Here is a 144179-nt window from a genome sequence, read left to right on the forward strand (position 1 = left end):
TGCCCTACTGTAGGAATGGGAGGGCCAAGAGACCAGCGGTGGTGTAGGGTTTGAGCATAGCCTGAAGGTAGGGAGTGGCAGTTCCTCTTGCTGCTCTGTTGGCAAGCACCATGGTCTTGTAATGGATGCAAGTTTCGCCTGGAAGCCAGTGGAGTGTGTGGAGGAGCGGGGTGACATGGGAGAACTTGGGAAGGTTGAAAACCAGGAGGGCTGCAGCGTTATGGATAAGTTGCAGGGGTTTTGATGGCACAAGCTAGGAGAGAGTCACTGCTTTGATGTTTGTAGAGAACGACAGGGTGTTGTCCAGGGTCACACCAAGGTTCTTTGCACACTCGGAGGCTGACACTGTGGAGTTGTCAATCGTGATGGAGAGGTCTTTGAGCGGGCAGGCCTTCCCCGGGTGGAAGAGCAGCTCCGTCTTGTCGAGGTTGAGCTTGAGGTGGTGGGCCGACATCCAAGCTGAGATATCTGCCAGGCACGCAGAGATGGGTGTCGCCACCTGGGTGTCAGAAGGGGGGAGAAAGAGAAAAGTAGTTGTCATCCTTATAGTAATGATAGGAGAAACCATGTGAGGATATGACGGAGCCGAGTGGCTTGGTGTATGGAAAGAATAGGAAAGGGCCAACATGGTGATTACTGATTCCTCACCAAAGCACATTTCAATCCTAGTCATGCATGTGTTGGTTCGTCTTGCCTCTAGGTCTCCACCTAGATAACTATGTCAGTGAGGACCTGGGCAACACCAGTGTGCAGGTGCTGCAGGGCCTGCTGAATGTTGAGATAGTGGATGAGAAGGAGAACTACACGCTCCAACCTGGAGTGCAGAAGCAGTATGCTCCTTCATCACCCTACCTGCTTCAGCCAGCCTGTAATAACACCCTTCAATGGATGACAGCTGTACTGTAGTCATTATAATGGTGTGGAACTTACTGCTAAACATACGTTTCACATTCCAGTTGCCATGATGTTGCTAGGAGTACTCATTGTATGTGTGTGTGAGCAGCTTCCTGCTGGGGCTGAGGAGCCGTCCTGCTACATGTATATCTACGGCAACACCACAGAGGCAGCGCTACAGAGGAACTTCACTAAGCTGTTTGAACTGCAGGAGCGGGTCCGCAACGGAACAGGTCAGGGCTTAAATATACAGAGCATTCGGAAAGTATTCAGACCCCTTCGCTTTTTCCACATTTTGTACGTTACAGCCTTATTCTGAAATTGATTCAATAAATGTTCCTTAAAAATATACACGCTACCTCACAACGACAAAGCAAAAACAGTTTGTGTGACATTTTTGCCCTTTTATTAAAAATAAAAAACATACCTTATTTACTTACATAAGTATACAGTCTACCTGTGGTCAATTCAATTGATTTTGAATTGAGCCATGAGGTCGAAGGAATTGTACGTAGAGCTCCGAGACAGGATTGTGTCGGGGCACAGATCTGGGGAAGAGTAGCAAAACATTTCTGCAGCATTGAAGGTGCCCAAGAACACAGCGGCCTCCATCATTCTTAAATAAAATAAGTTTGGAACCACCAAGACTCTTCCTAGAGCTGGCCGCCTGGCCAAACTGAGCAATCGGGGGAGAAGGGCGAACTTGGTCAGGGAGGTGACCAAGAACCCGATGATCACTCTGACAGAGCTCCAGAGTTCCTCTGTGGAGATGGGAGAACCTTCCAGAAGGACAACCATCTCTGCAGCACTTTACCAATCAGGCCTTTATGGTAGAGTGGCCAGATGGAAGCCACTCCACAGTAAAAGGCACATGACAGCCCGCTTGGAGTTTGCCAAAAGGCACCTAAAGGACTCCCAGACCATGAGAAACAAGATTTAACTATTTGGCCTGAATGCCTAGCGTCACATCTGGAGGAAACCTGCCACCTTCTCTACGGTGAAGCATGGTGGTGGCAGCATCATGCTGTGGGGATGTTTTTCAGCGGCAGGGACAGGGAGACTAGTCAGGATCGAGGGAAAGATAAACGGAGCACAGTATAGAGAGATCCTTGATGAAACCCTGCTCCAGAGCACTCAGGACCTCAGGACTCAGGCAAAGGTTCACCTTCCAACAGGACAACGACCCTAAGCACACAGCCAAGACAACGCAGGAGTGGCTTTGGGACAAGTCTCAATGTCCTTGAGTGCCCAGCCAGAACCCAGACTTGAACCCGATCAAACATCTCTGGAGAGAGTTGAAAATAGCAGTGCAGCAACACTCCCCATCCAACCTGACAGAGCTTGAGGATCTGCAGAGAATAATTGTACAAACTCCCCAAATACAGGTGTGCCACGCTTGTAGCGTCATACTCAAGAAGACACGAGGCTGTAATCTCTGCCAAAGTACTGAGTAAAGGGTCTGAATACTTATGTAAATGTCATCTTTTTACAGTTTTTTTTATACATTTTCGAAAATTTCTACAAACCTGTTTTTGCTTTTGTTATTATGGGTTATTGGGTGTAGATTGATGAGGGGAAAAAAACTATTTAATTTAATCAATTTTAGAATAAGACTAACGTAACAAAATGTGGAAAAATCAAGGGGTCTAAATACATTCCGTATGCAGTGTACACACAAATGGAACTAACACACACAATAGGAACTAGCACGCGACACAAAGGAAGTGCTAAGCTAGTGTTTCCCAACCCTGGTCATCCTGTACCCCCAACAGTACACATGTTCGTTGTAGCCCTGTACAAACACACCTCATTCAACTCATTAAGGGCTTGATGATTAGTTGACAAGTTGAATCAGGTGTGCTTGTCCAGGGTTATAATAAAATGTGTACTATTGAGGGTACTGGAGGACCAGGGTTGGGAAACACTGTGCTAAGCTAACACATCGTCTTGCCCCCACAGAAACAGAGCCCCTGCCTCCAGAGCTCCAGCCACTCATCACTGGAGACAACGATGAGGGGTCAGAGGTCAATGTGACGGGATCCCGTCGTCCGGCTGTTTCTACGCCGACAGTGACGAACTAAGGAAGTGAAGAAGCACAGAGAAGCCAACATGTCCGAAAGGCTGAACCGGTTTACTGTGAAAGTACTACATGCTGCGGCAAACGTGAGTGTTTTGTTTTCATTGCAACTACCAAAACCCATGACAAAACCCGTACTTATGTCTGTATTTGTCTCAATGTCCTTGTCCACAAACACTTTCCCCATGAGGATTATAGTCATTATCCTGTCTTCTCTTAAACCCATGCGATTCCTCCACTTTCCACTGGTATTGTGCACCAGCTTGGCGCGTTTCTATGTTTTGTAGTAAAAAAGATAAAGAGAAGCGTTTCCAATGACATCATCGGTATGCATCATATGATTTTAACCAATTGTTTACAAATTTGTTGTCACTTATCTTTTTTACTACAAAACATAGAAATGTGCCATTTTCACATACATTACATGACCAAAAGTATGTGGACACCTGCTCGTCGAACATCTCATTACAAAATCATGGGCATTAATATGGAGTTGATCCCCCTTTGCTACTATAACAGCCTCCACACTTCTGGGAAGGCGTTTCACTAGATGTTGGAACATTACTGCGGGGACTTGCTTCCATTCAGCCACAAGAGCATTAGTGAGCACGGGGGCATTGTCATGCTGAAACAGGAAAGTGTCTTCCCCAAACTGTTGCCACAAAGTTGGAGGCACATAATTGTTTAGAATGTCATTGTATGCTGCAGTATTAATATTTCCCTTCACTGGAAATAAGGGGCCTATCCTGAACCATGAAAAACAGCCCCAGACCATATTCCTCCTCCACCAAACTATACAGTTGGCACTATGCATTCCGGCAGGTAGCGTTCTCCTGGCTTCCGCCAAACCCAGATTTGTCCGTCGGACTGCCAGATGGTAAAGCGTGATTCATCACTCCAGAGAACGCTTATCCACTGCTCCAGAGTCCAATGGTTGCGAGCTTTACACCACTCCAGCTTACGCTTGGCATGGTGATCTTAGGCTTGTGTGTGGCTGCTTTTGGCCATGTAGTGTATCTTAAACACCTCTTAAGGATCTGGCCCTTTTCTTCAATTTTCACCTAAAATGACACTCAACTCTAACTGCCTGTAACTCAGGACCTGAAGCAAGGATATTCTTGATACCATTTGAAAGGAAACACTTTGAAGTTTGTGGAAATGTGAAATTAATGTAGGAGAATATAACACATTAGATCTGGTAAAATATATGTTTTTGTTTTTATCCGCACCCTTGTTGAAATGCAAGAGAAAGTCCATAATGTATTATTCCAGCCCATGCGCAATTTAGATTTTGGCCACTAGATAGCAGCAGTGCATGTGCAAAGTTTTAGACTGATCCAATGCACAGCTGTTCAAAATGTTGTATCAAGACTGCCCAAATGTGCCAAATTGGTTTATTAATACATTTATGTCCTGGGATTATTGTTGTTGTTGTTATTTACAACCTTATGCTAATCACGTTAGCTCAACCGTGCCGTGGGGGCACCGATCCCGTCGAGGTTAAGATGGTGCTGGAGATGAAGTTTTAAAATGTGGAAACTGAATTCTATTTAATGTAGACATTAGCATTATAGGAAGGAGTACATGTCATAGATTGTAAATATAAGGAACATATCTTTGAGGGTACCATGAGCTCTGTGTTGTAGGTTTCTGATGACAGCCATAGCTATGCGTAACCTGGCAGTGGGCCTCCCTCCTCTGGAGCAGCTGACCAGTGAAGTGGCCTTTTCCACCATGAAGGAACCAGAGACAAATCAGGACGAGGTTGGCCACGATGAGCTCTAGGAGTATTGTGTGTGTGTGAGAAAATGTATTAGTAAATTAATGTGTTTGAATGACAGCGAGAAGATGCTAGACTGTCAAGTTTCTGTGTTACAAAAAAAAAAACATTCCAAGGTTGTTTAATTTTGAATATGGTCAGAAGTATCAATTTTTCATAAATTAAATCCAAATAGACCTTCACAAAAGGTCTCTCTTTGCATGAGGTCATTTGATTGAGGGTAATAATTTTGTTTACTTGATAGGTACCTACACAGCTAGCGAGAATAAAATGTTATTAACAAGAAATTCATTAAAAGGCTTAAAAGCAATACAAATAAAGTTGTGTAGTAGTGGTGTAGCTGAACTTCATATGCTAGCTTTACTATGAAACCTATGGTATCAATGTTTGACTTGTCACCATTTGCATTCCAAAATGCAGCTGGTACTTTTCTAATAACACGATACAATATTCGCATTCTCAGTGTTTTGAACTTGAATGCTCATGTATGTTTCAGATTTTGGGTAAACCTTAAATGGGGGAAATGTAAAAAGTTTCATGAATATGTAGTCCACACAAATGCCAGGAAGTTTCACTCATTAGTTGAGAAAAAAAAGAGAAACCGGTATTGAAGTGTCATGCTTTATTGCGGTCTGTCTTAATCATGATATTTTACAGATTACTGTGCTCTGCCTAAAGTGCTACAGTACAACACCACAGTGTCATTAATGGTAGGGTGTCATGGCACAAGATACATACTGTACAGGACATACATATGCTATATACACACAATATTTAAAAAATAACAATGATAATTAAAAATCATTGGATTTGTTAACACCGGGCATGCTTTTCTCAGTTGAAGTGGACAATTCTATACATGACTTAAATGAAAAGGTAAACTTGGGTTAGTTTAACAAATGAAAAATGATTCACTAAGTGTGCTAGTGTCCACCTGGTCTCAATTCAGAGAACACATTGGATAGAAATAAAGGATGCCCAGACCATCCTCATATTTTAGAGTGTCTATAGTATTAACCATCCATAATTGTCTAACGAATGACAAGTGCAAAGTAAATGTTAGACCAACTAAACTCTTCAAAAAAGTATCCACTGTGAATTACGCACAGTGGAACATTACAGCACCGCTAAGAGTTTAGCTCTGGAGTGCTTCAGTCGCTAAGTTGGATCAAAACTCTGGCATTTTAAAATGGCCCTTTGTTGTAGGTTTACAGCAGCAGTCCCACGTTCAAAAAGAGCAACAATGAACCACATTGTTCTTCTTTACAATAGAGACACACTAAGATAAGGCAGACAAACAAAATGCATCTTATTACACAGACAAGTTCAGCTTCCCTTTTTATATTTCAGCTTTTTAACCACGCATTTGATCGGCTGCCCTTCATTAATTCATAGCTAATATAGAGTTAAACAGTTTGACCTATTAAAGGTTATTTCATCAACATATCACAGTGTAAAACCGCGAGGTCTCACCTTCATTTTAGGGAAATACCATTAGTAGATGCATACAGCCTGCTGGTCCATAAGGCTGAGTCTATATATGCATATGCCTTAGCTCCATTTTCATTAACGGGGTAGTGTACCTAATAAACTGAGTGTCAGTATAGTATTCATTTTATATATATATATATATATATATATATATATATGTGTCCATGAGTTTCTAGTGGATAGACCAATGGTTCAAGAAAAAAAAGCATATTTAATATTAAACACCAATGTTGTTCACTAAATTGATGGTTAACATTTAGGATTATCCTTGACAGCGTTGTCATAATTGTTTTATTTTAAAGTGATCTTATTTGATTATTTATTTTGCATGTGATAAGGCCACACAGAAGGCCAGAGATTAGACACCTGTGATAATCTGATGTACTCAAATGGGCCACTAGATGTCTTGTAGTAGATTAAATAAAATCCTTGAAAATTACCAAATTCTGGTAGTTTACTGGTAACTTTTAAAATGTTCAGTAATATACCCTCCCTTTGCAACCATGTTACAGTAGTGTTCTTCTTTGAGTAACAATACTTCAGAAAAGGCATCTCTCATCAACATATCCATTAATGCTGGGAAACAAACTACAAAATGACTATGAATAGATAAAAATGGTATATCCACACACACAACTATTAGAATAATGTTCACAAAATTGAGACGCTTACAACGTGTACATTTCTGAGTCATCCCTTTGTCGTCAAGAGTTAGTAGTAAGTCCTCCAAACTGGCATACAGTAACTCTACCTTGGTTGAAGGTCTGGGTAAAATATTCCATGTATCACTCCTTCTATGACAACATTTGAAAATGTATCTATGAAGAGAAAAAAAGTCAAACTGATTTGTTCTATACAATATTACGTTTCCCCTTCAAATGATTAGCTATTGTATTTACATTATGTAATATTTAATTAAGAGATCTCACTTTAATATTGCAACGATATTGATTGTCTATTCATGGGCAGTGTGAAGATGTGTAAAGACATGTTACCGTGGGTGGATGGGAGCAGGTAGGGGTCTCGCTGGTAGATCATGGTTGGCTGATGGGTCAGTTTACTACAGAGAGACCAGGGAGGAGAAGGAGAAGTTAAGGGGGTTAAGGATCACAAGCCTGATAAAGCCAGACCTCTGACAACATTATGCTGAATAGTTAGCTATTTTGACATTATACTTTGTAATTAACCTACATCATAAACTATACAAAAAGGTAAAATCCACTAAATCACACTGTTAAATAACACTAATATGTGAGAAGAATATTTTTTCATTTTGGCGTTTATAACAAGGTTGGTAGAAGCATAGAAAAATCGCTGTGGAAATCCGTTGCAGCTCAAGTCGATTACAAAATCCACAATGCAATGCTCTGACTAACGGCTAGAAAACGTAGCGACACACAATATTACCAAAGACAATATCAGCATGTAACGGAGCTAGTTAGCTGTAAAAATCACCTAAACTGCACTACCAATTTAGGAGTATACAATCTCACCATGTTCAACCTGCATTCCCATCTCATTTCTATAATATCTCTGGCAACTGCACCATACAATGCACCCTGGACCAAAGAAGCAGACAAATAGGAAAAATGTGCTAGACCCTCGATTAAATTACAAATATCTCGAGGTAGGAATATCACTAAAATATGGTCAATGGCTCATTTGAGAGAAGACATCTTCCCGAGTTATGACATCAGCCAGTATTGAAATCTGACAACGTATGATATAGGTTTTCGCAATCTAAAAGTGGTATTCCTATTAACTTCCAGTGTAGTGAGAGCAACTATTACGGTGCTACGTAATACTGGACGGATTTCTGCCTGTTTGAACGGCAGTAACACAGATACACATGAAAACATTAAATGACACAGGGAATTGATAGGAACAAATACAATATAACATTCAAAATGGATTAACCTTTCAAAATCACTTAACAAACCTTGACTCTTCAGATTCCATTTCAAATGACCTTTAATGGAAGAAAAACATACAAGATTCAGAATCAGTTTGGGGATTTTTACATAAAAGGCAGGAACTCTATTCTTGCGGAGAGGAGAGATGTTCTATATAGGGCACACTGTATAAAAACTCACCCACAGCTTTCTGTTTTTGGCAGCGAGGGAAAGTGGCGGATGTTGAGGAAATCCAGGAATATCTTTGGGAGAACTTCATTCTCCATAATTATAGTCTGTTAAATAACGGACACAAGAAACAAAAGCAAATGGAAGTTGGGAAAAAAAATGTAATTGTACCATTTTAATGAGCTGTATTGATACAAAATATGGGTTCGAGGAAATGGTCCGTATAAACCTGTAGGTGTTCTCCATTACCTGTAGGTAGAGTTCCAGACCATGTCTTCTCTGCTCCAGAACTTTGGGAACCCAGTTCCGTACATGTTTAGAGGGGATCTCAGGCAGTTTTATGCTCTTCTTCAGCTGAAAGAAGCAAATTTCAAATTGAGCATAGTCACAGGGCATGGATTAGGGAAGAGGAAAAATTAAAAGCCTAGCTCAAGCCTAATTCCAGCCATTATGATTTTAATTTCCTTCACCCATAGACTAAGGCTATTCCACTAATTATCACCCCACTAACCTAGTCCAGTCGTATAACATTATTGACAATGATGGCTCAGTATATGTTCTGAAAGTATTGTGGGCTCAGTTCTTGCATCAGGAATATCCACTATATATACACAAAAGTATGTGGACACCCCTTCACATGAATGGATTTGGCAATTTTAGCCACACCCGTTGCTAATGGGTGTATTAAATCGAGCACACCACCATGCAATCTCCATAGACAAACATTGGCAGTAGAATGGCCTTACTGAAGAGTTCAGTGACTTTCAACGTGGCACAGTCATTGGATGCCACCTTTTACAACAAGTCAGTTTGTCAAATTTCTGCCCTGCTAGAGCTGCCTCTGTCAACTCTAACTCAAATCCAAGTTTATTCATCACATGCGCCGAATACAACAAGTGTAGACTTTACCATGAAATGCTTACTTACAAGCCCTTAACCAACAGCGCAGTTCAAGAAGAAAATATTTACCAAGTAGACAAAAATAAAAAGTAATAATAAAAAGTAACACAATAAGAATAACGAGGCTATATACAGGGGGCACCGGTACCGAGCCAGTGGTAGAGGCTAGTTGAGGTAATCTGTACATGCAGGTGGGAGCGAAGTGACTATGCATAGGTAACAACAAACAGCGAGTAGCCGCAGTGTACAAAAGGGGGGGGGGGGGGGTCAATGTAAATTGTCCGGTGGCAATTTTATAAATTGTTCAGCAATCTTATGGCTTGGGGGTAGATGCTGTTGAGGAACATTTTGGTCCTAGACTTGGCGCTCCGGTACCGCTGGCTGTGCGGTAGCAGAGAAAAGTTTTTAACTTGTGTGACTGGAGTCTGACAATTTTATAGGTTTTCCTCTGACACCACTTGTTATATAGGTCCTGGATGGCAGGAAGCTTGGCCCCAGTGATGTACTGGGCCGTTTGCACTACCCTCTGTAGCGCCTTACGCTCAGATGCCGAGCAGTTGCCACACCAGGCGGTGATGCAACCGGTCAGGATGCTCTTGATGGTGCAGCTGTAGAACCTTCAGTCTCCTGAGGGGGAAAAGGTTTTGTCGTGCCCTCTTCACAACTGTCTTGGTGTGTTTGGACCATGATAGTTTGTTGGTGATGGTGACACCAAGGAACTTAAAAAAACTCTCAACCCGCTCCAGTACAGCTCCGTCAATGTTAATAGGGGCCTGTTCGGCCCTCCTTTTCCTGTAGTCCACGATCAGCTCCTTTGTCTTGCTCACATTGAGGGAGAGGTTGTTGTCCTGGCACCACACTGCAGGTTCTCTGACCTCCCTATAGGCCGTCTCATCGTTGTCAGTGATCAGGCGTAGCTACCACTATTGTGTCGTCAGCTAACTTAATGGTGTTGGAGTCATGTTTGGCTACGCAGTCGTGGGTGAACAGGGACTACAGGAGGGGACTAAGTACACAACCCTGAGTGGCCCCAGTGTTAAGGATCAGTGTGGCAGACGTGTTGTTGCCTACTCTTACCCCATGGGGGCGGCCCGTCAGGAAGTCCAGGATCCAGTTGCAGAGGGAGGTGTTTAGTCCCAGAGTCCTTAGCTTAGTGATGAGCTTCGTGGGCACTATGGTGTTGAATGCTGAGCTGTAGTCAATGAACAGCATTCTCACATAGGTGTTCCTTTTGTCCAGGTGAGAAAGGGCAGTGTGGAGTGCGATTGAGATTGCGTCATCTGTGGATCTGTTGGGGCGGTATGCAAATTGGAGTGGGTCTAGGGTGTCCGGGAGGATACTGTTGATATGAGCCATGACCAGCCTTTTAAATTAATTCATGGCTACCGACGTGAGTGCCACAGGGCGGTAATAATTTAGGCAGGTTACCTTCGCTTCCTTGGGCACAGGGACTGCTTGAAACATGTAGGTATTACAGACTCGGTCAGGCAGAGGTTGAAAATGTCAGTGAAGACACTTGACAGATGGGCCACGCATGCTTTGAGCACACGTCCTGGTAATCCGTCTGGCCCAGCGGCTTTGTGAATATTGACCTGTTTAAAGGTTTTGTTTTCGTCGTCTACCGAGAGCGTTATCACAGTCATCCAGAACAGCTGTTTCTTTCGTGCATGCTTCAGTGTTGCTTGCCTCGAAGAGAGCATAACAGACATTTCTCTCGTCTGGTTGGCTTGCGTCACGATTTCCCTTTGTAGTCCGTAATAATTTTCAAGCCCTGCCACATCCGACGAGCGTCAGAGCCGGTGTAGTAGGATTCAATCTTAATTCTGTATTGATGCTTTGCTTGTTTGATGGTTGGTCTGAGGGCATAGCGGGATTTCTTATAAGCGGCTGGATTAGTCTCCCGCTCCTTGAAAACAGCAGCTCTAGCCTTTATCTTGATGCGGATGTTACCTATAATCCATGGCTTTTGTTTGGGATATGTACGTACAGTCACTGTGGGGACGTCGTCGTTGATGCTCTTATTGATGAAGCCGATGACTGAGGTGGTGTATTCTTCAATGCCATTGGATGAATCCCGGAACATATTCCAGTCTGTGCTAGCAAAACAGTCCTGTAGTGTAGCATCTGCGTCATCTGACCACTTCCGTATTTAGCGAGTTACTGGTACGTCCTGTTTTAGTTTTAGCTTATAAGCAGGATCAGGAGGATAGAATTATGGTCATATTTGCCAAATGGAGGGTAGGGGAGAGCCTTGTATGCATCTCTGTGTGTTGAGTAAAGGTGATAGATTTCTTTCCCCCCTGGTTGCACATGTGACATGCTGGTAAAAATTTGGTAAAACTACATTAAAGTCCCTGGCCACTAGGAGCGCCGCTTCTGGGTGAGCAATTTCTTCTTTGCTTATGGCCTTATAGAGTTGGTTGAGAACGGTCTTAGTGCCAGCTTTGTTTTGTGGTGGTAAATACACAGCTACAAATAATACAGATGAGAACTCCTTGGTAGATCATGTGGTCTACAGCTTATCATAAGGTACTCTACCTCAGGCGAGCAGTACCTCGAGACTTGTTTAATATTAGACATCGCGCCACAGTTTAAAATGTCCTGTTGGTAGGATAATCTTAATTGTAGGTCATCAATTTTATTTTCCAATGATTGCACGTTAGCGAGAAGAATGGAAGGTAGTGGGAGTTCTCAGGATGCCCGATCTGCGTCCCCTTTCCTGGCGTCTTTTCTTCATGCAAAAGGCGTGGTTCCAGTGAAAGCAGGATATCCTTCTTGTCGGACTCGTTAAAGGAAAAAGTTTCTTCCAGTCCGCGGTGAGTAATCGCTTTTCTGATGTCCAGCAGTTCTTTTCAGTCATAAGAGACGGTAGCAGCAACCTTGTGTACACAAAACACAAAAAAATATTACAAATAGCACAATTGGTTGGAAGAATGTAAAATGTCAGCCATGTTCTTCGGCGCCATCTTAGAATGGCGTGTTATTGTGAAGTGGAAACATCTAGGAGCAACAACGGCGAAGTGATAGGCCACACAAGCTCACAGAACGGGTCCGCCGAGTGCTGAAATGCGTAAAAATCATCTATCCTCGGTAGCAACACTCACTACCGAGTTCCAAACTGCCTCTGGAAACAACGTCAGCACAGGAACTGTTCATAGGGAGCTTCATGAAATGGGTTTCCATGGCCGAGCAACCATGCTAAGCGTCGGCTGGAGTGGTGTAAAGCTCGCCACCATTGCAGTGGAAAAGCAATGTTCCAACATCTAGTGGAGAGCCTTCCCAGAAGAGTGGAGGCTGTTATAGCAGCAAACGGGAGACCAACTCCCTATTAATCCCCCATGATTTTGTAATGAGATGTTCAACAAGCTGGTGTCCACATACTTTTGGTAATGTAGTGTAAATCAGTCACTTGTACACAAACTCACTATTTTATGCAGATTATGGAATTCACTGTAGCGTTTCTCCACTGTATGCTGTCTACCATTCATTAGTACCTCAATTTTAAAGACCTGGTGATGAAAAGAAAGTCATCATGGTTAGGAAATGTGAACGTATAGAGAGATATGCCTTGAATCAATTCACAATCGACAGTCATGGCCATTTAAAACATTTTTCAACACAATACATTAAATTACACCAAACTGCTCTTTAGTAACTTTGCTATCAAGGAAAACCCGGGAGGTCAGGGAACGTGTTAAAGCAGTTGATTGATGTTTCACATCCTGTCAGTGTTATCGTCCAAAACGTTTTTACTGTCTGTAAAATGTGTGAAATGGAATGGATCGCGCCAATCGGGTCTTCTCTACTCTCACTCGGTCTAGTCACGTTAAATAAACGTTAGTTGACAGCATTGGTTGACAGTTTGCCTTGAGTCGCTAACAATACTCAAGGTTAATAAATATGCTATTGGTTTGTTTAACCATTTGTTGTAAATTTGCTATGTTAGCTATGATTGTTGTTTTTCGGAGGCTTACTGGTGCATACATTCAATATCTTACCGTGTAACCTTTCTCCATCGGATTGTCCTCTGAACGGAACGATGGAATGGAAATCCTGACGTTATGCATTTTGGCAAAACAAACCCGAACCTAAATGCATAAAATCCCGAGTTATATATTAATTTGCAGACACATAGATGGGCTTTGGTAGCTAGCTACGGCTAGTGTTGGAATGGATTCTTCTTCTTCTTGTTTCTGTAGAGTATGGAAGAGGCAAAAAAGTCTTCACTGCTCCCATCTACTGGGGTGGAAAGTTATTACAACGCGAGACGACCAATATGTTTCTAAAATCAATCGACTGCGGGAAAACCTGCTTGAAAATCAATATTTTTGAAAAACAAAATCACAATTAATGTCACAATGATTTATTCAAGTAGATTTCCTGGAATACATCAAAACGTTGCAGTTATATCTTCTTTCATTGCATAAATATCAAACAGGATAAAAGAGACCGCTAGCAGACTAACCATAAGCACAAGCATTTCACAACACAACTAATGTTTTAGAGCACGGGCGCAGTATGTACTTGCTTATATCTAATAATTTTCAAACCCTTGGGTCATAAAAATATTCAAAAGTAACCTTGAATTTAAGTTGTAAACATACAGTTGAAGTCAGACTTTTACATACACTTAGGTTGGAGTCATTAAAACTCTTTTAAACCACTCCACACATTTCTTGTTAACAAACTATAGTTTTGGCAAGTCGGTTAGGACATCTACTTTGTGCATGACAAGTATTTTTTCCAACAATTGTTTACAGACAGGTTATTTCACTGTATCACAATTCCAGTGGGTCAGAAGTTTACATACAAAGTTGACTGTGCCTTTAAACAGCTTGGAAAATTCAGAAAATGTCATGGCTTTAGAAGCTTCTGATTGGCTAATTGACATCATTTGAGTAAATTGGAGTTGTACCTGTGGATGTATTTAATGGCCTACCTTCAAAATCAGTGCCTCTTTGCTTGACATCATGGGAAAATCAAAAGAAATCAGCCAAGACCTCAGAAGAAAAATGTGTATACCTCCACAAGTCTGGTTCATCCTTGGGAGCAATTTCCAAACGCCTGAAGGTACCACGTTCTTCTGTACAAACAATAGTACGCAAGTATAAACACCATGGGACCACGCAGCCGTCATACCACTCAGGGAGGAGATGCGTTCTGTCTCCTAGAGATGAACGTACTTTGGTGCAAAAAGTGAAAATCAATCCAAGAACAACAGCAAAGAACTTTGTGAAGATGCTTGAGGAAACGGGTACAAAAGTATCTATATCCACAGTAAAACAAGTCCTATATCGACATAACCTGAAAGGCCGCTCAGCAAGGAAGAAGCCACTGCTCCAAAACCGCCATAAAAAAGTCAGACTACGGTTTGCACCTGCATATGGGGACAAAGATCATACTTTTTGGAGAAATGTCCTCTGGTTTGATCAAACAAAAATAGAACTGTTTGGCCATAATGACCATCGCTATGTTTTGAGGAAAAAGGGGAGGCTTGCAAGCCGAAGAACACCATCCCAACCGTAAAATACGGGGGTGGCAGCATCATGTGGGGGTGCTTTGCTGAGGGAGGGACTGGAGCACGTCACAAAATAGATGGCATCATGAGGAAGGACAATTATGTGGATATATTGAAGCAACATCTCAAGACATCAATCAGGAAGTTGAAGCTTGGTTGCAAATGGGTCTTCCAAATGGACAATGACCCCAAGCATACTTCCAAAGTTGTGGCAAAGTCAAGGTATTGGAGTGGCCATCACAAAGCCCTGACCTCAATCATAAAGAAAATTTAGGATACAAACCTGACTCAGTTACACCAGCTCTGTCAGGAGGAATGGGCCAAAATTCACCCAACTTATTGTGAGAAGCTTGTGGAAGGCTACCCAAAGTGTTTGACCCAAGTTAAACAATTTAAAGGCAATGCTACCAAATACTAATTGAGTGTATGTAAACTTCTGACCCACTGGGAATGTGATGAAAGAAATAAAAGCTGAAATAAATAATTCTCTACTATTATTCTGACATTTCACATTCTTAAAATAAATTAGTGATCCTAACTGACCTAAGACAGGGAATTTTTATGAGGATTAAATGTCAGGAATCGTGAAAAACTGAGTTTAAATGTATTTGGCTAAGATGTATTTAAACTTCTGACTTCAACTGTACAAGCTACTAATCGCAAGCAAATGTATATAATAATATTAACAATAACAGGGTGAAAGGGATGAGATGTTTGATATGTTTGACATAAAATGATGAGAGAAATTGCATGGTTGAAATCTGCATCTTACTATGCACATTCTGTGCTCTTAAAGCAAGCTGAAGAAAAATTGCATACAATGTGGTGCTGAATATTGTGTAATTGATATGTAAAAATAAGCAATTTCTCACTTGTGAGCTTTGAACGTCTGAAATTCCATTTATTTGATTTACACCATTTAAAACCTGTCTAAACTATTGTAATGTAGTATAATCAAACCTATAAATGCAATTATTAGTTTATTGCACTTATAGAATGGCTTGAGAAAAACATGTTTAATGAACCTTAAAAACAAAGGCCAACTTAACACACATTTTAACACACATTTTCAGTTAGCCATGTGTGTCCACATTTTGTTCAAGATGTTTTCTTGGCTGTCATGAAGTTTTTACAGAAATGCTTCAGTGGTTTGGAGAATGACTTCCCCCTCTTAATATCTGAGAAGAAAAGAAGAAAGCATTTCGTCACACACAGCATAATATATATTGTAATGTGAGTTATGAGTAATCACGTGTTGAAGCAGCATGGGCCCGTTTCCCAGACCTATGCCTAGTCCTGACTCCTGCACTAAAAAACATGCACAATAGTTTGTAGAATGAGAGAGTTTTAAGACTCACTGTGAGATGTGACATCCTGAAACATAGGCATAGTTGCCAGTATAGCGAACTTCACAGCGCACAATGTTGTTGCTGTAGTCAGACTCTGGAACCTGATAGCTGGGGTTCACACTGATCTAAAACACAGAAAGAAAGGGGTGAGTGTACAAATGTTCCATATTTCATAAAGACAATGAAAATGTGGTCTAAAACAGTTGCAACAGAGTCGGAACAGGGGACGGATAAACATTGATTCCGAACACAGTCAAGGAATTTCAAATCAGCCTTTTTGCTTCTCAGAGCTGGTGTTTGAATACCTTGGGACACGTTGTTCAGCACCAAAGTGCCAATAATGTCATCTGTTTTTGTGACAAACCTTCAGGACGTAGTTCCCAGGTTTCACATCTGTAATATCGATCCACTGGCAGTCGATGTCTGCGTTATAGGTATCATAACATCCTGGACTCAGGCCCTATGATTAGAAAACAGTAAGCAGCCCTCTCATGCCATTACAGACAGAGTATTCATCTGTAAGTAAGCATCTCTGCTGGATATCATAGCCTGGTTCTGAACAGCCATACAATCTACAGAAAAATAGTAAAAGTTGGATGTCCCTTTTGATTCGATTGGTCAACATGACATAAAGCAACACGTGTTGTGTCGGTAACCTGGGTGTGTGAGGTGCAGGCAAAGCGTCTGTAGTAGCCGTAGTCACAGGAGCTGTCCTCCAGGCAGAAGCTGGCCTTGTGTCCCTCAGCCACACTCCTCCCACCTGAATCCAGCAGGTCATAGTGGCTGAACTCATCCATGCTGTGGTAATGCCTGGAGAGAAGCAGGACAATGGAGTTTGATCAGTGTTTAAATAACTGCTTCAATCACTGTCATCACTTTGGCTGGCATTCAATCAAACATGTAGGTAGAAAACTGAGAAAATGATGTTGTTCCAATGCAGAGAAATACATCAAATCAAAGTTTGTCACGTGTGCCGAATACAACAGATGTAGACCTTACAGTGAAATGCTTACTTACAGGCTCTAACCAATAGTGCAAAAAAAGGTATTAGGTGAAAAATAGGTAAGTAAAGAAATAAAAACAGTAAAAAGACAGTGAAAAATAACAGTAGCGAGGCTATATACAGTAGCGAGGCTACATAAAGACACCGGTTAGTCAGGCTGATTGAGGTAGTATGTACATGTAGATATGGTTAAAGTGACTATGCATATATGATGAACAGAGAGTAGCAGTAGCGTAAAAGAGGGGTTGGGAGGGGGCACACAATGCAAGAAGTCCAGGTAGCCATTTGATTACCTGTTCAGGAGTCTTATGGCTTGGGGGTAAAAACTGTTGAGAAGCCTTTTTGTCCTAGACTTGGCACAGTACCCTTGACATGCGGTAGTAGAGAGAACAGTCTATGACTGGGGTGGCAGGGGTTTTTGACAATTTTTAGGGCCTTCCTCTGACACCGTCTGGTGTAGAGGTCCTGGATGCCAGGCAGCTTAGTCCCAGTGATGTACTGGGCCGTACGCACTACACTCTGTAGTGCCTTGCGGTCGGAGGCCAAGCAATTGCCGTACCAGGCAGTGATGCAACCAGTCAGGATGATGCTCTTGATGTTGCAGCTGTAGAACCTTTTGAGGATCTCAGGACCTATGCCAAATCTTTTTAGTTTCCTGAGGGGGAATAGGCTTTGACATGCCCTCTTCATGACAGTCTTGGTGTGTTTGGACCATTCTAGTTTGTTGGTGATGTGGACACCAAGGAACTTGAAGATCTCAACCTGCTCCACTACAGCCCCGTCGACAAGAATGGGGGCGTGCTCGGTCCTCCTTTTCCTGTAGTCCACAATCATCTCCTTAGTCTTGGTTACGTTGAGGGATAGGTTGTTATTCTGGCACCACCCGGCCAGGTCTCTGACCTCCTCCCTATAGGCTGTCTCGTTGTCGGTGATCAGGCCTACCACTGTTGTGTCGTCTGCAAGCCTAATGATGGTGTTGGAGTCGCACCTGGCCATGCAGTCGTGGGTGAACGGGGAGTACAGGAGGGGACTGAGCACGCACCCCTCGGGGGCTCCAGTGTTGAGGATCAGTGTGGCAGATGTGTTGCTACCTACCCTCACCACCTGGGGGCGGCCCGTCAGGAAGTTCAGGATCCAGTTGCATTGGAAGGTGTTTAGTCCCAGGATCCTTAGCTTAGTGATGAGCTTTGAGGCTACTATGGTGTTAAACGCTGAGCTGTAGTCAATGAATAGCATTCTCACATAAGTGTTCCTTTTGTCCAGGTGGGAAAGGGCAGTGTGGAGTGCAATAGAGTTTGCATCATCTGTGGATCTGTTTGGGCGGTATGCAAATTGGAGTGGGTCTAGGGTTTCTGGGATAATGGTGTTGATGTGAGCCATTGCCAGCCTTTCAAAGCACTTCATGGCTATGGACGTGAGTGCTACAGGTCTGTAGTCATTTAGGCAGGTTGCCTTTGTGCTCTTGGGCACAGGGACTATGGTGGTCTGCTTGAAACATGTTGGTATTACAGACTCAATTAAGGACATGTTGAAAATGTCTGTGAAGACACAAGCCAGTTGGCCACACATGCCCGGAGCACACGTCCTGGTAATCCGTCTGGCCCCGCAGCCTTGTGAATGTTGACCTGTTTAAAGGTCTTACGATGGCTACGGAGAGCGTGATCACACAGTCGTCTGGAACAGCTGATCCACTCATGCATGTCTCAGTGTTGCTTGCCTCGAAGCGAGCATAGAAGTGATTTAGCTCATCTGGTAGGCTCGTGTCACTGGGCAGCTCGCGGCTGTACTTCCCTTTGTAGTCTGTAATAGTTTAAGCAATCCCACATAAGATGAGTGTCGGAGCCGGTGTAGGATGATTCAATCTTAGCCCTGTATTGACGCTTTGCCTGTTTGATGGTTCGTCACAGGGCATAGTAGGATTTCTTATAAGCTTCCGGGTTAGAGTCCCGCACCTTGAAAGCGGCGGCTCTACCCTTTAGCTCAGTGCGAATATTGCCTGTAATATATGGCTTCTGGTTGGGGTATGTACGTACAGTCACTGTGGAGACGACATCTTCGATGCACTTATTGATAAAGCCAGTGACCGATGAGGTGTACTCCTCAATGCCATCGGAAGAATCCTAGAACATGTTCCAGTCTGATAGCAAAACAGTCCTGTAGTTTAGCATCTGCTTCATCTGACCACTTTTTTATAGACCGAGTCACTGGTGCTTCCTGCTTTAATTTTTGCTTGTAAGCAGGAATACGGAGGATAGAGTTGTGGTCGGATTTACCAAATAGAGGGCGAGGGAGAGCTTTGTACGCGTCTCTGTGTGTGGAGTACATGTGATCTAGAATTTTTTTCCCTCTGGTTGCACATTTAACATGTTGATCGAAATTTGGTAGAACTGATTTAAGTTTCCCTGCATTAAAGTCTCTGGCCACTAGGAGAGCCGCCTCTGGGTGAGTGGTTTCCTGTTTGCTTATTTCCTTATACAGCTGACTGAGTGCGGTCTTAGTGCATTTTATACGGTTTCAGGTACAGGTACAGTCAATGAGGCTGAGACAAACAAATCAGTTGTACAAAAACAAGCTGCAGGTCAATATGTACCCCATACTTGATGTTGGTACAGTATGTGACTTACTTCAGAGTATAGCTATGAGCTGAGGTAATGTGAAATGCAGACTTCTGTGGAATCAAGATACTTTTGAATGTATTCATTAAGACAAGGTTAGAGACTTTTCCCTCGGAAGGTTCTGGCTACACATCCAGCATCACATTCCTCATATGCAGCAGAAGTTATGGGTTGGAGTCAACTATTTTGAAGTGGAAATTGGAGTCAAAAACATTGGCAGACTTTTGCATTGCTATATATTGCCAGACAAATCTGTCTGAGACCAGTATGTTGCTGATCAAAATATAGACATTAATCCACTCTGTGTGAGAGAAGAAATAAGAAAGAGTGAAAGACAACAGTGTTTGTGTAAATGGCAGACAGAGATGGAGACAGAGAAACACAAATTTCCAGAGCAAGGTGGAAAGGCATATAGACAAACAGACATTGAGACTCACTGGTGACAACTGTGCCATTCCCAGGAGTAGCGGGGTCTGCTTGGCAGGAAGTCAGCCGTCCCCTGGTTCTTCACACGTTGTGGGAACCTCAGCAGCATCCGGGTGTCATAGTCTCTGGCACTGTAAGCCGAACTGCCCCCCCAAAACAACAATACACTTGAATACAGAACTGAATACACTTTGGACACAGAATGGGATCGAGTGCATTTATAAGCCATATACACTACCTCATTTTTAAGAAAGCATATGATCTTACATTTCTGGGAAAGGTTTGGAAGAGGGAGGAGTGGTTCCTTTCAAAAAGGATATGGCTGTTTGGGTTAGTTTTGATAATGAGTTTACAGTCTGGGCTAGTGATGATTTTGCCATGTAAACTGCAGAGCGTTTAAATGATTTGTTGAATTCTACCACTCCACCCAATTGGTGGCAGGATTCTATTTATCCACCAAATGCATCCCACTGGGCACACCATGTCATTTCAACATGGACATTTGGGTAATATTTCATTGAGATGTTGATCAATGAGATTTCAACCTTTATTCACCCACTCAAAAATACAAACAGAAGTTTGCTGAGTTCCCAATGTTTTATCACAATGCTTTCAACCATCTATAAGCACAACCAAATTCCAATAGAAAAACAATGTTTGATTTTTGTGCTATCACTGCACTTTCAACCATTTAAAGGCACAACAAAGTAAAATGGTAATACAATGTCAGTTATTACAACAACTTAAAGGGACAGTTCACCCAAATTACAAAATGACACATTGGTTTCCTAACCCTGTAAGCAGTCAAAGGACAAGGTATTACAGCAATTCATGCTTTGGTTTAGTGTCCTTGGCACTGTTATATCGGTCCCATGACTTGAATGGGATTTGTGCAACAAATGTTAAAATGTTAGCATGTGGAAACAGTGCCAGGGAAACTAAACCAAAGCATGAATTACTTTCATCATGATTACTGTCATAGACTTACCTTTTCTAAATCCAGATCAGTTTCTGAGTCAAAATGCAAGCTGAGATAACGCTAAGATTTTTTATTTTACATAGCTTAAAAAACGTAAGCCTATGAAACATTAACCTATTAAAAACAGTAAAACAGTTCTGTAGCAATGAGGTTTGTGCATTACGCTATAGGCCCAATACAGTATCACTGCATATTGGCTTTGCTTGAAATGCCCTGCCAATGCGTTGTAGTTTGCACAATTTTTTAAAATTACATATCAAATTTGAGGTAGGCTATATGATCACATTGGTAATAGATCAGTTGTTGTATTACTTGTGAGGCACAGCTGTGTGAGCGTACATTTTAATATTTACTGGGCTGATGATGCCTGCATCTGATGGTCAGTCTCAGTGGAGGGAGAGAGTAGGAAACTTGGAGTCCGCCCCTCAACGCCCCTCCGCTCTCCCTTTCCTTTGCTGACACTGACCAAAAAAAGTGTGTCTTCCAGCTGATTATCGAAACTCGAGTCCCACCACATTATTCCTGCCTCATGCACAAATTCATGGTGTTACTCCTATGAACAGCGAAAGTGAAATATTAATCTAATAATAACGCAAGCCTATCTATACACTTTCCTACTCATTACAGCTGCAGTGTTGGTTGTAGTACGAGTGGAAGTAGGAATAACACACATTTTGATAGCCTATAAAAGTGTTGGATAAAAAGTGTTGACAGCGCTGAGTAAGAACTCAAACTCACTCAAAACAGCAGCTATTTGCTGTGTTCGTTGACAGTCTCTCTCTAGTCATGGTTTTAAAAGACTTGCAATCTAACAGTGACAACTTTGCTGTAGCTTTCTTTTAAGCCTGCTACTTTACTGCAGACATGGTAATCTGAGCCATCCGATTGGCCAGCGGTAGGCCTATAGTGCACTTGATTTGCTCTCTGGGCCTGCTGAGAAGGTAGAGTTTGTACCTTCAGACACATGAAATGGTTCAACATTGGATCACTTCACCTATCCGGAGCGCAGGGAAGCTGAATTGAGTGCATCTACCGCCAAGAGCGCGAGACAAATACAAAAAAAAAACAGGAACTCAAGGCGTTATCTTAGATGTTTTTTTACAGAAATATTTGGCAATCGATTAGGAATGCCTTGGATCGCGATCGACTGGTTGGTGACCACTGGCTTACAGGGTAAGGGAACCAATATGCAATTTTGTCATTTGGGTGAACTATCCCTAATAGCACAACCAAATGACCTGTATAGCAGTTGAGATTACATTAAAAGTACATAGTGCAAGGGATCAATGCTGTTCAAGATTATTACAGCAATTGTGAAGGTCAGACCTACGACCTTTGCATGCTATCTCGAACATGCACACCTTCTATGATTACAAAATACATTTATAGTTACAGTAGGCTAACCTCAATGTGGTCATGGATGTGTTACTCATTTTAAGGTAGAATAAATACTGTTACATTAGTTTGTAAGATTACCATGTCTCAATTTAAGGCTATTTCCTGTATTACAAAAATATTATTGAATTGTGTCTTGTTGACAACACTACCAAATACCAACATTTAAAGGATATCTAATGCTTTGATAGTTTAATCTGAGCCACTGGCTTAATCCTATTCTTTATCTTTTATTTTTGGTTTACTTGGAGACTTGAATCCAACATGTAAATTGTTAACTTGTCAAAAAGTTAATAGGCTATTTAATGTATTAGAGAAATGATAGTGTTGTTGTCAACAAATTCCAGTATGTCTACAAATTAATAATTTATATGTTGAAGTCACATCTCCATCTCAACCAATAATCACAGTTAAAGAAAATGAATAAATCAAATCATACTTTATTTAAAGTACATTTAAAGTTTGATTTCATTTGAGTTAGTCCTATTCACCATTTTTGGTTGCGATGGAGACATGAATCCAAGATCCATAAATTATTAATTTGTAAACAAACTGGAATTGAAGGCAGAATAGATTGGTGGCAGATATGGAACTATCCAAGCAGACGATACATCTCCTTCAAATGTTGATATTTAGTTGCATTGACAACCAAACACAATTCAATATCCAGTTTGTCTCCATCTCAACCAAAAATGTAAGTTAAAGAATAGGACTAAATCTAATCAAACTTTAAATGCACTTTAAATTAAGTTTGATTTAGTACTATTCTTTAACTGATATTTGGTTGAGATGGAGACATGAAACCAACATATTAATGATTAACTTGAAGATTAGATTTGAAATCAACAAATGCTTAAAACCCTTGGCCTATATACACTGAACAAAAATAAAAACGCAACAAGTAAAGTGTTGGTCCCATGTTTCATGAGTTAAAATAAAAAATCCCAGATATTTTCCAAATGCACAAAAAGCTTATTCATCTCAATTCTTTTGCACAAATGTGTTGACATCTCTGGTAGTGAGCATTACTCATTTGCCAAAATAATAAATTTGCCTGACAGGTGTGGCATATCAAGAAGCTGATTAAACAGCATGATCATAACACAGGGGCACCTTGTGCTGGGGACAATAAAAGATCACTCTAAAATGTGCAGTTTTGTCAGAAAACACAATGCCACAGATGTCTCAAGTTGAGGGAGCATTGGCATTGGCATGCTGACTTCAGGAATGTCCACCCAAGCTGTTGCCATATAATTAAATGTTAATTTCTCTACCATAAGCTGCCTCCAACATCGTTTTAGAGAATTTGGCAGTAGTCCAACCGGCCTTACAACCGCAGACCACACAAGCCCAGTACAGCCCATTTATACTTAAGTAAACTGACACTTAAATATATTTTTAGCAATTACATTTACTTTTGATACTTAAAACGAATATTTTTACACTTTTAATTGAGTCATTTTCTATTAAGGTATCTTCACTTTTACTCAAGTATGACAATAGGGTAATTTTTCTAACTTTGAAATTATATTAAATTAGATTCAACCAGTTAGCGCCCAGTGGGATGTGTATGCTGCTCTAGGGTAAACCAAAACCGCAAACACTCAAGTGTTACGACTCACACACATTCTGACTCGCACCTTGAAGTTGTTGGACAATAACCTTCTTTAAATCCCATAGAGTTTGTTCCAATAATACCTTGACAAGCAATTCTCTTCGTTTGCACATCTGAGGTTGTACATTGGAACTCTCTGGACATATACGGAGGCTTGAATGTAGTATGCGTCTGGTACAAGATCAGGCAGACCTAGAGGGGATGCATTTGTTTTAATCACAAATTATTGTAATATCAAGAAAAAACTGACACAGACAGTATCTTTTTAATCTTTTTACAGCTACATGTGGGCTACTGGACAAAATATTCCGGCACTGCAGCAAATGCATTCCAAATTCCAACCCTTCAAACATGCTGTCCAATAGCCCACAGTCTTACCGTTCTGATGGTACCTTGTGCCATATCCAGGTCTCTCTCTGCGCCTGGGACTCTCGTACACGTCATAGTAATTGTAGTAAGGATTATCTGAATCTGAATCGGAGGTCTTGTATGGGTTGTAAGGATCATCCCCTGCCATCACGTCTTCTCTTCTCGGCGAAGGGGACGGTTTGTCCTGTGTCCCATTCGTCGTGCCATTTGCCTTAGTTTCTGCATGGCCACTTGGATGGACATCCTGATGCTGGTGCCCCTGTCCCCTCGGGGGCTTTGGAACTTGAGGTGGTAGCCAGCGCGGGCGCGTTCCTGCACGGGATACTGCGTGGGTAGACGGGAGAGACTGTCTTGAGGAGTCAGAAGGCTTGTTAGTTTCCCCATCTCTAATGATGGTGACAGGTCTCTCCTGCTCTTTATTGGCGCCTTTTTGCTTTGGTGGTCGATATTCCGAACCGTGACTGAGAAGGCTAAAAACGTTACCATTGTGCGCCCATTGTATTGTCTGCCGTATACCTGGCACTTGGTTATTTACTTGTCTCGTCTCTGGTGGATGCCGCTGAGATTGGACAGTTTGCATTATCCAAATTAATAAACATACGTGCCCACACGCATAAAAAATGCCAAATTTACACGCGCCCATAATACAATTAGTTCAACTAAATAGATTGACTAATAATTACAAATATTTTAATTTCTGTGGTCTAGCATTTGTACTTTGAAACTAAAGTACATTAAAGTAAGTCTAATTTACACCAAATTAAATCCTGAAAAACTTGCACCAGTATTGCTATGTTCGCCACGCAACCTCACATCGTTCTGTTCGGAGTTTTGCAGATGCGCTAAGAGTGGGGAGGAGTTGAACATTTGAAGTTTCTAATTCGGTTTTTAGACAAGCCCGGTGCTCATGTAATAAATAGACGGGAAGGCTACTTGACACCGGCCCTCCAAATGGATCTGCTCCAGAGTTGGATAACAGAAAACCATGTGTTATGGTTTTTCTTGCACTGTCTGAAGTTATATAACTGTCTGACATAAGGCCTTGTGTAATGTAATTAGAAAGAGGTGAGGATGTGTAGCCTAAATACTAACCATGGAGTAAAATGACATATTCAGCATTTATAAATTAAATATGAATGTTTAATTTTCTTTTAGATACATTTATCTAGGATACATAGTGGCTCAATGAATCAACATTTCAACTGGTCCCTCTGTAAATACCTATGTCACCCTGATATATTACAAATTTGCAAACACTTATAATATGTTGAGACCTATCTGGGTAACCAAGGTGGAATCACTGATGTGTAGACTTTCCTAATGACTGCTTCTGTCTTGGAAAAGCACATCACAGTAAAAGCACATCACAGTCACAATGCCTTTCTGCAATTACCGCACCTAGGAATAGGAATATCCTGGGAGAAAACACCGCACACACACACACAGTATTTTATAGTCAGACATTAGTTGGGAAGATTCTGATGGCCTTTTATTCATAGTATGTGATAAGAAAATAACAAATTCCTCTGCCAGATCAACAAAATGTTATGACAAATAGCACTTACGCTGTCAGATGATCTCTGACGAAAGTGCAACCCATTGTGCCAAAATCTCAGCACATCAACTTTCTCATAGGAGGAGCTCTGAAATGTAAACAGGAATGCATGATGGGTTTACATGTCATTGGAACATCCACTCCCAAGTTCCATAAACCTAAACTGAACAAAATATTCCAGTTATACTTTTCCAATACCCTCTTTCTTTTTGGCCCTTCTTTGGCAATGTGATTATCTTATTTTCTAGCTTTGGAATATGATTTTATGTAGCAGTTATGTTATGCAATAAACACATTGAGGTCTGTGTTTTTTTTCAATTGGGAGTGTTTCATTGTGGCTTCTGGTTGCAGTATGACCACGTTGACCCCTAAAGCCCTGGACAAATCTAAACCTTTACTCTTCTCTTGCAGTATGCCAATGAAAACACTTCCCTGTTGTTAACACTAGGCCTAGGGACATAATACATGGTTGGGAAATCTTAATCAATGGTTTTCATTTCTCTGTCTAGCCGTCTTTATTCGACTGACCACAGTAGCCACGACTGCACTGCAGTACCAGATAAAAAAAACATTAGAACACAACACAATCTAATCTCTCAATCCACAACCAACACTGCTGTACACTATCAAAATACACAACGTACAATGTACACTAAGAATCCTGAAACTAAGGGAGCAATGTTATAACCACATGTGACACTAGGGGACAGATTGAAGCAAACCAATATAATGTTTTTTTTTGTTTTTTTTTCCTCCACAGTTTTGTAATATGAATGTTTTCCATTGGACACTGGACACTTTCTATTAGTCATTAATTCAACAGTATTGTACATTGCAGATAGACTAATCAATGTGTCCACAAAGCTCTTTTCATCAACCACATAAAAAGACAAAATGTGAAATATGGAGGAGCACTTGTTTTTAACCTCCTAAAATTATAATAAATGAACATTGTACTTTTGCATAGATTGGCAAAGAATTTGTCATTGACCTGACACTGTGGAAAAATCCAACTTTATAGAATAGGCCAGCCAGTAGTGAATTCTAAAAGTCTGCTTTGCACATCTGCTTTCCGACAAGCGTCACATGACTTCACATCATCCCTTGTGTAAGCTCTCTAAAGGCAAATCAGAGCCAAGAGGCATTATTTGACTTCCCTAAAATGTGCCCTCCAACCGTCTTGGAATTGAATAGCAGACATTTGATCCCGTGAAGTGGAGTAGCCATTGGATTTAGTTCAATCTAAAATAAGCAACAAAGACAACTATGGGGATAAAATGAACTATTTAAATTTACAGGGCTCTCAAAAGGAACAGTACACTTACTGAAAAAATAGGCTTCTAACAAACAGTTGTGGCAAACCTTTGGCCAATTTGCAGCAAACTCAGTACAAATATGCAAATTAGATCACATAGAACTTTAAATGAACTTGCTTCTCACAGAGAAAACTAAACATACTAAACGTACAAAATATACTAAACAACGTATTCAATGTCTTAACAGATACAAATAAATCCAATACAACTTGAAGTCATCAGCATGGTAATGCAGAAAAGAGCAAAGACTGGATCTTCTCCACATAAATTGTTTATTTAATATTTATGTTGCTACATTTACATTAGAGAAATGTGAACACTATGGGGATATTGACCGTAGGATGTTTAAAGGGGCAACTACAGAATTTACATGAGCCAAGTGATAACTGCGCAATAGCTTTCAACCAATGGAAGTTTAAAAGATAATTAACACTGAAATAATTCAAACAGAAAATTCAAACCCAGTTCAGAACTATTTACTTTTTTGAGTGAACTTGAGAACTTTGAACCCTTTCGTCCAAAACTTGTTGAATGCATGCACTGAAACATTCAGAAAACACAAAAGAAAAACACAATTAGGATACTGAAAACATTTTCTATTTTGGCATCTTAAAAGGTAGACTCAGCAGCTAATGAGCGGGTTCGGCTTTTGAAAAAACAGAGTCAGCTGTTACGAAGTTACCTTGGTGTTGGTATGCTTCTCACTGAAACTAGCTTTCTATATATTTTTCAGCAAGGAAACAATGTTTCTGCCGTGTACAAATGCTATATAAACAAACAATGTAGCTAGCATAAACTGGGACTTGGGCCTACTAAATCTCCCTTTAAATGTGTGGCCAACTGTTCCTAAGGAAGACACAGTATACACAATTTTACTCCAGCCAAGCCTCAGCATAATTGGTTCAAACTAATCAACTAATTATGATATTCAATCTAGACTGGGGACTTCATCATTAAGAGACAATTGTCTACTAGTTGTCTTTGGTTCCTGACTCAGGTGTATAAGGCTTGCGTGGAAGAAAACCAACCAAAAATGGTGTTATGCCTAATATGGCAATTCAAAAATGAATTTATGATAGCTTTCATTTCAAAGCCATGTGTGCAAGAAGCTTTGAACACATCATTCTCTGTCCTCAGATTGATTGAAGGCCAAAAAAATGTTTTGTCTTGTAACTGATTGCTTCTAGCAAGAGAGATGGAACACATGATCAAGATGTGCTAGCTACTAGTTCAAAGCAATAAAATATCTAATTGTTACAAAGAATAAATGTATTGGCTACATTTATGAGAATAACACATGCATTTGCATTCCTTACCAAGCTTGAAGAGGACACGCTCATTTATCACTCAATAAAAGCGTTATGAGGGACTGCACCACAATCATCTTTCCAGGGAGTTGATGCAGCCTCTTCCAACACAACGGGTAGGGGTATCCATCTGCAAAAAGTAAAGTCTTGCTTTCACGTCAAATCAGCTCATTTTGTTGTAACCTTAACTGTTGTGCTAGCTAACATGCTACTGAACAGTGAAACTAGCATATTGACATCCATATTGGCATTAAAAGACAAACGTATTCACCTAAAAATAAGTGTTTACGCAAATCATTAGTTAGCTATCACATTAATTGTGCAAAAATACGATAGCTAACGTTAGATAAAAACTGGTATCAACAAAATGTGTTTCACTCTATACCATAAAACATGACATTGTTTATAGGAAGTTTAATAAGTTAGACACTCACCTGAACACTTTGATAGGTAGCAAGCTAAATAGTTTGGTTTCCATTTTCCAAAATATTTTTTTAATCTCCCTGATTGGTCGTCAACAGTTACTTGTCTTGGAACTCATGTGTTCATCAGAAACGGCAATAAAGGTTGGCCACAGATTCACCAGTAGTGGCAAACATTTGCAAACTTGGAATATTTTGTGGCACATTATTTACAGTGCCTTCAGAAAGTATTCACACCCTTGACTTTTTCCACATTTCGTTGTGTTACAGCCTGAATTTTAAATTGATTACATTGAGATGTTGTGTCAATAGCATACGCACAATACCCAATAATGCCAAAGTGGAATGACGTTTAGAAAGTTTTACAAATTAATAAAAAATCAACAGCTTAAATGTCTTGAGTCAATAAGTATTCAACCCCTTTGTTATAGCAAGTCTTAACAAGTCACATAATAAGTTGCATGGAGTCACTGTGTACAATACTGTTTAACATTATTTTTGAATGAGTAGCTCATCTCTGTACCCCACACATACAATTACATTTAATGTCCCTCAGGCGAGCAGTGAATTTCAATCACAGATTCAACCACAAAGACCAAGGAGGTTTTCCAATGCTTCGCAAAGGGCAGATAGATCAAAAAATAAAAATAAAGTAGACATTGAATATCTCTTTGAGCATGGTGAAGTTATTATCAATACAGCCAGTCACTACAAAGCTACAGGAGTCCTTCCTAACTCAGTTGCCAGAGAGGAAGGAAACCGCTCAGGGATTTCACTCTGAGGCCAAACAGTTAGAGTTTAATGGCTGTGATAGTTTTTTCTTGAGCATGGATCAACATTGTAATTACTTCACAATACTAACCTAAACAACAGATTGAAAAGAAAGAAGCCTGTACAGAATAAAAATATTCCAAAACATGCAGCCTGTAAAACGGCAAAACATGTGGCGAAGAAATAAACGTCATGTCCTGAATACAAAGCGTTATGTTTGGGGCAAATCCAACACAACATATCACTGAGTACGACTTTTCATATTTTCAAGCATGGTGGTGGTTGCATCATGTTATGGGTGTGCTTGTCATCGGCTAGGACTATGGAGTTTTTTGGGATAAAAATAAATGGAATAGAGTTAAGCACAGGCAAAATCCTAGAGGAAAACCTGGTTCAGTCTGCTTTCCACCAGACACTGGGAGACTAATTCACCTTTCAGCAGGACAATAACCTAAAACACAAGGCCAAATCTACACTGGAGTTGCTTACCAAAATGACATTGAATGTTCCTGAGTGGCCTAGTTACAGTTTGACCTAAATTTCCTTGAATATATATGTCAAGACTTGAAAATGGCTGTCTAGCAATGATCAACACAAAACTTGAAAGAGCTTGAAGTATTTTTAAAAGGATAATGTGCAAATATTGTACAATCCAGGTGTGCAAAGCTCTTAATAAAGATGTACTCAGAGTTACAGCTGTAATCGCTGCCAAAAGTGATTTTAACATGTATTGACTAAGGGGTGTGAATACTTACATAAGACATTTCGGTATTTCATTTTCAATAAATTTGCAAAAATGTCTAAAAACACATTTTTCCGTTTTCTTTATGGAGCATTGTGTGTAGATGGGTGAGAAAAATAACAATTTAATCAATTTTGAATTCAGGCTGTAAAACAACAAAATGTGGAATAAGTCAAGGGATATGAATACTTTCTGAAGACACTAATTTGGAGCAAATCTGCAACAAATTTGCGGGAGGTTTGTCACAACAATTAACTTTCCTGTCTTTGGAAAGTACATCAGTGTCAAATTATGTTAATTGAAAAAACAAAAGCAGCCTCAAAAGACATGTAAACAATGGTAAATATGTTTTATTGTTCTCACTGGAGCAGGCTAGTACTCTTATCAATGTGGTTTTCCATTCACCTGTTAAAGCATTCAAATATAAAATGTTGTGTCTTTTCCAGTTAAGTTATATATGCTATAGATGTATTATAAGTAGAGTCCTATTTCCAGTAAATCGAACAGATGGTCTATCTTTCCAGAGAAAAAGGAGGAAAGAAATGTTGATTAGTCATTTGAACAGGATTTGAATAGTTGGCTGTAATTGCCAATACTTTTGATTCAGCATACCAATAGTTCCCCAAAAAGTGAAAATATGCGTAGTTGTTTCTGGATTGGTCCCTCTGTTCAACCGACCAGCAGAACCATCTGTACCGGCCACGGTTGTTTTTCGAGTAATTTATTGAATCGCTACATGCAGACTCCTCTCTGGTAAGGGCAGCACAGTGTTCCTAGCCAGTGGAACCACATATGCAAGCCATTAGCCAAGTTCCTTTGTCCACGTGGCTTGAATTTTTGCTTTCCGACTTTGGGCACAGACCGAATTATTCAAAGACTGCCACTTCTAAAAATGATTGTATAAGAATCTTCTGTCAGCAGTAGGAAATGAGGCAGCAGGAGCTGACATCAACTGCATCCCAATATCTCAAGCAAACAACTTCAACTGGTAGATCAGAGCCAGCTTGGATATAGGCTATGGCAGAAATATACCAGTGTTTGATTTTTTTTTCACCTTTCAATATCAAGACAAAGATATTCCACTGGGCAAAAACTGGTTGAATCAACGTTTACATGTAATACAAAATAATATATATATTTACTTTGAATTCACGTTAGTTGATAACTCAGACAAATATAAATCAAAACTAGACATTAAAATTACGATTTGCTCTGCTTAGTAGTGATGATACTATTATGTCTTCCTCCTGTCCCTCACATACACCCCGACACAGTTTATTATTTTCCTCCCTTAAGTATTTTATCCAGTCACCGTTTCCCAATCCACATCCCCTTTGCAATATCAGTCAAATTATCTTGTGGTCATAATTTCCAACACCAAGTATTTAAAACTAGGCTTCCACTTCTATACTGCAGACAAATAAACATCAAGATTGACCATTTCTATGTTTTTTTCTTTCATAAACTGCTGGTTTCAATTACTCAACTCAATTTAAGAGTATATAACTGCATCTTGGCAGCACACACATACCACAGGCTACGTGGCATTCTGCACGTGTAGGCTTCCAAATATCAGTAGGCCTATACACAGCATCCAGGAGGAGGAGCCCTTAACTGAGGCAGAGAGGAACCCCAGAGACCCCCACACTGTACTGCCCCAGCCCACAACGGCACTGGAGCTGCTAGTTTCATTCGAACTCCATAATGATCAGTTATTTTCAACCTCTTAAAGTCTGGCATCTGAAATACATGGGAGTCAGTCTGTGGCTCAAAGTGAACCCTGGGCTTTTGAATGTTGGCAAATACTAAACGTGTAATGTAATGATGTCTCATTAAGTTCTTCCCAGGACAATCACCATAAACTGTGTGCATTGTCTGGGTAATATGGAAGCAAAGATTCAAAGAAATGGACAGGATGTAGTAAAATCAAGAAAGACATGTGAGGGGGGAGAGTGATATAACAGAGAAGCCAGGTCAGAATGTTAATCTGAAGCAAAATTACACTTAAAGATATTTCAAGTTTCCTTTTTTGTTGTCCTGTTCAGTTCTATAACTGCAACTGCATTAGCAGTGGTCATAATTTGCGGTCACTACAGCTCACTTCACCAAAGCTTATGAATAGCACACTGGCACCATCTACTGGGCATATAACATATTGCAGCCAACCAGCAAACAGGTGGTGGCCCTTTATTGTGGAAGTTATTAGGTGTGCAACACTGGCATTTATCTTGTGGAAGATGTTGCAGGTACCAAACAGAGAACCAATAGTATCTTGGTGGACATTTTACAGAGCAGTTGCATTTTAAAAGACCTACAAAACATTATTTGTGTGTCTCTAGTAGTGTAGTCTCGCCTTGTATTGAGGACGTGTAGAATATGTTTGTGTTCTCCTCTGACCCTTAGCTTGCAGTCAGAGGCACATCCAAGAAACACGTTAGGGACAGAAAGCTAAACGACAGGTAGCTTTAATCGTAATAGGTTGTCTTGCAAACAGTGCCTTCTCACCCACCCTAAAACAAATCCAGTGAAATTGCACATGCAACACTGTACAGCTACTATTTGAACACAGCCTTGACCTTCAACAAAGAGTAGCCTCTATCAATCAGAAACTGTCCAGGTAGGAGGTAGCACGTTTTCCTTTCTTTCAAGGCTATGTATGGGATAGAAACAACAAAATGCAAGTCCAGGGCATAGGTACATTCATAGCTATCCTTTATAAGATATGATGACCAAGGAGGAAAACAGTGGAGGTAAAACAATATAGGAAAATCTATCAGTGTAGGTCATCATTGAAAATAATAATTTGTTCTTAATTTAATTAAGGATCTGGCTGTGTTTTTGTACCATCATCTTTGAAATGCAAGAGAAAGGCGATAATGTATTATTCCCACCCAGGTGCAATTTAGATTTTCCACTAGACGGCAGCAGTGTATGTGCAAAGTTTTAGACTGGTCCAATGAACCATTGTATTTCTGTTCAATTTTGCATCAAGTGTCACGGCAGATTTCCTCCTCTTCCTCTGAAGAGGAGGTGTAGCAAAGATCAGACCAATATGCAGTGTGGTAGGTGTCCATGTTATTTAATAAGAAAACTCAACATGAACACAAATACAAAATAACAAAGTGAACTGTAACGAAAGTCCCGTGACACATAAACACAGACACAGGAAACAATCACCCACAAAATACCCAAAGAACATGGCTTCCTAAATATGGTTCCCAATCAGAGACAACAATAAACACCTGCCTCTAATTGAGAACCAATCTAGGCAACCATAGACTTACATAAACACCTAGACTAGGGAAAAAAAACTCTTAGCCCAGGGTCCTCTCCCCTTTAGGATTTCCTCCCACGTCCAGGAGTCTTGTGTCCTCGGCCGCTGCCTGTCACCACGCTGCTTGGTCCTGTTGTGGTGAGGGATTCTGTCACGGCAGATTTCCTCCTCTTCCTCTGAAGAGGAGGTGTAGCAAAGATCAGACCAATATGCAGTGTGGTAGGTGTCCATATTATTTAATATGGAAACTCAACATGAACACAAATACATAATAACAAAGTGAACTGGCAACGAAACAGTCCCGTGACGCATAAACACAGACACAGGAAACAATCACCCACAAAATACCCAAAGAACATGGCTTCCTAAATATGGTTCCCAATCAGAGACAACGATAAACACCTGCCTCTAATTGAGAACCAATCTAGGCAACCATAGACTTACATAAACACCTAGACTAGAAAACACCCCATAAACATACAAAACCCCTAGACCAGACAAAACACATAAATCCCCCATGTCACACCCTGACCTAACCAAGATTATAAAGAAAACAAAGATAACTAAGGCCAGGGCGTGACATCAAGACTGCCCAAATGTGCCTAATTGGTTTCTTAATACATTTAAGTTCATAACTGTGCACTCCTAAAACATTAGCAATGGTATTCTTTCACGGTAATAGCTACTGTAAATTGACAGTGCAGTTAGATTAACAAGAGTGTAATGTTTCTGCCCATATCAGATATGTCTATGTCCTGGGATATTTTCTTGTTACTTACAACCTCATGCTAATCACATTAGCATGTCTGGTCAATTCAATGTCTGATCAGAACACCTGTTTCACATTAGAACACGGAATTCTCTGCCCGGAGAACCGAAACACCCTCAACGTCCACAGTGCCTGGAGAAGCTTTACAGACCCTGGTGAAAGTCCAGGGATGGCTGATGTGCAGTGAGTCTCCATCCCTAGCAGGGTCTCCAGCAAGTTTGAAGAATTCATTGACCAAGTACTCATTTGCTAAATCCTTGCAGAACTCCCCATTTGCAGACTGGCCCCCCCAACCAGACAGCAGATTACTGGATGGGCAACCAGCAACAGCCACAAACTGAACACTCCCATGACACGCACAGAACTCTGCTATTACATACTTCACTAAACTGATCAATGCACACAACACATAGCCCAGGGACCTTAGAAACAGCTACTTAAGAACTCTGAAGATGTATTTGGTTAAGCTGCCACCCCAAACCTTAGCTGTGTTCGAATACTCATAATAACCGCAGTATTTGTGACGTGAATTGAGTATATGGTATGCTTATTGGTCATAGTATGGATATAGTTAGAATGCCAAAAGTTCCCAGATGACGTACTAAATTCTCCAAAACAGGAAGTATGCATGCAGTGGACTCTATTTCCGTGCTTTTGGGGTCCATAATGCAATTCTTCAGAAAATGAGCGGGGTTTCATAACTTTCCAGATTTGAAGATAATGGCAGAAAATATGCAGCCGAAGTCAGCGGATAAAAGTGTATTGCTTTAACCAATTATGACAAATGTTAAAATGCTGAGCTGTCACACTGGTACAAATGGTCAGGAGACAGGCGCAGGAATGCGTAATAGTTTTTTTTTAAATTTACCCAAATTACAGCGTGCCATGTAAAGGCAAGGGGGCGAAGAGCAAACAAACACGTATACAAAACACAGGGTTGAGACCCAAACAAAAAAGCGAGGAGTACCTCGAATAAATACACGGGACAAGACCCGAAAACACAAGCGCATAATGATACAACACAGGACGAGACTCGTAATCATCTGCACAATACAAGCGTCACGAAAGCCAAAACAACAAGGCACAGGTACTCACACGACCAACGGACATTGGAACAAGAATTAACAAGACAATGGTGAACAAAGGGCACATTTATACAATTACTAATCAGGGGAGAATATGAGGAGTTCAGTTTCTAGAGGCCGGTGACGTAGACCTCCGAAACTGGTGTAGCAACAGTGCTGGAGGCATCCGTGACATGAGCAATGTAATAAAGTAATGACTTTTCAAATAAGTTACTATACAGTTGTATATGTTGGCTGACAATTTGTTAGCTCTGCTATCCTTACTAACCCCATAGCATTACAGAAGTATGTAGCGGTGTGTTAGCTAGTTACCTAACTTTCATTGAATTTACATCGAACTTGCCAGGCAGTATATTAACTACCTGCTAACTTACTACCCAACGTTTATTGACTTGATTATTTACATCATTCTTAGCTAAGTGGTATAGTAGTACGTTTCAATGGCTATCTACTGCGATTTCAGAGCCCTCTAGTGCAGAATAACTGATACATTTACGAAACACCTGGTGAATATGGCCGAAGTCAGTAAATGTTAGCAAAAAAGCTGTTGCCAGCATCCCAGTTACAGTCACCAACACTCTGGATAACATGAAAACAGTCTAAACAGCTCTGCTAGGGCGAGTAAAATGGACAGAGTGAGGTGTTCTCTCATTTGTGTCTGGAAGTAGCTAGCCAATGTTAGCCAGTTAGCGTGGGTGCTTGGCTGCTGTTGAAAGCTCGGATCAACCTTACTCCTTGGCCAGTGTGCCCTCTGAACGCTCCGAGAGCGAAACGCTCTGGATTTACCAACGGACAATCTGACAACGCTCTGGATTTACCAACGGACAATCTGACAACGCTCTGGATTTACCAACGGACAATCTGACAACGCTTTGGATTTACCAACGGACAATCTGACAACGCTCTGGATTTACAAACGCCCAGAGCGCACTTTGAATTTATGAAAACACCCGAAATCGCATTTGTTATGCAAACAGGCTAACAAGAGGTATCATAGCAACAGCATCAACTTCACGGTAGACAGGAGAAGCTCTAGTTACTGAAACGATGCCGTTCATTTACAGTATACTAAAATTAACCAATAGTATGTAGTATATATACTCATTAAGCATCAACTTCACGGTAGACAGGAGAAGCTCTAGTTACTGAAACGATACCGTTCATTTACAGTATACTAAAATGAACTAATAGTATGTAGTATATACTCATTTAGTATGTAGTATACAGTATGTTGGTATGGGTATTCGAACAGAGCTCCTGTCTTTGTAGTATTGTTGTTTTGTATATATTGCATATTTTACATTATATTAAAAGTGTTTTGCTTATTTAGGATTTCACTATTTTATCATTATTTATGATTGATGATATGATTGTAAATTGATGTACAGTTTAGTTTAGGACTGCGAGAAACCAATAAAACTTACTACAAAAATAATCTGTACATGCGTTTGGACAAGTGACCGACAACTTCCAATTTATTATTCTATGCTACAATGGCGTTCTGCAAACAAACGTTAGAGGTGCATTTTTATTTTTATTTTCTGATGCAGTACATATTCATACAATTAGACATATTCAACATATTTCAATCAAATGAAATATTTGTTAAATAAACCATAAAAAGCAGTATAGAAAATAGGAATGCAGTACATATTTAAATCATTACACAATTCAGGAAGTGTGCTTCATTTAACAAAGTCTGATGATAACTGACTTGAACGTATGCTACGAATATAACCAAATACTGTTAAATTTGTTGATAATAAATTAATTACAATTATACAAAATGTGCTACTAAAACTACTAACTGATTTACAGTAGTCCTACATGTTCAGTGCCAATGTGTATATTTTTGAGGTGGTGTGTATAGAGGAATTTAGCAGTAGTTTCGCTTTCTGTTTAGTAATACCTTAGCTTTTGAATTTGTAAACGTTTTGATCAAATATTTTGCATTCCTTTGCACAAATCAATGCATTGCAATTCATACGTTTAGGCTACTCCTTGGATTTTTGCCTCGGAATGAATAAACACAAAAAGTAACAAAAGTTGTCGGCCAGCTGGACAGAGATGGCGGAGGGCTGCTGGATGGCGTTGCTGCTGGGCCCCTGGGATCCGGGGGGGCCTCACTTCAGGGGGATCTAGAAAGGAATACAGAAAAAGAGGGTGATTTTTGGAAAGAGGGGTCGATGGGTTATTAACTGATTTTGAACCAATTACCTTGTTATCCTGGTCTGACTGCTCCGCCTCCTGTTCCGGCTCCTTGTTCTGGTCCTGCTGTTTGGTGTTAGTTGGTCTCACAATCCAGGCTTGGAGGTTGAGTTGTGGGATACGGTTGCAGTTGATGATACCGTTGGTCTTACGATTGGGGATCTTGAAGGGGTTACTGGTGACTTTTAGAATGCCAGTGTTGTCACACATGATCCGAGCTAGAGAGGCACAACTAAGGGCAGCCCTCTGTGCCGAGGTAAAGACGCCTGGGTTTTCATACCACAGCCTGTGGATCAACAAGCATGATGAGGACATGAAACACACATGCATACTCTGACTGACAAACAACCACTCCCTCACACTCAAATACGCAAGCTCGCACACACACACACAGACACACACACACACACACACCTGTCTCCCTGGCGAATCCTCTGGAACTGGGTGGCTATGAGGCAGGCGAAGAGAGGCCCGACACGGCCTCCTCGTACAAAGGGTTCAGCCACGCCCCCCATCCACACGTCAATGTTAGCTGGGGTGCCGTAGAGCTTCAGCAGTCTGCGGGCCAAGTCTTTGTTGTTCAGAACCACAGCCAGCTGAGCCTGGTTCGTAGGAGTTGAGAGTCCACAGAATTTACGCCAAGCATTGTAGCCTAGGTTGGGTGACAGAAAGAAAATAATTAGTGCATGGAACAGATTGACAGAGCTATATTGAGGAAGAGAGAGAGATGAAGGACATTTTAAAGTTGGTGTTTACATGCGTAAAGGATAAACTGTAATATGAGTATAACGGTATATATGTATTTATCTGTGGTATCAGTATAGTTTGTAGAGGGGATAAGGCAGGTGTGTACCAGGCAGGCCATGGTCGCGTCCACGCTGCATGTTGAGGGAGCCCAGGTCCAGAGCCAGGTGTTGTACGAACTGGAAAAGTCTCTCCCTCAGAGCGTCCACCATCATGTGATCCTGGGTGTTCAGCTTAGCAGGCCGACCCACCAGACCTCGGATCAGAGGGTCGATGCCACCTGAAAAAGGACAGAGAGAGAACTGAATATTTAAATGTTTATCCTTTTGTACCATCAAAGTGAATTAGTTAGCAATTGGCAAGGGGTCTACATAGCATCCCTATGATTATATCCCACCACTCACCCTCAAATACCAGCCTCCAGGGGGTGAAGAAGGCCTTGAACAGAGGCACACTGGGGAACTTGGCATGTTCCCTGTAGTTGCTATCCAGGCGGGACAACATGGGCTGGATGGCCAGGTGGGCAAAGCGGTAGGCTGCTGTAGCAAACACGTTGGCAATGCTGGGATCAATCTTCTTATCGTAGCCAGGGTAACGGCCGAGCTGGCGGGCCATGGTGTCTGGGCCCACAATGTGCGGCAGGTAGTGCCGGAACACAAACACCTAGGAGGGATTGAAAGGAAGAGCGTGAGAGAGACACACATTTGTAGATGTGTATGTGATAGGGAAGCTGTGTCTGTGAATATTCAGGAATATTTACGTGTAAGAATGAGAAGCAGAGTGAAACAGAGTGTGTGTTAGAGAGTATACACTGGACGAGTAGTGGAGAGAAGGAACTCACACCCTGAGTATCAGTGATATGTGTCTATTTGTGGTACCTGGGTGTAGGCACCCATGATCTTACGGGCCTCCTGATAGAGTGTGTCAGCATCCCATTGTGGGTTGAGACGACGCAGGGCACGGGCCAGGCGGTTGTGTTCACGCATGAACATTGTATGAATAGATGTCAAGGCTATGTTCTCATCCACACGGGCATCACCTGGCAGACAGAGAATGACTTGTTTGTCTGTGTCTGGGCAGCTATTGTTCATGACGTTTAAAGAATTTATTTAATTAAAATGTGAAGTTACTGGAAGAAAATGTTGAGCAGTGGCCTCATTAGGATATTTAGACTTTAACTTAAATATACTGTACATTGGTCTATACTCCTCAAACAAACAGAGTTAAAACGCTAACCTGCAATGAAGCAAAAGGGGGTGCAACTCAGTATTAAGAAGATGGTCTACTCTTCAGACAAACAAAGTTAAAAGGCTAACCTGCAATGAAGCAGGGCACCTCCTTGGCATTGGTTTGGTTGGTGACTCTCTGACGGGTGGCACACATGTTACCCGTCACTTTCGTGAAGGGCAGCAGTTCACGCCCATTGTCTGTGAACTCTTTGTTGACACGCAGCAGGCCCCCATCGTTGGTAAGGTCCCGGAGGTCACGCGCCAACCCATCCTCAGAGCCGTACACCTGCCCCAAGTCCAGGAAGGCCGTAAGGGTATTGATCTGCTCCCTCTTGTTGGCCACGCCACCGAAATTGAAAGCAGACTCTCCTGTGCCGCACACGGGCGCTGATCGGAAGACTGGGATGCAGCTGTCTCGGCCAGTTGGCAAGCGTGGGTCTCTGGGAGGAATCTGGTCATGGAGGAAATAACAGACTTTGAAGACCTAATAATCCATGGACCATGGATAGAAAAGGGCAAGATATACAGAGATGGCTGTATAGTCGTAGTGCATGCTGTAAGTCAAGGCTGTGGGATGTGATGTGAGAGCGGGGACTGACCTGGATGGGGAAACAGGGTTCGGAGCGTTCACAGCTCTCGTCACAGTCCAGGCCGTTGCTGTAGGAGCGAATGCTGGGGGAGAAGGGCGTGAACGTCAGGTCATGGTCGTTCCACTGGCCAAAGAGGGTGACCATGTGTGTGTACTTGCTATCGCACTTAACACCAGCATCATTGGTTGCCAGGATACGGTTAGAGACCTCCCTTACCTGCAAACACAAAGGGAAGGAGAGAAAGAGGACAGAGGGAGAAGGATAAATACAATTATGTTACTTCATACATAACTTGTGGTAACATAGTAGCAGTTATTCCAACTATATTTTTTGTCATCATACCAGAGGAAGCATAAAGTTGTTGAAGCGTGTGTTTCGGTCCCAGCCTTTGGGTCGAGAGATCCCATCGTCATACTGAGCAGGCAGCCAACGAGTGAAGGGTGTATTTGAGGCTCCAAGACGAGGGTACTTCCTGATAAGCATGAAGAAAATACACAGAAACTTCACTTGAGAAACTCAAGGGATATGGCTACATCTCCTGGGGCCTATGCACTCAGCCGACCTCAGACATAGTGTACACTAACATGAACTTCCCCTTACATTCCACTCTACACAACTTCTATGTGCAAGGCTTTCAGATTGTTGCGTGAAGTATTAAACCCGCCATGCCCTGGTGCTCTTACAGGTTGTTGCAGATGCTAGTGGCTGTGCGGTACTTGTTAATGTTGGGTGTGGTGTGGCAGGAGGGTTTGCTGACACGAGCTGCACAGCCAGTTACCCGGACGATGGTGTCTAGCTCCTCAGGTGTGAGCAGGTCTGAGAAACAAGAGAGAGGGATAACAAAGACTTGTACGTGTACTTATTACAACTGTGCGTGTCTATATCTGAGTGAATATGTATTCTGAATTCCTTACAGTGTGAATGTGTGTGTATGTATGACGGTGTGTATTACTGACCTGTTGCGTTGAGTGAGCGTTTGTGCAACCTGTGTGTGCTGTGGACTTTCTCATGGATCAGTCTCAAGGTGTTCTCCAGGTAGTCTGCAGACCGTACAGCAGAGCGTGTGTCCCTGGCAGGCTGCTTCAGGAGGTGCAGGACATCTGAGGGCCTGGTGGACTGCCCACGCACTCTCTCCAGACTCCTGACAAAAAGATGAAGTTATGAACAGAAACATGCTCCTGAAGTTGAATAAAATCTCAGTACAGAGGCAGATTTAGTACTAATGCCATAGAAATGTAATTACATGTTTAACAGATGCCCCTCTTCCCTTCATCAAAAATAAAATACAAATCTGAAAAATGTAAAAGTTTTACTGAAAAATTACATGGTTGTGGCAAAAATTCGGTCCTAATTCTTCCATTGAAAAGATACACAGCTTCCTCTCTGATTGTGACAGAACTATACATCTTTTCGGCTCCCTCAAGAGGCTAGTATCTCTTGATTAGGTTGCTCAGTGTTGAAATAAGAAGTTAACGAGGGTCTATAATTTTATTTCTCTAGCCTCACTTTTCATTAAATCTGTATGGCCTAATCATTAGAAATTATGAGAAATTGAAATGATGAAACCATTTTTTTTCAAAAGGAAATACAAAAGTAAAATAAATGCAAATAAAGAGGAATAAGAAAGACTTCCCTAGTACAAATCCATCTGTTCGACTGAGTGAGACAATTATACTAAATGCACACAGTGACACTAGTGCTGCTATCTACAAAGACAACTGTCAGATTCACTCACTTTTCTCTGGAGTACTTGTAAGCTTCATCTACGAGTCTCTTTGCCTCCTCCACTGAACTTTGAATGAATGGGCTACTCAAGCTTTCCTCTGTAGACAGGTCTGGCAGGCTGAACATCAGGCACAACCCCAATGCCAGGAGGGAGGGAAACGGCTTCATCTCTGAAAAGCAAAAAGGGGTTCATCAGATCATCTTTCGAAAAACCATGCTGCACTCTGAAATGTCATGTGGCCCTTAGCTGTTTTTCAGATTGTGTGAGAGAGAACTTTTCACAAAATACTACTTTTACACAATATTAATAACAGATTCATAGCACATGGATCAGAATTACCATGTATAACAGAGAAAAGAAATCGAACCTGATTAATAGACAAGATTGAAACATACTGCATAAAAAGTGTATACAACTGTGGTTGGGAAGTCTTGTTGAGAAGTCAACACTTGCCTGAAGATGTATGGTGCGCTCTCTAACTATTCTATTTATAGATAATTTTGCAAAGCCTCGCCTCCTGTCATCTGTCATTTCTGAGGTGTCTGACTGAATTATGCACAGTGCCTTCAGAAAGTATTCATACCCCTTGATTTATTCCACATTTTGTTGTGTTACAGCCTGAATTCAATCTACAATCTGCCCATCTACACACAATACCCCATAATGACAAAGTGAAAACATTGTCACGATCGTCGTATGGAGGGGACCAAAGCGCAGCGTGGTGTGAATACATTCTTTATTGAATGAAGAACAAGAAGAACACTTAAACAAAAAACAAAACGATTAAGATGAATGTGACCGCTATATAAACAATGTGCAAACATGCAACATAACATGGACAATAACCCACAAAATACCCAAAGAAGATGGCTGCCTAAATATGGTTCCCAATCAGAGACAACAATAAACACCTGCCTCTAATTGAGAACCAATCTAGGCAACCATAGACCAAAATAAAACCTAGATGAAAACAACCCCATAAATCTACAAAAACCCCTAGACAGTACAAACACCCTAGAATAAGGCAAAAACACACATATCACCCATGTAACACCCTGACCTAACCAAAATAATAAAGAAAACAAAGAATACTAAGGTCAGGGCGTGACAGTACGCCCCCACAAAGGTGCGGACTCCGGCAGCAAAACCTAATCTAAAGGGGAGGGTCCAGGTGGGCCTCTTTCCCGGCGTCGGCTCGGGTGCTGGACGTGGACTCCACTCCACCATAGTCTTAGTCCGCTTTTGTGGCCTCCTAGGAACGGCGACCCTCGCCGCCAACCTAGGACTGGCAACCCTACTAAAGGGCCCCACTGGACTGAGGAGCAGCTCCGGACTGAGGGGCAGCTCTGGACTGAGGGGCAGCTCCGGACTGAGGGGCAGCTCCGGACTGAGGGGCAGCTCCGGACTGAGGGGCAGCTCCGGACTGAGGGGCAGCTCCGGACTGAGGGGCAGCTCTGGACTGAGGGGTAGCTCCGGACTGAAGTGTAGCTCCTGGCTGGCTGACGGCTCTGGCAGCTCCTGGCAGGCTGATGGTTCAGGACAGACGGGCGGCTCTGGCGGCTCAGGACAGACGGGCGGCTCTGGCGGCTCAGGACAGACGGGCGGCTCTGGCGGCTCAGGACAGACGGGCGGCTCTGGCGGCTCAGGACAGACGGGCGGCTCTGGCGGCTCAGGACAGACGGGCGGCTCTGGCGGCTCAGGACAGACGGGCGCACTGTAGGCCTGGTGCGTGGTGCCGGCACTGGTGGTACTGGGCCAAGGTCACGCACCCCAGGGCGAGTGCGGGGTGGAGGAACAGGGAGAACTGGGCTCTGGCGACGCACAGGAAGCCCGGTGCGGGGGGCTGCCACCGGAGGGCTGGTGCGTGGAGATGGCACCGGATAGACCGGACCGAGAAGGCGCACTGGAGATCTGGAGCACCGAGCGTGCCCAACCTTACCTGGTTGAATGCTCCTCGTAGCCAGGCCAGTGCGGCGAGGTGGAATAGGCCGCACTGGGCTGCGAAGGCGAACCGGGGACACCATGATTAAGGCTGGTGCCATGTATGCCGGCCCGAGGAGACGCACTGGAGACCAGATGCGTAGAGCCGGCTTCATGGCACCTGGCTCGACGCCCACTCTAGCCCGGCCGACACGAGGAGCTGGAATGTACTGCACCGCATAACACGGTGCCTGCCCGGAACAACACCCTCTCTCTCCACGGTAAGCACGGGGAGCTGGCGCAGGTCTCCTACCTGACTTCGCCACACTCCCCGTGTGCCCTCCCCCAAGAAATGTTTGGGGCTGCCACTCGGGCTTCCAGCCGCGCCGCTGTGCCGCCTCCTCATACCGGCGCCTCTCTGCTTTCGCTGCCTCCAGCTCTGCTTTGGGACGGCGATATTCCCCTGGCTGTGCCCAGGGTCCTTTGCCGCCCAGAATCTCCTCCCAAGTCCTTTGATTGCTGCTGCTGTCCGTTACCACGCTGCTTGGTCCATTGTTGGTGGGTTATTCTGTCACAATCGTCGTAGTGAGGGGACCAAAGCGCAGCGTGGTTAGAATACATTCTTCTTTATTTAATGAAGAACAAGAAGAACACGTAAACAAAAAAACAACAAAATGATTAAGATGAATGTGACCGCTATATAAACAATGTGCAAACGTGCAACATAACAAAGACAATAACCCACGAAATACCCAACGAAGATGGCTGCCTAAATATGGTTCCCAATCAGAGACAACAATAAACACCTGCCTCTAATTGAGAACCAATCTAGGCAACCATAGACCAACATAAACACCTCGATGAAAACAACCCCATAAATCTAAAAAAACCCTAGACAGTAAAAACACACTAGAATAAGACAAAAACACACATATCACCCATGTCACACCCTGACCTAACCAAAATAATAAAGAAAACAAAGAACACTAAGGTCAGGGCGTGACAAACATGTTTTTAGAAATGTTTTAAAATGTATTGAAAATGAAATATTAGAAATATCTCATTTACATACAGTAAATATTCACACCTCTGAGTCAATACTTTGTAGAAGCACCTTTGGTGCATCTGTTAGTCTTTTACATCTGTTAGTCTTTTTGGGTATGTTTTTAAGAGCTTTGCACACCTAGATTGTATGATATTTGCCCATTATTTGCCCATTTTAAAAAATGTTGCAAGCTTTCTCAAGTTGATTGTTGATCATAGCTAGACAGCCATTTTAAGTCTTGCCATAGATTTTCAAGCAGATTTAAGTCAAAACTGTAACTAGGCCACTCAGCAACGTTCAATGTCGTCTTGGTGACAAGCATAGCCACAATATCATGCAACCACCACCATGCTTGAAAATATGAAGAGTGGTACTCAGTGATGTGTTGTGTTAGATTTGCCCCAAACATAACACTTTGTATTCAGGACATGAAGTTTATTTCTTTGCCATATTTTTTGCAATTTTACTTTAGTGCCTATTTGATCATGGTATTTGATTCCCTGCAGGACTATTGTCTTGCTGTAGCAAGCTGGCTCAAATTAAGATCCTACATCTATGTATGGCTTTAGTCTGTTGTCATCATGCTTTTGCTTAATGTTGTTTCCACACAGAAACTTTTACTTGAGAAGGGAAGTAAGAACATTAACTCTTAACATGACTGAGGTAATTAACATGACTAAGGTAATTAACATATCTAAGGTAATTAACATGACTAAGGTAATTAACATGGCCAAGGTAATTAACATGACTAAGGAAATGAACATGACCAACGTGATTAACTTGATAAGGTAATTAACATGACAAAGGTAATTAAATGATGACAGTAATTTATATGACAAATGTAATTAACATGACTAAGGTAATTAGCATGACTAATGTAATTTGAAATAAAACAGCCACACCAATGCTTTGGACCTGGTTAAGAAATTGAAATATTTTCATCCTGATTTCAGAGAGTGACACTTATTGATGTTATCATATGGAAGGTGCCAAGACTTAGTAGTTTCTTCATTCGATAAAGTTACATTAGCCTAGACTCACAGAGGTATTCAACTCTTACTCTCCGAGGTCCAGAGCGTGCTGGTTTTCTGTTCTATCTGATAATTAATTGCACCCACCTATTGTGCCAGGTCTAAATCAGTCCCTGATTAGAGGGGAACAATGAAAACAAACAGTGGAACCGGCTTCGAGGTCCAGAGTTGAGTTTTAGGGGTAGAGAATACTTTGCACCATCACACATGAAGAAGAATTTATGGTATGTCGTATGCCATGTCTTTTTTCAACCCAAGATTCTATCAGTATAGAGTAGAAGAGGTCAACACACCATGAAAATAATGTAGCTATCTTAGTTTTTAGTGATGCAAGGGTTAACTCATAACCCGCAGTCGGTCAGGTTTAGAGTCGTGAAATATTATGTGGATGAAGGGCGGGTGGGTAGCAGCTAGGTTGAATAAAGAGAAAACAATACCTTAAAAAAATCCATAAATGTATCATTTTTAGGCAATTTATAGGCTACATTGAGGTTTTTCTTTCATTATTTTAGGCTAACTGGCATTTAGTACGTAATCCTACGCATTATTAGGGCCTAAAGGCGTTGAATGCTTTCCAGTCGAAACAGTTCAGAAGAGATTGTACATATATTATGATGACATGTTGTGACATTATTGTTCGTTTAGGACTTCAGGCACACACCATTTTTTTCTTGGACCAACCCGAAGTCGGTAGCTGAAGTCTAAGACCATTTCTTTGCTGATTGGTGAACAGTAGGGATTCTTCAGTAAAGTCTTTATTGTCATTCAACGAGAGATGACTCATTTTCATGCACATTTTTAATTGAGAAATACTGCACATAATATCTTAGTTAGATGTAAAATTGCGCGACTAAGATCTCCTCTGCAAAAACGTCTAAATTAATGACAGATTTCTTGAGTAGGTTAGATTAATTATGACGTCATCTCAAAATAGAAAAGAAATAAAGGGAGGGAATGCCATGAAAGTGATTTGGTGAAGTGGTAAAAGAGATGATAGCAGTGCCAGCTATGTTATATGTGATGGTTGTGAGGGCTATACAAATTATACAGTCACAAAACGAGGACTTCAAATAGGCCTATGGCACATCAAGGGAACTGTATGTAGCCTACTGTTCAGATGGGTTAAATAGAAACTGAAATTTGGACACTGACTGTAGGTCTATAACCTCTCACATTGCCTTAATATTAACTCCTGCAGAATTATACATTTCTTGCATAAAATGATACACCAAATGCAGGCAAAATTGGGAATTGGGAACAGGAGTGGCGAAAGATGATTGATTTCTTTCAGCATCTTGCGAAGAATGCAAATACACAGTTAGATACCATCTGCAGAGGTGCTACTTTTATCAACATTATAAAAGCTGATAGTAGACTATTTCAACCACACAATCTAGCCTATGCATCCAAGCCGAACGTAAATCTTATCAGAAACATGTTGCATCATTTTTACAGCTTTCTATTTCCTTACAACCGGTCAAAACTTTGCATGGAAAATCATTCCTGTTTTGCTTTTAGTTATTGCATTTTGTCACCAGGCCTTTGCTCCGTGAAAGAAGCAGAGATGACAGAGAACTTTACAAGTGTCAACTGAATTGTAGCATTCATTCTATCGATTTATGACATTGTTCTGGTATTAATATGGAGTTGGTCCTCCCTTTGCTGCTATAATAGCCTCTACTCTTCTTGGAAGGCTTTCCACTAGATGTTGGAACATTGCTGCGGGGACTTGCTTCCATTCAGCCAAAAGGGCATTAGTGAGGTTGGGCATTGATGTTGGGCGATTAGGCTTGACTCGTAGTCTGCGTTCCAATTCATCCCAAAGGTGTTCGATGGGGTTGATGTCAGGGCTCTGTGCGGGCAAGTCAAGTTCTTCCACACCGATCTCGACAAACCATTTCTGTATGGACCTCGCTTTGTGCACGGGGGCATTGTCATGCCTAAACAGGAAAGGGCCTTCCCCAAACTGTTGCCACAATGTTGCAAGACCAGAATCGTCTAGAATGTCATTGTATGCTGTAGTGTTAAGATTTCTGTTCACTGGAACTAAGGGCCTGAGCCCGAACAATGAAAAACAGCCCCAGACCATTATGGCTCCTCCACCAAACTTTACAGTTGGCACTATGCATTCGGGCATGTAGCGTTCTCCTGGCATCTGCCAAACCCAGATTTTTACACGGTATGCATTTCCACTTCACAATAACAGCACTTACAGTTGACAGAGGCAGCTTCAGCCAGGCTGAATTAAAGTAGTGCAAAGTAGTGCCTTTACTAGTCTGTACTAGCAGACCAGCATAGCTTCTGTAGCAAGGGATACTTTTTGTCAGCACCCCTCCTCACCCGGTGAGAATATTTTTTTTAAAATCGCAGCACCCTCAGTCCCAAATTATATACAGTGCATTCGGAAAATATTCAGATCCCTTGACTCTTTCCACGTTTTGTTACATTACAGCCTTATTCTTTAATTGATTAAATTGGTTTTCTCATCAATCTACACACACCCTATAATGACCAAGCAAAAACAGGTTTTTAGAAATGTTTGCTAATTTATATTAAAAAAACTGCAATATCACATTTACAAAGTATTCAGACCATTTATTCAGTTTGTTGAAGCACCTTTGGCAGTGATTACAGCCTCGAGTCTTCTCGGGTATGATGCTACAAGCTTGGCACACCTGTATTTGGGGAGTTTCTACCATTCGTCTCTGCAGATCCTCTCAAGCTCTGTCAGGTTGTATGGGGACCGTTGCTCCACAGCTATTTTCAGGTCTCTCCAGAGCTGTTTGATCGTGCTCAAGTCTGGGCTCTGGCTGGGCCACTCAATGACATTCGGAGACTTGTCCCGAAGCCACTCCTGCATTGTCTTGGCTGTGTGCTTAAGGTTGTTGTCCTGTTGGAAGGTGAACCTTCACCCCAGTCTGAGGTCCTGAGCACTTTGGAGCAGGTTTTCATCAAGGATCTCTCTGTACTTTGCACCGTTCATCTTTGCCTTGATCCTGACTAGACTCCTAGTCCCTGCCGCTGAAAAACATCCCCACAGCATGATGCTGCCACCACCGAGCTTCACTGTAGGGATGGTGCCAGGTTTCCTCCAGATGTGACACTTGGCATTCAGGCCAAAGAGTTGAGTCTTGGTTTCATCAGACCAGAGAATCTTGTTTCTCATGGTCTGAGAGTTTTTAGGTGCCTTTTGGCAAATTCCGAGCAGGCTGTCATATGCCTTTTACAGAGGAGTGGCGTCGGTCTGGCCATTCTGCCATAAAGGCCTGATTGGTGAAGCGCTGCAGAGATGGTTGTCCTTCTGGCAGGTTCTCCCATCTCAACAGAGGAACTCTAGAGCTCTGCCAGAGTGACCATCTGGTTCTTGGTCACCTCCCTGACCAAGGCCCTTCTCCCCCGATTGCCTAGTTTGGCCGGCGTGCCAGCTCTAGGAAGAGTCTTGGTGGTTCCAAGCCTCTTCCATTTAAGAATGATGGAGGCCACTGTGTTCTTGGGGACCTTCAATGCTGCAGACAGTTTTTGGTACCCTTCCCCAGATCTGTGCCTTGACACTGTCCTGTCTCGGAGCTCTATGGACAATTCCTTCCACCTCATGGCTTTGTTTTTGCTCTGATATGCACTTTCAACTGTAGGACCTTATGTAGACAGGTGTGTGCCTTTCCAAATCATGTCCAATCAATTGAATTTACCACAGGTGGACTCCAATCAAGTTGTAGAAACATCTGAAGGATGATCAATGGAAACAGGAGGGAACTGAGCTCAATTTTAAGTCTCATAGCAATTGGTCTGAATACTTATGTAAATAAGGTATGTCATTTTTTATTTTTTTTGCAAACATTTATTAAAACCTGTTTTCGCTTCGTCATTATGTCTAGATTTCTGAGGAAAAAAGGTATTTAATCAATTTTAATAAATTTTAGAGCAAGGCTGTAACGTAACAAAATGTGGAAAAAGTCAAGAGGTCTGAATACTTTCCGAAGGCACTGTACTTCCCGCTATGATTGACACTCCCCAGAAGAAGTAGTCCTCTGCAATATTTGAATGACATTTTTCATAAACAAAATAACATGTATTTAAGTATGATTTTGGTGCAGATGGGAGATTAACATTAGAACTTTAAAAATAATACTTTAAGGAAAATGTTTTAAACATAGTTCTTATTTGTTTTTATGTTTAGCTCACATAATATAATTTACAAGTGTCTGTAATAAATAACATTTGTCAAAAACAAATGTAGACAGTAATAAATGCATTTCTATATCTTCCAAAATATGTTTTTTAATGGTTGGGGAGTGCCAAGATGGAGGTGCGGTGTCTTCAAAACCCCTATCAGTCATAGTGTATATACAAATCATTGGTTATTAGCAATTGCAGGCAGGTGCGTGTGAACAGCTGACCAGTGTACCACAATTAGTTACATCATTTTTATGTTAATTTTCTGATGCAGTGTATATTTATGCAATAAAACACACAAATACAGTATTTCATTCAAATAAAATATTAGAAAAATAAACCATAAAAAAAATACATTTGGATACAGATGCAGTACACAATTTAATCAGTACAAAAGTGTGTGCAGTACAAAAGTGTGCAGAATCTTTAATTTAAAAAGTCTGGTCATAACTGACTTGAACATAGGCTAGGAATATAACCTAATACAGTTACAGTCGTTGATAATAAACAAATTATATTTTTGAGGAATTCAGCAGTTTCTGTCTACTAATACATTTACTTTATAAAGTTAAAACTTTTTGCTATTTTTTCTTCTGTTTGCATTCTTTCACACAACTCAAATACATGACAATTCTTACAGCACTCCTTGACTTTTTTTTTGTCATAGAATAAATCAACAACACCTAAAACACCAAATGATCAGTTTGCAGAATGCAAAGAAATCTTTAAAAAATCCTGTTCAAAATGACAAGAAGCCTTACTACTGTAGTTAATTGACCTTGTGCATCAGATTTCCTGAGAATCAGCTGGTTGACCGAAGGGCATTGACACAACTGATTGTTACGCCACAGGTCCGCTCTATGAACCACTGTGCAGAAGAAGGGAAAGTGGTAGATACCAGGTATTGTGCAGGTGGTTAATAACGCCCCTGTTAATAACGCCCCCTGTGTTGTAAACAACCGGGCAGACTACTGTAACGTTGTTAAGTGTGAGGAAGTTGTCGGCCAGCTGGACAGAGAAGACAGAGAGCTGCTGGGTCCTTGGGGTCCGGGGGGCCTCACATCAGGGGATCTAGAAAGGAATACAGAAAAAGAGGGTGATGTTTGGAGAGAGGGGTGAATGGGTTATTGATGGATTAAATGTCACCTTGGTGCAGAAGTATTGAGTTATTAACTGATGTTGAACCAATTACCTCGTTGTCCTGGTCTGACTAGTGCTGATGCTGTTGTTGTTGTTGTTGTTGTTGTTGCTGTTGCTCCTGATCCTCCTCCTGGTTCTGGTTCTGCTGTCTCTCTCTCCAGGCTCGGAGGTTTAATTGCGGGATACTGTTGCAGTTAATGTTTTTTTTCTTGTCTTCGGGTTGGCTGAATGGGTCATTGGACACAACTGTAATGCCAGTGTCGTCCCAGATGATCCGAGCCAAAGAGACACGACTCAGGGCAGCCCTCTGTGCTGAGGTAAAGACACCTGGGTTTTCATACCACAGCCTGGGGATCAACAAGCAAGGGACATGAGAAACACGTGCATGCATACTCTGACAAACACATGCTGGAACAACCACTCTCTCTATTTCTCTTGATTTGCTCTCTCGTTCTCTTTATTATTTCTTTCTTTCTCACTCTCCTTCTATCGTTATCTATTGCTCGCTCTCCTTCTATCTTTCTTCCTTTCTTTCTTGCTCTCCTATCTTTCTTCCTTCCTTTCTTTCTTCCTCGCTCTCCTTCCTTCCTTCCTTCCTTTCTCGCTCTCTCTCTCTTTCGCTCTCCTTTTCTCTCTCTCTCTCATTCAATTTCAATTAAGGGGCTTTATTGGCATGGGAAACATATGTTTCCATTGAAATAGATAATAAACATAAGTGAAATAATAAAAAATGTACAGTAAACATTGCACTCATAAAAGTTCCAAATGATAAAGACATTTCAAATGTCATATTATGTTTATATACAGAGTTGTAAAGATGTGCAAATAGTTAAAGTATGAAAAGGGAAATAAAATAAACATAAATATAGGTTGTATTTACAATGGTGTTTGTTAAAACGGCCAGATTCAGTCATCTGATTCTAGCCATCCCGTCTCGTTAGTTCTAGTTGGATATCTTAGTCTCCCATTCAGAGGACCCCCCCCCCCCCCCATGGTCAAGGTCACGCCAAATACTTATCACCGCATCTCCTTCAGCCTATTAGTGGCCTGATTCCTAGGACTTCAGTTTTAAGAGCTTTGCACACCTAGATTGTATGATATTTGCCCATTATTAATTTAAAAATTCTGCAAGCTTTGTCAAGTTGATTGTTGATCATAGCTGGACAGCCATTTTAAGTCTTGCCATAGATTTTCAAGCAGATTTAAGTCAAAACTGTAACTAGGCCACTCAGCAACGTTCAATGTCGTCTTGGTGACAAGCATAGCCACAATATCATGCAACCACCACCATGCTTGAACATTTAGATTTTCCCCAAACATAACACTTTGTATTCAGGACATGAAGTTTATTTCTTTGCCACATTTTTTGCAATTTTACTTTAGTGCCTATTTGATCATGGTATTTGATTCCCTGCACGACTATTGTCTTGCTGTAGCAAGCTGGCTCAAATTAAGATCCTACATCTATGTATGGCTTTAGTCTGTTGTCATCATGCTTTTGCTTAATGTTGTTTCCACACAGAAACTTTTACTTGAGAAGCGGCCTACATAGGGAAGTAAGACCATTAACTCTTAACATGACTAAGGTAATGAACATGACTAATGTAATGAACAAGACTAAGGTAATTAACATGACTAAGGTAATTAACATGACTAAGGTAATGAACATGACTAAGGTAATTAACATGACTAAGGTAATTAACATGACTAAGGTAATTAACATATCTAAGGTAATGAACATGACTAAGGTAATGAACATGACTAATGTAATGAACATGACTAATGTAATGAACATGACTAAGGTAATTAACATGACTAAGGTAATTAACATGACTAAGGTAATGAACATGACTAATGTAATGAACATGACTAAGGTAATTAACATGACTAAGGTAATTGACATGGCCAAGGTAATTAACATGGCCAAGGTAATTAACATGACTAAGGAAATGAACATGACCAAGGTGATTAACATGATAAGGTAATTAACATGCCAAAGGCAATTCAATTATGACGATAATTTACATGACAAAGGTAATTAACATGACTAAGGTAATTAGCATGACTAATGTCATTTGAAATAAAACAGCCACACCAATGCTTTGGACCTGGTTAAGAAATTGAAACATTTTCATCTTGATTTCAGAGAGTGACACTTCCTGATGTTATCACATGGAAGGTGCCAAGACTTAGTAGTTTCTTCATTCGATAAAGTTACATTAGCCTAGACTCACAGAGGTATTCAACTCTTACTCTACGAGGTCCAGAGTGTGCTGGTTTTCTGTTCTATCTGATAATTAATTGCACCCACCTATTGTGCCAGGTCTAAATCAGTCCCTGATTAGAGGGGAACAATGAAAACAAGCAGTGGAACCGGCTTCGAGGTCCAGAGTTGAGTTTTAGGGGTAGAGGATACTTTGCACCATCACACATGAAGAAGAATTTATGATATGTAGTATGCCATGTCTTTTTTCAACCCAAGATTCTATCAGTATAGAGTAGAAGAGGTCAACACACCATGAAAATAATGTAGCTATCTTAGTTTTTAGTGATGCAAGGGTTAACTCATAACCCGCAGTCGGTCAGGTTTAGAGTCATGAAATATTATGTGGATGAAGGGCTGGTGGGTGACGGCTGGGTTGAATAAAGAGAAAACAATACCTTAAAAAAATCCATAAATGTATCATTTTTAGGCAATTTATAGGCTACATTGAGGTTTTTCTTTCGTTATTTTAGGCTAACTGGCATTTAGTACGTAATCCTACGCATTATTAGGGCCTAAAGGCGTTGAATGCTTTCCAGTCGAAACAGTTCAGAAGAGATTGTACATATATTATGATGACATGTTGTGACATTATTGTTCGTTTAGGACTTCAGGCACACACCATTTTTTCTTGGACCAACCCGAAGTCGGTAGCTGATTGGTGAACAGTAGGATTCTTCAGTAAAGTCTTTATTGTCATTCAACGAGAGATGACTCATTTTCATGCACATTTTTAATTGAGAAATACTGCACATAACATCTTAGTTAGATGTAAAATTGCGCGACTAAGATCTCTGCAAAAACGTCAAAATTAATGACAGATTTCTTGAGTATGTTAGATTAATTATGACGTCATCTCAAAATAGAAAAACAATACTATTGCCGCTTTTTTCTCTCTCGGGAGTATGCTAGCGCACTCCTTGGGTTTGCATAGCTGACTTCGGCTAGCCGCCAGCCGAACTGAAGCATGCCTTAAATGTAGGCTATGTGCACCAAAGATCCTACATGCAAATCGCCAAACGCTTTAGGGAATGGGAAAAAGTTCAAGTTGATCAAGAGGGGACAATGTCAGAGTTTAATTCAATAATAGAAAAGCTGTGGAATGGATAGTTAAAAATAAAGGGAGGGAATGCCATGAAAGTGATTTGGTGAAGTGGTAAAAGAGATGATAGCAGTGCCAGCTATGTTATATGTGATGGTTGTGAGGGGTATACAAATTATACAGTCACAACAGGAGGACTTCATATAGGCCTATGGCACATCAAGGGAACTCTATGTAGGGGAACTGTATGAAGGGGAACTGTTCAGATGGGTTAAATGAAAACTGAAATTTGGACACTGACTGTAGGTCTATAACCTCTCACATTGCCTTAAATCAAATCAAATCAAATCAAATTTTATTTGTCACATACACATGGTTAGCAGATGTTAATGCGAGTGTAGCGAAATGCTTGTGCTTCTAGTTCCGACAATGCAGTAATAACAAGTAATCTAACTAACAATTCCAAAACTACTGTCTTGTACACAGTGTAAGGGGATAAAGAATATGTACATAAGGATATATGAATGAGTGATGGTACAGAGCAGCATAGGCAAGATACAGTAGATGGTATCGGGTACAGTATGTACAAATGAGATGAGTATGTAAACAAAGTGGCATAGTATAGTATAAAGTGGCTAGTGTACATGTATTACATAAGGATACCGTCGATGATATAGAGTACAGTATATACGTATGCATATGAGATGAATAATGTAGGGTAAGTAACATTTATATAAGGTAGCATTGTTTAAAGTGGCTAGTGATATATTTACATCATTTCCCATCAATTCCCATTATTAAAGTGGCTGGAGTTGAGTCAGTGTCAGTGTGTTGGCAGCAGCCACTCAGTGTTAGTGGTGGCTGTTTAACAGTCTGATGGCCTTGAGATAGAAGCTGTTTTTCAGTCTCTCGGTCCCAGCTTTGATGCACCTGTACTGACCTCGCCTTCTGGATGATAGCGGGGTGAACAGGCAGTGGCTCGGGTGGTTGATGTCCTTGATGATCTTTATGGCCTTCCTGTGACATCGGGTGGTGTAGGTGTCCTGGAGGGCAGGTAGTTTGCCCCCGGTGATGCGTTGTGCAGACCTCACTACCCTCTGGAGAGCCTTACGGTTGAGGGCGGTGCAGTTGCCATACCAGGCGGTGATACAGCCCGCCAGGATGCTCTCGATTGTGCATCTGTAGAAGTTTGTGAGTGCTTTTGGTGACAAGCCGAATTTCTTCAGCCTCCTGAGGTTGAAGAGGCGCTGCTGCGCCTTCTTCACGATGCTGTCTGTGTGAGTGGACCAATTCAGTTTGTCTGTGATGTGTATGCCGAGGAACTTAAAACTTGCTACCCTCTCCACTACTGTTCCATCAATGTGGATAGGGGGGTGTTCCCTCTGCTGTTTCCTGAAGTCCACAATCATCTCCTTAGTTTTGTTGACGTTGAGTGTGAGGTTGTTTTCCTGACACCACACTCCGAGGGCCCTCACCTCCTCCCTGTAGGCCGTCTCATCGTTGTTGGTAATCAAGCCTACCACTGTTGTGTCGTCCGCAAACTTGATGATTGAGTTGGAGGCGTGCGTGGCCACGCAGTCGTGGGTGAACAGGGAGTACAGGAGAGGGCTCAGAACGCAACCTTGTGGGGCCCCAGTGTTGAGGATCAGCGGGGAGGAGATGTTGTTGCCTACCCTCACCACCTGGGGGCGGCCCGTCAGGAAGTCCAGTACCCAGTTGCACAGGGCGGGGTCGAGACCCAGGGTCTCGAGCTTGATGACGAGCTTGGAGGGTACTATGGTGTTGAATGCCGAGCCGATTAACTCCTGCAGAATTATACATTTCTTGCATAAAATGATACACCAAATGCAGGCAAAATTTGGAATTGGGAACAGGAGTGGAGAAAGATGATTGATTTCTTTCAGCATCTTGCGAAGAATGCAAATACACAGTTAGATACCATCTGCAGAGGTGCTACTTTTATCAACATCATAAAAGCTGATAGTAGACTATTTCAACCACACAATCTAGCCTATGCATACAAGCCGAACGTAAATCTTATCAGAAACATGTTGCATCATTTTTACAGCTTTCCATTTCCTTACAACCGGTCAAAACTTTGCATGGAAAATCATTCCTGTTTTGCTTTTAGTTATTGCATTTTGTCACCAGGCCTTTGCTCCGTGAAAGAAGCAGAGATGACAGAGAACTTTACAAGTGTCAACTGGATTGTAGCATTCATTCTATCGATTTATGACATTGTTCTTGTATTAATATGGAGTTGGTCCTCCCTTTGCTGCTATAATAGCCTCTACTCTTCTTGGAAGGCTTTCCACTACATGTTGGAACATTGCTGCGGGGACTTGCTTCCATTCAGCCACAAGGGCATTAGTGAGGTTGGGCATGGATGTTGGGCGATCAGGCTTGACTCGTAGTCTGCGTTCCAATTCATCCCAAAGGTGTTCGATGGGGTTGATGTCAGGGCTCTGTGCGGGCAAGTCAAGTTCTTCCTCACCGATCTCGACAAACCATTTCGGTATGGAACTCGCTTTGTGCATGGGGGCATTGTCATGCCTAAACAGGAAAGGGCCTTCCCCAAACGGTTGCCACAATGTTGGAAGCCCAGAATAGTCTAGAATGTCATTGTATGCTGTAGTGTTAAGATTTCTGTTCACTGGAACTAAGGGCCTTAGCCCGAACAATGAAAAACAGCCTCAAACCATTATGGCTCCTCCACCAAACTTTACAGTTGGCAATATGCATTAGCGTTCTCCTGGCATCTGCCAAACCCAGATTTTTACACGGTATGCATTTCTACTTCTCAATAACAGCACTTACAGTTGACCGAGGCAGCTTCAGCAAGGCAAAAGTTTGACTAACTGACTTGTTGGAAAGGTGGCATCCTATGACAGTGCCACATTGAAAGTCACTGAGCTCTTCAGTAAGGCCATTCTACTGTCAATGTTTGTCTATGGAGATTACATGGCCGTGTGCTCGATTTTGTACACCTATCAAAATGTGAATTACAAAATTATATATATATATATTTTATTAATAAAAAATAAAAAAATTAAGTAGTGCACTGGGCCTTTACTAGTTCTGTACTAGCAGACCAGCATAGCTTCTGTAGCAAGGGATACTTTTTTGTCAACACCCCTCCTCACCCGGTGAGAAAATATATATTTTTTAAATCACATCACCCTTAGTCCCAAATTATATACAGTGCATTCGGAAAGTAATCAGACCCCTTGACTCTTTCCATGTTTTGTTACATTACAGCCTTATTCTTTAATTGATTAAATTGGTTTTCTCATCAATCTACACACACCCTATAATGACCAAGCAAAAACAGGTTTTTAGAAATGTTTGCTCATTTATAAAAAAAACTGCAATATCACATTTACAAAGTATTCAGACCATTTATTCAGTTTGTTGAAGCACCTTTGGCAGTGATTACAGCCTCGAGTCTTCTCGGGTATGATGCTACAAGCTTGGCACACCTGTATTTGGGGAGTTTCTACCATTAGTCTCTGCAGATCCTCTCAAGCTCTGTCAGGTTGTATGGGGACCGTTGCTGCACAGCTATTTTCAGGTCTCTCCAGAGCTGTTTGATCGTGCTCAAGTCTGGGCTCTGGCTGGGCCACTCAATGACATTCGGAGACTTGTCCCGAAGCCACTCCTGCATTGTCTTGGCTGTGTGCTTAAGGTTGTTGTCCTGTTGGAAGCTGAACCTTCACCCCAGTCTGAGGTCCTGAGCACTTTGGAGCAGGTTTTCATCAAGGATCTCTCTGTACTTTGCACCGTTCATCTTTGCCTTGATCCTGACTAGACTCCTAGTCCCTGCCGCTGAAAAACATCCCCACAGCATGATGCTGCCACCACCGAGCTTCACTGTAGGGATGGTGCCAGGTTTCCTCCAGATGTGACACTTGGCATTCAGGCCAAAGAGTTGAGTCTTGGTTTCATCAGACCAGAGAATCTTGTTTCTCATGGTCTGAGAGTTTTTAGGTGCCTTTTGGCAAATTCCAAGCAGGCTGTCATATGCCTTTTACAGAGGAGTGGCGTCGGTCTGGCCATTCTGCCATAAAGGCCTGATTGGTGGAGTGCTGCAGAGATGGTTGTCCTTCTGGAAGGTTCTCCCATCTCAACAGAGGAACTCTAGAGCTCTGCCAGAGTGACCATCTGGTTCTTGGTCACCTCCCTGACCAAGGCCCTTCTCCCCCGATTGCCTAGTTTGGCCGGCGTGCCAGCTCTAGGAAGAGTCTTGGTGGTTCCAAGCCTCTTCCATTTAAGAATGATGGAGGCCACTGTGTTCTTGGGGACCTTCAATGTTGCAGACATTTTTTGGTACCCTTTCCCAGATCTGTGCCTTGACACTGTCCTGTCTCGGAGCGCTATGGACAATTCCTTCCACCTCATGGCTTGGTTTTTGCTCTGATATGCACTGTCAACTGTGGGACCTTATGTAGACAGGTGTGTGACTTTCCATGTCCAATCAATTGAATTTACCACAGGTGGACTCCAATCAAGTTGAAGAAACATCTGAAGGATGATCAATGGAAACAGGAGGCAACTGAGCTCAATTTTAAGTCTCATAGCAATTGGTCTGAATACTTATGTAAATAAGGTATGTCATTTATTTTTTTGCAAACATTTCTTAACACAACGTGCCATTGGAACACAGGAGTGATGGCTGCTGATAATGGGCTTCTGTACGCCTACGTAGTTATTCCATTAAAATATCTGCCGTTTCCAGCTACAATAGTAATTTACAACATTAACAATGTCAACACTGTCTTTCTGATCAATTTTCTGTTATTTTAATGGACAAAAAAATAGCTTTTCTTTCAAAAACAAGGATATTTCTAAGTGACCCCAAACTTTTGAACGGTAGTGTATATTTTCCAACATGGCTGTACATTTGGGTGAAGTTTTCTTCTCTCCTAAGTAGCCTCGTTTCACTGCCAAAAATAAAATGAAACAATTTAGTGTTCATCGAAATAACAACACAATGTCAAATACAGGTAGCCTAGTCAAATAATTAACATCCAATCACATTAACCGTTACTCTCTTGCGGGAATTCCACCAACGGTCCGTATGTAGCCAAATGTAGCTGCTGCTCAATTCCTTTTGCTCAAAGATTGACAAACGGTTCAAAAAAGTAAGGCCTGCGTTCATAGAGACACGTACCAGCTCTACTGGGAGTACTGCTACTACCAGCAGTACTACACCTGCACCTGTCGACAACCCAAATGGTTCTGCTTCGACGAGCACATTCAATGCTAGCATCAGTAATTCTACATTTGTTGTTAGCACAGCTGGCATGGACACTGACAGTTGTGAATCTGATGCAGCCGAAGAGCTACTGCACCTTACACGGGAAAGCACCGAACAACAGACAGGGATGTTGGACCATCGAAGAGGCGCAAATATGATGAGAACTACATTGATTTGGGGTTCACTTATATTGGGAGTAGTGCCTTTCCTCAGCCACAGTGTGATATATGTGCAAAAGTACTATCTCACAACTCAATGAAAACTTCACTCTTGCGCAGACATTTAGAAACAAAACATGCCAATTTGAAAAATAAGCCACAGGACTTTTTTGAGCGAGAACTAAGACGACTTTCAAGTAGTAAGACATGTATAAAAGCAGCAGATACAATTAATAAGAAGGGGCTAGAAGTGTCTTATATGGTGAGCTACCGAGTGTCTAGAACAGGCAAGCAACATACTATTATGGAGGACTTAATTATTCCTTTGGCCCGCAGATATGGCTGGGACAATGCTGGGGGGGAAAGGCCAAAAAAACTATACAGACAATTTCTTCATCAAACAACACTGTTTCAGGATGTATCAGTGACATGGCAGGAGATGTTATGAAACAATTACTGCTTCGCATACAAGCCACCGAGCACCATTTCTTCAAAAACACTGATGTTTTTTCTCGCCTGAATGGTCTGAATCTAGGATTACAGGGACTCTCTGCAACTATAATCAAAGTGCGGGCCAAAATTGAGGCTATGATTAAGAAGTTGGAGCTCTTCTCTGTTTGCATTAACAAGGACAACACACAGGTCTTTCCATCATTGTATGATTTTTTTGTGTGCAAATTAACTCAAGCTTACAGACAATGTCAAATGTGATATAGCGAAGAACCTGAGTGAGTTGGGCGCGCAATTACGCAGGTACTTTCCTGAAATGGATGACACAAACCACTGGATTCATTATCCCTTTCATGCCCTGCCTCCAATCCACTTACCGATATCTGAACAGATTAAATGGAATTTAATCTGAATCCACTGCCAGATTTCTGGATTGGGCTGCGCTCAGAGTATCCTGCCTTGGCAAATCTCGCTGTTAAGACACTGATGCCGTTTCCAACCACGTACCTATGTGAGAGTGGATTCTCGGCCCTCATTAGCATGAAAACTAAATACAGGCACAGACTGTGTGTGGAAAATGATTTAAGACTCTCTCTCCAATACAACCCACCATTGCAGAGTTATGTGCATCCTTTCAAGCACACCCTTCTCATTAACCTGTGGTGAGTTAAGAGGGTCTACACCAGAAGTGAATGGTTATTTGTAGGAGGAATGTATATGGTAGAGGCAATTCAACTTGGAATGTACTGAGTGCAGGTACTGAGTGCAGATGATCATATGTTGGCAGGCACTGATAAGGGTGGAGAGCTGTGGATTAGTGAGGAAGGGGGTACATGATGTAATGTTGAGAGAAAAGGAAGAGACCACCCAAATCGGGGTATATACAGTGCCTTGCGAAAGTATTCGGCCCCCTTGAACTTTGCGACCTTTTGCCACATTTCAGGCTTCAAACATAAAGATATAAAACTGTATTTTTTTTGTGAAGAATCAACAACAAGTGGGACACAATCATGAAGTGGAACGACATTTATTGGATATTTCAAACTTTTTTAACAAATCAAAAACTAAAAAATTGGGCGTGCAAAATTATTCAGCCCCCTTAAGTTAATACTTTGTAGCGCCACCTTTTGCTGCGATTACAGCTGTAAGTCGCTTGGGGTATGTCTCTATCAGTTTTGCACATCGAGAGACTGAAATCTTTTCCCATTCCTCCTTGCAAAACAGCTCGAGCTCAGTGAGGTTGGATGGAGAGCATTTGTGAACAGCAGTTTTCAGTTCTTTCCACAGATTCTCGATTGGATTCAGGTCTGGACTTTGACTTGGCCATTCTAACACCTGGATATGTTTATTTTTGAACCATTCCATTGTAGATTTTGCTTTATGTTTTGGATCCTTGTCTTGTTGGAAGACAAATCTCCGTCCCAGTCTCAGGTCTTTTGCAGACTCCATCAGGTTTTCTTCCAGAATGGTCCTGTATTTGGCTCCAATTTTAACCATCTTCAATTTTCAATCAATTTTAACCATCTTCCCTGTCCCTGCTGAAGAAAAGCAGGCCCAAACCATGATGCTGCCACCACCATGTTTGACAGTGGGGATGGTGTGTTCAGCTGTGTTGCTTTTACGCCAAACATAACGTTTTGCATTGTTGCCAAAAAGTTAAATTTTGGTTTCATCTGACCAGAGCACCTTCTTCCACATGTTTGGTGTGTCTCCCAGGTGGCTTGTGGCAAACTTTAAACAACACTTTTTATGGATATCTTTAAGAAATGGCTTTCTTCTTGCCACTCTTCCAAGGCCAGATTTGTGCAAAATACGACTGATTGTTGTCCTATGGACAGAGTCTCCCACCTCAGCTGTAGATCTCTGCAGTTCATCCAGAGTGATCATGGGCCTCTTGGCTGCATCTCTGATCAGTCTTCTCCTTGTATGAGCTGAAAGGTTAGAGGGACGGCCAGGTCTTGGTAGATTTGCAGTGGTCTGATACTCCTTCCATTTCAATATTATCGCTTGCACAGTGCTCCTTGGGATGTTTAAAGCTTGGGAAATCTTTTTGTATCCAAATCCGGCTTTAAACTTCTTCACAACAGTATCTCGGACCTGCCTGGTGTGTTCCTTGTTCTTCATGATGCTCTCTGCGCTTTTAACGGACCTCTGAGACTATCACAGTGCAGGTGCATTTATACAGAGACTTGATTACACACAGGTGGATTGTATTTATCATCATTAGTCATTTAGGTCAACATTGGATCATTCAGAGATCCTCACTGAACTTCTGGAGAGAGTTTGCTGCACTGAAAGTAAAGGGGATGAATAATTTTGCACGCCCAATTTTTCAGTTTTTGATTTGTTAAAAAAGTTTGAAATATCCAATAAATGTCGTTCCACTTCATGATTGTGTCCCACTTGTTGTTGATTCTTCACAAAAAAATACAGTTTTATATCTTTATGTTTGAAGCCTGAAATGTGGCAAAAGGTCGCAAAGTTCAAGGGGGCCGAATACTTTCGCAAGGCACTGTATATTACCACTGGTGGAAATATGTTTTTGTCTTTTGCAGCTGTATTCACACAATGGGTGAATAAACTTGGTTTAAGTTTTAAGTTGTCCATGAGATTTAATAGGTTCATTTAGAACCTAGCACTTTCAAGCATTCATGTCTAGTTGTAAATTAGTTTTGTTAGAGGATCCACATACTAAAATTACAGCTTCTATTGAATTGGGACCAACATTACGTTTGTACAACTCAGTTCCGCAATACCAAAGAGAATACAAAAAGCTTATCACACTTTTCTGTCAAGCTCTGATTGGGGAGGGCTTTATGTGGCAGGTGGACCTTGTCTATACCCCAGTTCTACGTTGAGAGGGCATTCATTTTTCAAGTAGAGTCTTTAAGGGAGAGACTGACTTATGATGGCATTTTTCAAGCTTGTATTCGTTGTCTTAATTGCTTACCAGACCACAGGTACGAGTCCGCTATACAATTGCACACATTTTAGGTTGTTTACTCTATGAATGTGATGTTATAGTATTTTTTATTCAATGGACATTATTGACATATAAATTAATGTTTCAATTAAATTAAAAATGTAATTAAAATGTGTAATCTTGTTCATGAGACTTTTAGAACCATAAATAGAGTGCTCAATTATTTAACAATCTTTTAATATTTCCACAGCTCTGGCGAGGGTTGTCACTGGGGAGGAAACACAAAACGCCTGGGACAAGCTGAACGTAAGAACTATTGTTATTTTGGAACAATGATTCCCCCCATTTAACCCCCAACATATAGCCTTAGTGTATGCAACATATTGTGTGTATACATCATATTGTGTGTATGCAACATATTGTGTGTATGCAACATATTGTGTGTATGCAACATATTGTGTGTGTGCAACATATTGTGTGTATGCAACATATTGTGCTGCCTACTGTACTAACAACCAACTGGCAAGGATCAAAGCAGAAAGCTAACAAATACGGAGAGAAAAAACAGAAATGTGTATTACTGGGAGAAAAGGACCAGATAACCCTAACCCAGATAACCCTAACCCATATAATTCAAGAAATATACAGTACCAGTCAAAAGTTTGGACACACCTACTCATTCCAGGTTTTTGCTTTATTTGTGCTATTTTCTACATTGTAGAATAATAGTGAAGACATCAAAACTATGAAATAACACATATGGAATCATGTAGTAACCAAAAAAGTGTTGAACAAATATATTTTAGATTATTCAAAGGAGCCACCCTTTGCCTTGATGAGAGCTTTGGACAGTCTTAGCATTCTCTCAACCAGCTTCATGAGGTAGTCACCTGGAATGCGCTTAAATTAACAGACGTGACTTGTTAAAAGTTCATTTATGCTATTTTTTTCCTTGTTAGTACGTTTGAGCCAATCACTTGTTGGTGGTATACAGAAGATAGCCTTAATTGGCAAAAGACCAAGTCCATATTATGGCAAGAACAGCTCAAATAAGCAAAGAGAAATGACAGTCCATCATTACTTTAAGACATGAAGGTCAGTCAATCCGGAAAATTGAAAAAACTTTGAACATTTCTTCAAGTGCAGTTGCAAAAACCATCAAGCACTATGATGAAATTTGCTCTCATGAGGACCACCACAGGAAAGGAAAACCCAGAGTTACCTAATGCTGCAGAGGATAAGTTCATTAGAGTTACCAGTCTCAGAAATTGCAGCCCAAATAAATGCTTCACAGAGTTGAAGTAACGGACACATCTTCAACTGTTCAGAAGTGACTGCGTGAATCAGGCCTTCATGGTCAAATTGCTGCAAAGAAACCACTACTAAAGGACACCACCAACAAAAAAGAAGAGACTTGCTTGGACCAAGAAACAGGATCAATGGACATTCGTCTGGTGGAAATTTGTCCTTTGGTCTGATGAGTCCAAATTTGAGATTTTTGCTTCCAACCGCTGTCTTTGTGAGACGCAGACTAGGTGAACGGATGATCTCCACATGTGTGGTTCCCACCGTGAAGCATGGAAGAGTAGGTGTGATGGTGTGGGGGTGCTTTGCTGGTGACACTGTCAGTGATTGATTTAGGATTCAAGGCACACTTAACCAGCATGGCTACCACAACATTCTGCAGCGATACGCCATCCCATCTGGCTTGCGCTAAGTGGGACTATAATTTGTTTTTTCAAGAGGACAAGTACCCATCACACCTCCAGGCTGTGTAATGACACCTCCAGGCTGTGTAATGACACCTCCAGGCTGTGTAATTACACCTCCAGGCTGTGTAATGACCCCTCTAGGCTGTGTAAGGGCTATTGGACCAAGAAGGAGAGTGATGAAGTGGTGCATCAGATGACCTGGCCTCAACAATCACCCGACCTTAACGCAATTGAGACGGTTCAGGATGAGTTGGACAGCAGAGTGAAGGAAAAGCAGCCAACAGCTCAGCATATGTGGGAAGTCCTTCAAGACGGTTGGAAACGCATTCCGGGTGAAGCTGGTTGAGAGAATACCAAGAATGTGCAAAGCTGTCATCAAGGCAAAGGATGGCTCCTTTGAAGAATCTAAAATCTCAAATATTTGTATAAAGATATAAAGAATTGTTTAACACTTTTTTGGTTACTACATGATTCCATATGTGTATATTCCACTTTCATTTCTGTATTCTTGTAAAAGAATAAGGTAGAAAACAGTCAGTTTATAAAAGACAGGGAAATGTTTTGCAACACGAAAGAACAGTTAATCAAAATCAAGCACTGCTTTTCAGGTGGTACATTTTCAGGAATAATATAAATGTCCAATTATATACTGAGTAGAATAAATGGAGGTCTTTTCCTCAGTATCCCACCACAACTTTGTGTTAGCATTCTTCTCTTTTCCTCTCCTCCGCTCAGAAATGGGACAGCTGCCAGGACTGTGCCCAAATAATTGAACTCCTTACAGCCCTTCTCTCCAATCCAGACATGCAGGTGAATATATCAGCAGAACACCACTGAACCATACATTTAATAATTCATAAAAACACCCATAACCACCCATAACCATCAGATCACTACTATTTGCATTATGATGTCCATTCACCTGGTTCAGTTTTTGTTCCTGGTTGTGGAAGTAAGGTTGAGGATAGAGTCTTGAGGTTTCTTTTGAGCAAACCAGAAGGAAACACAGACTTTCAGTCCCTGATATGGTTTTCACCTGTAACACCCCTATAACGGCCATCTCAAACCCTCCTTCTACACTAGAAGTGGTACAGTATGTGTGCGTTTCTGTTCGGCACTGCTGTGGAATTAGAGACACCCTGTTTTCTATCTAAACATGAAAAGAAACTACTAAGTATTTTACTGTAGCTTTTGATACTTTCTTTAATACGTGTTAATGATTACAGAACACAATAAATATACTTAATGCATCTCAAAGTGATTTCAGGATCTTTCTCAACCTCTGCCACTCTTCCAGACCAAGATCAGGAGCGAGCTGGAGAAACTGTGTGACCACATGCCAGGTCCTGCAGCACCTAAACTGTGCCGGGAGCAGGTGGATAAGAACCTCCCACTGTCCTTCGCCTTCTTGACCAGCTTCGCCGTAAGTGTTAGTGGGAAGTTGAGAAAGATCCTGGTTTGTACTTCTTCAAATAATTCTGACTGAATGAGCCTAAATTAAGCTTCTCTCCTCTCCCACAGAAACCAGCTCAGGTGTGCTCCGTATTGGGACTGTGTGGCTCCCAGTCAGAGGGCCAGCAGCATGACCTGCTGACCAATCACATTCAAGACACTCTGAAGTCAGCCATGACAATGACAAAGGTGAGACAGAAAGAACAAGACAAATGCTCTCTCTCTCTGACCCATTCTGTGTCCTGCTGACTGTTTTTGTCTGTCTGAACCTGACTGTGTCTGTCTTCATCTTGTTTTCTTTCTGTCTACCAGGTGCAGTTCGCACCACAATGTACCTTCTGCGTTTATCTCATCAAGATACTGAAGAATATGCTGCCAAAAGTAAGGCATGCCTTAGAAATACAATTACTGTAGTGATTCCATTTATTTAAGGCATGCGCGTGTGCACACACTAACACACACATGCCCTGTATTGGTTTCCCCTCCCAGATGGCTGTGATTGATATGCTCGGGAAGGTGTGTGGGATTCTGCCCTCATCTTACAGAGATCAGTGTAAGAACCTGATAGAGAAGTATGGTAAGAAGCTGATGGACATGCTCCTGAGCTACATCAACCCTGAGGCCATCTGCACCCTCATCCAAGTCTGTCATGGCATGGAGACGCTTGTCAGCGGTGAGTTCATTACCACTTCCTCGTTAATCTCTCCTGCCCTGCACCACCACCGTATAGTCACTTTTCTCTCTATCCATTTCCTCGTTTTGAAATGACTTTCTCTCTCTCTCAGAGAGTGCTCCTCTGTCTGACTGTGACTCCTGTCTGACCCTGGCGGTTTTGACTCATCTACAACTGGGCTCCAATGCTTCAGAGCCCCAGACCGCCTCCTTCCTGGGCTCTGTCTGCCAGCTCCACCCCAATGCCCTCCCCAAGGTCAGCCCTGCCCCCTGGTCTACATCACCCCTCATCTCACACCTTATAGAAGCCTCTGGGCTCATGTCTTATTTCTCTCTTTTCAGTGTGACGGCTTCACCAAGCTCCATGGCCACCAGCTTAAGGGGGTTCTGGGTAAACCAGAGTCTGCCCTTAATGTGTGTGAGGTGTGTCATATTTAGAGTCACTCAACTACATACTGTAACATAACATGAAAGTCACTTAAATCCACATTTCTATGGGTTGGGTGGGGATGTACTGTAAGTTGCTGTGAGAGTAACTGGAGACATTTGTTTCTCAGAGGGTGGGCCTGTGTGGGGGAGTGAGAGAGGCAGGAGAACAGAGAGAGGACCCATGCATTCTGGGCACCAGCTACAGGTGCAGAGACCTCAAGACTGCCCTGGAATGCGGGGTAAGGCCTCCAAACAAACAAAGTTTTATTTGACCTTTCTTTTAGTCTCAATGGGACTCCCTGCTAAGGTCTATTTTTCACTACATACATTACACAATATAAAATACAGAAAGTATAGTACTGATTTCATAACAGAACAAAGGTGTTTAAATCTTGGTATACAATGTATCATGCAGACAGTGTCCTTCTGCCAGAAGTTTTTGTGGAAGTAAGAACCTTCACCCAGCACCTACTCACAAAGTGGACGGTAAGTTGACTTGACATACAATATTTGTTTCAGAAAACTAGTTGCTACACACAACTCCGGTAAATGTGGGTCCACTCTCTTTTCAGACTGACAATCCCAAGATTTAGAGAGCCTGCAGCCTTTGCTACGATGAATGATCCCAAAGCTTTCAACATCAAATTGTAAAAACTTGATATTTACTGTGTCAATATCAGAGAACATGTCCTGCAGACATGGGCATTGATTGCACGGAGTATTTGGCCAATGATATTTCATAAAGCTCTTTTGTCCTTTTATCTGCTGTACACAACAGACTCTGTATGAACTCCACAAAGCAAGTCAATGAATTCCTAGGGCTGGGGATTTCAAGAGAATGCAATAAAGATATTGAAACTAGACATTCTTTATATTTGCTGTAAAGGTGGCCTAGAAAGGTACTGGGGAAATGATTAAACTAGGGCTGGGGTGTTGACACACCAACGATATGAAGAATTACTGACTTGCAACATGTATGCTTGCGATTTTAGCTGTACATGTAGTCATAAAATCCTTCTCAAATATATTATTGTTCATGCCCATTCTCCTTGTTACTGAAATGTTAAAAATAAGGTGTGATCAAAGCTAAACAACTATATCAATTTACTCAAATAATAAAAACAGTTTCCTTTACAGCGACTGACCCTTTTGTCTAAATGGTGCAGTGCATTCCAAACACTGTACTGTTCATTACATTGTCCTCATTAGGGACTTTGTCCGCATACCTCTCCCAATTCACTTGCTTCGCTGTTACAGTGGCCATGGACGTTAGTGCTGCAAGAGTAGCATGTTGACGAGAACAAACAAAAAAAAACACTTACGTACAGAATGCCAGAATAGACTTTTATTCAGACTTCCCATGCGGGACAGCGTTTCAAGTCTTTTGGAAATGGAACGTTTGAGAAAAGGGGAGGGGTGTTTCGGGGTCAAGAGACAGGCTATATCACATGTGATGGGTTGGGGATGGTAGCAGTAGGCAGGGTTTGGGTGGCGAGGGTGGGAAAAGACTAGAAAAGGCACTTTTTCACCTTCAGTAACCAGACTGACAAGAAAGTAGAGAAAATAAGAAAGACCCAGTCCACACAGACCCAGAGAGCATTGTAAACAAGGCCGGTTTCTCTGTACAACACCAGCCAGACTTTTGCTTCCATCTGTGGGCCTATGGGAACAAAAATATTACATTTGTTTTACTTCTGGGAGGTCAGTCATCCCACAAACCCTTGTCGCTGAAATATAAATAACACTGGCGAATGCTTAGAGCACCACCTTGTGGCCGCAACCCAAAGTTTTTCTGTAGAACACTTCAGGAACCAGGCTAAAGACAGCCCCTCATCAGGAGTGACAAGCTGAGTTTCTCTGTAACCACAGTCTAAGGAGGGGGGAGTGCCTCACATTACATCTTCAAGTGACAAAGAACGAGATAGAGAACTAGAGACATGGAAGGTACATCCCAACAAGCCAGAGGTCATTAGCAGCTTCTGACTTCTCTGTAACACATCAGAAAACATGGTCTGAAGGGATTACACTTCCAAACAAGGTACCATATTTTACCACAAACTCGAGTTCCTCTTCACCAATTACATTTTTGGTTACGTCTAACAAAATGGCAAAAAGTTTTACATTTTTATAAAAATAGCTACGGGGGACAAGAGTTGCATCCTAAATACCCAATTACTCCTGGCAATCTTCAACCCTAAATGTGCCATGACTTATTTGACCCAATGGAGAAACATTGGGTGGGGGTTAGGTACAGAGAGGAGGGAAGGGGGTAGTCTTTAGCTAACATTCCACTCCTTAGACAGGCTAGGGTGAGAATATATTTCTGTGAAGTCAAATCACTACAGAACAGTCAGAGGGAAAGACAGGGAAATGGAATTCAAGGAGTGTGCAAGCAATTTCAAGTGGGTAAAGAGAGGACAGAGGTGTAACATTTTCCAATAAGGGAGTAGATAGCGTTTTTTGGGGGGGGGGGGCATTCTTCCCTCCCAGAGTGTGTTGGTTTTTCTGTAGTACACCTACAGCTCTGGGTGGGAAGGTTGGGGTTCAGTATTTGAGCTTTTTGGGGACCTCCCAAGGGAAGGCCTCCCGCCCAAAGTGGCCATAGGCAGCGGTCCGCTGGTAGATGGGCTTTTTCAGGTCCAGCTCCCTGGAACAGAGAAACACAGTAAGGTGTTGGGTAAATAAATAAATGCATAGATTACCAGAGGGCAAACCAAGCTGTGTAACATCACCATTTAAATGTAGAACCCCTCCGCCAACGAGAACCAGCTTTGACCCCATGGGACCCCTTGCTGACAAAAAGTGTTGCCGGCGACCACCATTGTGCCACACTACCTGACAATGACACCAGGGCGGAGGTCAAAGTTCTTCTTGACAATGTCCAGCAGCTCCCTCTCGCTCTTCTGGGAAGTCCCATAGTGGAAGATGGAGATGGACAGGGGATGGGCCACTCCAATGGCATAGGCTACCTGACAACACAGCCACTTATTAACAAACAGGATCAAGATTTACATGACAGGTAATTATAACATATGCTACTTTTACTTTTCATCTCATTGCGATGCATAACAGCTAGAAAGTGAATGACTCATATAGCATTCAAAACCTGACTCCACAAGCTGAAGACTACAAAACAAAAGGCAAACCGTTAGGTAACAGCTATTAGCTCATTCCTCACCTGGACCAATACACGCTTGCAGAGCTCAGCCTTCACCAGGGACTTGGCCACCCAGCGGGCAGCGTAGGCAGCAGAGCGGTCCACCTTAGTGTAGTCTTTCCCAGAGAAGGCCCCTCCACCGTGGGCCCCCCAGCCTCCGTAGGTGTCCACAATGATCTTACGTCCTGTCAGGCCAGCATCACCCTGTGAACGGGAGAGGAAGAGTAAGCCAAGTAGCCCAGGACAGCCTTGGAAGTGTCTGTATCTTGTGTTGATAAGAGTGCCTACTTTTTAAAATCTGACAGACAATGTACCTACTTAATCACATCTCTAAGGATATATTTTTTTCTTCCCGTACATTGTCTATGGGTCTAGAATATATCTCACCTGAGGACCTCCGATGACGAAGCGGCCGCTGGGCTGCAGGTGGTAAATGGTGTCGTCGTCCAGGTACACGGTGGGCACCACTGCCTTCACAACCTGCTCCTTCAGCGCGTCGCGCATCTCATCCAGGCAAATGACCTCGTCGTGCTGCACAGACACCACGACAGTGTGCACACGCACTGGAAGCATGGCCCCACGGTCCTGCCTGTACTGAACAGTCACCTAGAGAGGGGGAGACGAGGTATGAAATGTCATTCAAAGTGTACAAGCATGTCTTACAAGGTAAGGCACGAGGATATCTGCATATGAGTGGAGATAGCTGTGCCTGAAAGGACTGCTTTATAACATACTTCTGGACAAGGAATTTCCATGAATTGTTTTGTGAACATAGCCGTAAAGGGTTGCCCTATCGCCCGGGGCAAGTGACCCGAGGGGTTGTGCAAGTTGAGCCTGCTCATTTGCCCCATTGGTCAGGAGATATATATATTTTTAACTTGATTACAACCAAAATGCAAAGAATTCATCTAGACTGTTATTTCTGGTTCCACCCCTGTGTACGGACATATTTTTATTTTTTTAGAAATAGATGTCCTTTTCTCGCCAAGTGAACATAATCTTCTGGCAACCAAAGAAATACACCCGCCTTGCCCAATTGGTGAGTGCATTTCAGACCTTAACCCATAAGAGTCTAAACCAGGAGCGGTGGGGGTACTACTAAGCTATATGGAATGGTTTTAAGGTTATACCAAGGATCATTTTGCTATTTGATTTAGAATAGTAAGACTCCTTTAAGTATATTTTTCAAAAATAATAAAAAATAATTTGATGAAAAACTATTTATGGCCTTATTGCTATTAGCCCATACCAACACCTTGAATAACAAATTCACTAAATGGAACAGATAGTCCCCCCAAAAATGTTCTGAAGAGTCTGTCCTATATCTGAGAAGTAGAAGATCAGGAATGTTTAAAAAACATATATATTTTTTAAAATACATGTATTTAACCCCTTATTTTTGGCACTAAACAGTCTAGGCAGGGGGTTCTACTAAGCTATATAGAATTGCTTTAAGAAGGTCATACCAAGGACAATTTTGCGATTTGATTTTGAATTTTAAAATGTCGATCCCTGCCGTTCTTGGTGTATAGACTGCGGTGATGAATCTAACCTGAGTTTTGGAGTCTGGTCTCAGCCAGGGCAGGGTTCCGTTGCGGCGCAGTTCAGCCATCTTGGCATTGAGTTTGTGGGCGAGGACGATGGTGAGGGGCATACACTCCTCAGTCTCATCAGTGGCATAACCAAACATCAGACCCTGTAACGCAAAACACAGTCAAGCACTTGGTGTGGAGACTAAAACCATAAACACTGATTATGCAGTTGAGCACGAGGTCCAGTCGATTAGTCACTGACTCACAAATGGTAAACGACAAGAGCCTTCTAACCTGGTCTCCAGCCCCCACATCCTCCTCTTTGCGGTCCAGGTGAACACCCTGAGCGATGTCAGGAGATTGCTGCTCCAGGGCCACAAGGACATTGCAGGTCTTATAGTCAAAGCCTATGGGAAGTGAATAGTCAAACCTCAGTGTTACTTACTGTCTGTATATCTTTGCCAAAGCTAACCCTGTGACTTCTTAAAACCATGTATTCAATTCAATGAAATCAGAGCAAATTTGCCATAATACCCTTGGATGAGTCATCATAGCCAATGTGCTTGATGGTGTCCCTGACGACCTTCTGGTAATCTACGTTGGCCCTGGAGGTGACCTCCCCTGCCAACAGAATCATCCCAGTCTTAGCCACCGTCTCTGAAAAGAAGCAGACAGAAAGAGAAAGCACGTGAGCAAAAGACTGGGGACAGATGGAGGGAAATCAAGTGAAGGAAAGTGGGTGAGACTAAGGTAAACGTGTGCATTAGCTAACTAAGATGGGGGAGGGGCAAAAGTAAGGGCATGTTACAGCATCAGACAACATGGACAAACCTATAGAAACATTTTTCTTTGTTTATAGATGTGATTGATCCTTACCACATGCCACTTTGGCATCAGGGTCCTGCTTGAGATGCGCATCAAGCACAGCGTCGCTGATCTGGTCACAAAGCTTATCTGTCAAACAAGAGAAACCAGAGTTATGGGGTGTATCCTGTAGCAAAATAATATCCTGCTAAACAATTCCCCAGACAGGTTATGCCTGCAAAACCAAGACCTGTATGGACCAAACTTGCAACACAAGCCAGACTCCGCAGCCAAATATACAGTGCATTCGGAAAGTTCAGACCTCTTGACATTTCCCACATTGTTACATTACAGCCGTACTCTAAAATGGATTCAATTGTTTTTCCTCCTCTCATCAATCGACACGCAATACCCCATAATGACAAAGACATTTTAGACATTTAGACATTTTAGCCAAAAAAACAGACATTTACAGAAGTACTCAGACCCTTCACTCAGTACTTTGTTGAAGCACCTTTGGCAGCGATTAAAGCAGCAAGTCTCGTTGGGTATGACGCTACAAGCTTGGCACACCTGTATTTGGGGAGTTTCTCCCATTCTTCTCTGCAGATCAAGCTGTCAGGTTGGATGGGGAGTGTCATTGCACACCTATTTTCAAGTCTCTCCAGAGATGTTCGATCGGGTTCAAGTCCGGGCTCTGGCTGGGCCACTCAAGGACATTCAGAGTCTTGTCCCGAAGTCACTCCTGCGTTGTCTTGGCTGTGTGCTTAGGGTCATTGTCATCAGTCGGAGGTCCAGAGCACTCTGTAGCAGGTTTTCATCAAGGATTTCTCTGTACTTTGCTCCGTTCATCATTCTCTCAATACTGACAAGTCTCCCAGTCCCTACCGCTGAAAAACATCCACATAGCAGGATGCTGTCACCATGCTTCACTGTAGGGATGGTGCCAGGTTACCTGCAGACGTGACCCTTAGCATTCAGGCCAAAAAGGTCTATTTTGGTTTCATCAGACCACAGAATTGTTTGTCATGGTCAGAGCCCTTTAGGTGCCTTTTGGCAAACTCCAAGCAGGCGGTCATGTGCCTTTTAGTGAAGAGTGGCTTCTGCTTGCTGTGTGTTAGCAGAGAGAACAGTCTATGACTAGAGTGGCTGGGGTCCTCGACAATTTTTATGGCCTTCCTCTGACACTGCCTGGTATAGAGGTCCTGGATGACAGGAAGCTTGGCCCCAGGGATGTACTGGGCTGTTCGCACTACCCTCTGTAGTGCCTTGCTGACGGAGGTTGAGCAGTTGCCATACCAGGCAGTGATGCAACCAGTCAAGATGCTCTCGGTGGTGCAGCTGTAGAATCTTTTGAGGATCTGAGGACCCATGCCATATCTTTCCAGTCTCCTGGGGGAATAGGTTTTTGTCGTGCCCTCTAAACAACTGTCTTGCTGTTCTTGGACCATGTTAGTTTGTTGGTGATGTAGACACCAAGGAACTTAGCTCTCAACCTGCTCCACTGCAGCCCCATTGATGAGAATGGGGGTGTACTCTGTCCTCTTTTTCCTGTAGTCCACAATCATCTCCTTTGTCTTGATCACGTTGAGGTAGAGGTTGTTGTCCTGGACCACACGACCAGGTCTCTGACCTCCCTATAGGCTGTCTCGTCGTTGTTGGTGATCAGGCCTACCACTGTTGTCATCGGCAAACTTAATGATGGTGTTGGAGTTGTGCCTCCCCATGCAGTCATGAGTGAACAGGGAGTACAGGAGGGGACTGAGCACACACCCTTGAGGGGCCCCTGTGTTGAGGATCAGTGTGGTGGATGTGTTGTTACCTACCCTTACCACCTGAGGGCGGCCCGTTGAAGTCCAGGATCCAGTTGCAGAGGGAGTTGTTTAGTCCCAGGGTCCTTAGCTTGTTGATGAGCTTTGAGGGCACTATGGTGTTGAACCTGAGCTGTAGTCAATGAATAGCATTCTCACATAGGTGTTCCTTTTTATCCATGTGGGAAAGGGCAGTGTGGAGAGCAATAGAGATTGTGTCATCTGTGGATCTGTTGGGTCAGCATGCAAATTGGAGTGGGGTCTAGGGTTTCTGGGGTAATGGTGTTGATGTGAGAACAGCATAATGCTGCCACCGCCATGCTTCACTGTTAGGGATGGTGCCAGGTTTCCTCCAGATGTGAGGCTTGGCTTTCAAGCAAATTAGTTCAATCTTGTTTCTCATGGGCAGTCCTTTAGGTGCCATTTGGCAAACTCCAAATGGACTGTCATGTGCCTTTTTACTGAGAAGTGGTGTCTGTCTGGCCACTTTACCATAAAGGCCTGATTGGTGGAGTGCTGCAGATATTGTTGTCCTTCTGGAAGGTTCTTCCATCTCCACAAAGGAACGCTAGAACTCTGTCAGTGACCATCGGGTTCTTGGTCACCTCCCTGACCAAGGCCCTTTTCCCCCGATTGCTCAGTTTGTCTGGGTGGCCAGCTCTAGGAAGTGTCTTGGTGGTTCCAAACTTTTTGTTTAAGATTGTTGGAGGCCCCTGTGTTCTTGTACCTTCAAAGCTGCAGAAATGTTTTGGTACCCTTCCTCAGATCTGTGCCTACACAGTCCCGGAGCTCTGCAGACATTTCTTTGAACCCATGGCTTGGTTTTTTGCTCTGACATGACTGTCAACTGTGGGACCTTGTATAGACAGGTGTGCCTTTCCAAATCATGACCGATCAATGGATTTTACCACAGGTTTACTCCAATCATCCACCACACTGATCCTCAACACAGGGGCCCCTCAAGGGTGTGTGCTCAGTCCCCTCCTGTACTCCCTGTTCACTCATGACTGCATGGGGAGGCACAACTCCAACACCATCATTAAGTTTGCCGATGACAACAGTGGTAGGCCTGATCACCAACAACGACGAGACAGCCTATAGGGAGGTCAGAGACCTGGTCGTGTGGTCCAGGACAACAACCTCTACCTCAACGTGATCAAGACAAAGGAGATGATTGTGGACTACAGGAAAAAGAGGACAGAGTACACCCCCATTCTCATCAATGGGGCTGCAGTGGAGCAGGTTGAGAGCTAAGTTCCTTGGTGTCTACATCACCAACAAACTAACATGGTCCAAGAACAGCAAGACAGTTGTTTAGAGGGCACGACAAAAACCTATTCCCCCAGGAGACTGGAAAGATATGGCATGGGTCCTCAGATCCTCAAAAGATTCTACAGCTGCACCACCGAGAGCATCTTGACTGGTTGCATCACTGCCTGGTATGGCAACTGCTCAACCTCCGTCAGCAAGGCACTACAGAGGGTAGTGCGAACAGCCCAGTACATCCCTGGGGCCAAGCTTCCTGTCATCCAGGACCTCTATACCAGGCAGTGTCAGAGGAAGGCCATAAAAATTGTCGAGGACCCCAGCCACTCTAGTCATAGACTGTTCTCTCTGCTAACACACAGCAAGCAGTACCGGAGCACCAAGTCGAGGGCCAAGAGGCTTCTAAACAGCTTCTACCCTCCCCCCCCCCCCTTTGCACCGCTGCCAGTCTGTTATCATCCACGCATAGTCACTTTAATAACTCTAGAGGTTGACCGATTAAATCGGAATGGCCGATTAATTAGGGCCGATTTCAAGTTTTCATAAGAATCGGAAATCGGTATTTTTGGGCGCCGGTTTCCATTTTTTTTTATACCTTTATTTAACTAGGCAAGTCAGTTAAGAACACATTCTTATTTTCAATGGCGGCCTAGGAACAGTGAGTTAACTGCCCTGTTCAGGGGCAGAGCGACAGATTTTCACCTTGTCAGCTCAGGGGATCCAATCTTGCAACCTTACAGTTAACTAGTCCAACCCTCTAACCACATGCACTCCACGAGGAGCCTGTCTGTTACGCGAATGCAGTAGAAGCCATGGTAAGTTGCTAGCTAGCATTAAACTTATCTTATAAAAAACAATCAATCATAATCACTAGTTATAACTACTAATCCAGGTTAGCAGGCAATATTAACCAGGTGAAATTGTGTCATTTCTCTTGCGTTCATTGCACGCAGAGTCAGGGTATATGCAACAGTTTGGGCTGCCTGGCTCATTGCGAACTAATTTGCCAGAATTTTACATAATTATGACAACATTGAAGGTTGTGCAATGTAACAAGAATATTTAGACTTAGGGATGCCACCCGTTAGATAAAATACCGAACGGTTCTGTATTTCACTGAAATAATTAACGTTTTGTTTCGAGATGATAGTTTCCGGATTCGACCATATTAATGAAGGTCCGTATTTCTGCGTGTTATTATGTTATAATTAAGTCTGATTTGATAGAGCAGTCTGACTGAGCAGCAGCAGGCTTGTAATCACTCATTCAAACCGCACTTTCGTGCGTTTTGCCAGCAGCTCTTCACAAGCACAGCGCTGTTTATGACTTCAAGCCTATGAGCCTAATGGCTGGTGTAACCAATGTGAAATGGCTAGCTAGTTAGCTGGGTGTGCGCTAATAGCATTTCAAACGTCACTCGCTCTGACACTTGGAGTAGTTATTCCTCTTGCGCTGCAAGGGCCGCGGCTTTTGTGGAGTTATGGGTAACGCTGCTTCTCGTGTGGCTGTTGTCGATGTGTTCCTGGTTCGAGCCCAGGTAGGGGCGAGGAGAGGGACAGAAGCTATACTGTCACACTGGCAATACTAAAGTGCCTATAAGAACATCCAATAGTCAAAGGTATATGAAATACAAATGGTATAGAGAGAAATAGTCCTATAAATACTATATTAACTACAACCTAAAACCTCTTACCTTGGAATATTGAAGTCTCATGTTAAAAGGAACCACCAACTTTCATATGTTCTCATGTTCTGAGCAAGGAACTTAAACGTTTGCAATATGTGCCATGTAAAAAAGCTCTTTTACTTTCTTCTCCAACACGTTGTTTTGGCATTATTTAAACCAAATTTAACATTTTGTATTATTTATTTGAGGCTAAATTGATTTTATTGATGTATTATAATAAGTTAAAATAAGTGTCCATTCAGTATTGTTTTAATTGTCATTATTACAAATAAATAAAATCGGGACGAATAATCGGTATCGGCTTTTTTGGTCCTTCAATAATCGGTATCGGCTTTTTTGGTCCTTCAATAATCGGTATCGGCGCTGAAAAATCATAATCGATCAACCTCTAAAGTCTACCTACATGTACATATTACCTCAACCGGTGCCCGCGCACATCAACTCTGTACCAGTACCCCCCCGTATTAAGTCTATTGTTATTTTACTGCTGCTCTTAAATTACTAGTTACTTTATATCTTATCCATATATTTTTAAACTGCATTGTTGGTTAGGGGATCGTAAGTTAGCATTACACTAAGGTCTACACCTGTTGTATTCGGCACATGTGACTAATAAAATTTGATTTGATGTTTTTCAGCAGCAGGGACTGAGAGACGAGTCAGGATCGAGGGATAAGTTAATGTAGCAAAGTAGAGAGATCCTTGATAAACACCTGCTCCAGAACACTCAGGACCTTAGACTGGGGCGAAGGTTCACCTTCCAACAGGACAACTCCCCTAAGCACACAGCCAAGATAAAGCAGGATTGGCTTCGGGACAAGTCTCTCTGAATGTCCTTGAGCTGCCCAGCCAGAGCCCAGACTTGAACCCGATCGAAAATCTCTGGAGATACCTGAAAATAGCTGTGTAGCAACAGTCCCTATCCAACCTAACAGAGCTTGAGAGGATCTGCAGAAAATAACAGGAGAAACTCTCCAAATATAGGTGTACCAAGCGTGTAGCGTCATATCCAAGAAGACTCGCAGCTAAAATTGCTGGCAAAGGTGCTTCAACAAAGTACTGAGTAAAGGGTCTGAAAACTTATGTAAACAAGGCCTAAGTTTTTGTTTGATTCTCATAAATTTGCTAAAATGTCTAAACCTGTGTTTGCTTTGTCATTATTGGGTAGTGTGTGTAGATTGATGAGGGAAAAAAACAATTGTATACATTTTAGAATAAGGCTGTAACATAACAAAATATGGAAAAAGGTAAAGGGTGTGAATACCTGAATGACCTGTATTTCTATGCTTTGGTTATGTACACAAGCTTCAAACATCTTAACATAAAAATATTTTCCATAACCAAACATATTGTAAGTGGTTTAGATGGTATAGTGATTCACTATACTTGCTTTTTTTTGTCAAACTGAAATTAGGCTAACTATTAGAATAGTAGCAACCAGGAAGTGGCAGAGCGACTTTAATAATACGTTTTTAGTTATTTTGGATAAAATTCCTCTCGTTTTAATTCCCACTAAGGTAACTTGAAATTTAACAGTTTTAAACTTCTGGCTTCCCACTATATTGGGTTTTTGTGCAGCCCAATACAGGGTAGGGTGTCCACTGTCCACCCCCACTGCCCAGTGGGCACTACCAAGACATATGATTCTTCATGTTCTGAATCATTCAGTGTAGTCTCAACATTTAATTACAATTATATCCCAAAAGTCCGATTTCATAACCTAATACATACAATAAGCACCGGGTTCCTGAGTGGTGCAGCAGTCTAAGGCACTGCATTGCAGTGCTAGAGTTGGTCACTGCAGACCGGAGTGCGCATTCTCGGAGTGAGAATTTTAAACGTTGTGGTTGTGGTGACCGTCTGCAAAGTTGTTTCCGCCGGTCGCAAAAAGACAAATAACATGACAGACTGAATTAAATGTAAATGGTACACTTTGTGCTCCATTGACATTTCACAGAAATATGCTTGCTTTTGTGAAAAAAAATTGAATTTCATGTCCATAATGTGAAAAGCATATACTAAAATACTACATGCGCTGTCTCAAAATCAATATCTATGTTATCTGTATATTTGTTTATGTTCTCCAGATTCGAGAAGATTAGTTCAGCCGTAAACCTGTCAATTTATCCTTAATTCTTGCACAGCATCCAGCCTCACTGACATAGTTTTCCAGAGTTTTGACCACTTCTCTCTAGTTGGCCTCCATTGATTTAGTCACTCTAACTTTAACCATCCTACAAGGGTAAGAAAACCATTACCGTTTGAACGGATTATGATAGAGACATACAGTTTGGACCATTGGTGTTCTTAGAGTATCTACACAATAATTGTTTTTAACATTGTTCAAAATGATGCGTTTTTGAAAGGATATCCTAAATAGGGAGCAATGTTGTCGTGTAAATACACCAGCGTTATGTTACGCGTGCCATTGCTTCTGCCAATCAAAATGTCACCGACAACTGAACCGCACTGTAATGAACTAAGATACAAAACGACAGTACTGACCGTTTGAGAGCTCAGTTAACCCAGTGACCAGATAACAACAACCTACTGTACTCATCACGCGCAGTCGTGAAAGATATGTCACTAACGGGCTCTCTGTCTATTGATGCAACACCTGTGTTCGACTCGGGCAAATGTACGAACACATTTACTGATATATTTACGAATATATAAAAACAATATGGCACACATGTTCCGTTTTTCAACGGACGTGCCACCTAACATCAGTGGTGATTTAACAATCCAGACAAGTCATATAGTGACCTACTTTTCTGGATAAGCATTATCGGCTACTAGCTAGCTAGCTTGACACCACATGCTAGGGCAAAGGCATCCCGCGTGGCCTGAACATAAACTGGAAAGAAATGGGCCTGACCCTATCGCGTGTTCCCCATTCATAACATCGTCCGTCTCAAAGATCAGAAAATGTGAAAAAAATTGTCAATTAACTAGCTGGCGAGCCATACAAACAGTATATTAAGTAACGTTATGCGTGTTCGTAAAAATGACTGGCACCCATTTTTTAGCACTTTGTTACTGTAGTTACTGAATCTACGCCATGACCTTGTGTCGAAAAATTGAAACTAGCGAACGTTTCCGAGCTAGCTAAAATAAGACCGAGGCATTGCAAACTCACCTGGATGACCTTCTCCAACAGATTCAGAGGTGAACAAAAAGCAGTCTTCATCAATGAGCGAGTTATGGAAACCGTTCAATTGCCGGTTCATTTTAAAGGAATTGTTATTTGCCGAGTTATAACTAGCTGGCTACCTAAAATGTGTCAACTGTGGTTTAACAAAATATGATTTATCTGATATGAATTATAATTCCCAATAAACAAATTTAAAAAAAAAATACCAGTACCAGCCTCTGAACACTTGTTATTTGGCCGGTGTTCTCGGAGAAACAAATTGGTGGTGGTGGTATTTATCCTTTTTCTTGCGTCTTCTTCTTCGGGATTGGGTTGGCGGATCGCATTCAACTTTCAAGGTGCATACACTGCCACCTACTGGAGTGTAAAGGCCAGTCACAGCCTAACGACATAAAATGCTCTTATTTAATCATGTTCCTCTAAGAAAGTAAAATAGAGCTCCTAGACACCACTTTCCTCCACCACTACACCACCCAAACCCCAATCTAGCCTCTCTAACCCTTTCACACAGTCACTCCCTAATCTACATCAAACAATTCACAAATATCAACACGTGCTCCACCGTTTCCTTCTCTAAACACTCATCACACAGACCTGTTTCATGTCTCCCTATCATCCACAACGTGGCAATCAAACCTGTACTCCCAAACCATAGTCTACTCCACACAACGTCCTCTCTAGTACATCTCATACTGACCAATGCATGCAATACAATTGCCTCCCCTTACTACTAGTGTCCCATTCCCTGCCAAAGATTGAGCCCGTTTGTCCAGATTAAGCACTTGACTTCCCTACGACCCAGTGAGACCTGAATAGCACAGGAGGTTGATGGCACCTTAGCTGTGAGGACGGGCTCGTGGTAATGGCTGGAGCGGAATGAGTGGAATGGTATCCTGGTTTCCATGTGTTTGATGCCATTCCATTCGTTCTGTTCCAGCCATTATTATGAGCCGTCCTCCCCTCAGCAGCCTCCACTGCTGAATATCTACCCCCCCCCCCCCCCCCTCTCCTCATAGGACTCTTAGCCACCACATCGACCTTCTCATTACCCTCCACACCCACATGGGCAGGAACCCAACAAAAGCTTACCTCCAATCCCATTAACAGCACCATCATCCACAACCAAGTCTCCCCTATTCAACCTGCGCGTCTTCACACTACTTAACACTGCAGCCGAATCAGAGCAGATCACCACTCGGAGTGTTTTCACCTCCTCTACCCATCTCCAACCTATAATCATGGCCATCATCTCTGCCGATTAGACTGACACATAATCAGTTAACCGCTTACATACTCTAATGTAAACACCCCAGCCCCCATCCTTCCACTGACTGGATCCTTTGAACCATCTGTACATATCCTTAAAAAGGAATAAAACCGATGATCTATATATCTCTCCACATGCCGTCTCACGTCCTCACCCCATTCTCTCCTGCCCTCAATCATGTCCACATCTACACTTGGTTTTGGAACCACAGAGGAATGTTCTCCAATGCAATTGCCAGCCCCATCTCTCTCTCCCCCAGTCCATATTCTACCACCATCTGTCTGATTGACCATCTGTATGCTCTCTGCTTACCCCCTCCTCGCTCCCAGTATTCCCCAGTTGCCGTGACTGCAGGATGTCATTCTAGTTTCCCTTTCAACCTCGCCCAGTATGGTGATGCAAGTTTGTCCCACCTTATCCTCAGTGGCAGTTCCCCACTATCCACCTGCAATGTCTCAACAGGTGTCGTCCTGAAGGCACCCACACACAATCTCAGGGCCCTTGACTGTATCCTATCCAGGCTCTGTAGCACCGTTTTGGCTGCTGATCCATATACAAAGCACCCATAATCCAAATATGACCTGATCAATGCCTGGTACATATACAACAGTGTTTGTCTATCTGACCCCCAATCATATCCTGCCTCTGCCCTCATGAGGTTCAGCACCTTCCTACACTTAATATCAATATACGCAATGTCTCTTCCACATAAGCCTCTCATCAAACCACATACCTAAACACTTAAACTCAAGACACCCTTTCTATATCCTGACCGTATACAGTGGGGTAAAAAAGGTATTTAGTCAGCCACCAATTGTGCAAGTTCTCCCACTTAAAAAGATGAGAGAGACCTGTAATTTTCATCATATGTACACTTCAACTATGACAGACAAAATGAGAGAAAAAAATCCAGAAAATTCCATTGTAGGATTTTTAATGAATTTATTTGCAAATTATGATGGAAAATAAGTATTTGGTCACCTACAAACAAGCAAGATTTCTGGCTCTCACAGACCTGTAACTTCTTCTTTAAGAGGCTCCTCTGTCCTCCACTCGTTACCTGTATTAATGGCACCTGTTTGAACTTGTTATCAGTATAAAAGACACCTGTCCACAACCTCAAACAGTCACACTCCAAACTCCACTATGGCCAAGACCAAAGAGCTGTCAAAGGACACCAGAAACAAAATTGTAGAACTGCACCAGGCTGGGAAGACTGAATCTGCAATAGGTAAGCAGCTTGGTTTGAAGAAATCAACTGTGGGAGCAATTATTAGGAAATGGAAGACGTACAAGACCACTGATAATCTCCCTCGATCTGGGCCTCCATGCAAGATCTCACCCCGTGATGTCAAAATGATCAGAAGAACGGTGAGCACACGGGGGGACCTAGTGAATGACCTGCAGAGAGCTGGGACCAAAGTAACAAAGCCTACCATCAGTAACACACTACGCCGCCAGGGACTCAAATCCTGCAGTGCCAGATGTGTCCCCCTGCTTAAGCCAGTACATGTCCAGGCCCGTCTGAAGTTTGCTAGAGAGCATTTGGATGATCCAGAAGAAGATTGGGAGAATGTCATATGGTCAGATGAAACCAAAATATAATTTTTTGGTAAAAACTCAACTTGTCGTGTTTGGAGGACAAAGAATGCTGAGTTGCATCCAAAGAACACCATACCTACTGTGAAGCATGGGGGTGGAAACATCATGCTTTGGGGCTGTTTGTCTGCAAAGGGACCAGGATGACTGATCCGTGTAAAGGAAAGAATGAATGGGGCCATGTATTGTGAGATTTTGAGTGAAAACCTCCTTCCATCAGCAAGGGCATTGAAGATGAAACGTGGCTGGGTCTTTCAGCATGACAATGATCCCAAACACACCGCCCGGGCAACGAAGGAGTGGCTTCGTAAGAAGCATTTCAAGGTCCTGGAGTGGCCTAGCCAGTCTCCAGATCTCAACCCCATAGAAAATCTTTGGAGGGAGTTGAAAGTCCGTGTTGCCCAGCAACAGCCCCAAAACATCACTGCTCTAGAGGAGATCTGCATGTAGGAATGGGCCAAAATACCAGCAACAGTGTGTGAAAACCTTGTGAAGACTTCCAGAAAACATTTTACCTCTGTCACTGCCAACAAAGGGTATATAACAAAGTATTGAGATAAACTATTATTGACCAAATACTTAGTTTCCACCATAATTTGCAAATAAATTCATTAAAAATCCAACAATGTGATTTTCTAGATTTTTTTTTCTCATTTTGTCTGTCATAGTTGAAGTGTACCTACGACGAAAATTACAGGCCTCTCATCTTTAAGTGGGAAAACTTGCACAATTGGTGGCTGACTAAATACTTTTTTGCCCCACTGTATTTGCAGACTAACATCTTTAACCTTCCTCCTAAAAAACACCATAATGCAGGACTTGGCCACAGACATCCTAAACCCCCACGTTAAAGATAAATCTTCCACAACTCCCACAGCTTCTTGTATCTTCCTCATCACATATTTCACATTCCCACCTTTCTTCCATACAGCCCCATCATCAGCATACAAGGCCAGACCCACTCCCTGTCCCAACTCCTTAAATATGTCATCCATCATCAGGGTGAACAACACCGGACTAACTACACTTCCCCGAGGAGTACCATTGTCCACTTCAAACCACATTGACAATTCTGACCCACCTTCACCCATATGACTTGATGGAACAGGAAGTCCATGATCCAGTTATACAGATGTCTCCCAATACCCAATGCACTCAACTTGATCAACAACTCTTCCCTCCACATGGTATCGTAAGCTTTCTCAACGTCAAAATACACAACACTCATCACCTCTTTTGTTGTCAAGGCCTTGGCTATCTCTGTACTAACTGTCACCAGGGCATCCATGGCAGAACTCCCTCCCCTGAACGGGTTGCAGGGGTTATAGAAAGGAACTATTACAATCTTACCCCTACTCCTACATACTTCTATTCCCACACATTCCAATTCCTGTAGCTCCAATACTCTGTACGCCATCCCCTCTTTAACAAACGTAGCACAACCCCCACCCGACCCCTCCACTCTATCATACATACCGTACTGAACTGAATCCCGGAATCACAAACTCCAGTTGAGGTTTGAGCCATGTCTCTTGTATACACACTACATCTGGTACTACATTAATGTCATATACACACCTCTTAAACTCCTGCCAGTTAGCTATTAGGCTTCTAGCGTTTCATTGAAGGACCTCAAAAACCATACTAAAAAGGATGTTCCGACATCACCTCTTGGCTGATTCAACATCTCATGCATCATTACTCCAGTTGCTTCTGTAATTCCCAGGAAATCTTTGGCCTCGCGTACCACCACGTCTATGCGTGCAGACTTTTTCTTAACCTGATCACTCATATTCATCACCCTACACATGAACGCCAAGAAATCAACCCTGTTCACCACCAACAATTATTTTGTAACCGCACACTGATATTTAATGGAAACCGAGTTTGTGCGACTCCCTTACCTCCCATCCGACGCCGCTGCGCCAATCTCTTCCCAGGTTCTGTACTTTGAATTCTCCGTGCTGCTTCAGCATATGCTACCTTGTTTGTGATCTTATATCTCAGTATCTCCGCTTCCTGCTTCAGTACTATACAGCACCCAAATGCAGCACTATGTTCCCCGACACAGTTACAGAACCTTGCCTTAACCTCAACTCCACACTTGCCATATTCATGCGGTCCCTCACACTTCATACAATGTCTCTGCCCCCTACAGACGCCAGCCACATGTCCCATGCGTTGGCACTTAAAGCACCGAAGCGACTCTGGCACAAACTCCATAACATACAAGCTGATGAATCCTAAATGTGCACGTCCCCGAAGATTCACTTCAAACTCTAGCACCATTGTAGTGCGCATTTAAGAAATGTATGGGCATAACAAGCCCGGCTCTGGACGTTCTGCTGCCCTAGGTGAGATGCAAAATTACCACCCCCTCCTATCCCCGCTAAACTAAAACAGGGGACGGCAATAGGTTTGGCCCTGGGCATTTTTATTCTAACACTAATAATTGGCAGAACAGAACATACTAGCAATACATTTTTAACACATCCGGATAGTAGGCTGTATACCAGTTCAATGTCAATAACATAACATATACAATTTTTTTGTTAACTTAATTTATTCACTTATAGCACCACCTGAACCTCCTGCCCCCTCCAGCTGCACAACGGGGTAGGAAGAAAAAGGCCGAAATGGCTCTTCTGGCTCCCCTGGTGGCATATCCAAACCCTCAGCCACGGCCACACCCTGACAACGCCGCAGCCTATACAGCATGGGACCCCGTGCTGTGGATTCAAAGACATGGCGACATGATGAAATTAATGACATTACAAAAGATCTTGCCGATCCCAGTCAAATTCGGTGTTGATTGTGAACAATTGAGGAGACAATGCAAAACCTCTGCTGCTGAAATTGCCCACATCTGTAGAAAAAATAAGTGTTTGAGATGGGGTGATGTAGAGGGTGGGTTTGACTCCAATTTATTTTGGCAGAATGACGGTGAGTTCCAGAACCAACTGGGACAGTTACTTCAGAGGATAAAATGACAATATCCCCCTAAAACAGACTGACCAGCGATTCAGACATGTACACAAGGTGACGAAAAGTTCCTTGAAGATTACAGGACATGTCTGGAAACCTGCTTTCGCCAATTTAGCATGTTGAATAGGCAAGATGCTGGGTATGAACGTTTGTTAAAAAGCGCCTTGGTGTCTGGCTTGTGCTCTGAAATAGGGAAGATGGTAAAAACAACCTGTATCGGATGGGAAACTACGCCACTTACAACAGTGGTGGAACCTTGCAAAGCACGCCGAACGACAACTGACACAAAAAACGAGTGAGACGCAGAAAGCTCAAACTGATAAACTACATGCAGCCAAACTGATTTTTTTTACCAGGGTAAAGTATAGGGGAGAGGGAGGGGACATGGAGGAAGAGGAAATTACAGACGTGGAGGACCAGGGGGAGATCGGTGCCGTTTCAACTGCGGGAAACCAGGACACTTTGCTGTTCATTGTCATGAGCAACCAGACGCAGGAGATAGAGGCTGGTAGGAAAACCAACAACCAGGCAGAGGATGAGGGGCGCCGAGGGGAAGGGGAGCCTATTCAACCTGGCAGATGGGACCACATGCCCAGAGAAACGGAGGAAGAAAAGCAAAAAGAGGTAGTTGGAAAGAAGAAACAGGGGAAGTAGAGAAAACAGGACAAAGTCATGAGGAGCACACTATTTTTCTGAAACTCTATTCTGAAGCAAGAAAGGAGCCAATAATGAGGGCCTGCGTAAATGGCGAGTCAATAGATTTTCTTATTGATACCGAGGCTGCAATGTCAGTGATTAACTGTAGAGCTATGGAAAAACCTCACATGTCTAGTGAATCGGTCAAAACTGTTGGGGCATCGGGCATTTTTATGAGAGAATATCTCTCCATGCCCCTATCAGTAGAATTACGTGACAGCGAATATCAGCATCAGCATCAGTTCCTGTACTCTGACCACTGTCCTGTAAATTTAATGGGGAGAGCTCTCCTCTGTAAATTTGGAAGTAACATTATGTGTAAAACAGAGGATGTTAAAAGTAACCCATGAAGAGGGACATGATAATTATCTGATGTTGACGTCTGAGTTTTTTGACTGGTACTATTCATGGGATGTTACAAATGACTGCACTACACTTGAGTATGTTCTTTCATTTGCAAAAAGCCACTGGAATAATGCAGGCAGCTTCATGTCATATACAGACTTGCGTTGCATTTCCCACTTCTCACCATTGACCAGGGACCTCCACTTTGAAGAATCTTGGCTACCACAAGTGTATCAGTCAGAGCAGTTGATATGTGAGAAAATGTATTGCAGTAGTGATTTCTGAGCTTTATGGGTTAGTTTAACACCTGCACAGAAAAAGTGATATCTGTTTGAGAATAGTGTGCCTCATGTTTCTATTGCTAAGTCAGACCAAATTGAGTGGGAGGATACTGGAGTTTGGATGACAGGGGTGTCGGGAAATACTGATTGGCAAACTATGCCTGGTGGGTCAAATCAAAATCAAATCAAATTTATTTATATAGCCCTTCGTACATCAGCTAATATCTCAAAGTGCTGTACAGAAACCCAGCATAAAACCCCAAACAGCAAGCAATGCAGGTGTAGAAGCACGGTGGCTAGGAAAAACTCCCTAGAAAGGCCAAAACCTAGGAAGAAACCTAGAGAGGAACCAGGCTATGTGGGGTGGCCAGTCCTCTTCTGGCTGTGCCGGGTGGAGATTATAACAGAACATGGCCAAGATGTTCAAATGTTCATAAATGACCAGCATGGTCAAATAATAATAAGGCAGAACAGTTGAAACTGGAGCACAGTTCTCTTCAGGCACTGCTGCCATCTAGTGGCCAAAATCTAAATTGCACCTGGGCTGGAAAAGTACATTATGGCCTTTCTCTTGCATTTCAAAGATGATGGTACAAAAAAATACAAAAGAACGGTTGTTTTTTTCTTTGTATTATCTTTTACCAGATCCGTTGTGTTATATTCTCATACATTCCTTTCACCTTTCCACAAACTTCAAAGTGTTTCCTTTCAAATGGTACAAAGAATATGCATATCCTTGCTTCAGGGCCTGAGCTACAGGCAGTTAAGCAAATTATAAGTGTACTATATTAGGTATTGGATCAATAAAAAATACAACTTTTACATTACCATGGAGTTTACCAATAAAATGGTCTGATGGTGAAGTGGAAATACTCATTATTCATATCCCGAAAGAAAGAAATTCTCATTACAATACATTTGAATAGAAAGTTAGCAAGAATAGATAAGATGTTGCTACCGTGGAAAGGAAAATCTCTGTCAATTTGTGGAAAAATCACCCTGATTAACTATTTAGTCATATCCCAGTTTACCATTTGCTTATGGCCTTGCCTACACCTAGCGACTTGTTTTTTAAAATTATATGACCAATAAAGTCAAAGACATCTTCAGTTTCTTGGCAATTTCTCGCATGGAATAGCCTTGATTTCTCAGAACAAGAATAGACTGATGAGTTTCAGGAGAACGTTTTTTGATTCTTGACATTTTGAGCCTGTAATCAAACTCACAAATGCTGATACTCCAGATACTCAACTAGACTAAAGAAGGCCAGTTTGGTTGTTTCTTTAATCAGAACAACAGTTTTCAGCTGTGCTAACATAATTGCAAAAGGGTTTTCTAATGATAAGGTAGCTTTTTAAAATGATAAACTTGGATTAGCTAACACAATGTGCCATTGGAACACAGGTGTGATGGTTGCTGATAATGGGCCTCTGTACGCCTACGTAGATATTCCATACACAATCAAGCCGTTTCCAGCAAAAAATAGTCATTTACAACATTACAATGTCTACACTGTATTTCTGATCAAATTGGTGTTTTTAATGGACAAAAAATTTGATTTCCTTTCAAAAACAAGGACATTTTGGTAGTGTGTATATATACAGTGGGGCAAAAAAGTATTTAGTCAGCCACCAATTGTGCAAGTTCTCCCACTTAAAAAGATGAGAGAGGCCTGTAATTTTCATCATAGGTACACTTCAACTATGACAGACAAAATGAGGGAAAAAAATCCAGAAAATCACATTGTAGGATTTTTTATGATTTTTTTGCAAATTATGGTGGAAAATAAGTATTTGGTCAATAACAAAAGTTTCTCAATACTTTGTTATATACCCTTTGTTGGCAATGATAGAGGTCAAACGTTTTCTGTAAGTCTTCACAAGGTTTTCACACACTGTTGCAGGTATTTTGGCCCATTCCTCCATGCAGATCTCCTCTAGAGCAGTGATGTTTTGGGGCTGTTGCTGGGCAACACAGACTTTCAACTCCCTCCCAAGATTTTCTATGGGGTTGAGATCTGGAGACTGGCTAGGCCACTCCAGGACCTTGAAATGCTTCTTACGAAGCCACTCCTTCGTTGCCCGGGCGGTGTGTTTGGGATCATTGTCATGCTGAAAGACCCAGCCACGTTTCATCTTCAATGCCCTTGCTGATGGAAGGAGGTTTTCACTCAAAATCTCACGATACATGGCCCCATTCATTCTTTCCTTTACACGGATCAGTCGTCCTGGTCCCTTTGCAGACAAACAGCCCCAAAGCATGATGTTTCCACCCCCATGCTTCACAGTAGGTATGGTGTTCTTTGGATGCAACTCAGCATTCTTTGTCCTCCAAACATGACAAGTTGAGTTTTTACCAAAAAGTTATATTTTTGTTTCATCTGACCATATGACATTCTCCCAATCTTCTTCTGGATCATCCAAATGCTCTCTAGCAAACTTCAGACGGGCCTGGACATGTACTGGCTTAAGCAGGGGGACACGTTTGGCACTGCAGGATTTTAGTCCCTGGCGGCGTAGTGTGTTACTGATGGTAGGCTTTGTTACTTTGGTCCCAGCTCTCTGCAGGTCATTCACTAGGTCCCCCGTGTGGTTCTGGGATTTTTGCTCACCGTTCTTGTGATCATTTTGACCCCACGGGGTGAGATCATGCGTGGAGCCCCAGATCGAGGGAGATTATCAGTGGTCTTGTATGTCTTCCATTTCCTAATAAATGCTCCCACAGTTGATTTCTTCAAACCAAGCTGCTTACCTATTGCAGATTCAGTCTTCCCAGCCTGGTGCAGGTCTACAATTTTGTTTCTGGTGTCCTTTGACAGCTCTTTGGTCTTGGCCATAGTGGAGTTTGGAGTGTGACTGTTTGAGGTTGTGGACAGGTGTCTTTTATACTGATAACAAGTTCAAACAGGTGCCATTAATACAGGTAACGAGTGGAGGACAGAGGAGCCTCTTAAAGAAGAAGTTACAGGTCTGTGAGAGCCAGAAATCTTGCTTGTTTGTAGGTGACCAAATACTTATTTTCCACCATAATTTGCAAATAAATTCATTAAAAATCCTACAATGTGATTTTCTGGATTTTCTTCCTCATTTTGTCTGTCATAGTTGAAGTGTACATATAATGAAAATTACAGGCCTCTCTCATCTTTTTAAGTGGGAGAACTTGCACAATTGGTGGCTAAATACTTTTTTGCCCCACTGTATACAGTTGAAGTCGGAAGTTTACATACACTTTGGTTGGAGTCATTAAAACTTGTTTTTCAACCACTCCACAAATTTCTTGTTAACAAACTATAGTTTTGGCAAGTCAGTTGGGACATCTACTTTGTGCATGACACAAGTAATTTTTCCAACAATTGCTTACAGACAGATTATATCATTTATAATTCACTGTTTCACAATTGCAGTGGGTCAGAAGTTTACATACACTTAGTTGACTGTGCCTTTAAACTGCTTGGATAATTCCATAAAATGATGTCATGGCTTTAGAAGCTTCTGATAGGTAATTGACATAATTTGAGTCAATTGGAGGTGTACCTGTGGATGTATTTCAAGGCCTACCTTCAAACTCAATGCCTTTTTGCTTGACATCAAGGGAAAATCAAAATAAATTAGGTAGGTACCACATTCATTTGTACAAACAACATTAAGCAAGTATAAACATCATGGGACCACGCAGCCATTATACTGCTCAGGAAGGAAACACGTTCTGTCTCCTGGAGATGAACGTACTTTGGTGCGAAAAGTGCAAATCAATCCCAGAACAACAGCAAATGACCTTGTGAAGATGCTGGAGGAAACAGGTACAAAATTATCTATACCCACAGTAAAACAAGTCCTATATCGACATAACCTGAAAGGCCACTCAGCAAGGAAGAAGCCACTGCTCCAAAAACGGCATTAAAAAAAGCCAGACTACGGTTTGCAACTGCAAATGGGGTCAAAAATCATACTTTTTGGAGAAATGTCCTCTGGTCTGATGAAACAAAAATATAACTTTTTGGCCATAAAAAACATTGTTATGTTTGGAGGAAAAGGGGGGATGCTCGCAAGCTGAAGAACACCATCCCAACCATGAAGCACGTGGGTGGCAGCATCATGTTGTGGGGGTGCTTTGCTGCAGGAGGGTCTGGTGCACTTAACAAAATAGATGGCATTATGAGGAAGGACAATGATGTGGATATATTGAATCAACATCTCAAGACATCAGTCAGGAAGTTGAAGTTTGGTCGCAAATGGGTTTTCCAAATGGACAATGACCCCAAGCATACTTCCAATGTTGTGGCAAAATAGCTTAAGGACAACAAAGTCAAGGTATTGGAGTGGCCATCACAAAGCCCTGACCTCAATCCCATCGACAATTTGTGGACACAACTGAAAAAGCGTGTGCGAGCAAGGAGGCCTACAAACCTGACTCAGTTACACCAGCTCTGTCAGATGGAATGGGCCAAAATTCACCCAACATATTGTGGGAAGCTTGTGGAAGGCTACCCGAAACATTTGACCCAAGTGAAACAATTTAAAGGCAATGCTACCAAATACTAATTGAGTGTATGTAAACTTCTGACCCACTGGGAATGTGATGAAAAAAATAAAAGATTAAATAAATAATTCTCTACTATTATTCTGACATTTTTAAAATAAAGTGGTGATCCTAACTGACTGAGTTTATATGTATTTGGCTAAGGCGTACGTAAACTTCCGACTTCAACTCTATTAACAAAAAAATATATGGGGGATTGGAAATGATTTAGACAATTACGTTGATGGATTCCATCATCTATCTGCAATATTAAAGTTGATCTCCCGCAAAATAAAAAATCCTAATAACATCAAAAAATTTGGAACATAAGTAGGTTACACCGAACATTGTATGACAGACTGTGAAAAAGAAGAAACTGACCAGGAGATGGCATTTACAGTTACATATTAACCTTCTAGTTTGCTGAAGATATGACAATGAGTTGAACCTCACATGTGCAATATGAAAATATCTAGATCATTGTTACAAAACCTGTGGACTCTTTGCACATAATAATTATGAGCTGTCCAATTGAATGTTCTGTGATAATGATAATACAAAATCAAGTCTCTTTTTCATGTTGTTAATTTTATTTTCTTCAGACACCCTCACACAACCAATATTTCAACAACCAAAACAAACCACTAAACCATTAGAAGTATTAACTCTGAAAATAAGACAATATTTTTTTCTCAAACATGTACAGTGCTACACATATACACACAAGATGGGAAGATTCAGAAACAAACCACTTTAATAGAAATTGGAGCTTGGGAGTATAGAAAGACAGAAATCATACCACACCAAGTGATCCAGGCCGATAGGTAGAGCATATTTACAGACATCCCATCAATTTACTATATAACAACAATAATGTACATTGCAGATTTACTCTTGCTTTGGTTTTACATTTGTGTACATACAGTATTGATACGAGTCTGTATAGCACTTGGGATAACGCTTAAACTTTTAGCGATTTGGACTAGCCCCCTACAGGATGGAGTCACTGATAAGTAGATTGATCTTAGATGTAAAGTCTTATATTTAGGGGACTTTGAGCAGTTCTGGACCGGTTCCGAACAACATTTTTGTGTACAGAGCGCTCTGTGAACGGCACAGCATCAATTGCTGTGAACTCCGTGAAAGCTCTGGTTGTCACCCTTCTCATGCCTCTCTCCGCCCTCAGCTGACATGCAGTATGTGAAATTGCATGTGAAACGGAGAGCCTAGCGATTGCAGATAAAGCGGTCTCATCTCGCTGTAATGTTCTCAGGTGGATTTAGAGCTCACAACATGAAAAAATACAAAATTATTTCGTAGAATTGAAACAATGTCACTTTCTCTTGGTCACATAGGGACGAAATCACTTTGTGCTTAAAGCTGGCGTCACGAGTCTGCTGGAATTTGAATGGCGTCCCTGCGTCTCTCAGAGGATGTTGGGGTGAAAAGTCTCTGTCGTCAGTTATTTGAAATGGTGCCAATTTTGTATGATCATATTTATTTTAGTTAAGGTGAAATCTTAGAGTAAGTCGTTTAGAATTTCATTGTTACTATATTTTGAAAGCATTTCAATAATTAAAATCCATATTCCCCCACTTTTGTTGAATAGGAAAACAAATACACACACATACATGTATATATATGTGTGATGTTTCATATTTGCACAGTGTACTTGAGCTTGTATCCTCAGCTTGTATCCTTGTATCCTCAGCTAAGCATTAGCTGGTATTGTTTATGGCCCTGTCATGATAAATAATTACTTTTGGGTATGTCTATTTAGGCGGAAATCTACATTTTGACATTACATTTAACAGGTTTTAAGAAATAGAGACAACTGGTTGATCACCATGTGGAATGTTGCAAACTACAACTCCTACAATGCACTGCTTTTATGAGTGCAGTGACAGTGTGAGGTCAGATCAGCATATGGTCTTTACTGGCCTCATTTCAACAGTCTTATCTTAGGGCTAGATCTAGAATCTGTATCGCAGAAACAAATTGAAGGGTAATTTCCGATTGAGCCGACATATGCAGCGTTTTCCGTCAACACAGTCTCCGTGAAAGCGGGAACATTGCCTTTAAATTTCGAGCTATAATGCGGATCTTCCACAATAATTCTTCGATATGGATTGAATTCAACCTTTAATGTCTCTGCATATTCATGACCCCACAGATATTGTTGGTTGGGCTCCTCATAAACTTGTCTTTCCAGTCTTGCCTGGTGACCTGCCCCCTGTGGGGGTGACCTGAGTTGGTCTATGCTCCCCCAGGATGGCAGCGATTAGAGCCTCTGGGGCTGAGACCCCACCTCCAGGGGACACAGGGCTGCGGGGGGAGAGCGAGCTGATGGGCGATGGCAGGGTGTCCTGGGGGGACACCAGGCGCTCCTTCTTAGCAGAAGAGCAGGGCGAGCGGCTGCTTGGGATCCCCTCTAGGGGACGAGGGTGCAGGCTGAGGCTCTGCAGGGAGGGCATGGGGGTGTTGGAGTGAGCAGGACTGTGGCTGCGGCGGTGGCGTTTTATTTTTCCAGGGCTTGGGCTGCGGGAGCTAGCAGGGGCCAGCAGGACCAGTGTGCTGTCATCCTCCGAGCTGACGTCAGAACTGTCTGAGCGGCATACTGTTGTGACTGTCGGGCTGCGCACAGGAACATGGATCTACAGGAGATGGAGGAAGGTTGGAGAAGAGAGTAAGAGAAAAGGGTGGGAGGGAACAAAATTAGGAGAAAAGTAGAAATATCCAGCAGAACCGAATGGCAGACAGCAACTGCTTTATTCTCTGTTCATTGAACAACACAGGAAGGAAAACGTCAGGAAGGGTCCTGACCTGAAAGGGCGATGTCACGCCGATAATAGTGTTCATGTTATTACTGTAGAAACCCAAAATGTATTCCCCTGCATCCTTGGGTAAATCCTCCTCTGTAAATGTCACCTGAGAGAAAGGGGAAGAGAGTGAAGAAAACTACAAATGGAGAAAATGGAAACATAGTCAGTGGATGTGTGGATAAATGTTTTCTCATCTCAGTGGATAAATGTTTTCTCATCTCAATGGATATCTGAGGTTGAGTTTGTGGGAGTATGTTTGTCAGGCTTTGTATCATACCTGTGACCCATGATCTGCTTTGGCCCACACATATGTTACATAGTCCTTGTGATGTTTGAACCCAACCTGTGTAGACAAATCACAGACTTCAATTGACCATGGAACAATTATGCATAGCCCTAATAAACTATAAATATTGTGTGAGAGAAAATATGAAATCTCACTGCTTTGAAGTTGAAGTTACCTTGTATATTGCAACCCAGTCCCATGAGCTGCGCTGGACGTTGGACATCACAGTGAATCTGACTGTAGCGTCAGAAACCTTAGTCCACTCCTTCACATACTCTAACGTTACAAGAGGAAGGTCCACTTTAAATGGGAACTGAGGGAGATAGCATGAGAGTGAAAAATAAACAGATAGAAAGATCATTTCAGAGGGTGATTCTTATGTGATGACTTTCTAAAGCTATAATGTAACAGTAACTGTAAAGGTTTTTCACCATATCTGGATAAACATCAAACACGGTGACTGCTGGGGTGAGAGTCCAGAGGTCACAGGGAGGTTGGACTTACATGTAATGAGAAGACAGCAGAGACAGGCTTGTGATCGCTGCAGGTGTAGCCCATGTGACTGCGGTAGGAATGTTGCACCACCTTGGTTGCCCCTCCCAGCCAAGAGGTCAGGCCATGCTGCAGCGCAGCATTGTGGGTAGGAACAGGGGAGCCCGTACAACGCAGACGCCACAGGATACGGTCTGTCCATGCTGGCTTTCGCTTCTTACTGCTGTGAGAAGAACAGAGAGAGAGATAATAGTGGGAATTGGAGGTCAGTGAATCAGTCAATAGAGGTGTTATTATGAAGCCAACTGATTTTGCTGCACTCATTATGTCTAAGGCCTAGCTACAAGGTCTGTAACCTGATTTGATGTGTGCATAAATGTGAGAAGTAAGCGTATGTAACCAGGTGTTGAATGCATGTACCCAGGATACAGAAACCTTACCTTAGGTTCAGGGTCATCTCAGTCATGACTCCCATGGTCGGCCAATCAAAGCTGATTAGTATACGTTCAAAGTGGTAACCCAACATAAATAAAAACAAAAGAAAACTACAAAGAATGTATGAATGTTTATGTATATATATGTATATGGGTATGTGTAGGTATGTATGTATATAGATATATACACTTCTCAAAAAAATAAAGGGAACACTTAAACAACACAATGTAACTCCAAGTCAATCACACTTCTGTGAAATCAAACTGTCCACTTAGGAAGCAACACTGATTGACAAATTTCACATGCTGTTGTGTAAATGGAATAGACAACAGGTGGAAATTATAGGCAATTAGCAAGACACCCCCAATAAAGGAGTGGTTCTGAAGGTGGTGACCACAGACCACTTCTCAGTTCCTATGCTTCCTGGCTGATGTTTTGGTCACTTTTGAATGCTGGCGGTGCTTTCACTCTAGTGGTAGCATGAGACGGAGTCTACAACCCACACAAGTGGCTCAGGTAGTGCAGCTCATCCAGGATGGCACATCAATGCGAGCTGTGGCAAGAAGGTTTGCTGTGTCTGTCAGCGTAGTGTCCAGAGCATGGAGGCGCTACCAGGAGACAGGCCAGTACATCAGGAGACGTAGAGGAGGCCGTAGGAGGGCAACAACCCAGCAGCAGGACCGCTACCTCCGCCTTTGTGCAAGGAGGAGCAGGAGGAGCACTGCCAGAGCCCTGCAAAATGACTACCAGCAGGCCACAAATGTGCATATGTCTGCTCAAATGGTCAGAAACTGACTCCATGAGGGTGGTATGAGGGCCTGACGTCCAGTGGGGGTTGTGCTTACAGCCCAACACCGTGCAGGACGTTTGGCATTTGCCAGAGAACACCAAGATTGGCAAATTCGCCACTGGCGCCCTGTGCTCTTCACAGGTGAAAGCAGGTTCACACTGAGCACATGTGACAGACGTGACAGAGTCTGGAGACGCCGTGGAGAACGTTCTGCTGCCTGCAACATCCTCCAGCATGACCGGTTTGGCGGTGGGTCAGTCATGGTGTGGGGTAGCATTTCTTTGGGGGGCCGCACAGCCCTCCATGTGCTCGCCAGAGGTAGCCTGACTGCTATTAGGTACCGAGATGAGATCCTCAGACCCCTTGTGAGACCATATGCTGGTGCGGTTGGCCCTGGGTTCCTCCTAATGCAAGACAATGCTAGACCTCATGTGGCTGGAGTGTGTCAGCAGTTCCTGCAAGAGGAAGGCATTGATGCTATGGACTGGCCCGCCCGTTCCCCAGACATGAATCCAATTGAGCACATCTGGGACATCATGTCTCGCTCCATCCACCAACACAGACTGTCCAGGAGTTGGCGGATGCTTTAGTCCAGGTCTGGGAGGAGATCCCTCAGGAGACCATCCGCCACCTCACCAGGAGCATGCCCAGGCATTGTAGGGAGGTCATACAGGCACGTGGAGGCCACACACACTACTGAGCCTCATTTTGACTTGTTTTAACGACATTCCATCAAAGTTGGATCAGCCTGTAGTGTGGTTTTCCACTTTCATTTTGAGTGTGACTCCAAATCCAGACCTCCATGGGTTGATAAATTTGATTTCCATTGATAATTTTTGTGTGATTTTGTTGTCAGCACATTCAACTATTTAAAGAAAAAAGTATTTAATAAGAATATTTCATTCATTCAGATCTAGGATGTGTTATTTTAGTGTTCCCTTAATTTTTTTGAGCAGTGTATATTTACCCAAAAATATATGGGGGATTGGAAATGATGCAGACAATTACATTGATGGAAGCAACAATCTATCCGCAATATTAAAGTTGATCCAACCCCCCCCCCCCAAAAAAAAATACAAAGAGGCATGCCTAAAATAGAGGCTAACTAACACAAAACAACACCAAACACTGACAGGCCGAGAAGCATCTGGTCACACACACACAAGTCATCCTTATTGCTCACACCCGTCAACTTCTCCAGGCTTACTGGCAGAGCACAGCCCTTGACCCGGTTGGTGCTGCCACCTGGGGATGGAGTGTGGACGTGTATCCTGGTGGTGCGTTGCCTCACTGTGTCCTAACACTAAACTACCCCCTATATCATAGCAAGTCATTAAAAAGGGAGCGACACATCAATCACAAACCATTTATTGCTCTACACAGTATCACGTACCTGGTGTCGTATGTGTGTGTCCCCACATCAAACTTATATGTGGGGGGGAATTTGAGAGGGCCTTCTAAGAAGCCGTCTAAGATGGACTCACTATTTTTGGCTATGTTGAGCTGCAAAACAAACATGTGAGAATGAAGAGAATGAGAGCGAGAGAGAGGGAAAGAGAGACATAGACAATACAATTGAATCATCAAAATAGTTTGCTTGACTTGATGCAGCCACTGTGATTGAATATTATTGGGTGTAGGTTCATTTTTGTTGGTGCTATAGCTATCTCTGCTGATAATTAACCAACAGTCATTATTTTCAAAGATAAACATGACTTCCATTTGGTACTCTGTTTTCAAATATAAACATTACTTCAGTTTGGTACTCTGTTTTCAAAGAAAATTCCATTTGGACTCTTTTTTTTTATGTCAAATAACTGACAGATTTCTCACCTGGTCTCTCTCCCACAGCAAAGGTAGTTTATTGCTGTCAATGGCACTCTTCACCACATGAATGTCATAGTCCTCTATGCGGAAGTTAAGATCTCCAAACCAGAACACCACGCTGGGAGAAGAACACAGGACCATTTCACCACTCTATGAGCCAACAACTGATCATCAGAACATCAGGCTCAAAGATGTCGCCGGAGGGTAGGGCTGCCGTCTTATAGGCTCTTAAGCAACCATGCTATTTTGTTAGTTTTTCCGCGTTGTTTGTAACTTGTTTTGCACATAATGTTGCTGCTACCGTCTCTTGTGACCGATAAAAGAGCTTCTGGACATCAGAACTGGGATTACTCACCTCAAATTGGCAGAGGAGTTCTTCTTCAATGAGTCGGACGCGAAGGATATACTACGGACACCCGACCAGGCTCAGATCCCTGTGATTCGCTGGAAAAGGAAATGTAGGTTCCGCGGAAAGAGATCAGGATGCCTTGTGAGGATCAGGCGACGAGTGGCTAATCTGCCCTTGCCTTCCATTATGCTAGCTAACATTCAATCGCTGGAAAATAAATGGGACGAACTGAAAGCACGTATATCCTACCAACGGAACATTAAAAACTGTAATATCTTGTGTTTCACCCAGTTGTGGCTGAACGACGACATTAAGAACATACAGCTGGCGGGTTATACACTCTTTCGGCAGGACAGAACAGCAGCCTCTGGTAAGGGGCGGTGGCCCACACGGGGCGGTGGCCCACACGGGGCGGTGGCCTGTGCATATTTGTAAAGAATAGCTGGTGCATGATATATAAGGAAGTCTCAGGGTTTTACTTGCCTAAGGAGTATATCATGATAAGCTGTAGACCACACTATCTACCTAGAGCGTTTTCATCTGTATTTTTCATAGCTGTATACATAACACCACAGACCGAGGCCTGCACTAAAATCGCACTCAATGAGCTGTATTCCGCCATAAGCAAACAGGAAAATGCTCCTCCAGAGGTGGCGCTCCTAGTGGCCGGGGACTTTAATGCAGGGAAACTTAAATCAGTTTTACCTCATTTCTATCAGCATGTTAAATGTGCAACCAGATGGGAAAAAATTCTAGACCAGCTTTTCTCCACATACAGAGACACGTACAAAGCTCCCCCCGCCCTCCATTTGGCAAATCTGACCATAACTCTATCCTCCTGATTCCTGCTTACAAGCAAAAATGAATGCAGGAAGCACCAGTGACTCGGTCTATAAAAAAGTGGTCAGATGAAGCAGATGCTAAACTAGAGGACTGTTTTGCTAGCACAGACTAGAATATGTTCCCGGGATTCCTCAGATGGCATTGAGGAGTACACCACATCAGTCACTGGCTTTATCAATAAGTGCATCGAGGACGTCATCCCCACAGTGACTGTACGTACATACCCCAACCAGAAGCCATGGATTACAGGTAACATTCGCACTGAGCTAAAGGCTAGAGCTGCCGCTTTCAAGGAGTGGGACTCTAACCCGGGAGCTTATAAGAAATCCCGCTATGCCCTCCGATGAACCATCAAACAGGCAAAGCGTCTATACAGGACTTAGGACTTAGGAAAAATCTTACAACCTGCCTAAATGACTACCAACCCGTAGCACTCACGTCTGTAGCTATGAAATGCTTTGAATGGCTGGTCATGGTTCACATCAACACCATTATCCTAGAAACCCTAGACATGCTCAAATTTGCATACCTAATCCAACAGATCCACAGATGATGCAATCTCTATTGCACGCCACACTGCCCTTTCCCACCTGGACAAAAGGAACACCTATGTGAGAATGCTATTCATTGACTACAGCTTAGCGTTCAACACCATAGTGCCCTCAAATCTCATTACTAAGCTGGGACTAAACACCTCCCTCTGCAACTGGATCCTGGACTTCCTGACGGGCCGCCCCCAGGTTGGAAGGGTAGGTAACAACACATCCGCCATGCTGATCCTCAACACGGGGGCCCCTCAGGGGTGTGTGCTCAGTCCCCTCCTGTAATCCCTGTTCACTCATGACTGCACGGCCAAGCACGACTCCAACACCATCATTAAATTTGCTAATGACACAACAGTGGTAGGCATGATCACCGACAACGATGAGACAGCCGTGTGGAGCAAGGACAACAACCTTTCCCTCAACGTGATCAAGACAAAGGAGATGATTGTGGACTACAGGAAAAGGAGGACCGAGCATGCCCCCATCCTCATCGACGGGGCTGTAGTGGAGCAGGTTGAGAGTTTCAAGTTCCTTGGAGTCCACATCACCAACAAATTAACAAGACAGTCGTGAAGAGGGCACAACAAAACCTTTTCTCCCTCAGGAGACTGAAAAGATTTGGCATGGGTCCTCAGATCCTCAAAAGGTTTTCCAGCTGCACCATTGAGAGCATCCTGACCGGTTGCATCACTGCCTGGTATGGCAACTGCTCGGCCTCCGACTGCAAGGTACTACTGAGGGTAGTGCGTACGGCCCAGTACATCACCGTTGCCAATCTTCCTGCCATCCAGGACCTCTATACCAGGCAGTGTCAGAGGAAGACCCTAAAAATTGTCAAAGACTCAAGCCACCCTAGTCATAGACTGTTCTCTCTGCTACCGCACGGCAAGCGGTACCAGAGCGCCAAGTCCAAGAGGCTTCTAAACAGCTTCTACCCCAAGCCATAAGACTCCTGAACAGCTAATGGCTACCCAGACTATTTGCATTGCCCCCACCCCACGCTGCTGCTACTCTGTTATTATCTATGCATAGCCACTTTAATAACTTTATCTACATGTATATAATTACCTCAATTACCCCCCGCACATTGACACATTGATTCTGTACCGGTACACCCTGTATATAGCCCCACTATTGTCATTTACTGCTGCTCTTGAATGATTTGTTATTCTTATCTCTTAATTTTGGGGGGATTTTCTTAAAACTGCATTGTTGGTTAAGGGCTTGTAAGTAAGCATTTCACTATAAGGTCTACCTACACCTGTTGTATTCGGGGCATGTGACAAATAACATTTCATTTGATTTGATAATTATGACCAGGAGTATTTCCTGACCACACATGACCTAACCACCTGACCTGACCACCTGACCTGACCACATGAAAACACGATTTGATTTGATTTGGAGAAAAAAAAACCGTGAAACTTTACTTGAAAACCAGTTTCATAGCACGTTATGACACGGGCATAACCATGTCATAACTTGTCATAATCTGTCATAATATCGTTCTAACATTGTCATGACATATTTTGACACATATATTGCGTTATTTTATGGCTGGTTAAAGAAGTTTCCTTTAATTTGAAAGTTTCTTTCTTAAATCATTTGTTGTTGTAATTAATGTTTTTTCATCATATTTTAAATAACTTGTAGAAAATACACTTTATGACACTGTCAGGAAGCATTATGACCACCCTGTGTCACTTACTTAGACTAACAAAATACACTTTATGACAGTCAGGAAGCATTATGACCACCCTGTGTCACTTACTTAGACTAACAAAATACAATTTATGACACTGTCATGAAGCATTATGACCATCCTGTGTCACTTACTTAGACTAACAAAATACAATTTATGACACTGTCAAGAAGCATTATCACATATATCCTCTCTAGGTTTCTTCCTTAATTCCTGCCTTTCTAGGGAGCTTTTCCTTGTCACCGTGCTTCTACTGTACATCTGCATTGCTTACTTTTTGGGGTTTTAGGCTGGGTTTCTGTATAAGCTCTTTGTGACATCTGCTGACGTAACATTTATAAATTCATTTGATTGATTGATTGAGATAGGCCTGTCACGTAAATGCTCTTATGTCAGTCATCAGTCAAAAAGAGGATGTCTTGTCCTGCTCCTGAAATATACTCCTGTATTCATCCCAGTTATCAGCAACAGTGCATTGGGGTAGGTTAATGTCTGATATCAATGGGGTGCACATATACAATGCTAATTTAATATGGTCCAAAAAATAATAATGATATAACATAAACATACTGTTGACATGTAGGATGTGGTGTAATGGAATGTTTTGCCTTGTGTGGTAGGTTATGTGGGTTTTACACTCTTATGTATGTGTCACTAATAACCAGCCATATAATAACTACTGTGCTTGGTTTTGTGGGTTTTGACAGTCTTATGTAGGTGTCATAACCTGCCATAAAAAATGCTATATATGTCACAACACGTCTAAATATATGCTATGACAAGTTATGTCAGCTTTTATTACATGGTTATGACTGTGTCATAATGTGTTATGATGCTGGGTTGTCAAGTAAAACATCACCAAAAAAACTCCCATAGGTGGTCAGGTGGGATAAACTCCTGGTCCTAGACATACTGTTTACATCAGCCCTCTCCAATCAAAATGACCCACTCGTGGTCCAGCACACCCGAGGCGGTCCCGCCCTCAAACTGCTGTTGCTGCAGAATGCTTCCAAAGTCCTCCATGCGCTGCTCCAGGTTCCGCATGTGAGCCGGCAGATGACAGTTCAGGAAACACACCGGGTGGCCGAACATTGTCATCCTCGCACTTACACCCCCTTTATTACCCTGGGGGAGGGGAAGAGAGAAAGAGTATGAAAATGTAACACACACGGATGGATAAAAGATGGATGCTCTACCAGCCTTTGTAATCAAACATCCACTGTGATAAGGATGAAAGGACAGATGGCATTTTGGTATCGTCTGCATCAAAGAGCCAGACAGTCCTGCTGCACTGACCTCAGGGAGAAGGAGACTGCTCTGGCAGCCAGAACTGATGCTGACATCAACACGCTCAGGAAGGTCACACACGCACACGCATGCACACACACACACACACACCTCTTTTCTCTCTCCCTGGCACATTAACATATTTTGATGCAATTTAAAAGCTACAGTGCATTCAGAAAGTATTCAGACCTCTTAACTTTTTCCATATTTTGTTACGTTACAGCCTTATTCTAAAATGGATTACATTTATTTATGTCCTCCTCAATCAACACACAATACCCTATAATCACAAATCAAAAACAGTTTTTTAGAAAGTTTTGCAAATGTATTTGTAAAAAACAGATACGTTATTTACATAAGTATTCAGACTCTGCTATGAGACTCAAACTTGAGCTCAGGTGTATCATGTTTCCATTGATCATCCTTGAGATGTTTCTACAACTTGATTGGAGTCCACCTGTGGTAAATTCAATTGATTGGACATGATTTGGAAAGGCACACACCTGTCTATGTAAGGTCCCACAGTTGACAATGCATGTCAGAGCAAAAACCAAGCCATGAGGTCGAAGGAATTGTCCATAGAGCTCCGAGACAGGATTGTGTCGAGGCACAGATCTGGGGAAGGGTATCAAAAAATGTCTGCAGCATAGAAGGTCCCCAAGAACACAGTGGCCTCCATCATTCTTAATGGAAGAAGATTGGAACCACCAAGACTCTTCCTAGAGCTGTTCGCCCGGCCAAACTGAGCAGTCGGGGGAGAAGGGCCTTGGTCAGGGTGGTGACCAAGAACCCGATGGTCACTCTGACAGAGCTCCAGAGTTCCTCTGTGGAGATGGGAGAAGCTTTCAGAAGGACAACCATCTCTGCAGGACTCCACCAATCAGTTCTTTATGGTACAGTGGCTAGACGGAAGCCACTCCTGAGTAAAAGGCACATGACAGCCCGCTTGGAGTTTGCCAAAAAGCACCTAAAGGACTCCCAGACCATGAGAAACAAGATTTGAACTCTTTGGCCTGAATGCCAGGCGTCACGTCTGGAGGAAACCTGGCACCATCCCTACTGTGAAGCAAGGTGGTGGCAGCATCATGCTGTGTGGGTGTTTTTCAGAGGCAGAGACTTGGAGACTAGTCACGATCGAGGGAAAGATGAACAGCTCAAAGTACAGAGAGATCCTTGAAGAAAACCTGCTTTAGAGTGCTCAGGACCTCAGACTGGGGCAAAGGTTCACCTTCCAACAGGACAACGACCCTAAGCACACAGTCAAGACAACGCAGGAGTGGCATTGGGGTAAGTCTTTGAATGTCCTCGAGTGGCCCAGCCAGAGCACAGACTTGAACCCGATCAAACTTTTCTGGAAAGACCTGGAAATAGCTGTGCAGTGACGCTCCCCATCCAACCTGACAGAGCTTGAGAGGATCTGCAGAGAAGAATGTGAGAAACTCTTCAACTACAGGTGTGCGAAGCTTGTAGCATCATATCCAAGAAGACTCAAGGCTGTAATCACTGCCAAAGGTGCTTCATTAAAGTTCTGAGTAAAGGGTATATAAATGTGATATTTAAGTTATTTATTTTTTATACATTTGCCAAAATGTCTAAAAACCTATTTTTGCGTTGTCATTATGGGCTATTGTGTGTAGATTGCTGAAAAAACAACAACTATTTTAATACATTTTAGAATAAGGCTGTAACATAACAAAATGTGGAAAAAGTCAAGGGGTCTTAATATTTTTCGTATACACTGTACGTATTTGTGAACAAGGGATTTTGGACTCTGCATTTAACAACAAGCTCCTATTTTAGAGCAGGGGTTGCCAGGGTGACACTCACCCAGTAGCCCCCGAGGCCTGTGCGTGTTTTCTCTGTCTGCAAACCCCTCAGAAATGGAAGATGACAACATTTTGAGAACACCAGCAACAGCACCCCCTGCATACGCTGGGACGTCACCTATAGCAATAGAGGGGGAGGTGAGAGCGAGAGAGAGAAATAGAGAGTAACTGCATCCACAGAGATTGAGACAGTGACTGGCCTGGCACAACATTGCGAGTTAACTCTTTACTGACCAGCACATATCCAAATCGACTCAGTGTGTCCATGCAGAGTTCACTCCACTGGTCGGTGAAGAGAGCATCCTTCAGCCGCTTGTTAATCATAGAGTTAACTTCCTGTAGCCTGAGTGGGGAGGAAGAGAGGAAGAACAACTCATAACTCAGTGGGAGGAGAAGAGGAATAAGGAGAATGTTTGGATGATTAGATGAGGTGACATCAGTAGTAGATGAGAGATCAGAACAGTGATAGAGGTATGATGGAGGAGACATTGAATGCTGGCACTGTTTTGATTGGAGCAGAAGCTCACCCAATGATAAACATGTCTGTGCTCCCATCGCCAGCATGCGGCCCAAACAGAGAGGTGATGTCATCAGGAGGAAGAGCAGAGCCCACATTCCATGTGACAATGTGAACCCTATCAGAGGACGACACAGGGGGTAATGCACATCCTACATTATCAGTAAAACTACATACATTAGTTAAACTTTACATTCACTACATGCCCAAAATTATGTGGACACCTGCTCGTCGAACATCTCATTCCAAAATCATGGGCAAAGGGGGCTTTGCTGCTATAACAGCCTCCACTCTTCTGGGAAGGCTTTCCACTAGATGTTAGAACATTGCTGCGGGGACTTGCTTGGGCGATTAGGCCTAGCTCGCAGTCAGCATTCCAATTCATCCCAAAGGTATTCGATGGGGCTGAGGTCAGGGCTCTGTGCAGGCCAGTCAAGTTCTTCCACACCGATCTCGACAAACCATTTTTGTATGGGGGCAGCTCTAGCAGGGCAGAGATCTGACGAACTGAGTTGTTGGAAAGGAGGCATCCTATGATGGTGCCACGTTGAATGTCACTAAGCTCTTCAATATGGGCCATTCTACTGCCAGTGTTTGTCTATGGAGATTGCATGTCCGTGTGCTCGATTGTATACACCTGTCAGCAACGGGTGTGGCTGAAATAGCCGAATCCACTAATTGGAAAGGGGTGTCTACATACTTTTGTAGTGTAGATTTGCAATCATAACTGTGTAGTAATGTAATTATTATGTAATAATGTATAGCTCAATGTTAAGTGTTGAACCCATACTGTACTCTTACTTGACTCAAAATGTCAAGTGACCAGTGAACATATAGCCAATCCCTTGACACTAGGGTAAATGGAGACTATAAACTGCACCTACAGGAACAATCCAATCTAATATCAGTAAAAGTGATTTTAGTGGTTGTGAATGAACAGAAGGGGAGAGAGAGAGAGAGAGAGAGAGAGAGAACTGTCTGGGACCCCTGTCAAGGAAATGTGCAGCCTGTATGCATTCTGTCTAGTTCAGATAGTTCTTACTGAGATGTATGGCATTTGATTCATATGACACATTCTGGCTCATATCAACCCATCATCCTGCAAATGGCTTCTATACCTGAGGCTGGGTTCTGCCTAGCTCGTTTGCCATGCCAAGGACGGAAAGAGAGAACAATCTCCATGGAGACAACAACATGTTACTGTATTTAGTCAGGGAGTAGAAAAAAACCTTTAGAACAAATGTAATATACGGTGGGCATGCTACTGAAATAGTACTTGGCGTCATCATTCGTGATCTGTCTCACCTGAAGCCGTAATCTGTTTCTCCTTCAGTCTTGTCAGTCTGTAGCTGGTTCTTCACAGCGCCCCCAGGGGATCTGGTCCCCTGGGGTTGTGGACTGGAGCCTGGTTTGAGGCTGAGGCTGGATGGCGGGGTGAGGCAAGGCTGAGGCAGGTTAGGCTGTGGGATGAGGTAAGACTGGCTGGTGTAAGGCTGAGTGCTATGAGGACTCTGAGGACTGCGGGACAACTGGGAAGACTCTGTGGGGGACTGGGACAGGGAGATGGGGCTGTGTGGTCCAGGAATGCGGTTTGGAATAAAGGCCTTATCCTTCATATCAGCCTCTGGACCTCTGGAGGAATTCAGTGCAGTAGGTCTGGGACGGCTGATGTTGACTGGAACTGCAGCACTGGACCCAGGCTGTACATGCTCCGGCCTCACCGGGTCTAGCATCTCACGTACACCTGAGGCCTGAACTGGACCCATTCCTGGGAGTTTCCCGGATCCCACTATGGGACAGGTCATAGCGGTGTCCCGGGCTGTTGGCTGTAGGGGTAGAGCAGGTCCTGGAACAGCATTCAATCCAGGTTGTCTAGAGACTCTTGCTGGATCTATACTGCTTTGTTTCTGCTGCATTTGATCCATCAACCTGATTAGTAACCACAAATCATGTGGAAGGGATGGGAGAGCGTTTGTTAGATAAAGGGATTGAACAGATGGGAGAGCAATTACAAGAGAGAGGAATGTGCAGTCTGCTGAGCTGGTTGTGTAACCGATGCAAATGTAGAATGAGAAGATGAGAGACCTGTGTTTGTTTTTCCTTCACAACCCCTTCCCTCATCCCCCTCTGGTCACAGACTGTCTCCATCTAACACCGAGGGGTGAGGGAACTGGCTCACACTGAGTACCTGTCCACCTCCTGCCCCCAGACATCACAGCTGACATCATAACCATACTAAACCATAGGCAGTCGGTGGGAACCAACTTTCTACCCCAATCCATGTCTACTTTCCTGTTGCTCAGCAACACATTTCAGTCCCCTAGTCCAACCCCCTTTCTATCCCATTACTCCCTGCTCCATTCCCTCCTTGCATCTTCCCTTTTAACTACTGTATGTTATGGAGGGGAAGGGTGGGCTTTTCTACTCTTCAAACTAATCTATCGTGCCCCTCTGCCTCAGAAAATGCAGGTAGAACAATGTATATCTCTAACACACACTATGTGTGGCAGCGAGATAGTCTCAGACAGAACACTAACCCACTGCAGCAGTAGATATAGCACAAGAACAAAATGGGTCACATGACATTAAGTAGGCTACATAGTAGCCCTCACTCTATGAGAATCAGCCTATAAGATGCCAGTGACAGCAAGAACAGCTCACTTACCAAAACATATTGTTTGTCCGCCGACCTCCATAAATTAAATACCTCCCCTGATTTATTCATGACATTCTGAGTGGCTCTGGAAACTGAAGGGTACATGTGACCACTTGAATGTGCAAGGGTAGCCTAAACATAATAGATTGTGGTTGTGGTCATGGAAGGTGTGTCACTGTCAATAAAGCAATATATTGGAAAGAAAAAAGCCATCACAAATGTTGTTGTTAGTGGCTATATACATGTTGATTCAGCCATTGAATGGACAGCCATCGATCACGTGACACCAATCATTACTATGTGAAGACTCAATAGCACATTGAAGCCAAATGGTGTTGGTTAAGATGGCATCTCATGGATACATAACATGCACAGTTTGAGGTACTCCAGGAAGTGCCGTTGCAGGCTAGCTCAGTGCTACCCTATCTCATTGAGTAACTCAAGTTGAAGGTGGCTGGGGTACTGCAGGCTGCTATTAGCAATTCAATAATCCTTATCATTTATCTTGTGTGCAATTTTGAAATAAATTGGTTGAAGAGCATACATCTGGTGTATTAGAAGCAATTACGTACCATGATTGTCTTTGATTCTTTTTTTTTTCCACAAAGATTGCCATTTTCCCATTCACTACAGTGTTTGCTGACAATGCCTGTAGTATCGTGGTCGGCCTTGAACATCCGTGGCTTCAATGAGAGGGAAGCTACGGAAGCTCTCATTCTCCCCTGGAAGCCCTCGTTATCCCCTAGTTTCAGAAGAGGTGGAGTCATATAGGTGGACTACAAGTGACCTACAGCAGCTGCAGGAAAGCCTGTCCATTTAAGAACTCAGTGATGATGTCACAGCTATCACAAGCTGGCAGGGTGTTTAGTTCATTACCTACAGCTGTGAACACAACTCAGTTTTGGACATTATTTATTTTCTGACCAATGTATTCATCACTGTGCTTGAATACCAAAACTGTAAGTAAGGTTTATGTTTTCCCCCTGTTTTACTGACAAAGTTGTCAATAGTTTAAGAATATTTTCGTCATTATTTTCGTCATTATCTTTCTATGCATCCCTATTGCCCATTGAAAGGGATATCAACCTAAGGTCTCTACAGCCTTTAGACATAGTTTCAGGCCTTTATTTTGAAGAATGAGCGTAAACGACTACATTGTGTAAGTGGCCAGCTGAGGGCTCTGAGTGATTCTTGCGTAAAAGACAGAGGTAGTCATTTTTCCTCTCGCCCCTACTGAAAAGCCAATTGTCCCGGTTGATATATTATCGAATAGACATTTGAAAAACACCTTGAGGATTGATTATAAAAAACGTTTCCCATGTTTCTGTCGATATTATGGACATAATTTAGAATTTTTTTCAGCGTTGTTGTGACCACTATTTCCGGTGGATTTCTAAACATAAGGTGACCAACAAAAGGAGGTATTTTGGGTATAAAAATAATCTTTATGGAACAAAAGGAACATTTGCTGTCTAACTGGGAGTCTCGTCAGTGAAAACATCCGAAGATCATCAAAGGTAAACGGTTAATTTGATTGCTTTTCTGATTTTCGTGACAAAGCTTCCTGCTGCTAGCTGGACATAATGCTATGCTAGGCTATCGATAAACTTACACAAACGCTTGTCTTGCTTTGGCTGTAAAGCATAATTTCAAAATCTGAGATGACAGGGTGATTAACAAAAGGCTAAACTGTTTCACTATATTTCACTTGTGATTTCATGAATATGAATATTTTCTAGTCATATTTTTGGACTGTTGCGCTATGCTAATTAGTGTAGTTGATGACAATTCTCCCGGATCCGGGATGGGTAGTTCCAAGAGGTTCTCCAATCAACATTAAAGAATCCTAAACTGAGGAACTGTCTCTCTCACCATCTCTCTAATAGGAGTACAATCTCCATAACTTCACCTACTCTATCACTGAATAAATTCCAGAGGCATCATCCTCTAATTCATGGTCCTTAGAGCTGGATTGTGTAAACCACCTGATATGGATCCGACACATACAGACCCATCCAATAAAGACACCCCCCCCCCCCCCTAGCTCACCTGGGCGATTATGCTGTTGAATATCTCCCCACCACTCAGGCACCCCCATCATTAGGACGAAGGAGTAGTCGAGCGGACATCCGATCAGAGAGGGGTGCTATCAGATCCAGATAAAGTGCCAGCTTATCAGTGAGCCGCTTCCCAGATCTATCCCACTTCCAAGCAGCTATGTTGGAGGAAAGTATGAAGCTCATGGAGTTTAATGACCTACAACGCCAGCTAGAGCAAGATCACAACGTCGACGTCGTGTCGACGCGTAGCAGCCGAAGCCAGAGAAGCTCAGCGACAACAGGAAGAAACTCAGCGTCGACAGGAGGAAGCTCATCGGGCCGGAGAAGCAATAGCTACACAATTGAACAGGCAGCGGCATCTACAGAAGGTAGCTAATGAGCTAGATCTAGCCAAGCTTGTCACATCCTTTCTTAAAGAAAGAGATGAAAAAGAGAGAGGCGTTGATGCAGCCAGAACCCAGATGACTCAATCAGAGCAGAGGAGCCCCTGACCAGCACTGTCTGATGAATCATGTGACAGCTTTGCGTCTATCCCACTCACACAACCACAACACGCCAACCTAGGAGAAAGAGGAGGAGCCTATGAAGACTCACATCATCTTTCCCTGCCTACCCGAGGCACTCATCAGCAGCTCCCGTGGTTCTGCACCTTTCTCCATCTCCCGTGGTTTCGCATCCAGCTCCTGTGAGTCTGCACCCTGCTCCAGCTCCCATGGTTACGCAGCCTGCTCCAGCTCCTATGGTTACGTACCCTGCTCCAGTTCCCGTGGTTCCGCACCCAGGATCAACACCTACGGCTCCATACACCGGACCAGCACCTGCGGCTTCATACCCTGGACCAGCATCCGCAGCGCCATATCCTGCACCAGGATTTATACCATACCCTGTTCCAGGTGAACCCTACTTAACTGTGGGACAAAGCATACCTTATCCAGTCCCAGCAGCACCAGGCTTCCATCAAGGTTTAAGCGTGCCCTATCCCAACCGATCAGCGAAAGTAATGCCACAGGCTGTTCAACAATTTAACCTCAATTCTAAGCCTGAGACCTTCACCCTCAGGACAGTTAGACAAGACGTTGTGCAACTGCAAGGGACCTCAGTTACCTTTGACGTGTTTCCCCTGCTCAATCCTTTCAAGAAGTATCAGATATGACCGCAGACAACCTACTCAACCTCTGCTGCTGATTGGTTCAGACATGGCTCACCTCCTGATACCCATACAGCTACAGTGTACAGGCCCGCCTGGTGGACCCATTGCCGTCCACACCGAACTCGGATGTTCCTTGCAAGGCCCTACTAGCTTAGTCCACACAGCACCAGCGGATTGAGATTTTTTACATAAAATATATTTGTGGTCATATTTGCAGGGAATATAACAAATTAAAGGCCTATTATTATTGTTAAAAATGTGTTTGTGAAAAGTCATGTCAAATTGCTTATAACACCATTATACTTCCTAAACTGTTATTTATTTTTGGAAGAAAATTATCTAAAAATAAATATATTCTCTAAAAATAAAGAAATTAAAACAATTCACGGACCTGCAGTACCCCCATGGACCACAGGTTGGAAACCACTTGACCTAGAGATTATTTTCTACTCAACTGTCACATATCAGAGATTACATATGATCTATAATATCACTTGATACAGGTCTACTCAGCCATGCACCTCTTTGCTATGGCACGCTGAACTATGAAAATTTTAAAACAAGAATGCATGATCAATCAACATGCAATAATAATCACATACAGACATGCTGTGGGGTTGCGCACACTCTCTGTGACAAATAATTTACCTTTCATCTGCAAGGTGAAATGCTTCGCCAGTGAATCGGTCTCAACCTGGCGCAAGGCAGGGCATGATGAAATACTTATCCAATTGAATTAGTCCATGATATGGGACAAATATCTACAGGTTTTCAATCGTCAAAACACCAGCACTTTACGGTTAACGGCTTTCTTCTAGACTCATCTGAAATATACTACGCCCCGGGGAATGACAAGTCGATACCTCGGCGAATGACAGCCCGTGAGTGACACTAGCGCGACCTGTCAAAGGTGAAAAACCGGGCGCTGTTCCCGGTACGCGAGTTTAGTGTTCTAAAACGTGAAAAACAGTAGACTCGTGCCTGATGTCCAGTAAACACAGCATCCTTGAGATAGATTACTGATGGAGCTTCTGTGCGCGTGATACCGACTGTTCAGTTTACGGGACAGTTGCCTGCGCCTCGATCCTGCTTACCTGCTATCTGACCAGTACAACTGTTTCCTTAGAGAGGAACCAACATCACTTACACACCGTCCGGAGACTGTCTGATTAAGAATAGAGTCAGAGCTGGCGACCGTAATAAAGGAACCCAAGATGAATCTCAACCCCCAAATTCAACTGACGTTGTGACTAGGATTACATAAATGAATTGAGCATCTGTCGTGTCAATTATGTAATTAATCCGAGAGTTAGTCGTACACCACCATACAGAGAATTAAAATGTCACAACGTCAGGCAGGTTGCTAGGCTACCTTAAAGCGCAGACTAGTGTAATGATATCGTTATTACAGGACACTGCGCAAGAGCGCCCGGAATTGGTGCCCCACGTGACCACTATGCTTGAGCGCAGTTAATCATATTTCAAGTAAAATCATTCTGACAGGATTGGCAGAGATGACATAATTTAACTGTTATGTGAACTATGATTGCCCGTTTAACCCGTAAAATGTAGGCTACTGGGATGGATCTGATTTATATCTCGTAAAACAGAGTAGGCTTGTGTCATTAAACAGATTTTCAACATGTTGATGCTACCTTTTATAATTATATAAAATATATGCAACACATTGTCCACCAACAGGTTTTTGTGACAATGCACCACACAACCAATAAGCAAAGCATGCGGACTTCGGGCACTTCAACATAATTGTTTGCGTTTTCACCACCAACACAATCCAATAGACTATGTAAATTTCAACAAACAGAAACTACATTCCTCCCTTGTACCCAGTATCAAAGGCTTGGTTTGACAATCTCTTGACGTCATATCTTTTTGGTGTTTTGTAACAGATTTCTATTTTCTATTTCCATTCATCAAATGACGTTTGGATGCTGGAATTATATTTTGGACAAAAGTGCGCAGGTAACCTACAGGATACTTTTGAAGTAGCCTAATCAGATTAAAACATGGTTACTGGTTGTGTTTATGCCACACATAAAAGGTAATACATTTTAAATGTGAAATGACAAATACTTAGGCTATATTGAATATGTAGGTTCTAAGGTGGTCAAGGAATTGCCTCAGGGGAGGCAAGAGCCTGATTTAAAGGAACATTCCACTCAAACTTTAGGTATTAGTTTCATTAGTTTCATTAGTGTCACAGTATGATGCGTTTAGCACTTTCTGTATTTTGAAAGTTCTATATCTAGAATATTGATTGCTGATAACCAAAACAATGTGAGACTGTATCAATACTGGACTAATGAAACAAATACCAAGAGTGATATTTCCCTATAAAGATCCAATGCAGTCGTTTTTACTTCAATATCAAATAATTGAAGTACCTTTACTGTGATAGTTTTCAATAAAAACTAGTAAAAAAAATAAGTTTAAACAGCTTCTTTGCAAAGAGCAATTTGTCAAGCAAGAATTTTGCTAGGACTGTCTGGTAGTGATCTGAGTGTCACCAGGCAGGCCAAAACAGGCTGAAATTTCAGTCCGCCTTTTAAAACAGCTCATGCACTAATAGAGAATTATAATCATTTTCACAATTTCACAGTATTATTCAAACCTCAAGAGTGTGCAAATATACATAAAACACAGGAAAATCTAGATTGACTGCACTGGGCCTTTAAGCTTTACTGAATAACTGGGCCTTCTGGGAGGACATGTAAGCACATTATTATAGGACGACTTGTTGGGAGACTGATGATTTGCAACAGACTGTGCATTTCAGTATCACAAAATCAAAATACAGCCAGACTGGCCTGCTACTGTCCCTTTCTAGACCTTATAAACTGTCGAGGGTACACCCACAACTGATCCAAATGGAATGAATGGAATAAAACATTCAAATCACAGGGCGTTGTGCCATTATTCAAATTACATTTTTACTGCAGTTTACAGCTTAGAGTAGACTTTTGTACTCACCATAATACAAGTATTCATTGCATTGTGGCATTCTAGGCTACACTAGTTACTTTTATTGTCCCTCAACAAGATCAACAGGGGAGCTTTTGAGCTGCATGTTTCATGTCTTCACTGTTCTTTCATACACAATGACACACCTGGCCTCTTCACTGCCAATCAGCTATTCCTCTTTGTTCTTGTGGATTTATATTGAAAATGTATGCAGCTTTGAATATTTGTCTAGTTAACCTATTGCAGATCAGGACAAACAATCCACCTAACACTATTGTCACTATGAATGGTAGATAGAGGGCAGGATATACAGTTAGACTTGTAGACTATATTAACCTGTGGTATAGTTAGCTGACGAAAAAGTACCAAACCACCTTGCTAGAGGAGGTGCATGCAAGCAGAAGAGTAAATTACCCTCCCCTGTGCCCAATAAAAAAAACACACAACTCTCCCCAAAACAAAACCCTCCCCTATTTTGCACCCCCCAACCCATTCACAATGAAAATAAAGATATTGCAACTCAGTGTTTATATAGTATGATTCTAGTCTGTTCCTGAGCACATGGTGGTCCCGAGTAGTTTAGAATTAATCAGTCTTACTGTGATATTTGCCATTTTTTGACAGTTACCAAACACGGTAATGATTGGGCAACAATCAGGCTTTCAGGCTGAAAATGGTATGGGTTCCCCATAATAGAAATGTGGTAGGCTAGGCCTACTCTAAAATGTGATCAGAACAAAATAAAAGTTCACAAATCAAATCATTCACATTATATTTGACCTCATGCACAGTATCTTTAATCCATACATAGTCTACACACAAAAAGGCATGATAGTCAGGGCACAGCACATCAGCACCACAAAAAACCATTCACAGATTCCCTATGGCTCTGACTGAGATTAATATAGATGTGTAATCTCAGTGGAATGTACAGATCCTAAGTGCCAGCTGTCTTCTGAAAACATACAGATAAGTGTAAGCTCAAAACAATAAAAAAGACACATAAATAATCAAAATCCCAGCTATGTGCTTATAAGCTGCTGCAGCAAATTGCAAACTTTTATATCCCCTCCCCATGGCACGTGGACGCAACATGTATTTAAGTATACTGTGAAACAGTGTATTTAGAGTTTCTTTTTAGTTTTAACTAGGCCTTTCTCCACCAGGCATCGGTAGAACTCCTGGATGTATGTGTACACACACTTCCAGTCAGGCTCACGCATCCGCAGCAAGTCTTCAACGTCCAGCAGAGGGGGGCAATCTGCCAGCCTCCTGCAGCCAAAAGAGAGAAGAGGAGAGAGACACAGGCCTGAGCAGTCACAATCTGTATGTCCCCAGGCAGGATCTACTGGCAGCTGAGTTAGAGGACACTACAGGGGAGTTTTTTCAAAAGCGTTTTTGCCAAGTATAATCTATCCCTGCACAGCCCTTGGGGCCTTCATGTGCATAAAGTAGGAGAAGGCACATTTTGTCAGAGTAGGTTTCTGTGGCTATGTGTGTGTTTCAATATTTGTTTAGAACAGATATAGGGAACTTACTCTGCAGTGCTGAAGGCCAGCTCAAAGTTGTCCTTGCGTGCGTTGGGGTTGAGGATGGAGTACTCAAATGCATCTGGGAAGAACCTGTGCACCAGCGCACAGAACGCTATGCCATCACTCCAACTGGAGGAGAAGTTGTGGATTTCCACCCCCTGCATGAAATAAGGGAGGAAGGGACAGAGAAAGAGAAAAACAAAGAGAGCAGGGAGAGTGTGGATTTACAAAGACAATTATATAGTGAAGTAAGGTCGGTATGCTGGGGACACAACAGAACATTCATGTAGACATAAGATGGAGAGTGTACATATTCCCTGCCGTTCTGGGTGGCATCCTGCTTATGCACAACATTTGCATATCCTCCGGTGAGAACCTGCCTGAACTTGTTGAGTGCTCAACACATTTCCCCCTGGTGCACCTTGCCTTTTGTCGTTTCCTTACTGATAATAACTTTGTACATGTGTGCGTTCATGCAACAACCACACACACACCATTTGCCATTAGACATAACTGTCTGGAACTGGAGTTGTTGACATCTTTTGTATGACTAGCAACAGTTAGTGAGCATATGCTCCTTTACAAGTGGTCCCTAGAGACGGATTAGTACATCAGCTGCACTAAGGCATACTCCAGTGACTTATGATGGAAAACAACGGCCAACACAGAGTCCCCGTCCCAGCAGGGCCCGATGAGTCCGACACATCTGGATGACTATGTGTTGATTTTCTCTCCACATCAAGGGCTCCCGAGTGGCACGGTGGTCTAAGGCACTGCCTCTCAGTGCTAGAGGTGTCACTACAGACCCTGGTTTGATTCCAGGCTTGTTTTTTAAACAACTAATTGACCTACGTTGGTTCAATTATTTGAATTTCATTTCATTCGTTTTTTTCCTGTGAGCTCAATGTGCAGTCTCTCTAGAGACAAATCAGATCATGCCCGGACTGTGCAACGTAGTAGGGAGTTGTAGTTTCCAACAGGCCAATATTCTACATTGTTTAGTGCATAAAACGTTTTATGCACTAACGTTGTATGGGAACGTTGTAGGAACATTTCTGTGTATCAGTTGTCACTACAGCGCCTGACCGAACCAAAGAAACGTTCTCCCCAAAAAAGTAACATGCCTTGTTACTGTTGCTGAGCCAATCAAGGCCCTGATTACTTTTTGGGGAGAACGTTTTTTTGGTTCCATCACGTGATGTCCTGACAACTAATACAAAGAAATGTTCTTGCAATATTCCCTTGAAATGTGTCCAGAACATTATTATCTTATATTATGAGAACATGGCAACCATGTTCTGTGTATGTTTGATGTGACGTTGATGGAATATTCTCGTACCGCTATACACATGTTCTTGCAAGGTCCCATAAAACGCATATAGAGCATTAACATGGTATATTCTGAGAACATTGTAAACCAGTTCTAGATAACGTCTACTTGACATTAAGGGGACGTTCTCCTAACGTCAATGACAAAACATGCTAAAAAAGGATCTCAGAAGGTTTTTTTACTAACATAGATAGAATGTTCCCCTAACTAACGGAAAACTGGACACTCAAACATTCGGGGAACATGACTGGTAACATTGCAAACATGTTCTCTCTCCCTAGAATTGTTAGCTGGGCAAATCCTTCCAACGCAGAGGAACTCTTTTTCACAGCCCTTACCTATACCTAACCAGCTCCATTGTTGGTTGAGTTAATCATGTACAACCCCCCAGAACTCTACATTTAATTACAATATGCCCATGTAATTGGGGGCAGCTGTATAATATTCCCTGCTCTTTTGAGTGCTACCTCACTCGGTCAGAACCTGCCCAAACTTCTTGAATGCAGCAACATATTTCCCCCTGGCCCACCTTGCCTTTTCTTCTTTCCTTACCGATAATAACTCTGTACACGTGTGCGTTCATGCAACAAAACCACACACACAGACTTACACACAGTATTCAACATAATTTGCCATTAAACATCATAACTGGAACTGGAGTTGTTTGACGTCTTTCCTAACTAAGATTGAGGCCAGCTTTTGTTTGACTAGCAACATTTAGTGAACGTACACTCCTTTTCAGAGAGACCTCCGATGCTTACCTCATATGGTTCGGTTTTGGCCCTGCACCAATCCAGTAACATCTGCTTGACATTTTTCATGTTGGGTGCTGCAGCGACAGGGGAAGACTGATGAGCTGTTGCGATAGCTGGGTTGGCCATGCTAGGGAGAGAGGATAAACATGTTATTTAACCATGCTGAACCATGCTGAACAGACATAGACATGCAGAATTTGATCAATCACACGTGAAGCACGGTTGACTGTTAGCTCAATGACTCACTCACCTGCTCGTTGTCTTAGACAAGGAGCTGGTGGTTGACGCAGGAAATTGGCTGTGCACTGTAGAGAAACAGAAGGGGATAGCAAGAAAGAGGCAGGGAGTGATTTTGAGTAGTGGAAAAGTTAATCTCTCACAATTCCACTTTGATTTGAAAGCTTGAAGTGTGTGTGTGGCATGCATGTGTGTGTGTGTGTGTGATGTGTCTTGGTGAGGATATGATACTCACTGTGGGATTTAGGCTGGTGATTGCTGGTCTGGCCCCTGTTCATTCCCATTCGTCCTGTGCCTGCTTTACTCAAAGCCTGCTGTCTCAGGTCATCTTGCCGTGACCCCCGCTCTTTCTCTCGCTTCTCTTTAGAGAGGAGAGATGTAGAGGGAGAAATAGCATTGTAGTATAGAAGAAGGAGAGCGAGTAGACATTAGAAATGATTGTCAGTAGTTATAGGTACTAGAGGAGCTGTGAGAGTGAGAAACAAAAGATGTGATCCTGTCAAATTTCACATTGAAGTTCTCTCTGACCTCTCTTCTTCTTGAGCAGGTCCCTCAATGCAGCGCGGATCATTCGTCTTTCATCAAAATCCACAGCCTTATCCAACTGTCAGAGGTAAACACACGTAGAAACCAATAGATGAGAAGGCCAAAATCAACCCAACTACTGCATGTCTATGTGAAGTACGCACCGCGAGTGCCCCACCAGTTTATTCAGGACTTCTTCATCCTCAATAGCAGCTAGCTGCTGACTGGTCAGTGTGCCTGACGACGTGTCGCTGGGGATCGTCTCGGAGGCCTCGTTGGCAGACGCAGCCCCCACTGCTCCCTCATCAGGTCCCTCCTCCATGTCCAGTATACTGTATGGGGCTTATAAAGGAGGTAGATAATGGAGATAAGGGGGCTCCAATGGCAAGAACTCCTACACAAATATCTAAAGAGCCAGAGCGAATAACGTTGTTAGTTTGATTATCATCCATCATTGATGGATCCATGGAAAGCAGTTGCATAGTTGGCAGACGTACATGGCCTACATAAAACATAGGATCATCCATCTCTCTTTTCCCATGTGGCAAGACACGTGGTCAGAGGAGGACAAAGTATAATCATTTGGTGGGGGCTTATATTGGTCCTCTTTCACACATGCACAATTGTGTATTAATTCACCTGTGAATTGGAAATATCCCAGAGAGACCCTCAGAATGGGGTCAGAACCAGGGTCTGCCATTATCAATGGTGACCCTGGAGCAATTAGATGCCTTGCTCTATGGAACATCACCAGATGTGCAACCTTTTGGTTACTGGCCCAACACTCGTACCGCTAGGCTACCTGCCACCCTGTTAGTGTGACACGTGTGCGTGTGTGTGTTTACAGTATTTGTGTGTTAGAGAGGAAAAAGATGTGTAGGTGTGTGGAGAGGAGAGGGATAGTTCTATCTATAGTAGCCATTATCAGTACATACTGTACCATCATTCATAAAATATAGTTTAGAATTACCTCCATAAAACTAACAGGGTGAGGCAGCATTGGCATTTTAAGTTTCAACTCCCAGTGATGTGCAGAGAGCAGAATTGTCATAATGTAAATGCGTAACACCATCTGTTCAACCTGTAGTCTGTTCAGCAATCTGAACATAAACACTGGGGGGGGGGGGTTCTAAACTGACTTTTTTACCCGTTATTTTACCAGGTACGTTGACTCAGAACACGTTCTCATTTACAGCAACGACCTGGGGAATAGTTACTGGGGAGAAGAGGGGGATGAATGAGCCAATTGTAAACTGGGGATTATTAGGTGACCGTGAATGGTTTGAGGGCCAGATTAGGAATTTAGCCAGGACACCTGGGTTAACACCCCTACTCTTACGATAAGTTCCATGGAATCTTTAATGACCTCAGAGAGTCAGGACACCCGTTTAACGTCCCATCCGAAAGACGGCACCCTACACAGGGCAGTGTCCCCAATCACTGCCATGGGGCATTGGGATATTTTTTTGACCAGAGAAAAGAGTGCCTCCTACTGGCCTGCCAACACCACTTCCAGCAGCATCTGGTCTCTCATCTAGGGACTGGCCAGGACTAACCCTGCTTAGCTTCAGAAGCAAGCCAGCAGAGGTATGCAGGGTGGTATGCTGCTGGCCAGGACCAACCCTGCTTAGCTTCAGAAGCAAGCCAGCAGTGGTATGCAGGGTGGTATGCTGCTGGCAACTGGATGCTGCTGACATAAACCATGCTGCTCTCGAGAACTGTTTGATTTAACTCTGAAGTGCCCTTCTTATTCTCTCAGCAACCGGCCTAGAGCAGCACACAAACAGTATAAAACAAATATAGTAATAATATGTACAAATATAGTAATGTAGCTTCGCTCATTTAAACATCAATCATCCATGAAATTTGCACAAGTACATAGAATGAGAAAAATAGATGGATAAAACAGACGCACAGACTGACATCCAAAAAGTAACTACACATACAGTACACAAAGCATAACGTCAAATCATAATGAGGAAGATGAAATAACGTGGTGTGCCCAGTGGGTTTAACATGGATAATTGGGTCATATTTGGTTCAGAGGTTGATCAATGAGATTACAACCTATATTCACCCACTCAAAAGAGACAGCCAAAAGTTAGTTGTATTCCCAATGTGTTATCATTATGCCTAAAACCATCTTAAAGCACAACCAAATTCCAATAGTAAAGCAATGTTTGATGTTTGGTTCAGTTTTCGCTGTGCTTTCAAGCAAGTTCAAATGGGAATACAATGTCAGATATTTTGTTTATCACTGTGCTCCATCTAACAGCAGAACCAAATGACATGGTGCAAGTGGTCAATAACATTTGAGATACAATTGTGAATTTCTCCATACTGCCCTACCAAGCAAAAAGGCAGTAACTGCTCATTTGGTCGAAAATGTAATGTTCCTACATTAAATACATGCTTAATCATGTGGACATGTATCCTTCCTCTGTTGTATTGTGTTCTGGAGAAAATGGGGGTCATGTTAGCAGTAACTGCATGAAGGTACTGTGAAACCAAGGTATGTAAAAGCCATTTTTCTCAGTTCCACTCTATGAGCAGTTACTGCCTTTTTGATTCGTAGGGCATCATAGATCTGCGATGACCTATGCATGCTGTCTTGAACATGCCTGCTTTATATGATAACATAAGAAGATTTATAGTTACAGTAACCTCAATGTGACCATGGATGTGTTACTCATTTTAAGGTTAAACGTTTCATTTGTTTGTAGTTTGCCTTAACCTCGGGCCTTTCACTGTATTAAAAAAGTAATATTGAATTTGGTTGTCAACGCAACCAAATATCAACGTTTTATGGAGATTCATCTTCTGCTTGGATAGTTCCATCTATAGCACTGACTTAGTTTGGCTTTAATTCCAGTTTGTCTACAAATTAATAATTGATATGTTAGATTCAGGTCTCCATCTCAACCACACATCTAAGCCCTTTCCTGCAGTCAATGACCAAAAGCACCCTCTTTTGCCTCATGGGTGGAATGTAATTCATATTCTTCATCATTTTATAATGAATAAATATATATTAACAATGAATATCTGGTGTTTCTATGTCAAACAGTTTAGTTATATTTCAGTCTTCTGTGATGTAGTACATAAAGTGTAATATTGAGATGCAAACTCAACATTGAATACATTTGAACTCTATGTCTGACATAGTAAACGTGTCTTCTTTTCATAAGCCCGTAACCATGTGTGAGGTGTATACTTTTGTTTCCAAATAGATTTGTTGAAGACCCTGATTTAGCCCACTGCAGTAAAAAGTTAAAGAATCGGAATAAATCAAATCAAAGTTTAAATCCACATTAAATGCTACTATGTATATAGGCCTAAATATCATCATTGATGATCTATGAGTGGTAAAGTATGGTCACATTTCATTTGCTCTGTTAACCCTACCCTTTGGAATGACTTAAAATAGCAACAATAAATCTATTTCATTCTTAAGCAGAGATTTCACAACAATCATTCTCCTCATAGAACATTGGCAATAATCCGTGTTAAACATCATGGCTAAGCAGGGCTGAGTTTGGTTAAAACCCTGGATGGGAGACTAAATGGTACTATAGCTGTAGATATATAAATTCTCCAGTAGGTGCTTCTCAGCCTGTAGTTTTTTTATGATAGTGGATTTAACGTTGAAAATCTGACATTGATGTAAAGGTACAAATTCAACATATTTTATGCAAAAAGTAACCACCTGCAACCACAGGGCTCTCCAGAGGTTGGTGCAGTCTGCCCAACGCATCACCGGGTGCAAACTACCTGTCCTCCAGGATACCTACAGCACCCGATGTCACAGGAAGGCCAAAAAGATCAATGACAACAACCACCGGAGCCACTGCCTGTTCACCAGTACAGGTGCATCAAAGCTTTGACCGAGAGACTGGAGAACAGCTTCCATCTCAAGGTCATCAGACGACTGTTAAGCAGCCATCACTAGGCGGCTTCCACCCGGGTTACGTAACCCTGCACCTTAGAGGCTGCTGCCCCATATATATAGACTTGAAATAACTGGCCACTTTCATAATGGAACACTAGTCACTTTAATAATGTCCACATATTTTCATATACTGTCTATACCACTCTGACATTGCTCATCCTAATATGTATATATTCCTTAATTCCATTATTTTACTTTTAGGTTGTGTGTATTGTGTGTATTGTTGTGAATTGTTAGATATTACTGCACTGTTGGAGCTAGAAACACAAGCATTTCGCGACACCCACAATAACATCTGCTAAACATGTGTGTGACAAATACATTTGATTTGATTTTGATTTGATTAATGTTTTTCTATGTTGACATTTGGTTACCATGACATAATCCTGTGGTTGAAATTTCACCCTCAAAACCACCATTGCTATTAAAAGTTTTTAAAATCCATATATTTTTCACAATACGTTGACAAATGTTGATTCAACCAGTTTTGTGCCCAGTGGGAAGGCTGTTATAGGAATTGAGACTAGAAGAGACAGCATGGGAGTTAGAGTGAAAGTGTCACAGACCTACCTGTTCACTGGGTTCTGTCGGTGTCTTAGGGGACACAGCAGCTGTTTGCGGCAGGTGATGAAGACTTGCGTTTCCCCTCGATGTTCAGTACCCCTGTCCCACTCTCTCCTCTTCCTCAGACTTGCACAAGGGAGTGCTGAGCCCTAACACCACACCCCCTGCCTCAGCGTTGGACCAGAATGGATGTTTTGGGGGGGAGGAGAGGGGTACTGGTGAAAATAACTACTCAGGGCGAGGAGGAGGGAGGAGAACAGACTGAATCGTGGGACTGACTGTCCTCCCTTCTCTTACTACTTCCTTCAAAGCTCTTCTCCTCAATTGACTATTATGTCATGTAAAACTTTATGAGGCTTAACTAGATAGATTACCATGTCTTTGTAATGACACCGTTTTGACACAAAGCTGTTTATCAACTCAGGGGGGTGAGTGAAGTGTTGTTTAGAGAGCCCTATATACAAATGATATGAGAGTAAGCGAAAGGGTGAAATGCTGAGCAGAAGGGGGAGCAACAACACTACCTTATTCAGGCAAAAAAGTCAAGGAGTTGTTCAGCGACATCACTCTGTTTACAGAGAGCCAAGACATCCCTGTATGGGAAGAAAGAACACACACATATTTGGCAGAGAGTTTAGATAGAAAAAATAATCTACTCTCATTATGTTATTTTCATACAAGGTTGACTGGGGGATTTTGAGGTCAAACATCAGTAACCAGGGAAATGGCTCCACCACGTATGTGGTAAACTGAATAAAATTCCTACAGTATTGTATACCGGTAGTCTGGCTATTTATTTTACTACAGTGTGTTTGGGCTGTTTGTTCAACTGTACTTTGTGTTTGCTTAATGTGTCTAGACATGCCATTGTCCATTTTGCTAAACTAAAATAAGACAGGAGACACACATGTTTTTGAACCAGTATATTTGAGCCAGCCTTCCATGATTGTAAAATCAATACAATAAAATAATTATTTACATGTAACGTTTTCAGACAACATCAACCGTATATACATAAGAGCCATACACTGTAAAGGCAGCATCTCCCATAACTCGTCAGTGCAATATGTGCATTGCTCTGCCCTTATAGCCAGTCAAAGACAACCTCTGTGTGAACAAGCAGCCTGACTAGTCAAACCCAGAGTTGTCAAACTGACTCAGTCTTACAAATCAAATGCAGATCTGTGATGCTGGTACAGTTTAAATAGGTATTCTAAGGGCTGTGTGATTAAAAAGTATCTTATCATAAATGCAAAGTTGCTAAACAAAATTGGCCTTTCGATCAGTAGGCTATTTAACAAACAGATTATAACAGTTGACCAGGAGACAAACCGGGGTTGTGGGCAGACGTGCTTTCAGCTATTTGATCTCGCTTCAACTGCCAACTTACTTAAGTTATTAAACAAATGGTCTGCAACAAACTATGTTGAAGACTGAGGTATTTAACTACCATCAATAACATGATCCTCTCAATAGACATTTTTGAGAATGGCATTCATCTTATCTTCATTCAAATTACTAATTTATCAGGTTGAGGCTGGAAACAAATCATTATGTGTCTACTGCTGTGCATATGACAACATATTGGGGGAAAAACATCAGGCGGGTATAACAAAAAATATAACCATTTCCAAATAGTCTATCAAAGGCTAAGGGGGGCTAAGTCTCACACCTGAATGTTATTTGACTGGGAAAGGAAGATTAGAAACAACTTCATCAACATCTTCATAAGGTCCTTTCAGTAGCACTAGCCTTAAGATGGGTGTAATTGAATGACTGTATATGAATGGACAAAGCCATTGATCACGTGACACTATTCATTCCTATGTGAAGACTCAATAGCGCATTTGAAGCCAAATTAACTTCTTGATGCACCCATCCCATTAGCGGGATCATTTTCGTCAACATCCGCTGAATTGCAGAGTGCCAAATTCAAATTAAATTACAAAAAATATAACATTTTCATGAAATCACAAGTGCAATATAGAAAAACACAGCTTAGCTTGTTGTTAATCCACCTGGTGTGTCAGATTTCAAAAAAGCTTTTTGGCGAAAGCATACCAAGCATTTATGTAAGGACATCTCTCTCAGCAGATAAAACATTACAAAAAGCTAGCAGCCAAGTAGATTGGTCACGAAAGTCAGAAAAGCAATTAAATGAATCGCTTACCTTTGATGATCTTCGGATGTTTGCACTCACGAGACTCCCAGTTACACAATAAATGTTCCTTTTGTTCCATAAAGATTATTTTTATATCCAAAATACCTCCATTTGTTTGGCATGTTTTTTTCAGAAATCCACAGGCTAGAGCGGTCACGACCGGGCAGACGAAAATTCCAAATAGTATCCGTAAAGTTCGTTGAAACATGTCAAACTATTTTTATAATCAATCCTCAGGTTGTTTGTACGATATATAATCGATAATATTTCAACCGGACTGTACCTTCTTCAATAGGAGAGAGAGAAAATGTCTGCTCCAAGCTGCTCCCAGCCATACAATGACGCGATGTGATCTTTCTCGCTCATTTTTCAAAATAGCAGCCTGAAATTATGTCTAAAGACTGTTCACAACATGTGGAAGCCATAGGAAAATGAATATGGTTGATATCCCTTTAAATAGAGTGAAGGCAGGCAATGGAACAGAGAGCTTTCAGGAAAAACAGCACTTCCGGGTTGGATTTTCCTCAGGTTTTTGCCTGCAATATCAGTTCTGTTATACTCACAGACAATATTTTGACAGTTTCGGAAACTTTAGAGTGTTTTCTATCCTAATTATATGCATATTCTAGATTCTGGGCCTGAGAAATAGGCAGTTTCATTTGGGTAAGTTTTTCATCCAAACATCAAAATACTGCCCCCTACACTCAACAGGTTAAGTCAGTTAAAGGGCCTCCCGAGTGGTGCAGTTGTCTAAGGCACAGCATCGCAGTGCTAGCTGTGCCACTAGAAGTTCTGGGTTCGAGTCCAGACTCTGTTGCTGCCGGCCGCGATCGTGAGACCCATGGGGCGGCACACAATTGGCCCAGCGTCGTCCAGGTTAGGGGAGGGTTTGGACGGCAGGGATGTCCCTGTCCCATCGTGCACTAGCGACTCCTGTGGCGGGCCAGGTGCAGTGCACACTGACGCGGTTGCTAGGTGTACAGTGTTTCCTCCGACACATTGGTGCGGCTGGCTTCCGGGTTAAGTGGGCATTGTGTCAAGAAGCAGTGCGGCTTGGTTGGGTTGTGTTTCGGAGGACGCACGGCTCTCAACCTTCGCCTCTCCCGAGTCCGTACGGGAGTTGCAGAGATGAGATTAGACTAACTACCAATTGGGGAGAAAAAGGGGTAAAAAAATATATATTTAAAATTAAGTCGGTTAAGATGGCATCTCATGGAAACATATCATATCATATCTATTCTGGTTTGTGCTGAAGGGAGTAGTACACAGCGTTGTACGGGATCTTCAGTTTCTTGGCAATTTCTCGCATTTCTCAGAACAAGAATAGACTGACGAGTTTCAGAAGAAAGTCTTTGTTTCTGGCCATTTTGAGCCTGTAATCGAACCGTCAAATGCTGATGCTCCAGATACTCAACTAATCTAAAGAAGTTACATTTTTTCTTTCAAAAGCAAGGACATTTCTAAGTGACTGCAAAATGTTGAAAGGTAGTGTACATTAGTTGGCCAAGTGACAGACCAGTTGACTAGACCTCCAGTTACTGAGTGACTTCTGACCTATGTCAGTGCTTTGGACACATCATGTAAGAACTTTCCAACTTCAATTAAGTAGTTTTAGTTTGTGATCAAGGTCAATTCTGGTAAGAGACATACTACAGCTTTTGTATTCAATTTAGTAAACAGAAATCCAATAACAACTTCCTCTTTGTCCTGTGTAAGAATCATAAACAGGACAAAAAATAGTGTTGCTTACAGAATAAAAAATAAATGAAAGAAATACCATTGCATCATAAATATTCAAAAATTCACATGGAGTTACAATAACACTGTCCAGCAGAGGTCAGTTATAAAGACTAAATGTAATGTGGCACCCTCTGAGTGGAGAAGACATTTCTGTTTGAGTGGCGGTAAGGAGAGAATGATGAAACACTTTTTATGGAGTGTGCTAAAGATGAGTGAGACTCCTTAGAGAGTGGATAGGCCTTATAATAGACATTTGCTGCAGTGAGAACTGCTGTAAAGGTAGGAGGTTATTAAAATTATTATAATAGGTTCCTTTTATTAAGAGGAAATGAAGAGAAATGCAATAAGGGGTCGTTTAGTGGGACAAGGTGGCTCCCCTCAGATCTATGCCTCACTATGCAGTAGATTAACACTGTGGCTTACTGGCCGCCATGCCTACAAACAGCCAGGAGAAATTATATGCTGAACCTGTTAGCTTGAATGTTTACGCCATTGTAAACTTCATCTAGACAAAAGCTATAGCACTATAACAAATGCGGAACACCCATTTTAAGATCCCCAAATAAAAGCTGCCAGAAAACCTCTTTCCCACTGATACGAGACCAGGGGAAGGTTAGGTAACATTACCATATGTTTTTAAAACGTATTTGTGCCCATCCATAAGAGCAGTGTTCCTAGTCCTTCCCACCCAACCATCCCACTGAGCACTCACTCAGAGAGAACATTTTCACAGTGTAGTGTGAGTAACAGTGCATGATATCTCATGAGATGTATCACATAGTTTGTGTGCTCATGCATGCATACCAGTATGTGTGCATGTATGAGTATTAGAACAGTACAAACTCAACTGTCACTTTTCTAAAGGCATCTGTTTTTTTAGTCAGCTGACTTCTGTTCCATGAGACCATGGCTGAAATAAATACATTGGCACAGTGAAGAGGTAAAAACGACCCAACCAAACAAGTTCTGTCACTCATGTCGTCATCATCAACTATGACATCATGAGGTCACAGACAATTTCCTAAACCTCTCCACAGAACCACCTGACTTAACTAACCCTAAGGACAGGAAATCTCTCTCTCTCTCCCCCTCTCTCTCAGTCCATCTTGTCCTCTCGTTTCCCGGCAGCGTCTACCCTCTCCTGCTGGTTTTGGGGGGGTGGTTGGAATGCAATATCCTCCTCCCTCACTCGGCTGAGCTCCCTGGCTTTAGCTCGCCGTGCATCCAGGTAGTTGGAGATGAACTCAGAGTTCTGGTAGATGAGCATGCCAGAGAGAGTAAGAGCCACACCGGCACAGCTGAGCGCTGACATCTCGTTGCCGAACAGCAGTTGGGAGAGCAGCAGGTTGCCCACCACACTCAGGTTGCCCAGGATGTGCAGGGTGACGGCGGAGGTGAGGGTTATGACGCAGCAGCTGGCCAGGTTGTACATGACAGAGCCCAGGCAGCTGAGCAGAATGAGGAGCCACAGGTTGTGGTCGTAGTGCATTGGAGACTCCAGCACGGCCCAGTTCTCCAGGGCCAGAGCAGCTACGGCCAGGATGCAGAAACTGGGGATAGACATCAGGTACAGCAGGAACACAGAGTTGATTTTCTCTTCCTGGAGCAAGATACCTGAGACACACACACAAAGAAAAGCACATAGAGCGAAGCAGAAAACACGCAAAGTAGGCTTAAATACAAAGTAGTCTCATGACAGACTAAACATTATAGCGCAAACACAAGGTTTGGTTTTGGGTGGCGGGATTAAATACAAAGATAAGAGAGGATAGAGAGAAATAAAACATAATCATACAAAACAACACTGTAGTTCCACATTCATATCATTGAGATGTGTTATATTTGTGAAACAACACGTCAGCTAATGGCATGGATACCAAGGGAGTGAGACTCCTTTAGCAAAATAACAAGACACGTGCACCACTGATGCGTGTCATATAAAGTAAACAAGTGAGACCTTTACGAGGGTAGTTTGAAAATAGCTGCTGAAACACGACACGACATCATCCAACAACATTGGTATTTCAGGGTGGTGGTTCTGAGTGAGTAGAAAATCCAGACCATAAGTCATTATTTTAACATAATGTCAAATCTGCCATGTTCAGAACATGGAAATGTCATAGGTTTGTTTACTTAGAATGGATTTCACATCATGAGACTAGCAGGTTCATTATCAGTACAGCACTATACAGTACACCAACAAAACAAGTAGAGAAAATATATTAACAGATTCATACTGTTCAAATACAGGAAGGAAATTAAGGAAGTCGAGAGTTTTAATCTATATGTAACTTTATTCCTAGTTATATGTACATATCTACCTCAATCACCTCGTACCCCAGTACATCGACTCGATACTGGTACCCTGTGTATAACATCTTATAACATCTTATAACATCTTGACCATGTTTTGTTATAATCTCCACCCGGCACAGCCAGAAGAGGACTGGCCACCCCACATAGCCTGGTTCCTCTCTAGGTTTCTTCCTAGGTTTTGGCCTTTCTAGGGAGTTTTTCCTAGCCACCGTGCTTCTTCACCTGCATTGCTTGCTGTTTGGGGTTTTAGGCTGGGTTTCTGTACAGCACTTTGAGATATCAGCTGATGTACGAAGGGCTATATAAAATAAATTTGATTTGATTTGATTTGATGTATATACAGTAGCCAAGTTATCGTTACTCATTATGTATTTATTATTACTTTTATTATTATTATGTGTTTTAGTCTTCTATTATTTCTGTATTTTCTTTCTCTCATCATAGTTGGGAAGGGCCCATAAGTAAGCATATCACTCTTAGATAACAGCTATCATTTACAAAACATGTGACATAATATTTGATTTGAAAGTATGACAGTAACAAAGTGATAGGACTAATTCCTGGTAAACAGGATAGAACTCTGCCACAGAACTAGAATGAGCTCTCTGCCTGGTTTACCTGTCAGGAATTAGTCCTTTTTGATAAGTTTTTATTGGGTCAGCCCTGTCAGTAGTTTTGAAAGTGTCCTTAGCAACAGGCAACACAACACCTCTAGCTAGACTGGGTGTGTTACTTGGTAACTCAGGGCAGCAGTAAAAATGTCCAGCACTGACTGCAGTGTGGGAAGTTTATATGGGATTGGAAGAAACACCAAATATACACTCTGACTGATGTCAGAGAATTTCAGTTAGGGGACATATTTTCCACTCTTTTGAAAGGAAAGTATTTAAGTACGCAGGGACATTTCTGATTTGTCCTCCAAAATCTGATAGCACCCATATGTTCATATTGCTGAGGGGTCGTTCCATATAATTCCCATGACTTCTGACTGCACCCTTTTTCATTTCAACAAAACCTCCCGTACATGTTTGCTCGTGGAAGAAGTAGTGAGAAAGTGACTTTTTGGACCTGAATGCCCAAAAAAAATTCAAGAGAAAAGAGGTGCTTAAAGTTGACCCATTTTGCATACCCCATCCTAGCATGAGACATGATGTCTTCATCACTGAACAAATTAAATGGTTGAGTATAATATCATTTGAAAATGTACAAACAGGGTTGTCAAATGTTTTAAGCTTTAATGTCAATTATCTAAAAAAAAGCGTAAACTAAGGTTGTGTTTATATACATTTTAGCTTTGACCGTATTTTACATTGTCTGAGGTGTTTGTGTTCTGCCTGCCATCAGTTGAGACACAGCACACTCGTGACTACAGGGTGAGTGTCATGTTTTGGCTGATAATGTACTAAAATGTGAAAAAAGTTTAAATGTAAACTTTCAAATGGTAGAGTATCAGAAAGATGATAAAAGATCAGAAAAGCACAGCCTCCCCTATTCCCTACTAAAACGTATTGTAGGCCTACGTAAATCCATTACTCTTATATTTACCATGCGACTCACATAGACCTACACATAATAAACCATAGGCCTATAATTAAAAGACTATGAGACTAGAACATAATTGAAATTTTAACTTTCAAATGGTACCACAAAGATGGTTGGAGGTCTACACATCAAATTACGTTGACTTGAGTGAGAATATCCATTGTTATAAATTAAACTATCAATCTTCCATTGGAAACCTATTGAAATCCTTAAAATATAGATAATAGGATAGACATTCCCATTCAAGTTGACATTCGACAGTGGGTGGACCATCAGCCATCTTACTGGTAGTAATTAGAAGTTTCAATTCAATTTGAATGTCAATTGTGTAGCAGCTAAATTGTAGCAAAGATGGTCTATTATACAGTATTAACAAGATATTCGAGTGACTACTCTAGCAATGGAAATACATGTCCTCAAACATAGAAAGCAGGAGAGAACAGGTGGGACCATTCTAGCCAATGAGAGGGCAGATATGTGTGTGACTACCAGGCCAAAGAGATTACTCATCTTTCTATGTGTGCCATTATAGCATGGGCGGTGCCATTGAGGCTAGCTATCTCCATTTTAAAGAAGTACATTTTCTTCTCCATTTGCTGATTGCTCCCAACTCATAGGAATCCCCACCCAGTGGACTCCTTTAAAAATGGGAGAATTCCTCAATGGCAATGTCCATGCTAAAACAGATTATATCCATGATGAGTCCTCTATCTCTCTCTCTATGACAACAGGCACAACTCCAGTATAATGTTTCTTTCAAATTGCCACATGCGTCCACCTATATCAGTGCATTCGTAACTAACAACCAAACCATAACAAAACTTATATTTGCTCAAATAAGCCTTACATAGCAAATTAGCAATTACATTTTCCTTTGACCAAATTCAACACTCTTTCACTGACCTCCATACAAAAATTCCTCACTTCGTGGGCTTATTTTCTTGGACAGATTTTGGGTGGAGTAAAACCTTTCTCTTTGTGTCTTCTGATTGCAGGGGTCTGAAGGGATAGGTCCATTCTATTAATTATATTTCTATGATTGAAATTATACCCAAGAGTATGCTGTCTCTCAATCGATGATGGGCACAACACAAATACTTCAGATGATGAAAAATAGGGTCTAAGCTACAACATTAGTGAAAATGAGAAACATCTGAGTTTACACGTTTTTAGATAATGACGTTAAAACTTTAAAATGATTGATGAATATAAAATGAATATTTCTAGAAATCATTAAACAGTTTGACAACCCTGTTTGTAAACTTTCAAATTATATCAAACTGAATCTTTTTCAGTGATGAAGACATGGTAGGGTAGGCAAAATGGGTAATCTTTGAACACCTAATCTCCTAAATGTTTTGGCATTCAGGCCAAAAATGTAACTTTCTGACCACTTCCACCATCGGCAAACATGTAAGAAAGGTTATGTTCAAATCAGAAGTCAGAAATTGATTGAAATCCTTAGGAACGACCCCTAGGGCAACAACAAAAGTTTATTATACAGTTCAACATTTATAAAGTGATGATCAATGTGTCAACCACCATCAGAGATGCAACATAACAACTATCATAAAGACAAGTTGAAGGTAGCAGCTGTGACTCACCTTGCTGGATGGATTTGACACCTCTCAACATTGTCGCAGCGAATACGAAGAAGCAGCCTGTCTGGTCGTACTGGACCTCGCCCATGATGCTGAACGAGGCTCCCAGACAGATGGGCATCATGGCTGTGTATTTGAGGATGTGGTGTTGCTTGCCCAGGATCAGAGTGGAGATGGCCAGGGTGAAGATTGGCGTGGTGGTGTAGATCATTTGGGCAAATGACAGCTGGACATAGTTCAGACCCACGTTGCCAAATGCGATGCTGGCACAAAATGTCAAGCTCAATAGAAACACCTTGCATTTGGCGCTGGTGGTAAGGTCCTTCTGGTTGTCAACCCCACCGTTTTGCTGGAGCATTCGCAGTTTAATAAGCCCATAGTCCACCACTATCGCTGTCAACATGTGCAGGGCCGACAGCAGTAAGGGGTACCTGAAGTTGTACACTGCAAAAATCCATTTGTTAAGACTGGAGATGGTTGTCCCCGTCACAAGCCAGACAATGACAGCGGGCAGAAGGTGCAACATCTCCGCCTGTGGCCTTTTCCCAGTCTCGCGCCAGGTCGCCTCGCATTTAGAGAGGCCATCGGTGCTAATCATGTTGATTTCATCCTCGTTTCTGTAAGGCAAACACATCTTGACTTGGTTAAGCAATAACTAGCCAACTAAACTCCACTCCATGATTCACGATGGAGTTGAGCAGTGACTGTGTGGGCGGGCTGGAGCTCCAACGTCACATAAAATTAAGTTTTTATCAAAAACTACTGTTTTCAGCACCCAAAGAATAGCCCGCAATTACACAGAACAATGTTGTGTGTAATTGCAGTGGGTGCTGAAAACAGTTGTTTTTGATAAAAACTTAAAATTTGTCATTCAATCGTCTCGGAGGAAGACTTAAGTTAAGTTTATTCCCTTGAAATACAGTGCCTTCAGAAAGTATTCACACCGCTTCACTTTTTCTACATTTTGTTGTGTTAGAAAGTGGGATGAAAATGGATTTAAATGTTTGTAGTTTTTATTTTCTACACACAAAAAATCTAACATTTGTAAAAAAAATAAATATGAAAAATAAAACACTAATATATCTTGATTACATAAGTATTCAACCCCCTGAGTCAATACAGGTTAGAATCACCTTTGTCAGCAATTACAGCTGTGAGTCTTTCTGGGTAAGTCTCGAAGGGCTTTGCACAACTCGATTGTACAATATTTGCACATTATTCTTTAAAAAAGTTGGATGTTGATCATTGCTACACAGCCATTTTCAAGTCATTTTAAGACAAAACAGTAACTAGGCCACTCAGGAACATTCAATGTCATCTCGGTAAGCAACTCCAGTGTATATTTGGCCTTGTGTTTTAGGTTATTGTCCTACTGAAAGGGGAATTTGTCTCCCAGTGTCTGGTGGAAAGCAGACAGAACCAGGTTTTCCTCTATGATTTTGCCTGTGCTTAGCTCAATTCCGTTTTTGTTCATCATAAAAACTCCCTAGTCCTTGCCGATGACATGCATACCCATAACATGATGCAGCCACCCACCACCATTCTTGGAAATATATAGAGATGTACTCAGTGATGTGTTGTGTTGGATTTGCCCCAAACATAACGCTTTGTATTCAGGACATGAAGTTAATGTGGCAAAGAAATAATTTGCAGTTTTACTTTAGTGCCTTGTTGCAAACAGGATGCATGTTTTTTAATTCTGTACAGGCTTCCTTTTTTTCACTCTGTCAATTAGGTTAATATTGTGGAGTAACTACGATTTTGTTGATCCATCGCCAGATTTCTCCTATCACAGCCATTAAACTCTGTTACTGTTTTAAAGTCCCCATTGGCCTCATTGTTAAATCCCTGAGCGGTTTCCTTCCTCTCTGGCAACTGAGTTAAGAAGGATGCCTGTATCTTTGTAGTGACTGGGTGTATTGATACACCATCCAAAGTGTAATGAATAACTTCAACATGCTCAAAGGGATATTCAATGTCCGCTTTTTTTTATTTTACCCATCTACCAATCGGTGCCCTTCTTTGCAAACCATTGGAATACCTCCACGTTCTTTGTGGTTGAATCTGTGTTTGAAATTCACCGCTCGACCGAGGGACCTTACAGATCATTTTATTTGTGGGGTACAGAGATGAGGTAGTCATTCAAAAATCATGTTTATCAATATTATTGCACGCAGAGAGAGTCCATGCAACAAATGATGTGACTTGTGAAGCAAATGTTTACTCCTGAACATATTTGGGCTCGCCATAACAAAGGGATTGAATACTTATTGACTCAAGACATTTCAGCTTTTCATTTTGTAATAATTTGTCCAAATTTGGAAAAGCATCACTTCTTTATGAGGAACTTTATGAGTCAAAATGCAAGCCGAGTGCAATTCTCTGCAGGGCACGGGAGATCAAGTGCACCTACAATGTATTGTGTGATATCAATTCAATGCATAGGCGGAGTTATAGTGGGCAAAGTTCGATTTACAATAAAATTACTAAAAATTATAGGCTCATTACATTGACTGGAAATAAATGGGCAAGACAAAATACTTATTAAGTGCCTTTGAATGGAGTATGTTAGTAGTTGCCAGGTGCACCGGTTTGTGTCAAGAACTGCACCGCTGCTGGGTTTTTCACGCTCAACAGTTTCCCGTGTATCAAGAATGGTTCACCACCCAAAGGACATCCAGCCAACTTGACAAAACTGTGAGAAGCATTGGTGTCAACATGGCCAGCATCCCTGTGGAACGCTTTCGACACATTGTAGAGTCCATGCCCCAACGAATTGAGGCTGATCTGAGGCTGTTTAACTCAATATTAGGGAAAGGGGATACCTAGTCAGTTGCACAACTGAATGCATTCAACCAAAATGTGTCTTCCGCATTTAACCCAACCCCTCCGAATCAAGGTGTTCTTAATGTTTTGTACACTTGGTGTAGTGGCGACCTGTCATTCAGGGCAGGTGGAGTTGCCTGTTTTGCGTGTTATTTTGGCATTAAAAGGTGTCACATATCAGTTTGCAAACAATGTAAAAGAAAATAAAAAACATTGAGTTAATAAAGCCACATACAAACATGGTCTATTTTTTGCTTTCTTGAAAATTCAAGCCCATTGGGTGCTGCCATAGAGTTACATTAGGAGTGCCCATCCAAGAAGGCTCAAGGCAAACACCACACACAACAAAACACCACTCCAACGAGTGACCACGGGCAGACGGCGCTGTGAGTGGAATTAATTACTCTCACAGCAAGACCAGCAGCAGCTACCCCCCTGTACAAGATCAGAGAGAAACCCGTTCTTCTTCCAGAACAGTCGTAATGTTCCTGAAGCTGAAAGGAGAGGAAACTGAGAAGTTAACACGGGAGATACTGGAGCTAACGGAAGAGCTAAATTAATCTGCTTCAATTGGTCCCAAACAGTTCAAGCCACTAACTACCCAGGCTGACTCGCAACAATGAGGATGGTGCCTCACCTTCATTAATAATGGCCAACTCACCGGCCACCCACAGCAGGCACATCTCGACTAGTCAGCCTGAGTGGGCAAAGCTAGTGACAACCAGAGATGATAACCTGCAGTCACAAAGGCAGTGTGATAAGATAGAGCAGCTCATTGAAAACCTTAGGATCAGAGGGCTCTCCTTCTCAGACCAGTCATCCTCATCATCATCATCATCATCATCTACTCAGTCAACCCCTCGACATCGTGAGTCATCGCACCAGTGAAACCAGTCGACTTCTCATTTCAGAACTCGGAGCCCTAAAGCGTCACCCAGAGGGCTGACTTCATAGGATCGCCAACGTCAGCCCTAACCTAACCACTGCGGTCATCAGCCCACACCTGATTGTTGCCGTCGCGACTACTCACCTGACCATTACGGTCAGCCCACACCTGATTGCCGTCGTTAGCCCACACCTGACTGTCATCGCCGTGACTACTCACCTGACCGATGCTGCTGCGACTACTTACCTGACCGCTATGGTCAGCCTACGCCTGATTGTTGTTGTAAATCCTCAACTGATTGCCATTGTCAGCCCACGTCTGACTGTCTACCCCGCAACTACTCACCTGACCGTCGCCACCGCGACTACTGACATGGCCATTGTCATCACCCCTTAACCGACCATCGCCACTGCGACTACTCGCCTGACCGTCGCTGCCCGGCCTACTCACCTGATCGTTGTTGGCACTCACCTGTCCGCTACCGCACACCTTCTCCACCCAGCCGGGAGTGCGTCTACCGTGGACCAACTTCATCAATGAAGACCCACAAGAGTTTGCAAGGCTGAAGTTGGCCCTCGACAATGTGCTGCCTGTAGATACAACAGAGTGCTTCAACTTTCAGATATTGGTGGACCACTTGAAGTTGGAAGAGGCTTTGCTAATTTACGACTCCTACGGCAAAGCAGGTACCCATACAGTGACACCATGGATTCCGTCACAGAACTGTATGGCCAGCACCACCAGCTTGCCCTCCAATGCATCACCGGGTGAATGGATGGCCCCAACATCAAGAGCGGTGACATCAAGGCATTCCAAAGATTCGCTCTGATGGTGCGCTCTGAGGGTGAGCTACACCGGTGATCGACGGTGCTGCTGAAAATGAGTTGAGTCATCTTGCGGCGCGGCATCAAGTCACTTGACACGTGCACCCTGTTGAACGACAAGTCAGAGTGCACAGGCCTCCTAGGCAATCCTGAGGACTTGGCACTTTGTATGGTGCGTCAAGATATCCTCATCGTCCATGGAGCTTCTGTGTGAGTGGCCCCTGTTAGTCAACCAAACAGGTCCTTTGACATTCACAGAGCCTTCACAGCTGAAGAGTTGGGCGTTGCACCGCATACCTACCGGACAAAGCCCTTCAGAAAAGATACTGGCACCTCAAATGCCTACCCCTTCAACTGCTGGATCAGTTGCAGCCATTAATGCACATCAGATCAAACTATCCCCATCTAATCACCCCAACAGAACCAGTGCATTTGGGTCACCTTTGCAAAGCCACCACCATCAAGACTCAGCTCAGATGGACCCTTTATTTCACTACACAAATCACTTAAGAACAAATTCTTATTTCTTATTAACCAACAGCATGTTTGTTAACTGCCTTGTTCAGGAGCAGAACAACAGATTTTTACCTTGTCAGGCCGGGGATTCGATCCAGTAACCTCCCGGTTACTGGCCCAATGCTCTAGCCACTAGGCTACCTGCCACCCCTTCAAGGGCCTTCAAAGGGTCTTCAAACTTCCACAGATGTCTCAGGTCACACTGCTAAGGTGTTACGTCAAGTATTCACGTCTTCAGTGATGCCTCAGAACATGCGTACGGTGCCGTCACGTACCTCCGTACTGAAGACACCAATGGACGGCTCCAATTGGCATTCCTTGCAGCAAGATCAAGAGTGGCCCCAAAACGAGAACAGTCAATGCCAAGACTCAAGCTTTGTGCTGCACTCACCGGTGCCCAGCTGGCCGTGGTCATCAGAAAAGAACTCACCTTGGAAATCCATGAGGTCATGTGTAACCGATGTGAAATTGCTAGCTAGTTAGCGGTGGTGCACACTAATAGGGTTTCAATTGGGTGACGGCACTTGCTCTGAGACCTGAAGTAGTTGTTCCCCTTGCTCTGCAAGGGCCGTGGCTTTTGTGGAGCGATGGGTAACGATGCTTCAAGGGTGTCAGTTGTTGATATGTGCAGTGGGTCCCTGGTTCGATCCCAGGTAGGGGTGAGGAGAGGGACGGAAGCAAAACTGTTACATATGCATGTTTAGGCCAGTGCTTGATTTGGACCCAAATAGCTGTTGGTACTATTTTTGGGTGCCAGTGCAATTTATATTTAGGTGCAGGAGCTCCTCAATACTAGGTTAATACTTTTGAGATAATATTATATTATTCTATAGGAGATGCAGAAACTCATGCAGAAGACAATTTGAGGTGCCGGTACTCAGTTCCGGTGAGCTCTTGCCCAAGTCAAGTACAGTGCTTAAGTAAAAAGACAAATAATGTCCCATTTAGAACACTGACAAGTAGAACATCATTTGTTTTTTTGTTTGTTTTTCTTGCTCAGTCTGCGCCTACACAGTCCCAAATCGCTATGTCAGAGTTTACACTTCTTGTTCCATTTATAATGTGGGGAGGTCAAAATAACAAAAAACTATCTATTAAATGTATTAATTTTTAAATGCTGATAACCTCAACTTGCCATTATCATTCGCCTGGTGATAAGACATGCAGGGCCGGCTCTAGCCTTTTGGGCCCTAAGCTAGATTTGGTTGGGGGGCCCCCCACCAAGCAGAGGGAAACATTTACGTTTTAAAGTACATTTCCTGCAGTTCTACACATTTTGCCATGGGGCGGAGAAAATTTTCTGCAATTTTATAACACATTTCATGCAATTCTACACATTTTGCCATGACTTGTGCCATCTTAATATCTGAGTGAGAGTGACAAACAAAATCAACGGGGGCCCCGTGGAGGTCAGGGCACCTGGGCACATGCCCAGTGTGCCAGGTCGGTATTCGACCATCATTACTACTGTACAAGTTTAGATAAATGGATAGACTAACTTACCAATCTACAAATTGTAAGCTGACATGGCCAATTAACTGGCTGTCAGGGACTTACAAAAAAAAGAGAAAAACTGCTGATGCACAACCACATTTCAAACTTGCACCTTGTGTATTCTACTATTCTAAATGCCAATTTAGGCTTGATCCAAACATGTATGGAGGGTGTGATGCAATTGCGGAGCCATGCAGAGGCCAGATCAAGCTCTGTACCACATCGCTGTGCACCTCTCAAATTTTGTACAAATGCGGGGGGCTCCGTATAGCTCCGCCTTGACATGATTGGTTGATGGTAGGTGGGGGCGGTACATCCTGTATAAACACAAACTTCCTTCCTTGACAACTCCCTTCACAATAGCTCTGCTAATTGCAAGAAGTCGTCTGAAAGCCCTGAAGTCTACATCACAGTATTCATTTAATCTTTATTTAACTAGGAAAGTCAGTTAAGAAAAAAAGTATTATTTTCAATGACAGTCTAGGAACTGTTCAGGGGCAGAATGACAGATTTTTACCTTGTCAGCTCAGGGATTTGATCTTGCAACCTTTTGGTTAGTAGTACAACACTATAACCACTAGACTACCTGTCACCCCAAGGCTACCTGCCGCTGTACGGCCACTTCAGACGTTGGATTGGCCATGAAAAGCATTTTACTCTCAACAGTAAGTTGAGACCCGACTGAGTTCCTAAAAAAATAATTATATATATGAATGTAGGTTAGTGAGCCCCATAGCGGCCAGGGGCCCTAAGCAACCGTTTGTCGCTTATGCCTGGAGCCGGCCCTGAATACATTATTGGGGTCCCTGGGTCACCAGTTTGCCTGGGAGGGGGTTTCCTGGGCAAGAAAAGGTTTAAGACCTTATAAAACTCCCGACTCTTCTACTTCCTCTACAGGTGAGTCTGTAATTGGTTACAATTTCAAATCCAAAAGTTATGACAGAGAAATGTTTCCAAAGAGTATTGCATTTGCTACATTCAGCTGCATTGCCAGCGGTGGGGATGCTGTAAATATTTTTGCCTGAGCTGGCCTTGCAAATTGATATCTGTCCTTATCTGTCAGCTAATACAGGACTATTAAAGTCCCAGTGCCAAATTGTTTTATTAATAATATTTTTTCCCCCCCGATTTTTCAGAGGGCACCATTACTTCCCGCGGCTATATTTAGCTGGCTACATATCTCCTACTGTTGTTAGCCAGAATGAAGTCGCCAGCCAGGAATGTAAGCAAGCCTCCGCTCTAGCAGCTGCAGTCGCAAGTAGCTATCGAAGATTAATTCATGCGAGGGGTCTCATGATTAAATAGTAGCAGAACTACGACGATTCATTTAACCCGCTCAACAGCTAGGCTACACATGAGACATGAATCAGAAGGGGGTAATTGTATTTTTTGTCGGCCCCGCAGAGTCCTACACAGCGTATTTAGTGCACGGATCTAGCTTCATCATGCTTTCCTTCATCCAGCGCGAGCGCGGTGTAGAAAATCATGATGTGTCTATCAACTGAAGTTATTATAACCTACTCTGTCCTATCCGTATACATAGGGCGGCAGGTAGCCGTCCTTACGGTTAAGAGCGTTGGACCAATAACAGGAAGGTCACTTGTTCAAATCCCCGAGCCGAGTACGTACAACATCTGTCGATGTTCCACGGAGCATGGCACTTAACCCCAATTGCTCTGGATAAAAGCGTCTGCTAAATGATGTACATGTAAACCTAAAACAAAGTCGGAATAAAATATTAGACCTGATAAACGACGAAACACAGAATCGTCAGCTACCACTGCAATGACAGACCAGATTAAACAGCAAGTGAAACATCCTCACCATACGCACATTTAACATCACGCGGCAGCCTAACGCTATTGCCTATGCTTTCTGGTTACATTTACCTCTTTCTTTGTGGATCTTTGGCTTGGTAACATCACAAAAACATCCCGGGCGCACATAGCGGAATGCTTGTCTGCCTCGTTATCGCCCGATCAGCTGTGCGGTCACGTCACTGCAATCACCCTCTCTTCATTCACTGGGACAGTCACTAAGAAAAGATGACCTCGGCTAGGACAAAAGCTGACAGCGGAAGAAGAAGCATTACTCTATTATGCAGTGTAAGCACACATGGCACACCTCTAAAGGCGGTTGTTTTTATATAACACTTCATAAAACATGTCTGCACAAATTGGAATTACATAACCTAAACAGAGCACTCAATGTACACAGTGAACAAATGCTGACCTACTGCTGACTACCAATTAAAAATTGGTAGACTGCTATGTAGACAATCAAAATGAGTTATTTAAGTGATGTGTATTTCCATTAATTAATGATGAAACAACTTGATAATGTATTATTCAGTGGATGCTACAACCCCTAAAACAACATCAGACTCTACTTTAGCTAAAGGGTCTCTTTCAGTGTCAGTGGGACACTTTAGTAACTTTTTTTCTCATTAGAAATACATTAGTGTCCCACTTCACCTCACACTTGTTATGATTTCATCAATACGACTTTGTAGAAGCTTGTAGATAACACACTGTGAGGGAATACACTCCTATTTAACTAGTCTGTGACTCACTGAAAACCTTTCCTGGTCAGAGGAATAAGGCAACCTCACAGAGTCAACACACAGGAACGTCATTGCCAAACAGGGGTATGGACATGGAAATGGTTTTTACCCATGCAGTCCATGAACACACTGCCATATATCTTTCTCTGATCTTGCACTGGAAGGTTCAAGGCGATTGGCAATATGTTCTATTTATAGGGCTAGCTGCAGGACCAGCTAGATGTCCTTAACCAATCAGAGGGTGCATGATCAGCTAGCTCATGTACAGAGTGTGGGGAAAGTGGGACCCAGCTGATTTAGCTGAGACCCTGATCGATATATCCTCACTTGAGGAGAGCTAGACTCAGCAGCCAAACATAAACAGATGTGCACATAAACAAGCAGAAATGTGAAATAGGGTCCCATAACCCCCTCAACAGGGGGAATTCTGTACACACTCTGTTTTTACAATTTTATGACAATAACCTTTAACTAAACCATCTCCGTGACCTTGGAAAATATATTTGGGGACATTCCAAGGTCTTGATGAAAATCTAACTAAACGAGTTTGCACAGCTTTTACTTGATTCTGAAACACCTCTACTATTCCCCAAATTCTGCCCCCTTTTATAAATGTACCCTCTTTTCTATCCTCCCTTTGTTATTACATCTCATTGTGCTTCCTTTCCTACCCCTGTTATTCCTCTCTAATTTCTTCCACGGTCATCCTATGCTGTTTATTTGCTATATAACATCTACAATTGTTTCAGAGATCTTATGAACAACTAAAACAACACATTTCAATGTATTTTAGAATATCAAATGAATTAAAATACATTTAAATTGATTAAAGGTTCATTTTGTGTATTTTAATAGCTGAAATGGTCCGTGTCCCACTATCCAAACACCATCCAGGGGAAGTGGGACAGTATTCTCCATTTGATTTAGTAAAGTGTGTGTGGCGTACAGCAGGTCAGCCACCAGGGGGAGACTCGTCGAGGCCTGGTGACAGACGGAGTATACATCACGAGGCGATGGCTCCATCTGCTGGACGTGCTAGGTCTCGACGGGCTCTACAGCCAGGACTAATTGGGGCTGATTGGGGATTGGTGGGTAATCAAGGGCTGATTGCTCACCAGCTATACAAGTTCCATAAAGCTGCCATAACTGCAGCACACAGGGAAGAAAGGACTCCCGTATAGTTGGTATGAGACGTTTTTATTTTACTAGGCAAGTCCGTTAAGAACAAGTTCTTATTTTCAATGACGGCC

The 144179-nt window shown here is 42.4% G+C and overlaps 8 protein-coding genes and 1 pseudogene across 13 annotated transcripts; 2 read left to right on the plus strand and 7 right to left on the minus strand.

Moving 5' to 3' along the window:
- The first annotated feature begins 823 nt into the window (after positions 1–823).
- On the plus strand, positions 824–6684 carry LOC149983257 (vitamin K-dependent gamma-carboxylase-like; annotated as a pseudogene). Its single transcript, XR_016496035.1, has 3 exons — positions 824–1127; positions 2854–3057; positions 4618–6684. The product of XR_016496035.1 is annotated as a vitamin K-dependent gamma-carboxylase-like (transcript).
- On the minus strand, positions 5359–13433 carry snx24 (sorting nexin 24). 2 transcript variants are annotated; one of them, XM_021602616.3, is made up of 7 exons: positions 13222–13433; positions 12649–12732; positions 8573–8677; positions 8336–8430; positions 8182–8211; positions 7238–7302; positions 5359–7060 (listed from the first exon to the last, which is right to left on the minus strand). In XM_021602616.3, exons 1-7 carry the CDS (start codon positions 13288–13290, stop codon positions 6990–6992), a joined length of 519 nt encoding a protein of 172 aa, XP_021458291.1. In that variant the 5' UTR covers positions 13291–13433; the 3' UTR covers positions 5359–6989. The 2 variants fall into 2 exon arrangements, with proteins under 2 accessions (XP_021458291.1, XP_021458292.1); XM_021602617.3 differs by lacking the exon at positions 12649–12732 and having other exon boundaries at positions 13222–13427.
- A 2183-nt stretch (positions 13434–15616) lies between these two features.
- On the minus strand, positions 15617–25544 carry loxa (lysyl oxidase a). 2 transcript variants are annotated; one of them, XM_021602614.3, is made up of 7 exons: positions 24502–25544; positions 24207–24315; positions 20146–20277; positions 16747–16900; positions 16455–16550; positions 16100–16215; positions 15617–15919 (listed from the first exon to the last, which is right to left on the minus strand). In XM_021602614.3, the coding sequence occupies exons 1-7, from the start codon at positions 25133–25135 to the stop codon at positions 15913–15915; spliced, it is 1248 nt and encodes a 415-aa protein (XP_021458289.2). In that variant the 5' UTR covers positions 25136–25544; the 3' UTR covers positions 15617–15912. The 2 variants fall into 2 exon arrangements, with proteins under 2 accessions (XP_021458289.2, XP_090090801.1); XM_090234675.1 differs by lacking the exon at positions 15617–15919 and having other exon boundaries at positions 16096–16215; positions 24502–25445.
- Positions 25545–37246: 11702 nt separating this feature from the next.
- On the minus strand, positions 37247–42690 carry LOC110523686 (eosinophil peroxidase-like). The gene is made up of 13 exons (XM_021602604.3): positions 42626–42690; positions 42240–42399; positions 41461–41645; positions 41188–41320; positions 40847–40976; positions 40514–40720; positions 40002–40365; positions 39564–39724; positions 39090–39348; positions 38795–38965; positions 38356–38593; positions 37951–38227; positions 37247–37871 (listed from the first exon to the last, which is right to left on the minus strand). The coding sequence occupies exons 2-13, from the start codon at positions 42395–42397 to the stop codon at positions 37857–37859; spliced, it is 2298 nt and encodes a 765-aa protein (XP_021458279.2). The 5' UTR covers positions 42398–42399; positions 42626–42690; the 3' UTR covers positions 37247–37856.
- Positions 42691–63491: 20801 nt separating this feature from the next.
- On the plus strand, positions 63492–69031 carry LOC110523692 (prosaposin). Its single transcript, XM_021602613.3, has 12 exons — positions 63492–63669; positions 63883–63938; positions 66080–66154; positions 66642–66767; positions 66866–66985; positions 67109–67177; positions 67286–67469; positions 67582–67724; positions 67811–67891; positions 68026–68136; positions 68313–68383; positions 68470–69031. Exons 1-11 carry the CDS (start codon positions 63615–63617, stop codon positions 68346–68348), a joined length of 1056 nt encoding a protein of 351 aa, XP_021458288.2. The 5' UTR covers positions 63492–63614; the 3' UTR covers positions 68349–68383; positions 68470–69031.
- A 196-nt stretch (positions 69032–69227) lies between these two features.
- LOC110523691 (S-adenosylmethionine synthase) lies at positions 69228–81652 on the minus strand. The gene is made up of 9 exons (XM_021602612.3): positions 81294–81652; positions 73463–73540; positions 73121–73243; positions 72881–72993; positions 72607–72750; positions 71442–71660; positions 71076–71258; positions 70733–70866; positions 69228–70544 (listed from the first exon to the last, which is right to left on the minus strand). The coding sequence occupies exons 1-9, from the start codon at positions 81382–81384 to the stop codon at positions 70442–70444; spliced, it is 1188 nt and encodes a 395-aa protein (XP_021458287.1). The 5' UTR covers positions 81385–81652; the 3' UTR covers positions 69228–70441.
- An 11916-nt stretch (positions 81653–93568) lies between these two features.
- Positions 93569–113988, minus strand: LOC110523696 (inositol polyphosphate 5-phosphatase K). The gene is made up of 13 exons (XM_021602618.3): positions 113235–113988; positions 108026–108649; positions 106731–106838; positions 106438–106546; positions 106205–106321; positions 104040–104215; positions 99658–99769; positions 99218–99327; positions 96612–96822; positions 96283–96420; positions 96099–96164; positions 95823–95927; positions 93569–95653 (listed from the first exon to the last, which is right to left on the minus strand). Exons 2-13 carry the CDS (start codon positions 108643–108645, stop codon positions 95192–95194), a joined length of 2334 nt encoding a protein of 777 aa, XP_021458293.3. The 5' UTR covers positions 108646–108649; positions 113235–113988; the 3' UTR covers positions 93569–95191.
- A 2354-nt stretch (positions 113989–116342) lies between these two features.
- smtna (smoothelin a) lies at positions 116343–124790 on the minus strand. Of its 2 annotated transcripts, none has more exons than XM_021602619.3 (8): positions 124467–124790; positions 120126–120289; positions 119951–120026; positions 119658–119783; positions 119436–119490; positions 119192–119312; positions 117107–117258; positions 116343–116840 (listed from the first exon to the last, which is right to left on the minus strand). In XM_021602619.3, the coding sequence occupies exons 2-8, from the start codon at positions 120267–120269 to the stop codon at positions 116693–116695; spliced, it is 822 nt and encodes a 273-aa protein (XP_021458294.3). In that variant the 5' UTR covers positions 120270–120289; positions 124467–124790; the 3' UTR covers positions 116343–116692. The 2 variants fall into 2 exon arrangements, with proteins under 2 accessions (XP_021458294.3, XP_090092732.1); XM_090236606.1 differs by having other exon boundaries at positions 120112–120289; positions 124467–124786.
- A 580-nt stretch (positions 124791–125370) lies between these two features.
- On the minus strand, positions 125371–142468 carry LOC110523698 (solute carrier family 35 member E4). 2 transcript variants are annotated; one of them, XM_021602622.3, is made up of 3 exons: positions 142256–142468; positions 133824–134437; positions 125371–129975 (listed from the first exon to the last, which is right to left on the minus strand). In XM_021602622.3, the coding sequence occupies exons 2-3, from the start codon at positions 134416–134418 to the stop codon at positions 129458–129460; spliced, it is 1113 nt and encodes a 370-aa protein (XP_021458297.2). In that variant the 5' UTR covers positions 134419–134437; positions 142256–142468; the 3' UTR covers positions 125371–129457. The 2 variants fall into 2 exon arrangements, with proteins under 2 accessions (XP_021458297.2, XP_021458295.2); XM_021602620.3 differs by lacking the exon at positions 142256–142468 and having other exon boundaries at positions 133824–134576.
- Between the last annotated feature and the right edge of the window lie 1711 nt (positions 142469–144179).

This window comes from Oncorhynchus mykiss, chromosome 5 (assembly GCF_057628025.1).
Source record: "Oncorhynchus mykiss isolate SJ-2025 chromosome 5, ASM5762802v1, whole genome shotgun sequence".
Classification (NCBI taxonomy): Eukaryota; Metazoa; Chordata; class Actinopteri; order Salmoniformes; family Salmonidae; genus Oncorhynchus; species Oncorhynchus mykiss.

Excerpts from the sequence above, each read along its gene's own strand:
- snx24 (XM_021602616.3), bottom strand. The coding sequence starts at position 13,290 with ATGCATAACGTCAGGATTTCCATTCCATCGTTCCGTTCAGAGGACAAT. Across the intron at positions 12,733-13,221 it reads CGATGGAGAAAGGTTACACG|GTCTTTAAAATTGAGGTACT; the intron begins GTAAGATATTGA and ends TTTCATCACCAG. Across the intron at positions 8,431-8,572 it reads GTCTGGAACTCTACCTACAG|ACTATAATTATGGAGAATGA; the intron begins GTAATGGAGAAC and ends GTTATTTAACAG.
- loxa (XM_021602614.3), bottom strand. The coding sequence starts at position 25,135 with ATGGGCGCGTGTAAATTTGGCATTTTTTATGCGTGTGGGCACGTATGT. Across the intron at positions 16,901-20,145 it reads GAATGGCACAGTTGTCACCA|GCATTACCACAGCATGGATG; the intron begins GTGAGTCTCAAT and ends GCTTCTCTCCAG. Across the intron at positions 16,551-16,746 it reads CCTGCACCTCACACACCCAG|GGCCTGAGTCCAGGATGTTA; the intron begins GTTACCGACACA and ends TTCTAATCATAG.
- LOC110523686 (XM_021602604.3), bottom strand. The coding sequence starts at position 42,397 with ATGAAGCCGTTTCCCTCCCTCCTGGCATTGGGGTTGTGCCTGATGTTC. Across the intron at positions 41,321-41,460 it reads ACGCTCACTCAACGCAACAG|ACCTGCTCACACCTGAGGAG; the intron begins GTCAGTAATACA and ends CTTGTTTCTCAG. Across the intron at positions 38,228-38,355 it reads AGGATTCGCCAGGGAGACAG|GCTGTGGTATGAAAACCCAG; the intron begins GTGTGTGTGTGT and ends GTTGATCCACAG.
- LOC110523692 (XM_021602613.3), top strand. The coding sequence starts at position 63,615 with ATGATGGCATTTTTCAAGCTTGTATTCGTTGTCTTAATTGCTTACCAG. Across the intron at positions 63,939-66,079 it reads ACGCCTGGGACAAGCTGAAC|AAATGGGACAGCTGCCAGGA; the intron begins GTAAGAACTATT and ends TCCTCCGCTCAG. Across the intron at positions 67,178-67,285 it reads TGAAGAATATGCTGCCAAAA|ATGGCTGTGATTGATATGCT; the intron begins GTAAGGCATGCC and ends TTCCCCTCCCAG.
- LOC110523691 (XM_021602612.3), bottom strand. The coding sequence starts at position 81,384 with ATGAACCGGCAATTGAACGGTTTCCATAACTCGCTCATTGATGAAGAC. Across the intron at positions 73,244-73,462 it reads TGATGCCAAAGTGGCATGTG|AGACGGTGGCTAAGACTGGG; the intron begins GTAAGGATCAAT and ends GCTTCTTTTCAG. Across the intron at positions 71,661-72,606 it reads GACCAGACTCCAAAACTCAG|GTGACTGTTCAGTACAGGCA; the intron begins GTTAGATTCATC and ends CCCCCTCTCTAG.
- LOC110523696 (XM_021602618.3), bottom strand. The coding sequence starts at position 108,645 with ATGGATCAAATGCAGCAGAAACAAAGCAGTATAGATCCAGCAAGAGTC. Across the intron at positions 106,547-106,730 it reads ACAGACATGTTTATCATTGG|GCTACAGGAAGTTAACTCTA; the intron begins GTGAGCTTCTGC and ends CTCCCCACTCAG. Across the intron at positions 95,928-96,098 it reads AAGCAGATCATGGGTCACAG|GTGACATTTACAGAGGAGGA; the intron begins GTATGATACAAA and ends CCTTTCTCTCAG.
- smtna (XM_021602619.3), bottom strand. The coding sequence starts at position 120,269 with ATGGAGGAGGGACCTGATGAGGGAGCAGTGGGGGCTGCGTCTGCCAAC. Across the intron at positions 120,027-120,125 it reads AAGAAGTCCTGAATAAACTG|TTGGATAAGGCTGTGGATTT; the intron begins GTGGGGCACTCG and ends TACCTCTGACAG. Across the intron at positions 119,491-119,657 it reads TCACCAGCCTAAATCCCACA|TGCACAGCCAATTTCCTGCG; the intron begins GTGAGTATCATA and ends GTTTCTCTACAG.
- LOC110523698 (XM_021602620.3), bottom strand. The coding sequence starts at position 134,454 with ATGTGTTTGCCTTACAGAAACGAGGATGAAATCAACATGATTAGCACC. Across the intron at positions 129,976-133,823 it reads TGTCAAATCCATCCAGCAAG|GTATCTTGCTCCAGGAAGAG; the intron begins GTGAGTCACAGC and ends TGTGTGTCTCAG.